This window comes from Myxine glutinosa, chromosome 5, assembly GCF_964187855.1.
Source record: "Myxine glutinosa chromosome 5, kmMyxGlut1.1, whole genome shotgun sequence".
NCBI classification, from domain to species: domain Eukaryota; kingdom Metazoa; phylum Chordata; class Myxini; order Myxiniformes; family Myxinidae; genus Myxine; species Myxine glutinosa.
This window is the reverse complement of record NC_136265.1, coordinates 89,877,161-90,007,597: the sequence shown is the minus strand read 5'-3', so window position 1 is coordinate 90,007,597 and position 130,437 is coordinate 89,877,161. Positions and strand designations below refer to the sequence as shown.

Sequence of the window (130,437 nt, the reverse complement as noted above, 5' to 3'; positions counted from 1 at the left end):
TTATATAGGTAAGAAAACCACACAAGTCATGAAAATAATAAAATCACTACAATTCCAAACATGTGCAGCCCAACAACAACAATAAAACCCCCAAACACGAAAATATAAAATTTAACACACTATTTTCAAGTTTACAAAAACCACCGTTTACACACCATTTTTCCACAAAGGTTTGTAAATCATCTTTCATTTGGCAAAAAGAGAATTCCAAGCATAACCTTGCCATGACCAGAGCCTTAAAAACAATTACCACATCACATAAAATATCAGCATTTGCCAGGAGCTTTGCTTTTCTTGTCTTGTAGATTGCTAATTTTCCAATAGAAATCAAGAAATTAACAAGAGCAGTCTCAGAGTGTTTTTCGTAACTAAGTGGCATCCCAAAAATAAAAATCCGTGTAGAAAAAGAAAAGTTCATACGATTAAAAAAAGTTGTTAAAAAAACCAAAGAAGGGAGAGAGTCTTGCACAATCTACGTAAGCATGGAAAAGGTCTTCAGAAATCATCCAAAAATGGCATTCCACTGAATTATTGTCCCCCGTCGCAAAGCGGAGCGAAAGGGGGACTATGGTTTTCCCCTCCGTCCGTGTGTCTGTCCGTGCGGGCGTGCGTGTTTGTGGGCGTGCGTAAGCGAAGGACCGCATTCGAATTTGGTGTGTGGGTGCAACCCACGTCAAAATCCAAGATGGTCGCCGCCATGTATGTCTGATGCCATGTATGTCTGAACCTTGTGAGATGAATATCTTGAAAAATAAGCGAAGTACTGTTACGAATTTATGTGAATTACTATTCAGGTCATTGCTTATTAATGTTTATTCTATTAAAGGTTGTTGTGGTTAAATGGTTAGAGGCGCTCTGGATAACAGGAGACCGGAAACGGGATGGTGAACCGGAAGAAAAGAAGAAGACAAGGTCCGGGAGAAGCGGCCATCTTCTTATCATCGCCCAGCTCCGACGCGAGCGGTGTCGATATTGCGCAGCGTGGGGAACACTGCGTTTGAAAGCCCGTCTGGCGAGAGGAGTTACCTGTGCGGGGTAATTACCGGTTACACGTCAAGTTGCCGTGGGTTCGTGCACAGAACCAAGCGTCCGGCACAGTTCGCCTCCACGTCTACAAGGACGCGTACGGGTCGCAACTTGGGCCTCGCGCGCTTTGCTTTGCCCGCTTTGCTTTGCAAGGAGGTGTGCGCTGCAGCAGCTGTTCCCGGTACGCGACGTGCATGTTTGGAGCACGTCAGCCAGGGGTTCGTTCAACCGCCCGTGTGCGGAGAAGTCGACCTTCACCTTGGTCTGGAGGGGCCCAGAGACATTGTGAGGGACAATGACCATTGAGGGGTCGTGAGTGGGGAAAGGTGGGAAATATATGATGGCCATCTTAGTAATATTGGTGATTGATTGTTGATGGTTGTTGATTGATTGGGGAATATATTATTGAGTAATCCGGATCCTTGGTGTGGGGTTTCTTATTGACTTGAATTATTGTGTCTGTCATATTGATTGCGCTACGAAAGCGTATAAATCAGAGATCTTTCTGGCGGGGTCCTCCCACGGTCCGGGGGTCACCAAGACCAGGTAGTTACCGGGAGGACCACGTAACAGTACCAACTTCTAATCTGGTGTGTGGGTGTATCTAGGCATAAGGAAGAACGCTATTGAAAATTGGGTCGCCACGTCAAAATCCAAGATTGCCGCCACCATATATATATGTCTGAACCTTGTGAGCGAAATATCTTGAAAAATAAGCGAAGTACCAACTTCTAATCTGGTGTGTGGGTGTATCTAGGCACAAGCAAGAACGCTGTTTAAAATTGGGTCGCCACGTCAAATCCAAGATGGCCGCCGCCATGTATGTCTGAACCTTGTGAGATGAATATCTTGAAAAATAAGCGAAGTACCAACTTCTAATTTGGTGTGTGGGTGTATCTCGGCATCAGGAAGAACGCTATTGTAAATTGGGTCGCCACGTCAAAATCCAAGATGGCCGCCATCATATATATGTCAACGTTGTGAGTGAAATATCTTGAAAAATAAGCAAAGTACCAACTTCTAATCTGGTGTTTGGGTGTATCTAGGCACAAGGAAGAAGGCTATTGAAAATTGGGTCGCCACGTCAAAATCCAAGATGGCCCCCGCCATGCATGTCTGAACCTTGTGAGCAGAATATCTTGAAAAATAAGCGAAGTACCAACTTCTAATCTGGTGTGTGGATGTATCTAGGCATAAGGAAGAACGCTATTGAAAATTGGGTCGCCACGTCAAAATCCAAGATGGCCGCCTCCATGTATGTCTGAACCTTGTGAGTGAAATATCATATCATAGCATGTTTTCTGCGTCTTCCACTTTGTCAACTCACATCACTTCACCGACGGGGGACCTAGGCGTAACGCTTGTCCTCATTAAAACGATGTAATAAAACATTGGAGGGCAACTCCTTCTGGGCGAGTCTCCAAGCAATATCACCAGTTCTTTTAACAATCGGTGAAACATAGATTGAGGATGGGAGGGAGACCCAGAAGGCAGTTTCTCTTACCATTGAGCCCCAAAAGAAACCGGCTGTAATGAGGGAAACTGGATTGAAATACACATACGATACAGTCTCTTTTTATCCTTGCTGGAAGGTGGTGATGAGGACAACAAGTTGGATGTCGTGGTGCTATCAGCCGGCAGGCTAGAGCGAGCACAGATCTGTAGTGGTGTATGGTGGTCACCAATGTTGGCGGTTAACCTCAGGCCCAAGTGCCTGAAAACACACAGGATTTCCTGTAGGACCTTGGCGACGCTCCTCAAAGATCTGATACCACTTCTTACTTGAAGATGTCCTGCGGAGAACCAACTATTCCTGTTACAGTCACGAAGGTCCTGAGTCATGCTCACGCCAGCACTCAAAAAACGTTGCACAAAAGCACGTGAGTGAGGAATAGCAGGAAAAAGGGCATTGTAGAAAAGTGGTTCCCGGAGGAACCTTTCACTGTTGTACATCTCCATTTGCCGAGTTACTGAAATGAACTGCCAGACGTGCAAGACATCTTGGTAAAAGTCAGGGAGCAGCGAAGCATCGACATGTTCCAGCTCCATGAAAAAGAGTTCACAATTCTAGCCCAGCATACCGGCTTGTTTTAATATACAGTTTGCAGTAGATTTCCAGGGCAAGGCCTCCAGAAATATAAAACGATGAGCTGTAGAGATTCGGAAGGCCATCACCCGACAAAGAATGTCCACAAGTCCATGACCCCCTTCTGCCAGTGGAAGGCATATAATCTCTGGCTTTAGCCAGTGTTTGCCATCCCAAAATAAGTCAAGTAAGCATTTTTGGATTGACAACACCAACGTTGTAGGTGGTGGGAAGGCAATCATCTTGTGCCATAAGAGAGGGGCCACCAGGTTCTTAATGACCAGGGCACGACTTCTGAAAGACAAGGTCGACAAAATTCCTCTCCATCTGTTTAATTTATTGCTAATTTTGTGGAGCAATCCATCCCAATTCCTTTTGACAAAACCAGGGGTTCCAAGATAAACACCGAGGTATTTCACACCTTTTCCCCATGTCAAATTTATTGGGAGAATTGGAAGGGCAGAAGGTGGCATACCGCAGACCCAAACTGCTTTGCATTTCGACCAATTAATTTGTGTTGTACATGCTCGAGAGTAGACCCGTAGACACTCAAACAGCAGAGCAATGTCATTATTGCTGCAAACAGCAACACATGCTGGGGATTAACCCCCCCCCCCCTCGCCCTCCCCACTCCCATCACGGATGATAATTTGACCAAACCCAGACAGTTACAGGAGAATTTATTAGAGGTACCAGGGGATACATACATGTACATGGGAGAGCTGCCGTATAAGCCAGAAACTGACCAGCTTCTCAATCAAAACATATCAGGCCAGGGTTTTTATACTCCACAGGAAATAATGAAAGGAAACTTCAAAGACAAGAATGAAAGAATAACAATTGGGGCTGTTTTAGTAAAGGAAAAGCTATCGAGCTGCGGTCTTCTCGTCCATGCAGCTTTTGCCCAAGGTCGGAGCCTGAAACTGCAACAACATGCCATGTTATTGCAGGCCAGGGGTCGTTTCTGCCAGCTCCGCTCAATTCCCAGAATGCTCAAGGGCTGCCCCAGCAACAGAGCCAAATGTATGAAATCCCTAACACTGGGATTTGACTGAAATATACCACAGTCCTTCCTTTGATACTCAAATATCTTTTTTTTAGAAAGAAAGAAAAAGGAAAGAAAGATATTTTATTGTCACCCTTTGTCCCACTATGGATTTTTCATAGAAGTATTTGCTTACTATCTGTGATGTTATCTTAGACTTCACGGGGTGCGTGAAGTTCCTTGCCTGAGGGAAAACACGCGAGCTGCGGTCGGGTGGGTCAAGTCCTACCCATGAATTTTGGATGATAAATCCCAGATGGTAGTCAAGTACCTCTTATGAGTCCCTTACCCCTTATAATCGTTTATACCTAGAGAGGAAGAAGGAGAGAGATATAGATAAATGATTGAGTAAATATTGGCCTCCCTAAATTATTTTGAGGCTATGTAAAAAGATTACAAGCAATGAAGAATAAAGTCATTTGAAATTATATACAATGTGGGCCGAAGCCTCCCATACAAAATCAAATTGAAGAAGCGATCTGAAACCCATTACTTAGGATAGGCCTTTCAAAGCAAATCTCAGGTTAGCAGCAGGCATTCATTTTGCCTTTATTGTCAGTTGAAGTGAGGTGTTAATAAAGCTCTTGGTTGTACAAGGCAAGCAGCATATTGAAGTACAGTTTTTACCATCGACGTCATTGTTAAGACAAGGCACTGTTCTTAACGTTTCCCCTCCTTTGGGCAATCATGGGGGCAATCTTCCGGCTCGCGCAAGGGGCAATCTTCATGTTCGCTCTTCCGAAACGCGCATGGGGTACTGGGTTTAGAGTTCAAGACGATGCAATTGTTGCCACTCACGCCCGTCCGAGCCAGAATCTTCAGTTTGCTCCAGAGCAGTTCTTAGTCCGCGCATAGTTTGTGAAATTAACTCTTGGATTCGGGTAGTCGTGACAGCTGTGCAAGATTCAATTACGGGCAGGGGTAGGGTCCATGGGGTAGAGAGTTTGGAGATAGGGAGATGGCGGCTCTCGTACAGGGGTGAATGGAGTTATCGTTCTTGAAGTCGTCGGCCTGGCTGTATTGGGCATCAGAGTGCTCATACGACTCAAGGATGACCACAATGGTGTATGTGGAGGTCTGCCAAGTCCACTGACGCTTGAGCGAGCGATGGGCCGTCCCGGACTGGAACCGGATCTGCAGCCACCACTGGTATCTGGTCGAAGGTCACTCTCGTGCATCTATGATTGCAAACTTACTGACACACACACGGATCAACACATCCCAGCTCTCTCCCACCCCCCCCCCCCCCCCTCAATGACAATGATGATCGATATGAGGAGGCCCAAGGCGACCCTCAGCCCATGAACTATCCTTTGAACCCCATTCTCCGAATTGGCATTTATTTCCCTCATCTTATAGACGGCTGGCTATTTTTGGCTGCACTCCCTGCATCGTGTCTGGAAATCCAAATCCCACATTTACCTTCAACAATTTTGGAAACACCCCTCTTTACCACTAAACTAAGTCAAGTGCCAATCTGTTTTGCATAATCATTCCCGGCATCTAACAATGCATGATCTGCCAATCATTGACTCATTAATCAGTATCCGCCAATGGAAAGGAGAAACTCACCACATCTTCTCCATCCTGCTCTGTGCATCCCTGCATCGTAAACATCATTTTTTTGGAAACACAAACATTTGTAAACATGATCCTGCATCGCTGCCATTCCTGCAATGTCGTCTCATTCCTGCAATCTAAGTCTGAAGCACATATTTCTCATATACACTTGCATTATTGCACCATTTTATTCCAAACATCTCAGCAATCATCCTGAATGCAAAAATTCAGGATAGCAATTTTAACTCGTGAACACGATAGAAAATTCAGCACTTTTAATTTAGGAAATGTGCAATTTTAACTTAGGAAATGTGAAATTTTAATTTAGGAAATGTGCAATTTTAACTGAGGAAGTTAAAGTGGAATTTACATGTTAAAGTTAAAGTTAAAGTTAAGTTAGAGTTAAAGTTAAAGTAAAAACTTTACATGGGGTGTACTTACTTTTTCACGTGACTGTATGTCGGTACATATGTGCATGTACGTAGACAAAAATGAGTTTTGTCTACGTACATGCACATATGTACCGACATACAGTCACGTGAAAAAGTAAGTACACCCCATGTAAAGTTTTTACTTTTTCAACATATTTCAGCATACAGCTATTTGATCTTCATTTCAACAATATTGATAGATAAAGGTGATATAATATAACAAATATCATGAAACATTTGCATTTTGTAGTCCATTGTATAATTTAAATAAACATAAATGCAAATTTCGCATGTGGAAAAAGTAAGTACACCCTTGGCTCTAATAGGTGGTATTGCCCCCTTTGGCAGAAACAACCTCAAGTAGGCATTTCTTTTAACTGTCTACCAGTCTCTGACATCGACTGGGAGAAATTTTTGCCCACTCCTCCATGCAGAATTCCTTCAGATGTGCGATGTTTGAGGGGTTTCTTGCATGCACAGCTTGTTTCAAATCCCCCCACAACATCTCGATGGGATTTAGATCCGGGCTTTGACTTGGCCATTCCAGAACCCTCCATTTCTTTATTTTCAGCCACTCCTTGGTGGATTTACTGGTATGTTTAGGGTCATTGTCATGTTGCAAGGTCCACCTTCGGTTGAGCTTCAACTTTCTGACAGATGGCCTCACATTATCCTCAAGCACCCTCTGGCACAATGAAGAATTCATTGTGGATTCTATGATGGCGAGCTGCCCAGGCCCTGATGCAGCAAAGCTGCCCCAAACCATAATATTTCCACCACCATGCTTTGCAGTTGGTATCAGGTTCTTGTGGTCAAATGCTGTCTTTGGTTTTTGCCAAACATGTCTTCTGGTACTGTGGCCAAATAGCTCTACCTTTGACTCATCTGTCCAGAGCACATTGTTCCAGAAGTGCTGGTCTTTGCCTCGGTTCCATTGGCAAACTTTAGTCTTGCCCTGATGTTCTTTCTGGACAGCAAAGGTTTCCTCCTGGCACACCTCCCATGTAGATCAAATTTGTGCAGCCTCTTTCTAATGGTAGATTCGTGCACTTTGACATCAACGGTGGCAAGAGCTACCTGTAGGTCCCGTGATGACATGCTGGGGTTCTTAGAGACTTCTTTCAGCATCTTGCGGTCTGCTCTCGGGCTGAACTTGCTGGAGCGGCCTGGCCGGAACAAGATGGCAGTTGTTTGGAATCTTCTCCACTTGTAGATGAACTTCCGTACAGTCGAATGATTGATTTCAAATTTTTTTGAGATCTTTTTAAATCCCTTCCCAGATGCGTAGGCATCTATAACCTTCTTTCTGAAGGCCTCAGAGAGCTCTTTTGATCTAGGCATGGTGACGCCGCACACTTCAACAACAAAGAGCAAACCAAACTAAATGTCTGAGGTTTAAATAAGACAGGTTCCTCCAAGATCCTCTCTAACAATGTTCTAATCATTTGCACCTGAGCTGGTGCACCTGGTTCTAATTTTAGGTATTTGAAGTAGTGATAAATGTAGGGGTGTACTTACTTTTTCCACATGCGAAATTTGCATTTATGTTTATTTAAATGATACAATGGACTACAAAATGTAAATGTTTCATGATATTTGTTATATTATATCACCTTCATCTACCAATATTGTTGAAATGAAGATCATCCTGCCTCCCCCCAGGCCCTCTCCCTCCCACGCATCTCCCGATGTCCCTGCTCTCAAATGTTGTGTTTGTGTGCTTCCTCCCCTTCTCTCCCCATCTTGTCGACCGCTCCCCTTTTTAAATACTTTGTTTGCTTGTTTGTTTGCTTTGTTTGTTTGATAAATGTTAGCTCTTTCACGAGCCTCGACTCTGTATAACAAACAACAACAACAACAACAAAAAATAGCTGTATGTTGAAATATGTTGAAAAAGTCAAAACTTTACATGGGGTGCACTTACTTTTTCACGTGACTGGACATGTAAACATAGGCCATATCTCCTTTATAGTTTGATGATGTTGATTGACACTTCCGCTGAGTGATTTCAGTAACCCCTATCAAGAAACCAGCATCCCATCGGGAAAGCCACGTGATTGGCTGCAATCAAAGATTTCCCAATACTGGTGAACCCTCTTTTGTGGAGGACATACTTATGAACGCAGACTTACCAAGAAGTGCAAAAAGGGACACAGATCCCTTCAATTGAGAAAAAATTTCATCAAGATATTGAACTGTCATTAAAAATACCTGTTTGAATAAAGTGACGACTTGCAGCCATGTCCACACTGATTTATTTAAATAAGAGTAAAATGTGTACAAGAGTCGCAGGATATGTTAGTTGGTGTCGTGTTCACGATTCAGCACCAGTCTTTGGTTTGATTACTGAAGGAACAAATCTGATAACACCTGTAACTCTGATGTGCTGTGTCAGCAAGGAGAGGTGCATTTCAGAGTATACTGCCACATTTTAATTTCGGTTATGGTTATTGAATATCCAGTGATACCTTTATTTAAAAAGTTGGCCTTTCATTCATGTGTTGGTTGTTTGGTAATTGTGCGTACCTGGGATGAGCAATGAACCCAAGAATGGTAAGGAAATCGATGTTTGGGTAAGCATGGAATTGCTATAGTTTCTCCGAGGTCTATGTCTGAACACAAGGCCACATTATTTTCTGTCACACTGATGTTCTCCAGGTATGGATTCAGCATTTTCCTCCAATCACCATCCTTTTGGGCTGCTCGGATACCCTGGAGGTGTGCACACGGCTCTGAGCGATCTCACCTTTGTTTGACTCTCAGCCCAGCTACAAACTGCCATCCTGGTTTATCACATGCAGGAAATACATCAACATGTGCACCATCCCTCGTATGGAGGTTAAGCTGTTGGTCCTGTCTGTCAGGTCTCGTAACCTGATGGATTGTTGACCTACCCAGGATTGTAATCCCTGACCCTCTGTGTGGAGGAAGAGAATTGTACGCGGTGATGAGTGTCTTCATCTCCAATCCCATATGACGTTTGAGTGCTCCAGAGCCGAGAAAATCTTTCAATCCAAGAAATTCTCACATTGTCATCTTCCCTCTTCAAAAGGATTCGATCCTGGAAATGTCACGTGTTCATCCTGAACTTGTGGTTCTCGTTTTGTTTGTGTTCTGATTTCCTTTTTGCTCCAAGAGAAAAACTTCCAAAGCTAAGGCAGCCATTTTGTATTTGTCTCGTCCAACTGTTATTAATTATTACTTGTGGCGATGTTTTCTCAATTGGTACCCGTGTCTTCTTATGTTTATATTTTATTATGTTGTCGTTATTTAATGTGTGGATCTGTCTCGTCACGTGTTTGTCGGACTCCACGACTCTCTCACTCAAGCTCTCCCAATCCCGATCTTGTTCCTTTCTTTCCTGCTCTTTTCCCCTCACAATCTTCCTTTCTATCTCCTCTTCATCCACCCGATTACTTTCCGGAAAACTCTTCCTCTCCCCACATGTCGACCGTGGCTTGTGGGACTTAAAATTTCTTCAGGAGAGGTGGGTTCAGTTATCAAGAGGTGGGTTCAGTTACCAAGAGGTGGGTTCACGTTCTGTTATCAAGAGGTGGGTTCACGTTCAGTTACCAAGAGGTGGGTTCACGTTCAGTTACCAAGAGGTGGGTTCAGTTACCAAGAGGTGGGTTCAGTTACCAAGAGGTGGGTTCAGTGACCAAATTTCTTCGAGAACACTCACCAAGTGACTAAACCACTCCATTTGATACCGTTGATAAGCAACGTCTGGCTTGGCAAGCGATAGCTAGCTGCTTGGTAACTGAACACACCCCTGGAATGCGGAACAGTTGAAAGAAAGGTATCTGGTCCACGGACGTATATAAAAAAACCTGGACCCGCAATGCGCCTGCTCTGAAGTCAGAGCGAATAGGTCGGCGGCCATGTTTGTGTTTCACTCGCTTCTGAACAAACCAACGTGATAACGTGGATGCATAGGTCAGGAAAGCATATTTTCTTCAAAATATTCGACGATTTCGAGCAAATTAATCAGTTTCCTGCCCGATAGTCAGACATCGTGAGTAATGCAAAATCGTTGAGGTTGTAGCGGCTACCGCTGGGTTTTCACAATCGCCTTGCACCTATCAAGGACGCGGAGCGATCACCATGCCGGGCTCGTCCAGGATGCCCGGGCAGGCTCGCCCTCAACTTGCCAGGCCGCAGCCAGGACGCTGGGCCACGCCCCCGCTCGCCCTTCCTGGGCAAACGCTCCGGGATAATATGTATATATATTGCTGCCCGATAAACGGGTTTTCAGAGTGCCTGAGTGTTTGGTTTGATTAAAGCAACTCGGATGAATTCCAGCTTTTTGTCGCGTCCATTCTTCCGATCGACGTGGGAGCCCCAGCTCCTTCATTGGTGACCTACCGACATGGACATGGCAGTAGAAACGGCCTTAAACTGCCTACCTTCTGGGAGGCTCACGCGGCGGTTTGGTTCACACAGGCGGATTCCCTGTTCGCCCTGCGAGGCAACACGGCCGACGACACCCGCTTCCACCATGTGGTAGCAGCGCTCGGTTCGGCCACCGCGGCCCGCGCCCTGAGCCTCCTCGAGAGCCCACCAGCTGCTGACAAATACGGCGCGATTAAGAAGCTTCTCCTCGACGCTTTCGCCCTCCCATCGGCGGAGCGCGCACGGCGCCTGCTCAACCTGCCCGAGCTCGGCGACACGCACCCTTCCGAGCGAATGGACTACATGCTTTCACTGCTCGGCGAGCACTCTCCGGCATTCCTGTTCCGGGAGCTGTTCCTCCGTCAGCTGCCTAACCCGGTACGCCTCGCTCTGGCAAGCACGACGATCACAGATCCCCGGGCCCTTGCCAGAGAAGCCGACAAGATCTCCGCCGCAGGACAGCGCATCGCAGCGGTGACATGGGACCCACCGCCGTCCGACGCAACACCCATGGCGCCCGAGCACCCGGCACGGTCGACGACCGAACTGCCGACGCAATTGGCGGCCGCTACACCGAGCCGACCACCTCCAGCACGACGACCGGGGCCTCCACCTGACCAAGCGTGGTGTTACTATCATGCCAGGTTCGGACAGAAGGCCCGGACATGCCGACCCCCGTGCACCTTCGGCAGGCCGGGAAACGGCCGGGCCGGCGTTCATTACCAGCCATGAGCACTGGCCACACGGGCAACTTACTGTTCATCACGGATAAAGCGTCCGGACGGCGCTTCCTGTGCGACACCGGCGCCCAACTGAGCGTCATACCCGCCTCTGACCAGGACAGGCAATCCGCGGTTTGCGGCCCCTCCTTGGTTGCGGCCAACGGATCGACCATCCGCACCTTCGGCCCGCGCAACGTCACCCTCTGCTTCGGCGGCCAACGCTTTGCTTGGACGTTTGTAACCGCAAACGTGCCCATGGCTCTGCTAGGCGCCGACTTCCTCTGCGCACACGGACTGCTGGTGGACGTCCAACGGCGTCGTTTAATCAACGCCGAAACCTTCAGCTCCCTGGTATGCACATTGAGCAGCTCCGCGCCGACCGAGCTGGCATGCGCCGTCCCGGCGGCGAACGAGTTTGCTCGCCTGCTCACGGAGTTCCCGGCCCTCACGCGGCCGACGTTTTCGGCCGTCGCAGTACGGCATGGGATCGAGCACCACATACCAACCACGGGCCCGCCGGTCTACGCCAGGGCCCGCCGCCTCGACCCAGCCAAGCTCGCCGTGGCGAAGGCCGAATTCGACGCGTTGGAGCACCTCGGCATCGTGCGGCGCTCCGATAGCGCGTGGGCCTCGCCACTGCACATCGTGCCAAAGCCGGGGGGTGGATGGCGCCCGTGTGGCGACTACCTCCGTCTCAATGACGCTACCACCCCCGACAGGTACCCGATCCCGCATATCCAAGACTTCTCCGCCCGTCTGGCGGGACGGGTCATTTTTTCGAAAATTGATCGCATACGGGGATATCACCAGGTACCTGTCAGGGCGGCCGACGTCCCTAAAACGGCAGTCATCACGCCGTTCGGCTTATTCGAATTCTTGCGGATGCCGTTTGGTCTCAAGAACGCGGCTCAGGCGTTCCAGCACTTGATGGACGGCGTGCTGCGTGACCTGCCGTTCCTTTTCGTTTACCTGGACGACATCCTCGTCGCCAGCACGTCCCAGGCCGAGCACCTCCTCCACCTCCGAACACTGTTCGGGCGCCTCAGCGAGCACGGCCTCATCGTCAACCCGGCCAAATGTCACTTCGGCACGACGGCCGTTGATTTTTTGGGCCACCACATCACCAAGAACGGGGCCGTGCCGCTGCCAACCAAGGTCGAGGCCATCACCACGTTCCCGCGTCCCCGCACCATAAAGGCCCTGCAGGAATTCCTGGGAATGGTGAATTTTTATCACCGCTTCGTGCCCCGCGCTGCTCAACTCATGCGGCCCCTCTACGAAGCCCTCCGGGGCAAGCCGGCCAAGCACGACATCGCCTGGTCCGCAGCAATGGATGCGGCCTTCCAAAGCTCAAAGCGGGCCCTCGCCGACGCAACACTGCTCGCTCACCCAGTGCTCAACGCTCCCATCGCCCTCACCACGGATGCCTCCGACTACGCGGTGGGCGCCGTACATGAGCAATGGGTGAACGGGGTTTGGCAGCCACTCGCTTTTTTCAGCCGGCAGCTCCGGCCGAACGAGCTCAAATACAGCACGTTTGACCGGGAGCTCCTCGGTCTACTCCTGGCCATCCGCCATTTCCACCACCTCCTGGAGGGCCGACCTTTCACGGCGTTCGTCGACCACAAGCCGGTGGTTTACGCCATGGCCAAGGTCACGGAGCCGTGGTCGGCCCACCAACAGCGCCACCTCTCTGCCGTGTCGGAGTTTACCACGGACATCCGGCACGTCGCCGGCAAAAACAACGCCGTGGCCGACTGTCTTTCCCGGGCCAGCGCGAACGCGGTCCACCTGGGCGTGGACTTTGTGCTTATGGCGGTGGACCAAACCACCGACACCACGGTGCAAGCCCTCCGGGCGGCGGACACGGGCCTCCGCCTGGCCGACATCCCATTCGCGGACACTGTCCTGCTCTGCGACGTCTCCCAAGGCCAGCCTCGCCCCATCGTGCCCATCACCTGGCAACGCCGCATCTTCGCCTCCCTCCACGGCCTTTCCCACCTGGGCCGGAAAGCTTCCCAGAAGCTGGTGTCGGCGCGATTCGTCTGGCACGGCCTTCGTCGGGACGTCCGCGATTGGACCAGCACCTGCACGGCCTGCCAATGGGCGAAGGTCCACCGACACACCCAGGCCCCGCTGGCACCTTTCACCGTGCCCGATCGACGTTTCGACCACGTCAACGTGGATCTGGTGGGCCCCCTCCCCCCGTCACGGGGGTTCACACACCTGCTCACCATGGTGGACAGGACCACCAGGTGGCCGGAGTCCGTTCCCCTCGTCTCCACCACCACCGCCGACGTGGCGCAGGCTTTCATCGCCACCTGGATCGCCCGCTTCGGCGCACCGGCGGACATCTCGTCAGACCGCGGACCACAGTTCACCTCCGAGCTGTGGGGCGCGGTCGCCCGCAACCTGGGGGTCAAGCTCCACCGTACTACGGCCTACCACCTCCAAGCAAACGGGTTGTGCGAGCGATTCCACCGCTCCATGAAGGCCGCGCTCATGGCCGGCCTTCAAGACGGCGGTTGGGCCGACCGGCTGCCGTGGGTCCTTTTGGGCCTCCGCACGGCCCCCAAGGAGGACCTCCAGGCATCCACCGCCGAGCTTGTCTATGGCCAGGCGCTACGCATCCCGGGCAAATTCGTGCCCGACGCTACCAGTCCCTGGTCCGCAGCTCACCAGCGCTCGGACCTCCAGGAGGCCGCCCGACGGTTTGCCCCCGTGCCAACATCCCACCATGGTGACCCCCAGTCCTACGTCCCCCCAGCACTTCGCACAGCGGAGTATGTTTTTGTGCGTCACGACGCACATCGGGGGCCACTCCGGCCGCCGTACGACGGGCCCTTCCGGGTGCTGCGACGGGACGACAAGTCGTTCGTCATCGACGGCAGGTCGGACCGGATTGCGGTGGACCGCCTCAAGCCGGCGCACGTGGACGTCGACCACCCACCACAGGTGGCCCTTCCGCCGCTGCGAGGCCGCCCCCCGTCCACGGTGCCCCCCCACTTGACCGCCCACCACCACACCGGACCCCATCCCACGACCCGCCAGGGGTCGCTTCGGCCGGGTCATCAGGACCCCCCTCAAATTGACCCTGCCGGTGCAAGTCGATTCTGGGGGGACGTGTGTAGCGGCTACCGCTGGGTTTTCACAATCGCCTTGCACCTATCAAGGACGCGGAGCGATCACCATGCCGGGCTCGTCCAGGATGCCCGGGCAGGCTCGCCCTCAACTTGCCAGGCCGCAGCCAGGACGCTGGGCCACGCCCCCTCTCGCCCTTCCTGGGCAAACGCTCCGGGATAATATGTATATATATTGCTGCCCGATAAACGGGCTTTTCAGAGTGCCTGAGTGTTTGGTTTGATTAAAGCAACTCGGATGAATTCCAGCTTTTTGTCGCGTCCATTCTTCCGATCGACGTGGGAGCCCCAGCTCCTTCAAGGTGACATTTATTCCATTTCCAAGTGAATTATTGAAAAAAAACGGTGATTTTGTGGATGATTACGCGGGGTATTTTGGGTGTTTGGGGTCAATTTTGTCTTCGGGGTCTTTTTAGTCTTTTGGGTCTTTGGGGTATTTTGGATCTTCAGAGTAGTTGGGGGTTTTCTGAGTCCTTGGCATCTTTTTGGTCCTCTGTCATTTGGGTTCTTGGGGTTGTTTGGGTCTTTTGGATCCTCAGGGTCTTTGGGGTATTTTGGGTCTTTGGGGTATTTTGGGTCTTCAGAGTCCTTGAGGTCTTCATGGTCTTTTGTGTCTTTAACAGTCGATGGGGTATTTTGAGTGTTTGGGGTCCATTGGGTCTTTTTGGTCTTTTGGGTATTTGGGGTCCTCAGGGTATTTTGTGTATTTTGGGTCTTCATGGTCTTTTGGGTTTTTAACAGTCTTCAGGGTGTTTTGGGTGTTTGGGGTCCATTGGGTCTTCGGGGTCTTTTCAGTCTTTTGGGTCTTCAGAATATTTTGGATCTTCAAAGTCCTTGGGGGTCTTCTGAGTCCTTGGTGTATTTTGGGTCCTCTGTCATTGGGTCCTTGGGGTTGTTTAGGTCTTTTGGATCCTCCAGGTCTTTTGGGTCCATTAGGTATTTTCAGTCTTTTTGGTCTTTGGGTTTTTTTGGGTCTTCTGGGTATTTTGGGTCTTCAGAGTCCTTGGGGTCTTCTGGGTCCTTGGGGTCTTCATGGTCTTTTGGGTCTTCATGGTATTTTGGGTCTTCATGGTCTTTTGGGTCTTTAACAGTCTTTAGGGTGTTTTGGGTCTTCGGGGTATTTTGGATCTTCAGAGTCCATGGGGGTCTTCTGAGTCCTTGGTGTCTTTTGGGTCCTCTGTCATTTGGGTGCTTGGGGTTGTTTGGGTCTTTTGGATCCTTGGGGTCTTTGGGGTATTTTGGGTCTTTGGACTAATTTGGGTCTTCAGGGTCCTTGGGGTCTTCTGGGTCCTTGGGTTCTTCACGGTATTTTGTGTCTTTAACAGTCTGCAGGGTATTTTGGGTGTTTGGGGTCCATAGGGTCTTCTGGGTCCTTGGGGTATTTTAGGTCTTTGAACCGGTTGACACAGTCGTGTGTTGACAAGAGGATTAAATCATGAAAATGACGTCGAATTCCCACAAAAAAAACACACACACACACACACACACACACACACACACACACACACACACACACACACACACACACACACACACACACACACACACACAGTCTTGTCTTGGTTTGAAATTGAAAGCACTAAAGATTAAGATTGACCCCCGTTTGGCGGCGCGGCGGAGTGTCACACCAACATGGCCGCCAGACTGCTTCCGGTGACTTCATTAGCTCGCGTGGGAGCGAAAGACGCATTGCGGGTCCAGGTTTTTTATTTACGTCCGTGATCTGGTCCTCAAGCAACCGGTTTAAGTCCAATAAACAACAACAACTTTTCAGTGACGTTGCACTCTGAAAACACCAACCGGGGTGTATATTCTAATTTGGTTTGTCGAACCTTCTTTTTCCTCATTTTCTTTCAGCGATGGATTTTTTTGTATGAAATACATTTTAACAACATTAAAAACTGGAAACAATTATTTTGCAATAGAGGCCGTTGGGGGTGAGTTAATGATAGAGCGGGATTCGACGGAAGTTTAATGTGTGAGGATAAAGAAGAAGAAGAGGCGAGCGTGGAGGCGGTTCTCAAGAAACGAGCAGCGAAAGAAACATTTTATACAAAGCGAGTTGTGAGGTGAGGAAATGTTGTGGAGATTTGGGGTTTTAAACACATTCGTGAGTTGTGCTAAAGATACCGTTCTGATAGAGTTTAACATGTTTCTTCACTCGATATCAGCGATCGCGAAGGTTCAGCTCGTGACTTGGTCCGCGATGTCCATATGTTTTCAAACCACCACGTGACCAGTGACGGCCCGTCATTTGGAGCCTGGAGGCCTCATGTGACACTGGCAGCTCGGTGGATGCTTTTAATGTGGTGGTTAAGACCAAGTTAATTTATTATTAGAATTATTTTTTTTATTACATTTTGGGATTTGAACAAAGTAACCTGGGACCATAATCCTCACTGTGAGATCGGCCGGTATCCTGGATCCTACTGCGTGTGAGGGCTGTTTCCGGGTTCTGTTGTCTCGCAGCAGGATCTTGCTTCGTAACCGGCTTCATATCGCTCCAAGGAGAAACTTCCAAGGGTTGTTTCACGTTTCTCTGCATGCATCTTTAACATGGGGATTGAAAATTTGTTTCTCGGCTTCTACTGGTCGAAATTGGCTGCAAATCTCAGAAGTGAATGCTTTGTACGCGGAGGTGATAATATGTTCCAAATCTCAGCAACGGATGTTTCTGCATTCTTGAATTTTATGAAGAAAACCCTCCAAATAATAAATATTCCTACAGGTCGCACAAGATCTGCCAGCAACCCATGGTCTTTTGTTTAACCATAAGTTTAACCTTATGGTTAAACTCCCAAAATCTAGGCTCTCTGCTCACCTTCACTTCTTCATTCCCCTTTTCTCCCACCTCTGGAACAAACTCCCTCACTCTCTTCAATCCCTCTCCTCCCTCCAGGTCTTCAAAACAGCTGTTCACTACCATCTCTTATCCAAAACCCCCATCCAAAACCTTGATCTTTTCTACCCCCGCTAATTCACCCCAGATCCACTTTTTTGAAATTCCAACTTCTATCCTGGAAGTCCTTGCAGTGTCCATATGTTTTATACCTCTCCCACCTCCCCCCCAAGCCCTCTCCCTCCCGCAGTTCTCTCGATGTCCCTGCTCTCAAATGTTGTGTTTGTGTCCGTCCTTCGACCTCTCTCCTCATCTTGTCTACCGCTCCCCTTATTTTGTGTTTTGTGTGTCGGTTTGACTTTTTGTGTGATTAATGTTAGCTCTTTCACGAGCCTCGATCTTGTCTCCATAAAAAATAAAAATCACGTGGGTGTCTGTCCGTCCGTCCACCCAAAATGTGTTGGCTGTGATATCTCAAGGCCTATACATTTAAACTAGCTCAAACTTGGAATATGCATCGGCTAATAGGTCTAGTTCATTGCTTTCAAAACAAATTCCACCTAAGTGCCATAGTTTTCGCTTTAAAATTAATTATATATAAATATACATAAATGCTGCCTGCCCATAATCACAATGTCGGAAATATATTTAGTACAATATAAACCCTGCTCATGTCTCTGTGCTGTTATTAGTCCCCTACCGGTGTACACCGGAGGGGACTATAGGTTTTCACTCTGTCCCTCCGTCTGTCAGTCTGTCAGTCTGTCCGTCTGTCAGCCTGTCACGCAAAGAACAGTTTTCTGGACTTTTTTTCTAAACTCTTAATGCTAATGATTTCAAACTTGGCATATGGTTTCCTCATGATAAGTTACAGGTCAAGTTCGAACTTCACGACGTTTCGATCATTTTTGACAAAGTTATGGCACTTTGAACTTTGGTAATTTCCCCAACAGTTTTCCTGACAGACTGCCGGTAGGGGACATGTATTATTATTATTATTATTATTATTTTTTTTGTATACAAGATCGAGGCTCGTGAAAGAGCGAACATTAATCACACAGAAAGACAAACCGACACATAAAACATATAACATAGGGAGCGGTAGACAAGATGGGGAGAGAGGGGGAAGGACACAAACACAACATTTGAGAGCAGGGACCGAGAGACATGGAGACATCGAGAGATCTGAGAGAGGGCGAGGGCTTTGGGGGGGGGGGGGGCGTGGGAAGGGGGCGGTGGGAGAGGTATAAAACATATGGACACTGCCAGGACTTCCAGGAAAGAAGTTGGAATTTCAAACAAGGTGGATCTGGGGTGAATTAGCGGGGGTAGAAAAGATCAAGGTTTTGGATGGGGGAAGATAAGAGATGGTGGTGAACAGCTGTTTTAAAGACCTGGAGGGAGGAGTGGGATTGAAGGGAGTGAGGGAGTTTGTTCCAGAGGCGGGAGAAAAGAGGAATGAAAGAGTGAAGGTGAGCAGAGAGCCGAGATTTCGGCAGTTTAACCATTAGAGGGTTGCTGGCAGATCTTGTGCGACCTGTAGGAATATTTGGGGGACAGAGCACAGAGAGAGCTGGGGGTGCAAGGCCGGAGAGGAGTCGGTAGAAGACAGAAAGACCACCTACCTGCCTGCGGTGAGTGAGTGAAAGGCCCTCAGAGATAGCTTCATCGTGGGAGATTCCAATAATTCTGAAAGCTTTGGTTCCAACAGCGTGAAGCCGAGCTAGGTGTGAGGCAGGAGCACCGGCCCATAGGGGAGAACAGTATTCCATTGAGCTGCGGATGAAAGCCTTGTATGTGGTGAGGAGCTCAGGTGTGCCGAGGAAGGACTTCGCACGACGTAGGATGCCCAGTCGGCGACTGGCTTTGGAGGACAGCTTGGAAATGTGGTTTTCCCAAGAAAGATCATGGCAGATAGTGAGACCCAAAATCTTGAGCGACAGAACTTCTTGGAGAGGATTGTTGAGAAAGTAGATGGGAGGGTTGTCCAGTCGATCTTTTCGGAGAGACATAGTAAGAGTGTGAGATTTGTCAGGATTGAAAGACATGTTCCACTTGTTTGACCAGTCTGTGATTTTGTCCAGGTCTTCAGAGAGTGAGGAGGCAGCAGACTGCCGATCTGAGGGAAGAGGAATGGAGCGGCAGAGAGTGGAGTCATCAGCAAAGAGATAGAGAGGATTTTCGAGAGAGTCAGAGAGATCATTGATGAAGACCAGAAAAAGCACGGGGCCCAGAACACTGCCTTGGGGAACTCCAGCCTGAACAGGAAGAGGAGATGAGAGAAACCCATTCAGGGCCACACGTTGACGACGACTAGAGAGGAAGTCCGCCAGCCATGCGTGGAGATTTCCATGGATACCAAAGGAGGAGAGTTTGGTGAGCAGAGTGGGGTGCCAGACCGTGTCGAAGGCACGTGATATGTCGAGGGAGACAGCTCTAATTTCCTGTTTGGCATTGAGGACCTCCATCCATTGTTGAGACAGCAGAAGCAGCATGTCCAGAGTAGAGTGACCTGGTCTGAAACCAAATTGATGATCAGAGATCAAGCCATTGGAGAAGAGGAAAGATTTCATATCCGAAGCAATGATGGATTCCATGACTTTGCTGATAATTGGGAGAAGGCTGATTGGTCTGTAGTTGCTAGGATCTGTTTTTGCACCTTTTTTGTGCAAAGCGGTGATGTTGGCTGATTTCCAAGCAGATGGCAGTTGACCTTGAGCAAAAGAGAGGGTGAAGAGAACAGAGAGAGGGTGAGATAGAGCAGCAGAGCAGGATTTTAGGACCAGTGGGCTGATGCCGTCGGGTCCAGTTGCAGAATCAGAGTCGAGGGTTGACAGAAACTTTTCCACCTTGTCAGGAGGAAAGGACACGGAGTCCAGGAGCAGCAGGGTACGACTGGGTATGGTGGGTACAGAGAGGGATGGGTTTGGGACACAAGATTTAGAGGCAAACACAGAGTTGAGGCATTCAGCTTTTTCACGTGCGGAGTCAGCTGTGTAGCCATTTGAGGTAAGGGAGGGGATGGAGGGGGAACAAACACCAGAAACGGATTTGACCAGACGCCACCAGGATTTGGAAGAGGGAGACAGATAAGAGAGTTCGGTCTTGAGAACGGAGAGATATTGTTTCCTGGCTCTCCTGAGGGTGGACACACACTTGTTTCGGGCTTTGTGAAAGGAAATGAGATTTCCTTCCGTTGGATTTGCTTTCCAGGAGACGAAGGCAAGTTGTTTCTGGGCAACAGCCTCACCACAAGATTCTGTGTACCATGGACGGGAGGAAGGGTATGACAACTGAAGACGAGATGGGATCAATCTGTGCATGAGAGAGAGCAATTTACTTTGGAAGAATTCCCAGGATGAGTTGATGTCAGAGGTGGTAGAGATGGGAGACCAGTCCAGATGATTGATGGCTGCTTGAAGACCATGCCAGTTGGCCTGAGTGAAATGCCAGACTCGTCGACGCTGAGCAGGCTCCTTGAGGATGGTCAGAGAGATGTTCACTTTAACAAGGACATGATCAGATGATCCGATCGGAGCAGAAGAAGAGCAGCAGACATTTTCAGGGAAGTTAGTCATAACCAAGTCCAGAAGAGAAGCTGTTCCGTTGACTGAGATCCGGGTCGGGAAATTGACAGATTGTGTCAGTCCCAGTGAGTCGCAGAAGTCCTTTGCTGAGGAGCCATGGCTGGTGAGAGAGGTACCCACACCCAGCCAACTGGCATGATGACAGTTGAAATCACCACATATGAGGAAGAGAGAGTTGGGATGAGTAGATAGAAGTTCGTCCATATCATCAGACAGCGAGATGTAGATGGAGTCATCACTGTTTGGTGGACGGTACAACACACATATGAACAAGAGGTGGGAGCGAAGGGGAAGCCGTAGCCAGAGGTATTCCTGGGGGTGAGGTGGAGAGAGTGCAGTGCAGGGCGAGTGAGGAAGAGAGTTTTTGATAAAGATAGCAACCCCGCCTCCAGGACGAGGCTCAGGTCTATCATACCGGAGGAGGGAGTAGCCCGGGAGAGATACTATGGAATCAGAGACATCATAAAGGAGGAAAGTTTCTGACATATAACTTTGCAGCGTAATACTCAGAATGCTTGTTCTTCCTGTATCTCCCATCAAAATGACTTCAATATATTGAATCAATGTGGGGTTAATACAGCAGAGGCATGATGGGTTAAGATAGTAAGTTGTCTCCTGCGTCAAAGTTTCTTGCATAACCTATCCTGCACGTATGCATCGCTCAAGGGAAACATTGGAGAGCCGTTGATCTTTCCGCAACATGGGGAAGCTCTTGGAGCAGATGAGCAACAATTAGGTAAATTAATTTAAGACGGCCAGTGTTGTAAGAAATCAAGATCTACAACATTGTCCCAATAGTAGGTTTAATTCAGTTTCGATCTCTGGCAACACCTGTAAGAAATCATCAAGCTTTGTATCAGTATTCTGTAATCATGGAAGTAGCAATCAGTTAGCAATTGGTGCAAGCAAGCCTGGAACATGTAGATATACGCACCATTCGAGTGTACACTATCACACCGAATAAATGTCACAGGAATGTATCGGAACGATGTTCGTCCGCGTTCTTATAGAAGCCTCTCAGTGGTTGGAGACAGCATAACACCTGGGTTCAACTTACACACTTTCATTACAGCCAGTACAAATTTCCTCATGGAAAATCATGGGATGAAATATTGTTGTCATTTTTTGAGGCAGTTGCTGATTGGGAAGATTAAGCAAGTGCAGGAGGTGCAGCACAGCTAAACTTCTGGAAGGCATTTCATAAATTGCTAAATAAGAGGCTGTTAAAGTTGGATCTGACAGAGACTACAGCACAGGCAGAGGCAGATTGACATTTTTGGGGCCTGGGCACAAAAAATATTTAGACCCAAAACATCCTCCAAAGACACGAATACATGAAAATGCATTAATTCATAGTCTTCATTCAATGTTACATCGAGTTAATAAAGGATACACTTGGACTAGGTACATCTACAAGGAATAGGACGAGCTGATTGGTAATGAACACACCCCATCGCTTTCATTGGTGTGTTCATTACCAAGTTTTTATTACTAACAAAATCGAAGATTTTTGAAGTATATTGGTTGGTCTTGTGCGTTATTCTGTCTGTTTGTTTGTCAGGTTGGTCTGTTTGTCTGTTTGTATGTCATTCGCCTACAGATCGCAATTTTAAACTGATCTTTATGAAACCTCACCAAATGGTAGAGGTGGTCATAAGGAAGAAGCCGATTAATTTTTAAGTCAACATCGACCATAATCGCTCTTTCATTATCTCTCATCTCTCGTGATCTTGGATTGCATTGGTTGCATGACCTCATTGAATTTGGGAGCCCTGGGCACTTGCCCTGTGTGTCCGTGCGTTAATCCACCACTGAGTTCAGAGGCTAAATGGAGCAAGAACTGAATTGGGGAAAAGAAGAAAAGGGTGGTTGGTGGTGGGACAATGTCAGACTGGAAAGTTATAAGTAATGGAGTTCCTCACAGATCAGTAGGGCCGTTGTTGTTTATAATTTACAGCAGTCACACGAGCAGATAAAGATGTACTTGGATGCACGATAGGTGTCTGAGGGATGTTTTGCTTTGTTTCAAGAAGGGATCCGAGGGTTTCTGGGTCTAAGTGTTTCAATAAAGTTTTGGTGTCTGAGGGGTATTTGGGTGATAGAAATGTTAAAATGAATGTTAAAATCTCACAATCCTGCCCATTTGTCTGTTACTGAACATTTAGAATTTTGGGTTTTGATCATTCTTCTTGCTTGACAATGATTTGAATGACAGTGGAGTGGTGCAGCGGATCAGGCTGAGTTTCATCTTTGTGCATCTGGACTCGGGTCAGCGCTCATAACAGTGGAATGGTGCAGCAGATCGGACTAAATTTCATCTTTGTGCTTGTGGACTCGTCTCAGCTCCCAGAGCAGTGGAGTGGTTCGCTGGACCCGGCTGAGTTTCATCTTTGTGCTTGAGGACTCGACTTGGCCTGTAGAGCAGTGTGGTGGTGCCGCGGATCGGGCTGAGTTTCATTTTTGTGCTTGTGGGCTTGGGTCAGTGGAGTGGTTTGGGGGGTGGGCGGGATGTGTTTGGCCCTTGAACCTGTGGACTTGGCAGAGACTCTGAACAAGGATTGTGTGAGGAAAAGGAGGAGGATTGCGCGAGGGAAGTGAGGAGGATTGTGCGAGGGAGATGAGGAGGATTGTGCGAGGGAATCGAGGGTTGAACTGAGTGGCGGTGAAAAGCATTTACTGTGTTTACTTTGAAAATTTTGGCATCGGAGAAGTGAGTCGAGTGAGGAAGGAGAGAGTCAGGAGAGGGAGAAGTGAGTCTGGTGATGGAGGAGTGGAGCACATCGAGTGGAGGGTGAAAATGAGAACAAGGAGGTGTGGTGGAGAGGGGGTTGGGTGAGCGGCATAGGAGGTGGGTATGAGTGTGTGCACGCATGATGGGGACAGTAGATCGGCGAGGTCAGCGCTGCTGATTGATGGTCTGAACGCCCCCAAATTATTTAAGATGGTACTCTCTGTCAGACTGGCAGTGGTTTAGAAGTGAGGTCGGCTTGGTAGTTTGAATGTGGGATCAATGGGGGGTTGGAGAGGGGTTGAGGTGGTGGACATGATGGAGAAGATGAAGTGAATGAGGTTGAAAGTGTTGTGTGTGCAGGAGACCAAATGGAAAGGAGACGTTGGGAGAGTAGGTTGGTAGGAGGGTGCAAGTTGTTGAATGCGGGTTACGATGGCAGGAGTAATGGCCTGGGAATAATAGATTCAGAAGAGATTAACAAGCACGTGGCCAGAGTGGAAAGATAGGAGAGACGGATAGTTATGGCATGGGTGGTGATACAGAGGCAAATGGTGTGTGTTATATCACTGTGTGGGTCACAAACACGAAGCACTGGGGCAGAGAAGGAGGAATTCAGGGACGCACTGCAGAGGATGATGGGAATGGTTTAGCTGCAGGTGATGCTATGCATTGCAGGAGACTTTAACACGCATGTTGAAGTTGCGGAGCTGGGTAAAGAGGAATGTGTTGGGAAGTTTGTTTGGGAAATGAGGAATAAAGAGGTTCAAGAGCTGGTAGAGCTGGAATCGAGGAATAGGTTGGCAATAGCAGGTTTATTCTTTCAAAAGCGGGAGAGCCACAAGATTTACCTGTATGAGTGGACAGCGAGAGAGATGGTGATATCGATGGTGAGATGGATGGGAGTGTCGGAAGCAGAAGTTAGGTTGGTGAAAGGGATGTGCACGGGAACGAAAGGGAGAGTTTTGATTAGTCATGGAATGTCGGAGGATTCAGTGTGAACATTGGTTTGAGGCAGAGATGCTCTCACCCCACTCGTGTTTATCATGGTGATGGAGTGGGTAAGCAGGAAGGTAAACATGACAGGTATTATTGGGAGGATGTTGTACGTGGATGATCTGGCGAGGATGCAAGGCAGGAGATGCAGGTAGGACTGGGGGATTGGAAGGTATTTGAGAAACATGAGCTGAAGATGAGTATGGAGAGGACTGAGGACACGTGGGTTGAACAGCAGAGAAAAGAAATGAATATCAGGTTAGAGGGGAAGGAGATCAGATGGGGAAATATGTTTGATTACCTGGGGAACAGTGACCAGGGGATGGTGGTCGTGGTTCGTATGCAGCCTATGGCTGTTGGCTGCATCATTTTATTGTGTGTGTCTGTGCCGCTGATGCAATGTCTCCCGTTACCCGTCAGCTGGTACTCATTTTGCCAATAAAATGTCGGAAGCATAGTTGGAAGTGTCGGAAAAATGTCGGAAGCATAGGTGTAGAGGATAATCCAGGTGGGTGTGAATGTGTTTATGAGGATAGAGGGAGTAATGACAGATTGAAAGATATCAATGAGATTGAAAGGGAAAGTTATAATGCCGTGTGTCCTGCCAGCCTACCTTCACGGTCTGGAAACGGTGGCACTGACAGAGGGACAACAACAGAAAGTGATGTGCAGCTCAGCAACCACAGACTGCATATGAACCACCACCACCCATTTACGTGGGAGTTGTTGGGGAGTGGAGATAGTTTGCTGAGAACAAAACAGAGTGAAGTGGAGGTGTATCGTGGTCAAGGTAGAGCAGAAGCTTGGAACCATTGGACCTCACCCCTTATAAAGGGAAGAGGAGGAGGAGAAGAATTATTCTTCCTTTTTCCTATGCAAATATACTGCATTTAATAAAAATATATATCCAGTTTACAACATATATGCAAAAATATATAAAACATTGAATTTCCAAAGAAACTTAACTTTCCCACAGGGTTCAAACTATCAATCTATACAAATGCTCTTCCTTTAAAACTTTAATACAGGTGAGTCAGTCCTACTTCCCAGTGTGATGAACTTGAACTGAATTTCCATGGACATGTTTCAGAGGAATGTTGTTGTTCCATCCGATTTTATTATTTATCTTATTTCTGTTATTTTCTTCTTTATCTAGTCTTCCCCGTCCTCTGCTTCCTTCTGCATTCATTTCCATCACTCTTCTCAACCAGTCACTTTCATCCTTCCTCAACACATGACCAAACCATCTCAACCTGTTTCTCTTCACAGCATCCATCACAGGCTCTATTCCCATCATCTTTTGCTATTCATCATTTGTCTTCCTCTCTCTCAACGACACTCCACACATCCACCGAACCATTCACATTTCCACCATTTCCAGCGTTCGTTGCTGCTCTACGTTCATTACCCATGTCTCGCTCCCATAAATCATAACACTTCTCACACATGTAGCATACACTTTTCCATTCAGCTTCAACGACACCCCTCTTCGTCAGCACGCCACTCAGTTCCCGAAACTTCTTCCATGCACATCTCACTCTAGCAACCGTTGCCGAGTCTGATCCACCTTCTCCATTCAGCATGTCTCCGAGGTAACAAAATGTTTTTACACCTTCCAGCTTCACGCCATCTCCAAGATCCAATTCAACATTTCCTCCATCTGCAGCTCCCTCTGTGCACACCTTACACTTGAATGTAGCTGCCACACTGGTTAATGACCCTCTCAAACCACTATATTTTTGATGAACCCACTCAGCGCACATTGTACATTGAATGGAGTTCACTCCGACACCCTTCCTGCACACAGTACACGGCCACTTCCCAGTTCTTTCCACCTCACCACATGCTTTACCACTTGCCATCACCTTCGTTTTTCCGATATTCACTTTCAGACCTTTTGCCTCCATACATTCCTTCCAATTGTTCATCTTCTCCTTCTGTCCATCTATACTCTCCCCAATCAACACCAGATCATCTGCATACAACAACTCCCACGGTAAACCCTCCTTTACGTTCTGAGCGAGCACCTCCATCACAGCTACAAATAGTCATGGACTTAGTACCGACCCCTGATGCACTCCCACCTTCACCTCAAACTCACCACTGTTCCCATCCTTCATCCTTACAGCTGTGCGTGTTCTCATACATTGCCATCACTACTCTGATCAACCATTCCTCCACTCCTAACTTCCTCAATGCCCATGTCACTACTTTGCATGGAACCCTAAGGAATGAACCCGATTGGAATTATTTTCCTATTTATTTCATCCTATTATGTTTTCGGGTTGTCCGTCCGTACAGTCTAAACCTCGTTTTTCTCAGCAACTACATCTCCAATTGAGATAAAACTTTCAGGGTAGGAGTGACACCCATGCAAAATAGTTTTATGATAATTGTTTTGTCATAGGTCACGTGGTATGGCAGCCATCTTGAATTCATAGCAAATAATGAAAAAATTATTTTTCAGAAACCGCTGAATGGAAAAATTTGAAACTTGGCACATTGTCCAGAACTCCCAATGGGGAACAATCTGAAATTGCATGCACATTATCTGTGACCCATTTGTATTGAAATATTAAATTTAGGACATCATAGGTCACATGGTTTGGCAGCCATATTGGATTGAACCTAAAACCTGAAAAAAACATCTTCCCCCAAACCATCAAATTGATTGACTCAAGACTTTATGTGTGTCACTGACTCGGCATGGCGATTGAAAGATGATCACGAGAACATCATTGATCACATGTTGTGGCAGCCATATTGGATTGAAGGAAAATATAAAATAATTATATCTCTGAAAGCGCTTACCCTATTGATATGAAATTTTACAGATATCATCTACCACCACTGTTGCATACAGTTGGAAAATCATGATGTCGTAGGTCACGTGGTATGGCAGGCATATTAGCTTGAAAGCCAATTTTTCAAAAATTCCCTTCTCTGAAACTGCTTCACCGATCGATGTGAAACCTGTCATGGCTGGTGAAAATGTGATATGTGAAAACAGCTGAAGGGATTTAAATCAAACTTGTTTATTTTTAGGACAGTGAACGAGGGCATATACACGTTGTGGGACTATGCGGAGGCATATTGGCGACACAATCACATTGTTCTCATTTTACATGGTTTTATATTTGGCAAAATCAACATTCACATCAACATGTAATACAATCAGAGTATTGTCTTAAGAATCTGCGCCATGTACACTTTCTTTTTGGGGGTGTCACATGGTGTGTGTTTGTGTTTGGTGAAAGTTTAAGTGCTGTAACTGATTTTGGGAGAGGATAATGTCTCAAGTACAGAGGTACTTCACATGTAGGTACTTTATCAGATCAAGGTACTCAGAGTGGAGCGAACATCAGGAAGAGTGGTATGTTTGTTGCCTCTTTCAAGGTTCACCGACCATGTCCGCTCAAGTTGGCTGTTGGAAGGATTCCTATCGTGTGCAGCTGAAATCGGAACAGCCGACTCTGCTTGGGTGTGGAATGAAGGTTGAGAATCTGGAAGGATTTCCTGAGATTCTGCAGATAAAAATAGAGGATGTTAACTCCTTTGGCATGGAAGAGGAGCAAAGCGACCAGCCGAATGGTGAGTTGTGTGATCGACATGACTTCTGATGGGATCTGTTTGTTTATTGCCAAGTTTTTTTTATATACATGATAGAGGCTCGTGGAAGAGATGGAACAGAATGGAAGGGAATAAAATGGAGAGGAGAAAACAACAATTTGCAGAGTCAATGTGAGAGTGAAATGAAGGGAAGGGGAAGGAAGAAGGGAGAAGGACACATGCAGGTGAACAAGCTGCAAACAATTTGAATGAAACACAAGAAGGAGAAGGGGAAGGCGGAGATGAAACAGAAAAGTAACAAACCAAACAACAACCAATGAACAAATGAAAAGAGATGAGGGGGAGGGGGAAAATGACAATGACCTGGAAAAAGGGAATGCCAGACCATATCGAAGGCACGTGATATGTCAAGGCAGACGGCTCTAATTTCCTCTTTGGCATTGAGGACCTCCATCCATTGTTGAGACAGCAGAAGCAGCATGTCCAGAGTAGAGTGACCTGGTCTGAAACCAAATTGAAGATCAGAGATCAGGCAAATCAGAGATCAAACATTGAAGGAATATGGGCGGATTCAGTCTGCCTGGTGCTGTTTCGTTGAACAATGGAGGTCCAGGCTCAGGAAACAATTTGGAGGGGTAAATACCAGTTGGGTTGGTGCATTTTTTTTATCGATAGGTGAAACAAATTGATCTGGAGTATAAAAGTAAACATGTTTTGAAATAGAGGAAGTAGCATTATGGAAAATATTGACGAGTTGGAGACATATTTCGATGATTTCGATCTCATCAGAATAAAAAGTAGAAGCTGCTGAATTGCTCTTTCTTTCAACGATGTTACTGCTTTATAAGCGGTCATTGATAAGACAGATGCGAATTATGGGAATGTTCAACCACTACTGTATGCTTTTTCACCAATTATGAGATGTTATGATATTGTTATGAATTTGGTAATGCAACATCTAGAGCTAGGTAGATCTGAATAGGTAGGTATTCGGCTGTCGTGACAGGGACTCTACATGTAATAAGTTATTGATGTTCAGGCGGTTGTCGGGGTAAGATGTATGAGTGTGGATCTACCTGGAGATTCGAGTGTTAAATAGTGAGGGATTAAAGGTAACGCCCCTGTGAGTCTCACCTAGTAGTCAAACCTTTGTCCATTATGGCACTGCAAACCACATAAACATTAGTTAGGTCCTTAGCGCAACATTAAATAATCCCCTTTCCCTGACAAGGACTTCGTATTAAATTGACAGGAAACCAGGTCAAAAACACCACCACAATTGGCCGCCACCGTGTACACCTCAAAAGGCCTACAAACCTGGCCGGCACGTGTTATGCCAGGACCGCAGGGTCGCGTAACGGGGGAGATGTCAGGAGTCGCGGGAGGCTTTGATTGGCTGAGGAGTGCGGAATGTGACGTCATCGGCCACCAATATAGGCGACGGTCGGACGCCATTTCAGTAGTTGTTGAGTCTCTCTGAGCAGACGCGGGCAGTTGAGTTGAGTCTCTCTGAGTTCGCCAGTTGAGTTGAGTTGAGCGGTGGTGGAGAGTTGGAGAGGACACGCCATTCCAGTCGCAGTTCGAGTGCAGTTCGGGTTGTGGGGAGTCGCAGGAGACACACGAGAGCACACACCCAGTTGGCACTGAGCAGTTCGTTGGCACTTGGCTGCCAGCACTCCCGCGTCGAGTCGAGTGGAGTTGAAAGGAGTCCTTCCTGTCCCTGGTCAAGTGGAGCCGCTGGCCTGCGTCGGACGCGTGGTGCTTGGAGCGAGGGGCCTCGTGGTGTGCGATCGGGCCGGAAGGAGCGGTGCTGGACACCAACAATACAAGACGACAAAGACAGATAAGCCCGATCTCCGCGTATATTTTGAACGACGGGACGTGTTATTTTCGTGATTAATCTCCCTCGTTTGTGTTTGCTGTCAGTCGTGTGGGGACGTCCCGATTTAGGTTTATTAGAATTATTAGATTTACCGGCGGGCTTTTTCACTGGCTTTACTTTTCCTAATAAACCCTTATATTACTTTTTGTACATAATATCTGAACGCAGTTTTCCTGGGTGTTTGATTTTAATAGATAAGGCTGCGGAGCTTCGCTGCGTCTGCCCTTCCGCGCGTTTGTGTTGAACTTGAATCCGCCATTGAGTTTTCGCCTCGGGAGTTAAAGTCTCGCAAATCGGTCATCCGTAACTGTGGTGTTAATCACGGTTACGCGACAAGTGGTGTCAGGAGTGTAGGATTTGAACCCGTCGGACAAATTTTTTTGTCCGCGGCGAGACATCGACACGGTCGGGCGTACATTGCGTCCGACGTTCGAACGCAAAATTTGTATAGGCGAGGCGGAGAAATTAATAATCAATTGGGCATACGGAGCGCGATATCGCGTCTTCGTCAAATTTAAATTGTGTTTTTGGTATTAAAATAAATACGCGCGCGGGAAACAATCTTCCGGAAAGCGGATGTCGGAAATTGACGAGATGGAAGTACGCAGCGAGGCCTCCGTCAGCGTCGGGAGTGAGCCGGAAATGGGGGATAAGGAGGATAGCGTTGGAACTTTCCCCGCCGCTGGGACGGCCCCGATAGATCTCCAGACCATAGTAAATTTAATAAATGCTCAGAGGGCCGATAGTGAGCGATTGGGAAAGCAAATGGGAGAAATGAAAAGTGGGATGGAAAGAAAAATGGAGTCCCAAGGGAAGGAATGTAGGGAAGGATTGAAGGAATGAAGGGAATGAGTGATCGATTGGAGGAACAAATTGAAGGGATGGAAAATAAAATGGAGTCCCAGGGGAAGGAATGGAGGAATGAAATAAAGGAAAGGAATGAACAATTGGAAGGAAAAATTGGGGAAATGGCACAGCAGCTGGGGGAACGAATTGATGGCATAGAAGGGAGAGTGCAAAACCAAATTACGGACGGACTGGGGAAATTTGAGGGTAAAGTAGAAATTCAAATGGGGGCACAGGAGAAGCCAAAGGTGGCAAAAATTGAATCGGAACGGGAGGAAGCTAGATTGGGAACAGGAGAGAGTACGGCCCATGCAGATGTGCACGGGGCTCAGGAGCCGGGAATGGCAAAATTGGGAATTGCACAGGGAATGGCAATTGAAGTAAATGGGGAGACCGCAGGTCCACAGGTGGATGGGGAATGTCCACAGGTGGATGGGGAATGTCCACAGGTGGATGGGGAATGTGTACAGGTAGAGGGGGAATGCCTGCAGGTAAACGTTGAGTGTCCACAGGTGAGCGGGGAAGGAAATTTGGAATGTGAGAGTTGTAATGGGGAATGTTTCCCACATTCTGGCCTGGTTGTTTATCGGGACCGTGTGGATGTCACAACACCCCAACCGGGGGATGAATTTGGAATTGTGCAGCACCAGGGCGGTGGTGCGGAGCAAGAGGGGGTAGAGTTTTTGGGGGTCCGTGCAATGGAGCCGGACCAGGTATTTATTGGGGATATTGATCAAAGCCTGGCGGGGCCAGGAATGATTTGTAATGATGAGGATGATTTGATCCAGCGGCTGGAGACCTGTGACAGTCCCATGGAGGTAGAGCTTGTTCAGGCCCAAAGGAGTCTGGGACATGAGGTGAGTTGGTCCGAGGAGGTGGTTGGAATGACCGAGGGGACGCTCACTGTACACTGCTATTTGGAAACCGAGGCTCCAAAATTGGACAACCAGTTGGGGGAGTGTGTTGGCTCCGGGCTGGATTTGGATCTTGGAGGATCGGGAGATAGAGCTTCTGGAGATTTGGTCCCTGTAGGGAATTTGGATCAACTGCGGGGAGGGGCAGAACAACCGGTGGTAGAGGTTGTTCCCTGCAGCTGCGGTTTGGCAGTGGGAATGAAAATTTGTAAAATAAAATTACAATGGGAAATTGATTTGGAGCAGCCATGGTTGGGATTGGTCCCCGGGCTGCGGGATTTGGACATGGAGAGGTCATGGGTGATGGCCTCGGGCAAAAGTTGCCCCTTTCAAAATTTGGGTATGCCGGCCAGCTGGGGGGCTGTGATGGCGAGATTTGGACGTGGGGTCCAGCCTTGGGTGTCGAGGTACGACCTGGGTCCCACGGGGGGTCTGGTGGAGTGTGGCGTCCCTTGTCCGTCGGGGCGCCGTCCGAGCTGGTGGCTCGGGCCGGCAGGGTCACCGGACCCTGGTGGGGGTTAAGACCTCCAGGGAGGTCCGAGGTGGTTTCTCAAGCCTGGGATGGCAAATATTGAGGACCACTAGGGGGAGGTGTTGTGGGTCGCGCTTTGGTGGTGGCACCGCAGATGGCCAGCTTGGGCCTGATGTAGTGATCACCCGGGCATGCGACCTGACACCCTCTCCCTGAGACTCTGGGACAACCAGCATGTGGTGACCTGGCATGGTGGTTGGTCTATGGACGCGGGTCAAACCGAATGGACAGGGATGGAGATAGCCTGCCGGACAACCATTGGGGCATCTGTGGAACGTGATGGTGTGAGTGACCTTCCACAGATGCTCCGTTGTGATTTATGGACTCTCGGGTTGGGAAGAGAGCCATGGGGATGTGAATCGGGAGATGTGTAACGCGCCGAGCATATGGGCCATGCTCGGCTGGCATGTGTATGGCAAAGCATCCTTCTTTGGTGAGGTGAGTGAAATGTGACAAATGGTTGGCATGGGTAATCTGTGGGTTAGATGGAAATTTAAGGGTGGATTTTGAAATGCCATGGTGGACACTGTACAGTGACGCCATTATTGATCCAGGTGTGTAGACCAAAGTGTTGGAGGCTGTGATGAAATTAATAGGGTAGCAAGGCACAGCTTTCAACTGGTTGCGGGGGCAACTGTGCTGATATTTGGGACGCGGGATGATGGGGATGTAGTTGTGTAGCCTGAGGGTCAACGTGGTGCTGTGCGTGTCCGAGGGGTGTGGACCATGTCTTCTGGGTGAGTCTCCTGGTGGAGCATGGCTGTTGACTGGACCTTGGTGTGGTCCAGTGTGGGTGAGCACTGGGGGGCTGCAGTTCTGTAGTCGGACTGGGGGATGATGGGGAGGTGCAGGGGACGTGGCTGTAGGGATGCCACGCACTGCGACCGTGCCCCCCAGGGCCGAGGTTGTGTGTGCGGTAGTGTGTGTTGTGGCAGCAAGTGCTCACCACATTGGCCAGCTGGGGCTGCTGCAGCTGTGTTCCTCGCAGGGGGGCCGAAGGATGGATGGTGGGTCGCACCCTTATGGACACTCATGGGCCATGTTGGCGTTTTGACTGCTCACCTTGTCCCGGTGACCCTTGCACGGTAGAGGTGCAGAGCTGTCGTGGCCACAGGTAGTTGTGTAGTGATGATCACCGTTGGATGCGGATCCACATACCTGCCAGTGTAGTGGGGACAAAAGAGAAATTTGGAAGTATTTGGTAGGCCCAATGTGAAATTTTGGGATTGTGAAGGGTGGATGACACTCTTGAACCTGACCAACCTGCAACTACCTGCACTTGAGGTGAGTGTTTTGAGGAGTACTGTCCCAGGCTTCAGGATTTGCTTTGGAAATTGGGGACATGTAAATTGGAGTTGGGAGGCGGGTGAGAGTGATGACATGGCCGGTGAGGGGATGGAATGGGAGCCACAGTGTCTTGTGGGTGGCGTATGTTTTTGTATTGTGGTTACGTGTTTTGATGTGGTCGTGAGAGTGGAACCTGGAGAGTGTGTGATGATTATTGGAGATAATGAGGGGTGATAATTGTGCTTTTGGAAATGTGCTTTTGGGAAGATGTGATGGTTTAAATGTGAACTGGGGGGATTTCACATGTAGCAGGCCATGGCAAGCCTTGTAACACCTTTTACACCATCTATGAATTGTACTGAATTGTGCTGAGTTGTGTGGAGAATTGAATGGCAGTGGGGGAGGAAGTGTGTTTTGGGGTCTTGTGGGTGGGGAAGGTGTGTGTGTCCGCAGGTACAGAGCAAGCTCTGAGGAGCGATGCCTGCGGGCCCCCCTCTGCGGCAATTACCCCTGGCAGCCGGTGGTAACTGGAAATTGGAGCTCGTCGGTGGAGGGTCTGGTTGGGCGCCGCGGGGTGAGGAAGTCCCCCGGTGACCCGTGTTGCTGCGTGAAAGCAGGAGGCAAAGGAGCCTGGTGTGTGTGGAGACCCTCACCGGCGAGGTAACGGCGGAAAGGGGCTGTTGGGCTGTCACGGGGCCAAGAGGTAAAGGGGGGGGGGGGGGGCAATAAATTTGTAAGTCGGTTGACTTGTTTTTGGGACTGCGGGCACCACAGCCTGATGCGCCCCCACCATCTTTTGTGCGGTACCTCCCCGCTGCCTAGTTGAGGAATGCACACACACGTGAATGACATCAATGCCATGGTCCTGCAGGGGGTGTATTGGGAATAAGTGCTTTGTTGATTTTTGAAATGCCTTGATGACCTATGGAATGAGAATGAGTGGTTAAGGGGTCTGTGTTGCATGAATGTGGGCGAAATCCACCGAGCCGTGTCACTCACCTGTAACATCTGGACAGGGCCCGTGGAAATTTAGGGGGGATGCATTGGGGATGGCCCCGCAGGTAAGGTTGAGTCTTGTGGCATCCACCGGGGGACGCGGTCTGTAGACCGGGGTATGTACAAAGGTTAGAGTTTTGAGTTTTGGAAAGATGGTTAAGTTTTGTGGTTAAGTTAGTGTTGTGTGTTGTTGTTTCCTCCCTCCACAGGAACAACGAAGAAGATGTACATACTTGCATGATGGTTAAGGGGTTCAGCATGTTAAGGAAGTGTAGGTAGGTAGTCCGACTCACTTCCCACAGCCCTTCCTGATTTATTTCATAGGTTAATTAAGTGTGTGACAGTAAGTGTTAAGGCTGGAATGGTAGCCCTGCGGTGAACCTTGCAGGAGCTACGGTTCCAGGGGGGGGGCTGTGTTATGAATTTGGTAATGCAACATCTAGAGCTAGGTAGATCTGAATAGGTAGGTATTCGGCTGTCGTGACAGGGACTCTACATGTAATAAGTTATTGATGTTCAGGCGGTTGTCGGGGTAAGATGTATGAGTGTGGATCTACCTGGAGATTCGAGTGTTAAATAGTGAGGGATTAAAGGTAACGCCCCTGTGAGTCTCACCTAGTAGTCAAACCTTTGTCCATTATGGCACTGCAAACCACATAAACATTAGTTAGGTCCTTAGCGCAACATTAAATAATCCCCTTTCCCTGACAAGGACTTCGTATTAAATTGACAGGAAACCAGGTCAAAAACACCACCACAATTGGCCGCCACCGTGTACACCTCAAAAGGCCTACAAACCTGGCCGGCACGTGTTATGCCAGGACCGCAGGGTCGCGTAACGGGGGAGATGTCAGGAGTCGCGGGAGGCTTTGATTGGCTGAGGAGTGCGGAATGTGACGTCATCGGCCACCAATATAGGCGACGGTCGGACGCCATTTCAGTAGTTGTTGAGTCTCTCTGAGCAGACGCGGGCAGTTGAGTTGAGTCTCTCTGAGTTCGCCAGTTGAGTTGAGTTGAGCGGTGGTGGAGAGTTGGAGAGGACACGCCATTCCAGTCGCAGTTCGAGTGCAGTTCGGGTTGTGGGGAGTCGCAGGAGACACACGAGAGCACACACCCAGTTGGCACTGAGCAGTTCGTTGGCACTTGGCTGCCAGCACTCCCGCGTCGTCGAGTCGAGTGGAGTTGAAAGGAGTCCTTCCTGTCCCTGGTCAAGTGGAGCCGCTGGCCTGCGTCGGACGCGTGGTGCTTGGAGCGAGGGGCCTCGTGGTGTGCGATCGGGCCGGAAGGAGCGGTGCTGGACACCAACAATACAAGACGACAAAGACAGATAAGCCCGATCTCCGCGTATATTTTGAACGACGGGACGTGTTATTTTCGTGATTAATCTCCCTCGTTTGTGTTTGCTGTCAGTCGTGTGGGGACGTCCCGATTTAGGTTTATTAGAATTATTAGATTTACCGGCGGGCTTTTTCACTGGCTTTACTTTTCCTAATAAACCCTTATATTACTTTTTGTACATAATATCTGAACGCAGTTTTCCTGGGTGTTTGATTTTAATAGATAAGGTTGCGGAGCCTTCGCTGCGCCCCGCCATTCCGCGCGTTGGTGTTGAACTTGAGTCCGCCATTGAGTGTTCGCCTCGGGAGTTAAAGTCTCGCAAATCGGTCATCCGTAACTGTGGTGTTAATCACGGTTACGCGACAATATTAAATTGAGGGGATATCCCAATCAAGGAAGTGAAATATGGGCCTGAGATCAGAGGAGAAACATGAATTTACAAATTGTTGAACGTGCTGTTATGTACAGTGCATTCAGAAAGTATTCAGTCCCCTTAACTTTTTTCACATTTTGTTATGTTGCAGCCTTATGCTGAAATCGTTTAAATTCATTTTTTCCCTCATCAATCTACACTCAATACCCCATAATGACAAAGAGAAAACAGGATTTTAGAAAGTTTTGCAAATTTATTAAAACGAAAAAATGAAATATCACATTGACATAAGTATTCAGACCCTTAACTCAGTACTTAGTTGAAGCACCTTTGGCAGCGATTACAGCCTTGAGTCTTATTGGGTATGACGCGACATGCTTTGCACACCTCGATTTGGCGATTTCCTGCCATTCTTCTCTGCAGATCCTTTCAAGCTCTGTCAGGTTGGATGGGGACCGTAGGTGGACAGACATTTTCAGGTCTCTCCAGAGATGTTTGATTGGGTTCAAGTCAGGGCTCTAGCTGGGCCACTCAATGACCTTCACAGAGTTGTCCCGAAGCCACTCCTGCATTGTCTTGGCTGTGTGCTTAGGGTCATTGTCCTGTTAGAAGGTGAACCTTCGTCCCAGTATGAGGTCCTGAGCGCTCTGTTTCAGGTTTTCATTAAGGATATCTCTGTACTTTGCTCCATTCATTGTTCCCTCAACCCTGACCAGTCCCCCAGTCCCTGCTGTTGAAAAACACCCCCACAGCATGATGCTGCCACCACCATGCTTCACCGTTGGGATGGTATTGGGCAGGTGATGAGCAGTGCCTGGATTCCTCCAGACATGATGCTTAGAATTGAGGCCAAACAGTTCAATATTGGTTCCATCAGACCACAGAATCTTGTTTCTCACAGTCTGAGAGTCCTTTAGGTGCTTTTTTGCAAACTCCAAGTGGGCTTTCATGTGTCTTTCACTGAGGCGAGGCTTCCGTCTGGCCACCTTGCCATAAAGCCCAGATCGGTGGAGTGTTGCAGTGATGGTTGTCCTTCTGGAAGTTTCTCCCATCTCCACACAGGATCTCTGGAGCTCAGCCAGAGTGACCATCGGGTTCTTGGTTACCTCTCTTACCAAGGCCCTTCTCCCCCGATTGCTCAGTTTGGCCGGGCACACAGCTCTCGGAAGAGTCCTGGTTGTTCCAAACTTCTTCCATTTAAGAATTATGGAGGCCACTGTGCTCTTGGGAACCTTCAATGCAGCAGAATTTTTTTGTCGGCTTCCCCAGATCTGTGCCTCGACACAATACTGTCTCTGAGCTCTGCAGGCAGTTCCTTTGACCTCATGGCTTTGTTTTTGCTCTGATATGCATTGTCAGCTCTGAGACCTTATATAGAGAGGTGTGCGCCTTTCCAAATCATGTCCAATCAATTGAATTTACCACAGGTGGACTCCAATCAAGGTGTAGAAACATCTCAAAGATGATCAAGAGAAATGGGAGGCACCTGAGCTAAATTTCAAGTGTCATAGCAAAGGGTCTGAATACTTAAATGTCAATGTGATATTTCAGTTTTTTCTTTTTAATAAATTTGCAAAACTTTCTAAAATCCTGTTTTCTCTTTGTCCTTATGGGGTATTGAGTGTAGATTGATGAGGGAAAAAATGAATTTGAACGATTTCAGCATAAGGCTGCAACATAACAAAATGTGAAAAAAGTGAAGGGGTCTGAATACTTTCTGAATGCACTGTAACTTTAAATCAGAACGTGATGTTACCTGCACCTGCAATGTATACTTTTAATAATTTGGGAACACCCACATTTACAGTACATACCTGTGACATTCGTGCTCACTAGAAAAATAGAAATGGAGATAAGAAATAGCTATTTGGGACAAACACTTATTTTTCTATTTTTCCACAACATGCTAAGATTTTCTCCAACATACATAACAGTTTATTTAATAAAGCCGGTCTTTTTGTCCATCTTAACCCTGTGTCATTTGAGTTGATTAATTTATCCAGATGCGAAGAAGTCGGGTGGATGCCATCCAGGTACGTTCGTCATCCCCCTTTCCCTCAAAGGTAAAGAATACCGTCATTTTGGATTGAATGTCTGGGAGTAACGCTCGTTTGGTCATCCATCTCACCATGTGGTGTTCACCAGAGGGCAGGCACACGACAACTGGTGTCAGGAGAGTGGGATTCGAACCTCGGACACTCGGTGTCTGAAGGTTGCGAGTTCGACACCCGCTGATGGGGAAATTGCGCTCAGCTTTCGGAATCCAAATTTTGAACATAGTAGAGGGGGAGGCGATTTTGAACATAGTCGAACATAGTAGAGTCTTTCTCTCGTCGAGGGGGAGGCGATTGTCATGCCAGGGTGTCCAAATATTGTAGTAAATTGGTGTGTGAAGCGCAACATCGCTTTTTTATGAGGTAAAATGCGAGGGAGAATTGCTTGGTCAGCACATAATGGCGGACGTGAGTGAGATGGCTGAGCGAGTGGGGGATCCATATCGATTGGGGGAGTGGGGGAAGAGTATGGAAGCGAGCCGGAGATAGAGGGATTTGAGGATAGGATTGGAACAACCCCCGTCCCGAGCACGAGTCCACGCCCCTCTCCATTGAGGGAGCCGGGGACAATGGGAACGGCTCCGATGGATTTCCAGGCCATGTGCAAATTGTTAATGGGAATGGATGCTCGGAGCGAACAAATGATTGAAAAAATGGATGTTCATACTGAACGAATGATAGCCATTATGGATGTAACGATTGCTGAAATAAAAGCCCGAAGAGAACAAACAAACAAATTCAAGGAGGAAATATAGAATGAATTGAAGGGACAAATCAATGGAATGGAAAACAAAATCGATACAATTGGGGCACAAGAGGGGAAATGTTTTGTTAAAGATAGCCTGAGTGAACAAATTAATGCTCAGAATGAGCGTGGAGAACAATTGGAAGGCAAAATTGATGAAATGGAGGGAAGGAACGAACGATTTGAAGGAAAAATAGAGGGAACAACACAATAACTGGGGGAACGCATTGACAAAGTAGCAGGGGAAGTGATGGCATTGGGAATGGAAGAGGGTGAAACCCAAGCTGATACACTTAGGGCACAGGAGACGGCATGTTTGGAGGTAAATGGGGAGTGTCTGGAGGTAAATGGGAGAAACTCAAATTTAAATGGGGAATGTTTGACTGGAAATGACATCGAAGGCTGTCGAGCTGGTGTGGATGTCACAATGCAACAACAGGGAGAGGAATTGGGACTTGTGCAGCACCAGGGCAGTGGTGTGGAGCAACAGTGGGTAAAGATATTGGAGGTCCATGTAACGGAACCGGACTGGGTGTGTTTCGATGAAGACCTTTCAGATGTTGGGGCCAGAAGTGATTGGGGATGATAATGTGAATAAATCTGGACTGGAGCAGCCGAGCACCTTGGACAGTATCATCAGGGAGGGGATTGATCGAGTCCAAGAGAGTATGGGAGATGAGGTGAGTCGGTCCGTGGAATGTCACCAGGATGAGATTAAAGTCAGCGAGGGGATCTTTGTACTTTTTTAAAGGAAATTTAAAATGAAATTTAAATGGGAGTTTGATTTGGCACAGCCTTGGAGGGAATTGGTCCCTGGGCTGCGGAATTCGGACCAGGAGTGGACATTGAGGTCGACCTCAGGGAAAGGTTGCCCCTTTCAAAATTTGATTATGCCAGCTTGCTGGGGGGCTGTGCTGGCAAGATTGGGACATGAGGTCCGACCATGGGTGTCATGGTACGACCTGGGCCCCACGGCGGGGGGGGGGGGGGGGGGGGAGGGTTGGTGTATTATGGTGTCCCTTGTCCATCGGTGCGCCATTTGAGCGAGTATCGGGCCGCAATCACCGGTGGTGGGGGTTAAGATCTCCGGGGGCCCGAGGTGGTTTCTCACAGGTACCTGGTATGGTGTATTATGAGGACCAGTTGGGAGAGGTGTTGTAGGAGTGCTTTGGTGGCGGCACCACGGGCGGCCAACAAGGGCCCAATGTGCTGACCGCCCGGGCATGCGGCCTGACAGCCTCTCCCTGAGACTTTGGGACAGCCAGCATGTGATGACCTGCCATGCTGTGCTGGTCGATGGCCGCAGGTCGATCTGCATGAACAGCGATGAGTCTCGCACACCGGACAACCATTGGTGCCTCTGTGAAACATAATGGTGTGAGAATGACCTTCCACAGATATATACTGTGGTGATTTGTGGACTCTCGGCTTGGGAAGAGAGCCATGGGATGGAATCGGGAAATTTGGAACGAGCCGAGCATACGGGGCCATGCTTGGATGGGAGGTGTATGGAGAAGCACCCTTCTTTGGTGTAGATAGCGAAATGTGGAAAAATTGGCATGGGTAATCTGAGTGTTAGATGCAAAATTTAAGGGTGAATTGATCCAGTTGTGTTTGACCAAAGTGTTGGAGGCTGGGATAAAAATGGATAGAGTAGTCGGACACAGCCTTTAACTGGCTACGGGGACGACTGTGCCAATATTTGGATGCATGGGTTGTAGGGATGTAGTTGGGTAGTCTGGAGGTCAACGTGGTGCTTTGGGTGTCCAAGGTGTGCGGACCGTGTCTTCTGGGATTGAGTCTCCTTGGGAAGCATGGCTGTCAACTAGACCTTGGGCATGGTCAAGTGTGGGTGGGCACTGGGGGCTGCATGCGAGTGGACTGGAGAATGTGAGAGGTGCAGGGGACGTGATGTGGATGCCATGCACTGTGAGTTATGGGTTTTGATTTCTGTTTTACATTTTTGTGTATCACAAAATAGTTGTATTATATCTTCAATGTTGTAATCATTTAGTTTGTGTTGAAGTTTAAATGAACTGATTATATCTTCTTTTTGAAGGCTCGCATTAAAACCTTGTGATAGTAGTTGATACTCGGGTTGAAAACTTGACTTTGTGTAAATTATAAAATTTTCATAATCTAAAAAGTTGGGAGTAAGGAGCATTTTTAAAAGCAAACAGATTTTCCCACATCCACTTGAACCAACTATTAGACATCTTAATGAATTTGGGAGATTGTTATGGTTGTTAACTTTTATCTTATTTTCCCAAACAGGTAAAAAAGCATTCATTTAATATATTTTAGAAAATTTTTTAACAAAACATTGCTTAAAATAAAAATTGAAAAATAAGGTTTAAATACTTAAACAGTCTCCTCCAAGGATACCATACGAATTTGGATCTGTGTCAAGAAATATATAAAATTGATTTTACGATTAATAATTATTTTGTTATGTAAATAGAGATGAATACAACATATTGCGATGTTTGTAAACGTGAATGTAAATATTACAAAAAACACCTCCAAACCAACAAACACATATTCAAGCTTTTTCAGCTGATATCCCCGCTTGAATGAGAAGCAAAAGATTGTGATGTTTGTTCTAAGGTTGTCTTGAAGAAGAGCTTTCATAGACCTCTTCAATCACAAAAACACAAGAAGCTACTTGGATACTCCATTAAAAACTCTCATGGAGCATTTAAGGTACATATTAAGATGAGGGTTTTTGAGTTTGGAACTCCTGGACCAAAATCAATAGCTGAGGCGATTGAGATGGTTAGACCTGCCATTGAAATATTTGTAAAAGATACGTTGATTGAGATGAATACTTTAAAGTTTTTTGTGGGAGTAAAAATGGGTATGGCAAAAGAGGGTATTGAAAAAGAGGGTATTGAAATAACTCCCTATATGAGAACACCCCCTCACTTTACCACATCTTTCCAAGATTTCTTATCATCGGGTGTTGATGGTGAGCTTGTAAAACAGGAGCAGGATGTGGATAATACACTTGTTGGTAGTGGATATATTATTACTAAAATAATTTTCCTATATATACACATACTAAAATCAGACCCTCTTAAAGCTTCTTCTTACATTGATTTACCAAGGGTTATACAACTTAAAAAGGCGGTTAATATTCAAAACAAAGATAATAAATGTTTCCTATGGTCTAATCTCGCTCACCTTTAGCCTCAAAATAAGAATCAAGAAAGGGTATCTCTATAAGAAATATGAGAATACGCTTTCTGTTAAAGATTAAAAATTCCCAATATCATTAAAAGATATGCCTAACTTTGAAAAGATGAATAATCTATCTGTTAACGTATTTGGATTAACAGATAGAAACAAAGTTCAGATTTTGAAAATTTCTAATAATTATAAAAATGATGAAACATATTGACCTTCTATATTATAATTTGGAAGAAAATTCACATGTTTATATCAAAAATTTATCAAGATTAACCACTTCACAAGTATTCAATAGAAAATGTAAAACATATCCCTGTAAGCGATGTCTCAACTTCTTTCATACTTAAGAAAGATTAAACCAGCATTCAAAATACTGCAGCGAACATAAATCCACCGTTATTAATATGCCGGGGGAAGGTTTAAACGTATCGTTCAAAGATTTCAACAAAACTATGAAACATACATTTGTGATATTTGCTGACTTTGAAAGTATCCTTGAAAAAATAGATACTGCTTCTCCAAATCCAAAAAAATCATGCACGAGTAAATATCAAAAACATACTCCTTGTGGTTTCTGTTATTATATCAAATCATCCGTAGGTGATAAATACAAGTTAGAAGTTTAGAGAGAAGAATCTGCTTCAGAGGAGTTTGTGAGGCGAGTCGAAAGGGATTGCATTAAATTATCTAAAATAATGAAAAAAAACAATATACCAATGTGCTTAACAAAAGAAGAGAAAACGAGTACAGATACATTCAAAGTACACCGCCCCCATGCCAAATAATTAAATATCCTACAGCGCGGCATTGCCGGGGCGCCTCTGGCGCCCGGCAATACCGCAGTGCAGCTCATCGAGGGTGCATTGGGAGGGAGAGGTGTACACTAATTGATTGATTAATTGTATAATTAAAATCAATAAAGATTATCACAAATATTTTCTTAATCAATTGGCTAATGGCATAACTAAACCACTAGTGCTTCATCCGAAGATGTATCTTTTAGAAATTTAATTAAATAAGTCATTAATAAAAAATTAAATAATTAATTGATTAATCAATAAATATTTAATCGATTAATCAATAAATAATAATTAATCGATTAAATGATTAATCAATAAATCAAAAATATCCTTGATAGCCACATCACTTGGTCACTGTCATGTCCAAATATTAGCTTCTGAGCTCAAAAGGTGCCTGAGATATTGGCCAAATGAGAAAGAAAATAAATAAATGATTAATAATGAAAATAAATAAATAATCATGAAAAATTAAATTATTAATCAATTCGGTCACAGAACACATAAACCACCACCATTTCATCAGAATCTGTAACTGTTTTTTAAAATATTATTATTAATTAATCGAATAATTAAATAACTAATTGATTAATTTATTAATCAATAAATCAAAAATATCCTTGATAGCCACATCACTTGGTCACTCATGTCCAAATGTTAGCTTCCGAGCTCAAAAGGTGCCTGAGATATTGGCCAAATGAGAAAGAAAATAAATAAATAATAATCATAAAAAAATTAAATTATTAATCAATTCGGTCAGAGAACACATAAACCACCATCATTTCATCAGAATCTGTAACTAAAAAAAAAAAAAACATTTTAGTCATTAATCGAATAATTAAATAATTAATCGATTAATTGATTAATTAATAAATCAAAAATAGCCTTTGCAGCCAAATCACCTGGTCATTGGCATGTCCAAATATCAGCTTCCTAACTCAAAAGGTGCCTGAGTTACTGGTCAGAAGAGAAAGGAAATTTGATTAATTAAATAAGTACTTAATTAATCGCTAATAATTAAATAACTCCTCAATTAATTGATTATTCAAAAAACAAAAAATACCGTTTTTGACAAAGGACTTGCTCACTACTGTGCCGAAATTTCAGCTTCCTCGCTGAAAGGATGGCTGAGATATCGCCCGGACAAACAAGCAAGAAAACAAGAAAACAAACAAGTACACATACATTCAAAGTACACCGCCCCATGCCAAATAATTAAATATGCTGCAGCGCGGCATTGCCGGGGCGCCTCCGGCACCCGGCAATACCGCAGTGCAGCTCATTGAGGCTGCATTGGGAGGGAGAGGTGTACACTAATTGATTGATTAATTGTATAATTAAAATCAATAAAAGATTATCACAAAATATTTTCATAATCAATTGGCTAATCGCATAACTAAACCACTAGTGCTTCATCCGAAGCTGTATCTTTTAGAAATTTAATTAAATAAGTCATTTATAAAAAATTAAATAATTAATTGATTACTCAATAAATAATTAATTAATCGATTAATCAATAAATAATTAATAGATGAAATGATTAATCAATAAATCAAAAATATCCTTGATAGCCACATCACTTGGTCACTCATGTCCAAATATTAGCTTCCCAGCTCAAAAGGTGCCTGAGATATTGGCCAAATGAGAAAGAAAATAAATAAATGATTAATAATGAAAATAAATAAATAATAATCATAAAAAAATTAAATTGGTAATCAATTTGGTCAGAGAACACATAAACTACCACTATTTCATCAGAATCTGTAACTAAAAACAAAAATTTTTTTTGTCATTAATCGAATAATTAAATAATTAATCCATTAATTGATTAATTAATAAATCAAAAATATCCTTTGCAGCCAAATCACCTGGTCATTGGCATGTCCAAATATCAGCTTCCTAACTCAAAAGGTGCCTGAGTTAATAATGGTCAGAAGAGAAATGAAATTTAATTAATTAAATAAGTACTTAATTAAACGCTAATAATTAAATAACTCCTCAATTAATTGATTATTCAAAAAACAAAAAATACCGTATTTGACAAAGGACTTGCTCACTACTGTGCCGAAATTTCAGCTTCCTAGCTCAAAGGATGGCTGAGATATCGTCCGGACAACCAAGCAAGAAAACAAACAAGTACACATACATTCAAAGTACACCGCCCCATGCCAAATAAATAAATATGCTGCAGCGCGGCATTGCCGGGGCGCCTCCGGCGCCCGGCAATACCGCAGTGCAGCTCATTAAGGCTGCATTGGGAGGGAGAGGTGTACACTAATTGATTGATTAATTGTATAATTAAAATCAATAAAAGATTATCACAAAATATTTTCATAATCAATTGGCTAATCGCATAACTAAACCACTAGTGCTTCATCCGAAGATGTATCTTTTAGAAATTTAATTAAATAAGTCATTTATAAAAAATTAAATAATTAATTGATTACTCAATAAATAATTAATCGATTAATCAATAAATAATTAATAGATGAAATGATTAATCAATAAATCAAAAATATCCTTGATAGCCACATCACTTGGTCACTTATGTCCAAATATTAGCTTCCCAGCTCAAAAGGTGCCTGAGATATTGGCCAAATGAGAAAGAAAATAAATAAATGATTAATAATGAAAATAAATAAATAATAATCATAAAAAAATTAAATTGGTAATCAATTTGGTCAGAGAACACATAAACTACCACTATTTCATCAGAATCTGTAACTTTAAAAAAAAATTTTTTTGGGTCATTAATCGAATAATTAAATAATTAATCGATTAATTGATTAATTAATAAATCAAAAATATCCTTTGCAGCCAAATCACCTGGTCATTGGCATGTCCAAATATCAGCTTCCTAACTCAAAAGGTGCCTGAGTTAATAATGGTCAGAAGAGAAATGAAATTTAATTAATTAAATAAGTACTTAATTAAACGCTAATAATTAAATAACTCCTCAATTAATTGATTATTCAAAAAACAAAAAATACCGTATTTGACAAAGGACTTGCTCACGACTGTGCCGAAATTTCAGCTTCCTAGCTCAAAGGATGGCTGAGATATCGTCCGGACAACCAAGAAAGAAAACAAACAAACAAGAAACCAGAGTGAAAACTGAGTACTCTCTTTCAGCGTGCGTCACTGCCGAGCCCCCTTTGGTGCCCGGCAATGACGATTTGCAATGCCTGGAGATGGCATAGGAAAGGAGCGGTGTACAACAAACAAGAAACCAGAGTGAAAACTGAGTACTCTCTTTCAGCGTGCGTCACTGCCGAGCCCCCTTCGGTGCCCGGCAATGACGATTTGCAATGCCTGGAGATGGCATAGGAAAGGAGCGGTGTACAACAAGAAAACAACCAAGAAAACAAACAAACAAACAATCAGAGTGAAAACTGAGTACTCCCTTTCAGCGTGCGTCACTGCCGAGCCCCCTTCGGTGCCCAGCAATGACGATTTGCAATGCCTGGAGATGGCATAGGAAAGGTGCGGTGTACAATTATGTTTAGAGATAATAATATATGCCATATTTGTGATGAGAAAATTGATGAAGGTCTAAAGGTTAGAGATCATTGTCATCTCACTGGTAAATATAGAGGTCCAGCTCATCAAAGTTGTAATCTTAATTTTAAACTTCCCACTTTCATTCCTGTCTTTCTTCATAACAACGCTCATTATGATACTCATCTATTTATTAATGAATTTTCACAAGTCGGTTCTCAAAAATGGGTAGCTTTAATTCAGGGCATGGTAGATAATTACAATAACTAGCAACGGTACCCGCCCTATGGGCGGGGCTTCAATTGGGAAGCCCAAATGAAAAGGCAAAATATCAGAAATTGAAGGTTTTTTAATTTTAAACGATTCATATAAACATCCGTTGAATCATATCACACGCAAATCATCAAAATCGAAACAGTATCTTTAGAATTTCAATAAAAGCCACATCACTGTTCATATCGGTAAATATTATTCCATCGTGTTTCAAATCGTGATCGATACACTATGATCGTGATGATCGTGATCGTGAATCGTGATCGATAATAGTGTTCACAATCGCTATGCCGTATGTACTCCCGATACGTGTACCAAATTCCCGATACGTGTAACTGTAACCAAATCAACAGTTAAAATGATTTTTAGCCGATAGGTGTTACGGCCTTGGCAAGATCGGTGGAGACAGCGATCTGTTAGCGTATTCACCGCCCAAATAGCTATGTGGAATTCTCTCATGTAGAGATTAAACGTTACGGCTGTTACGGCCTTGGCAAGATCGATGGAGACAGCGTTTATTATATTTTTAATGAAGGACACTGTCTCAAGCCCCAGTCCCCATCACGGATGGGGCTCAGCGGTTTACCCGAGCCTGACGGCGAAGGACAAGGTACACGCTGGCCCGTCCAGTGTAGCACGCGTGCGGCCCCGGACATCGAAGGGCATTAAACGTTCATTAAACATTAAACGTTCATTAAAGGATTACGAAACGAAAAACATTACGAAATTATGTTCACACCATCACGTCAAACACTACCGTGAACACATACATCGTCTCAATGAGAACATCGTCACAATGAACGTTATGCGAACGCGAATGTTATGCTGGAGTCCAAACCTGAGAATGCTGGAGACCAAAGCTGAAATTGGGAAAACTAAATAGCCTATTTGACTCCTGGGGATCCCAGGATTACCCACACAAAATATCGTTGCGATCGGTTCAGCAGTTTTTTTTGGTACCTTCGAACAGATGGACGGACATTTAGTGAATTATAGTAAGATACAGTTCATTCATCAACAAAATCAAAATCATCGGAAACATTTACAAAATTAGAATATGAAAAGCAGATTAATTTGAGAAAACCTAAGTTCAGAGTTGGTGATTTTGTAAGAACTAGGACGTGCCCGTACGTGGGTGCCCGTTCCTTGCCAAAAAAAAAAAAAAAAATGTCTTCGCCCATGCATGCATGGGCGTGCCCATGGGCCCATGGGCGTGCCCGTAAGTGCGTGATGTGACCGTACAATGAATGTATCGTCCCGACGCCGCAGCTCGGATGGCGCTGCAGTTAATCGGGCCTGTATCGGCAGAGTTATTAGAAACGTGTACTACAATCGATCGTACCTTACAGCGTCTGCTCGCCACGTTCAGCATCAGTACGTCGTCACTATGACTATCCGTCGTCACTATGACTATCCGTAAGTCTGGAAGTGACGTCCTCATTTGACTGTCCGGAAGGTCGCATATCGCAGTTACGATGAATCGCAAATTAGTTTTAATTAGTTTTAAAACATAGTTTAACGCCAACATAGCGCCAACATAGTTTGCCAACGTGAAATAAATGAATACGCTCTCAAATGTGCCGTCCGAGGCAGAGTCTGTTCGCCACGTTCGGCACACGTGATAGCTCGCTGCTCTCTGATTGGTTGAATCGTTTTTTGGACATAGCTCGGTTACTACTTCTCCGATTAATATGAAACCTTGAAAAGGCACATCCTCAGGTCCCCAGCAATATACCTGGCAAGTTTCAAGTATATCGGACCCGTGGTTGTCGAGAAACAGCGGTCACAGACAAACAAACACACAGACACACACACAGACACACACACAGAGATTACTGGAATTATAGATAGATTTTGTTTGTCTGGTTGATTTGTTTGTGAAGTAAATGTTAGCTCTTTCACGAGCCTCGATTCAGTATTAAAAAAAACAAACAAAAAAAAACATCAGTAGATAATGCTCTTGAACGCAATGGGTTGGCGGTTCACAATGGGGGGGTATCACCTGTCATAATATTAATCTCATATATTTCTGATACATAAACATTTTAATATAAAATGGCAGGAAAAATGCTTCAAGAGAATTAAATTTTTTGTATTCAGGGATACTTACACGAAAAGGGGGCAAAATTTTTCATTCCTTATGAATTGGAACATAAACAGGGAAATTTTGTAATTTAGAATTGGCCTTATACAGATATTGCTAAACCCACAAATGGAGACTTGATTAAAATATTAAATAAAAATCAACTTCTCAAAGTTATGAAATATAAAACTCTTTTAGAAATCATCAACAAATCTGATTGGTATCCTATTATGAGAAAAAGAATTACAGATACAATATCTCAAAATCCAGATGAATATATGTATAATATTCTATGGGGCTCAAACTTAAGCGAAGCAAGGGATGAGGAAGGAGTTGAAGAAGAGAAGGATAAGGAGGAAAGGGAGAAAAGAGTGAGGGAGGAAGGTGATAAGGAAACTTTTCTGAAATAAATGGAGGACAAAGTGAAGACATTCTTGAGGATGCTTTATGTTTAAACCAACATCAATTTTAAAAATGTATTCATCAGAGAAGAAGAATACACAAATCACTTCATATCAACTCAACAGTGACATCTGGAGTCGAGATGTCAAACAGGGCTTATGAAATAAAAATTGAAAATTTGACAATTGAAAAAATTAAAAATTAGATAAAAAACAAAAAATTGAAAATTAAATCAGAAAAATTTGGAAATTAAATAAAAAATTGAAAATTGAAAATTAAAAAAGAAATTTTGGAAATTCAATGAAAAAATTGGGAAAATATGAAAAATTGAAAATTAAATGAAAAATTGGAAATTAAATTAAAAAGAAAAAATTAAAAAATAAAATATGGAAATTAAATAAAAAATTGGGAAAATTGAAAAAATACAACAACAACAACATGCATTTTAAGGCCATTTTCCCTGCTAGAGCGGGGGTTAGCCTTGCGGTCCCCATGACAATCTTCTACATTTTGCCCTATTTTCTGCATCTCTCCTTGTTAACCCCTTTGCCCGCATTTCTTCTTCCACCATCTTTAGCCAAGTCTTTCTCGGTCTTCCCCGTCCTCTACTTCCTTCTACATTCATTTCCATCACTCTTCTCAACCAGTCACTTTCATCCTTCCTCAACACGTGACTAAACCATCTCAACCTCTTCCTCTTCACAGCATCAATCACAGGCTCTATTCCCATCATCTTTCGCAATTCATCATTTGTCTTCCTCTCTCTCAACGATACTCCGCACATCCATCGAACCATTCGCATTTCCACCCTTTCCAGACTTCGTTGCTGCTCTACGTTCATTACCCATGTCTTGCTCCCATAAATCATAACACTTCTCACACATGCAGCATACACCTTTCCCTTCAGCTTCAACGACACTCCCCTCCTCATCAGCACGCCACTCAGTTCCTGAAACTTCTTCCATGCACATCTCACTCTAGCAACCGTTGCCGAGTCTGATCCACCTTCTCCATTCAGCACGTCTCCGAGGTAGCAAAATGTTTTCACACCTTCCAGCTTCACGCCGTCTCCAAGATCCAACTCAACATTTCCTCCATCTGCAGCTCCCTCTGTGCACACCTTACATTTGAATGTAGCTGCCACACTGGTTAATGACCCTCTCAGACCACTACATTTTTGATGAACGCACTCAGCGCACATTGTACATTGAATGGAGTTCACTCCGACACCCTTCCTGCACACAGCACAGGGCCACTTCCCAGTTCTTTCCACCTCACCACATGCTTTACCACTTGCCATCACCTTCGTCTTTCCGATATTCACCTTCAGACCTTTTGTCTCCAGACATTCCTTCCACTTGTTCATCTTTTCCTTCAGTCCATCCATACTTTCCGCAATCAACACCAGATCATCTGCATACAACAACTCCCATGGTAAACCCTCCTTTACGTTCTGAGCCAGCACCTCCATCACAGCTACAAGTAGTAGTGGACTTAGTACCGACCCCTGATGCACTCCCACCTTCACCTCAAACTCACCACTGTTCCCGTCCTTCGTCCTTACAGCTGTGCGCGCTCTTTTGTACATTGCCATCACTGCTCTGATCAACCATTCCTCCACTCCTAGCTTCCTCAATGCCCATGTCAATACTTTGCGTGGAACCCTATCGAATGCTTTCTCCAGATCAACAAACCCAAGAAACAACTTATTCCTCTTCTCCATGTACTTCTCCTGCAACTGCCTCACAATGAAAAGTGCATCTGTCGTTCCTCTTCCTGGCATAAAATCCAAACTGCATTTCGTTCGATCTTCACTGTCTTCCTTATCCTCCTCTGCAACACCCTTTCCAATACCTTCATTCCATGCTCCAATAACTTTATCGCTGGGTACGAGCCACACTCCAGAGGGTCACCTTCCCCCTTGTATAGAGGGACGAGGGTACTCAGTTCCCAATCCATTGGAATGCGGCCTTCTTTCACCACCAGATTACAGATCTCTGTCATTCTCTTCACTCCCCAACTTCCTGCTGCCTTCAACATATCTCCCACAACTCCCGTCGGCCCTCCCGCTTTTCTACTCTTCATTGCTTTTATCGCTTCCTCAACTTCCTTCTCAGTTATCTTCTCTGCCGGCCCTAAAACTGGGTTACTCTCTATGTTGCCATCCCATTCATTCTCTGTATTCAACAGCATTTCCATATATCTTTTCCATCTTCCTTTAATTCCATCTGGGTCCACAACGATTTGTCCCACTTCATCCTTCAAGCAACTCACGCCCATCACATCACACCTCTCTTTCGCTATGTGCTTTGCAATCCTGAATACTGCTCTCTGACCCTCTTCCGAATCCTGCGCCTTTGCTACCTCTTTCTTTGCAGCCTTCTTGGCTGCCTTATAACTTTCATGCTCTGCTGTTTCTGCTCCCGTACCCTTCGCCTTCAGCCACGCGTTGAACTTCTTCCTCTTCTCGTCAATCCTCTTTCCACCTTCATCATCCCACCACCATGTTTCCGAGTGCCTCGGTGGTCCTTTTGTCCATGCACATACCTCACCAACGGCTCCCAACAGACCAGCTTTCATTGACATCCATCCACTTTCAAGCTCAACCAGATCATCCTCTACCCTACTCAGCCTCTCTTTTAATGCCTCCCTTACTGTCACCTCTTTCAACCTCCACACCTTCATTCTCGGTTGGTATTTCACCCGCCGAGCTCTCCTCGCACCTTTCACCCTTATGTCGCAGACAAACAAGTGGTGCTGGGAAACAGCCTCCTCCCCCGGGATCACCTTTGTGTCCTGGAGGTGCCCCCTATCTCGCCTACGCACCATCAGGTAGTCAACGGTTGTCGTCGACCCACCTGACGTGTATGTAACAAGCTTATTATCCTCTTTCTGGAACTGCGTATCACAAATCAACAAATCAGCTCCATCAGCAAACTCCAAAATCCTTTCACCTTCTCCATTTCTCACACCATATCCGTAACCCCCATGAACTCCCTCAAAACCATCCATACTCCTTCCCACATGTCCATTTAGGTCTCCTCCTACCACAACAACCTCCTCATCTTTCATGTTTTCCATCAGCTTCTCTATCGCACACCAGAACTTGTCCTTCTCTTCATCGCTCCGACCAACCTGCGGAGCATATTAATTTGAGTTATGACGTTCACCAAGAGCTTTCCAATCATCATTTTGACCATCATCAACCTATCACTCACTCTAGTCACACTCACCTCACTGTCTACAAACTCCTCAGAAAACAGGACACCAACACCATTCATGCCCTCCAGGCACCCTTGCCACACAAACTTGTATTTCTGTCCCAGCCTACCCTTCACCATTCTCACACCACTTCCCTTCCATCTCGTCTCTTGCACACAACATATGGCCACTCTTCTTCTGACCAATACTTCCACCACTTCTCCTGATCTCCCTGTCATTGTCCCTACATTCCACGTCCCAAACCTCAGAAACCGATCTCCACTTCGGGCTGTACCCTGCCCATATGTATTGAAAATTGAAAAAAATTGGAAATTGAAAGAATTTTTTTTTTGTACATTTAATTAAAAAATTGGGAAAATTGAAAAAAGAAAAATGGAAATCCAAATTTTATTTTATTTTTTTTCAATTTTTTTTTGGGCACAGCTTGTCAGAATCCTTATTCTCATACTACTATCCTGCTATGTATCGTTTTTGGCCCTATCTCCCAATGGTAAAGAATCATTTAAAAAAATTAAATAATTATCATATCCGAATCCATATTCAGATCTTCACCAAAATCAAATGTATTTGTCCTTGTCGGACACCCAACCAGTCCACCAAGTTTCGTCCAAATCCATCCACAATGTTTTGAGATATCCTGCTATGTATAGTTTTTTCGCCCAATCTCCCAATGGTGAAGAATCACTTAAAAACTTATACTGGTAGAAGAATCTACTTAAAAACGAATCCGATTCTTCATCAAAATGTAATAATGTTGTCCTTGTCACATACGCTACATCTCTGCCTAATTTCGTCCGAATCCGTCGACAACTTTTTGAGATATTTTGTTCACAAACGGACAAACATAAATGAAAAATCACTCATAGAGCGACACTTGGCAAAACAGAACAAAGTAGAATGGCACTCAGTACAATTCAGTGACATGATATGCAAATTGTCTTCAAAGTATGAGTTAATCGGATGAAAATTGACAATTTTAGAAATTTGGCCTATGTTGACCTCAAAAATAGTTGGTGGTTGGTTTCAGTAAGCTGATATGCAAATCCTATTCAAATTTCAAATTAATCGGATGAAAATTGAGGATTTTGGAAATTTGAAAAAAAGTGGTTGACCTTTGGCCTATGTTGACCTTTTGGCCTATGCTGATCTCAAAAATAGTTGGTGGTTGAATTCAGTTGCCTGATATGAAAATCATATTCAAATTTAAAGTCAATCGGGTGAAAATTGAGGATATTAGAAATTTGAAATGGTTGTTGAGCTTTGGTCTATGTTGACATTTTGGCCGATGCTGATCTCAAAAATAATCTATGGTTGAATTCAGTCAGCTGATAGGGTGAAAATCCCATTCAAATTTCAAGTCAATCATGAAAATTGAGGATTTTAGAAATTCGAAAAAAAAGTGGTTGACCTTTTGGCCTATGTTGATCTCAAAAATATTTGGTTGTTGAATTCAGTTTTCTGATATGAAAATCCAATTCAAATTCCAAGTCAATCGGATGAAAATTGAGGATTTTAGAAATTGGAAAAAAGTGGTTGACCTTTTGGCATATGTTGACCTCAAAAATAGTTGGTGGTTGGTTTCAGTAAGCTGTCATGCAAATCCTATTCAGATTTCAAGTCAATTGGATCAAAATTGAGGATTTTAGAAATTTCAAAAAACTGTTTGAACTTTGGCCTATGTTGACCTTTTGGCCTACGCTCATCTCAAAAATAGCTGGTGGTTGAATTCAGGTCACCGATATGTTAATACTATTCACATTTCAAGTGTTTCACAGCACCACTTGGTTGTCTGTGACGTAAGGATGAAAGGTGCTAGGAGAGCTCGGCGGGTGAAGTACCAGCCGAGAATGAAGGTGTGGAGGTTGAAAGAGGTGATAGGTAGGCATTACAAGAAAGGCTGAGTATGGTAGAGGATGATGTGGTTGAGCTTGAAAGTGGTTGGATGTCAATGAAAGATAGTCTGTTGGGAGCCATTGGTGAGGTATGTGGATGGACAAAAGGACCACCGAGGCACTCAGAAACATGGTGGTGGGATGATGAAGTTGGAAAGAAGATTGACGAGAAGAGGAAGAAGTTCAAGGAGTGGCAGAAGGCGAAGGGTATGGGGGCAGAAAAGGCAGAGCATGAAAGTTATAAGGCAGCCAGGAAGGCTGCAAAGAAAGAGGGAGCAAAGGCGCAGGAGGAGCGAAAGAGAGGTGTGATGTGATGGGGGTGAGTTGCTTGAAGGATGAAGTGGGACAAATCGTTATGGACCCAGATGGAATTAAAGGAAGATGGAAGAGATATATGGAAATACTGTTGAATGCAGAGAATGAATGGGATGGCAACATAGAGAGTTACCCAGTTTTAGGACCGGCAGAGAAGATAACCGAGAAGGAAGTTGAGGAAGCGATAAAAGCAATGAAGAGTAGAAAAGCGGGAGGGCCGACGGCAGTTGTGGGAGATATGTTGAAGGCAGCAGGAAGTTGGGGTGTGAAGAGAATGACAGAGACCTGCAATCTGGTGGTGAAAGAAGGCTGCATTCCAGTGGATTGGGAACTGAGTACCCTTGTCCCTCTACACAAGGGGAAAGGTGACCCTCTGGACTGTGGCTCGTATCGAGCGATAAAGTTATTGGAGCATGGAATGAAGGTATTGGAAAGGGTGTTGGAGAGGAGGATAAGGAAGAAAGTGAAGATTGATGAAATGTAGTTTGGATTTATGCCAGGAAGACAAACGACAGACATGCTTTTTATTGTGAGGCAGTTGCAGGAGAAGTACATGGAGAAGAGGAAGAAGTTGTTTCTTGGGTTTGTTGATCTGGAGAAAGCATTCGATAGGGTTCCACGTGAAGTAGTGTAATGGGCATTGAGGTAGTTAGGAGTGGAGGAATGGTTGATCAGAGTAGTGATGACAATGTACAAAAGAGCGCGCACAGCTGAGAGGACGAAGGACGGGAACAGTGGTGAGTTTGAGGTGAAGGTGGGAGTGCATCAGGGGGTCGGTACTCAGTCCACTACTATTTGTAGCTGTGATGGAGGTGCTGGCTCGGAACGTAATGCAGGGTTTACCGTGGGAGTTGTTGTATGCAGATGATCTGGTGTTGATTGCAGAAAGTATGGATGGATTGAAGGAGAAGATGAACAAGTGGAAGGAATGTATGGAGACAAAAGGTCTGAAAGTGAATATCGGAAAAACGAAAGTGATGGCAAGTTGTAAAGCATGTGGTGAGGTGGAAAGAACTGGGAAGTGTCCGTGTGCTGTGTGCAGGAAGGGTGTCGGAGTGAATTCCATTCAATGTACAATGTGCGCTAAGTGGGTTCATCAAAAATGTAGTGGTTTGAGAGGGTCATTAACCAGCTACATTCAAGCAGCAGTGTGGCAGCTACATTCAAGTGTAAGGTGTGCACAGAGGGAGCTGCAGATGGAAGAAATGTTGAGTTAGATCTTGGAGCCGGCGTGAAGCTGGAAGGTGTGAAAACATTTTGTTACCGAGGAGACATGCTGAATGGAGAAGGTGGATCAGACTCGGCAACGGTTGCTGGAGTGAGATGTGCATGGAAGAAGTTTCGGGAACTGAGTGGCGTGCTGACGAGGAGGGGAGTGTCGTTGAAGCTGAAGGGAAAGGTATATGCTGCATGTGTGAGAAGTGTTATGATTTATGGGAGCGAGACATGGGTAATGAACATAGAGCAGCAACTAAGGTTGTGTTATGTGCTCCTCCCTGACCTCCTGGTCTCGGTATACCCCCGAACCCCGTTAGGAGCTACGGCAGAAAAGAAATATGTTATTCCGTGTTGAAATCAATATGGAAACCACACCAAGAGTTATCCACAACCAAAGAATATATTAAAGAGCACACAGGAATCACGATACAACAATAATGGCAATCAACCATACAAGCAATATCTTAAGATGGTACCATCTTCTCTCGTAACGTATCTCCAACTCACGGCCCTCCTCAATGTCTCTATAACTCTCCAAGGCGAAGTTGATTCGCTCCAGCGATCGTTGGAACAATGTCCGATCAAGATCAATCGAGGCGTAGGCGGGCGAAGCAACACAGAGGTCACGTGGTCCAACACCCAGCAAACTCGCGGTAGAATGGAAAATCCCCAAAGACGCATGCCGACGTACATGTTCGCAATTCAATCAGCGAACTGCCGTGTAATCTTCAAACGCCGCTTTAGTGCACAGCCCTCCCCGGCGGACCACCGGAGGGTAAGACCAGCCGACGTGACAAAAACCTTTTCCGATGAACGCAGCGCGCGGGGCAAAAATGGCGGACGGCTCTCACTCGAGCCGGAGCCTCTAGGCAAGGATTCTCCAGAACCTTAATGCCGATACCTGACTACGCAGATTCCTCAATATTCCGGCGATAACACCTATCGCACGAACGTCCTTTCAAGGTCTCAACGTTCACTCGCGACGTTCGCTCGACCACGCCCGTAACGGAGCTTCGACACGCGTCTTCCCCGGCCTTTGCCTCACGACCTCTTCCTCTTCGCTCGACGTCTTCCGGTCCACGATCCGATTTCCTGTTTCAGTTTTTACCATGAGTGCTTTTAACCTTTTAATCACAATAACCATTTCCTTTAAACAACAATAATCACCGTTTCCTTCCAACCCCGATAAGAATAATAATAATACCTAACCAGAAATGTTTCACGTGGATGAAAACCACCACCACGGAAGAGCCGAATCCGTAACAGTTGGAAATGCGAATGGTTCGGTGGATGTGTGGAGTATCATTGAGAGAGAGGAAGACAAATGATGAATTGCGAAAGATGATGGGAAGAGAGCCTGTGATGGATGCTGTGAAGAGAAACAGTTTGAGATGGTTTGGTCATGTGTTGAGGAAGGATGAAAGTGACTGGTTGAGAAGAGTGATGGAAATGAATGTAGAAGGAAGTAGAGGACGGGGAAGACCGAGAAAGACTTGGCTAAAGATGGTCGAAGAAGAAATGAGGGCAAGGGGGTTAACAAGGGGAGATGCAGAAAATAGGGCAAAATGGAGAAGATTGTCATGGGGACCGCAAGGCTAACCCCCGCTCTTGCAGGGAAAATGGCCTTAAAATGTCTGTTGTTGTTGTTGTTGTTGTTGTTGTTGTTGTTGTTGTTGTTGTTGTTGTATTTCAAGTCAATCGGATGAAAATTGAGGATTTTAGAAGTATCAAAAAAGTGGTTGACCTTTGGCCTATGTTGACCTTATGACCGATGTTGATCTCAAAAATAGTTGGTGGTTGAATTCAGTTATCTGATATGAAAATCCTATTCAAATTTCAAATCAATCAGATGAAAATTGAGGTTTTTAGAAATTTCAAAAAAGTGGTTGACCTTTGCCCTATGTTGCTCTTTTGGCCTATGGTGATCTCAAATATAGTTGGTGGTTGAATTCAGCTTGCTGATATGTAAATCTCATTCAAATTTCAAGTGAATCGGATGAAAATTGAGGATTTTATTAATCAGAAAAAGTGGTTGACCTTTGACCTATTGTCGTGTGGACGGCTCTATTAAAACGGAGCACACCATGGATGACCAACTGAGCGTTATTTTGAGGCGACAATCGAACACGGACTCACGATATATGCGTGGGGGTGGCGGGGGTGGGGGGAGGGGAGGAGAGGAAGAAGAAGCGGCAGCTTTTACCTGTCGGTCCCAAGTAGTCGTCAAACCTGCAGGAAATAAATAACTCAAACCGAAATGGGTTTAGAATATACAGGGGAAAATAATGTACCGGTTTATTTACAACAGAATTCCAGGACAAGATAAACACGAAGATGTAACTAATATCTAATTTGGGATCCCACACACCAGACTTCTAAAACAAGCTCAAGGGAGAACTTACGAAAGGAACCGCGTTATGTGGGTTTGTGCTGGGCTTACCTCAATAGCTGCAGTGTGTCAGGGATTGTCAGGCTCAAGCACATCGTCTGAACGCGGCTCCGGTGTTAGTGGGAGGAAGGCCTCGACGCACCCTTGTTTGCGCGCTGCTTGGCCAACGTACGCCGCTTCGCGGCAAGCCTCGTTTGCGCTCTCGTCGCTCGCACACGAGGTCCCGTATGCGAACGCGGGGAAGGAGGATCGTCAGTGCTCCACCGTCTCTCCACCGTCCACCGTCGCCCAACAAACAAGGGTCCAAACTGGAAGAGGTCCAATGCAAAAAGGGAAGAGAGAGGAAGAGTCCAGGGCAAGCAGAAGGTCCAAGCGCAAGAGGGCAGTCCAAAAACCGAGAGAGAAAATGCAGGTTAGTCAGTTGTTTTATTGGCCGTCTTGTGACGTCGGCTCTTTTTCTCTCCAATCCCTGCCGGCCAATCTCACAGGCTCAATTCTCTACCAATGACCACGTCACTTCTCTCTCTTGCCATTCGTCGGTGGCCAATCAGTTCGTCGTTTCTTGTTCCCTTCCTTCCACCAATCCGAGGAAAGCCTATTGCCCCTCCCCGGCCAATCACCAGTCCTTCCTTACTCCGCCAATCGGCGGCCTTCATCCTGCCTTGTGTCTTCCTTATTGGTGGTGTCTTGTCCAATCGCTGCCCCTCTGGGCGTGGCTCTCTTCCTGCCTGACCGATGAGTGTTGCTATGCAAGTTGGTGTTGTAGCTGGCTGCGGCTCCATCAGCAGTGCCCTGAACTGGCTTTTGGTGAGTTTTATTATTATAAAGGGGGGAATTAATTAGTGTGTGCGCTAATGGGGATGGATTCCTAACTAGTGTCTATGTGTGTTGCCATACGGGACACAGAGATGATCACAGAGGGAACGACGTACAAGGGAATTTTACCCTTATGCCCTAATCTAGTTAACAAGCCCCGCCCCCTTGTGACGGGGACGAATATACACTTAATCCGAACAAACCGCCTGAACAGACTTATTATATGTGGGGTTCCCTATCACGACAACAGGAGCATAATACCTACACAGATCTACCTGATCTATATATCACTACCCCAAAATTCATAACACTATGTTGACCTTTTGGCCTACGCTGATCTCAAAAATTGTTGGTGGTTGAATTAGTTCGCCGATATGAAAATCACATTCAAACTCTAAGTCAATTGGATGAAAATTGAGGATTTTAGTAATTCAAAAAAAAAGTGGTTGACCTTTTGGCCGATGCTGATCTCAAAAATAGTTGGTGGTTGAATTCAATAAGCCGATACGTAAATCCTATTCAAATTTCAAGTCAATAGGATTAAAATTGAGTATTTTAGAAATTTGAACAAAAGTGGTTGACCTTTGGCCTATTTTGACCTTTTGAACTCAAAAATATATTGGATTTTGTCGGACCACAAACTCTACCACTTTGTGAAGTTTCGTGAAGATTAGAAGATTCAAGAAAAATTGTGACCTGTGGGCAAGTATAAGTGAGCGGACACACACACACACACACACACACACACACACACACACACACACACACACACACACACACACACACACACACACACACACACACACACACACACACACACACACACACACACACACACACACACACACAAACTGGAGTGATCAACATACTTGCAAACCTTTGATGACGGAGGTTATCATTATTCTGCTAATAATTTCTCCCACAATATCACAATGCTTTGACACGACACTATTCCCGTGGGGAAAGTTTCAATTTTTTCTCTTCAAGTAAGACCTCAAATCAATGATTTTAATGCAATATTTATATTTATTTAGCTATATTAAGAGTGTGGAACCAGCTATGCATGTAACACAACACTGCCTGCATTTAATAAAAGTTACCTTTTCCAGATTTATTTGTGAAAGTGGAAGTGAAAACTGAGCACGACATTGATGTTCACCTGGATCGACCCGAACCCAATGATGCTGAAGCTTCTTTCTTCAAGAACCATCCCCATGAAGGTTTCTGTCAATGTCTATGCATTTTGATTTGCACAGTTTCATGATGAACTCTGGTGTTAAGAAACATAGGGGCAATACCCCTGGCGCTCACCTGGTAGTATAAACAGTATACTGCACTGACTAAGGGTATTTCAAACCAATTTCAATGGTTGCTAGAAGACAGGGCAGCATGTAGAATCATACGAACATAATTATAAGACTTTAAACAAAGAAAAAAATTCCTATTTTGGTGGGCCAAAATATCCCCCAACCTATCCCCCAACTTATCCCCCAACCCCATATACCACCTAAGACCCAAATTTTTCTAATGCCTTGAACTAACATTGGTACATCATGAGTGGTTAAAGTTGTGGTGAAGTTTCATTGAAAAAGTCTGTCATTTCAGAGGAAAAAGCAAATTCCTATTTCGGGGGGTCAAACCTGGATCCACTTTGACCCTGTTGGACCCCTTTCGAGCCCGATTTTTTTTATGCCGTGAACAAACTTTAGTCACAACACAACAAATATCATTTGTGCCAAATTTGGTCGTAATCCCATCAGCAGTTTCAGAGAAGAAGTTTCAAGTGTTTACGGACGGACAGACGGATAGACTGACAGACAACGCGCCATCTCATAAGCTCCCCTGAACCTGGTTCCAGGTGAGCTAAAAAGCTAGAGCAATGCGACTCTGTCGCCAATATGTATCCGCATGTCATGGGGTAGATACCCTAGTTCACTGTCCTAAAAATAAGCAAGTTTGATTGAAATCCCTTCAGCTGTTTTCAAGTATCCCATTTTCACCAGACAAGGCAGGTTTCACATCGATCGGTCAAGCGGTTTCGGAGAAGGGATTTTGTTTAAATATCGGATTTCAAGCTAATGTTGCTGCCATACCACGTAACATATGACCTTAAAAAATGTACACTCTGCATATGAACCAGTGGGGTCTCATGTTTTTCATGTTTATCAGATAAGGTTTGATTTTCTATCCAAGATGGCTGCCAAACCACATCACCTACGATGACATCATTTTCAAATTAAATGCAACAATGTTGTTGGATGATATTTCTAAAATTTTGCGTCAATAGTGTAAGCGGTTTCAAAAATATAATTGGTTAATATTTTCCTTCAATCCAATATGGCTGCCACACCATATGACGAATGTTGTTTTCATGATAAGCTTTTAATCACCATTACGAGTCAATGACATACGTAAAGTTTTGAGTCAATCGATTTGGTGGTTTGGGTGAAGATGTTTTTTTTAAAAGGTTTTCGGTTAAATCCAATATGGCTGCCAAACCATGTGACCGATGGTGTCATCAATTTAATATTTCAATACAAATTGGTCATAGATCATGTGCATACTCAAAACTCTGATACCTGAAGTATGATTATCATGGAATAACCCAAACTTTTGCATATTGCTGCATATACACAACAATAAAAAATTTTTGTACTTTTCTACAGTGGAACAAATACCATGTAATGTTTGGGTACATTTGTCTGGTCATGTGAATCTCTTTTTTTTTTTACAGATCATGTGATGTTGTATTTACAGGTGAATCCACTGAATCTACAAGGGAGACTGCACCAACTTATATGAACAATGCAGACGCACACCCGCAGGAATCACCAGATGAAACAAACAAGCGGACTTTTCACAAACAAGACAAAATGAATGTGGAAATGTTTGCACAGAATAATTTTCACAAGACTCACAAAAGAAAGAAAGCTGAACGTCCATACAAATGCACAAATTGTGGAAAATCTTTCAGTCGCTCAGACAACTTTAAAATACACATGAGAGTCCACAGTGGGGAACGCCCGTACAAATGCACAAGTTGTGGGAAATCTTTTCGAGGACGGGCGAGCCTTAGAAGTCACTTGATAATTCACAATGGAGAATGGGCAAACAAATGCTCAAGTTGTGGAAAATCTTTTAATCAATCATCCACCCTTAAAGCACACATGGAAATTCACAATGGCGAGCTTCGGCATGAATGCACAAATTGTGAAAAATCTTTTAACCGGCCATCCACCCTTAAACAACACATGATGATTCACAGTGGTGAACGCCCATACAAATGTACAAGTTGTGGAAAATCTTTTAATCATTCATCCAACCATAAAACACACATGAGAATTCACAGTGGCGAGCTCCATCATAAATGCACAAATTGTGAAAAATCTTTCAGTCGCTCAGACACCTTGAAAATACACATGAGAGTCCACAGTGGGGAATGCCCGTACAAATGCAAAGTTTGTGGTAAATCTTATCGAGCATGGGTGAGCCTTAGAAGTCACTTGATAATTCACAATGGAGAATGGGCAAATAAATGCTCAAGTTGTGGAAAATCTTTTAATCAATCATCCACCCTTAAAGCACACATGGCAATTCACAATGGCGAGCTTCGGCATAAATGCACAAATTGTGGAAAATCTTTTAACCGGCCATCTACCCTTAAACAACACATGATGATTCACAGTGGTGAACGCCCATACAAATGTACAAGTTGTGGAAAATCTTTTAATCATTCATCCAACCATAAAACACACATGAGAATTCACAGTGGCGAGCTCCATCATAGATGCACAAATTGTGGAAAATCTTTCAATGAGTCATCCACCCTTAAATCACACATGAGAATTCATAATGGTGATCGCCCATACAAATGCACAAGTTGTGGAAAATCTTTTAATCATTTATCCAACCTTAAAAGGCACATGGCAATTCACAATGGCGAGCGCCTGCATAAATGCACAAATTGTGGAAAATCTTATAATCAGCCATCTCGGCTTAGAACACATGTGCGAATTCACAATGGAGAACGCCCATACGAATGCTCAATTTGTCGAAAATCTTTTAATTGGCAATCCAGCCTTAAACCACACATGAGAATTCACAATGGAGAACGCCCGTTCAAATGCACAGTTTGTGGAAGATCTTTTAATCAGTCATCTCACCTTAAAAGGCACATGATGATTCACAATGGACGTTCCTGAATAGCGATCCTTTACTGAAAAAGGAGGGGGACATTTTGAGTTCTGAGAGAACTTCCTCACCTTCAAAAACCCGAAAATGGAGATAACATCCAACGGGAAAACGCCTGTATGCATGTATGTGTGTGCACAATTTCTGGAAAAAAATTTAACGTGTCACCTCACCTGAAATAAAATGCACATGACAATTCAAAATGGAGAACGCCTGGAGAAACGCACAATTTGTGGAAAGTCTCTCATTCACCTATCCACTCTTAAAACCCAAATTTACCTAACCTATCCACCCGCAGGCAGGTTGGTGGTCTTTCTGTCTTCTACCGACTCCTCTCCGTCCTTGCTCCCCCAGCTCTCTCTGTGCTCTGTCCCCCAAATATTCCTACAGGTCGCACAAGATCTGTCTGCAACCCTCTTATGGTTAAACTGCCAAAATCTAGGCTCTTTGCTCACCTTCACTCTTTCATTCCCCTTTTCTCCTACCTCTGGAACAAACTCCCTTACTCTCTTCAATCCCACTCCTCCCTCCAGGTCTTTAAAACAGCTGGTCACCACCATCTCTTATCTTCTCCCATCCAAAACCTTGATCTTTTCTACACCCGCTAATTCACCCCAGATACACTTTTTTGAAATTCCAACTTCTTTCCTGGAAGTCCTTGCAGTGTTCATATGTTTTATACCTTTCCCACCTCCCCCCAAGCCCTCTCCCTCCCACAGATCTCTCGATGTCCCTTCTCTCAAATGTTGTGCTTGTGTCCTTCCCCCTCTCTCCCCATCTTGTCTACCGCTCCCCTTATTTTGTGTTTTATGTGTCGGTTTGTCTTTTTGTGTGATTAATGTTAGCTCTTTCACGAGCCTCGATCTTGTATACAGCAACAACAACAACAAAAAAAGATACATGGGAATACACAATGAGAGATTGGGGCACAGGAGCATTAGCCACAGGGTACAGCACTAGTGTAGAAAGGAGGGATAAGCCTTAAAGGAGGGGATGGGGTTAGTATTTTGTTTATTATTTTTTACATGTTACATACACAAATACCACATAAACACACATACAGACACAATGGAGGTGGATACTTTGAGACCTGTTTGGTGTCTGTGCCATCTCTTGAAGCCCACCAACGTGTGGAGATAGCAACCACCAACAACAACAACTTACACACAAACATACATCCATATACGGGCACAAAAACACATGCGTGCGCGCGCGCGCGCACACACACACACACACACACACACACACACACACACACGGAGTTGGATACTTTGAGAACCGGGAGGGTTCTGTTCTACCTTCTAAAACCCAAATTCTGAAGACAACAACCAACAAGACCATTCATACAAATACACAGTTTGAGGAAATCGTTCACTTATTTGTGCGACATCGAAAGAGATTTAAAAATTCACAATGGAAATGTACATTGTGTGAAATGCTTTTTATTCGGTTCCACTCTCAGGAATAGGCAGAAAATGACATCTGTCGAACCTCAAGAATGAACTTTCAAACTTGTTCCCTTCTTGAAAACCTGATGGTGCCTTGTTAGTCTTTCTCAGGAGTGTGGTCCTCCGCCATCGCTCTCTTCAAATGACACCACAGCCGCTTCCACTCTTCAGAGATCATGGAATCCATGATCCCTGTTGATATGAAATTTCTCCTTTCCTCCAACAACCTCATCTCCAATCACCAATATGGTTTCAGACCAGGTCACTCCACCTTGGACATGATGCTTCTACTCTCCCAACAATGGATGGAGGCCCTCAACATCAGACATGAGATTAGGGATGTTCTCCAAAAATAGTCGTGTGTTCTTTTTACTGGGGAAATGTGAAATTTTAACTTAGGAAATGTGCAATTTTAACTCGGCAAATGTGCAATTTTAACTTAGGAAATGTGGAATTTTAACTTAGGAAATGAGTTTTGTCTACGTACATACACATATGTACCTACATACACAATTACACATATACATAGGCCATATCTCCATTATAGTTTGATGATGTTGATTGCCACAACTCCGCTGAGTGATATCAGTGACCCCTATCAAGAAACGAGCTTCCTGTGGGGAAAGCCACGTGATTGGCTGCAACCAAAGATTTCCCAATAATGGTGAACCCTCTTCTGTGGAGGACACCCTTTTGAACTCAGACTTACCAAGAAGTGCAAAAAGGGACACAGATCCCTTCAATTGAAAAATATTTTCATCAAGATATTGAATTGTCATGAAAATACCTGTTTAAATAAAGTGACGACTTGCAGCCATGTCCGACACTGATTTATTTAAATAAGAGTGAAATGTGTACAAGTCGCAGGATATGTTTGTTGGTGTCGTGTTCACGATTCATCACCAGTCTTTGGTTTGATTACTGAAGGAACAAATCTGATAACATCTGTGACTCTGATGTACTGTGTCAGCAAGGAGAGGTGCATTTTGGAGTATTGTTATGAATTTTGGGGTAGAGTGATATATAAATCAGGTAGATCTGTGTAGGTATCGTGCTCTGACTGTCGTGAAGAAGAAGAACCATTTCGATGTACATAAGTCGAGGACCTGTTTAGCACGGATGTCGGTTTAAGCTTGTATATTTGTGATCATACAAGGATGGCATTGTGCTAACTAGATTAGGGATTATGTTAATCCCCCTGTGTGTGAGACCTTGTGATTTATCCATTGTCCCTTGTGGCACTACACCAATAGACACTAGGCAGGCCCAATAACACCACACATACTAATTAAATTCCCCCCACAATAAAACGCACCGGAAGTGCAGGCAGGAAGCGCCCATGCATTGTGCCAACATGGTGATAAAACATTGCTCAAGCAGGCTGAGGCCATGCCCACATCGTGACGGATTGGTCGAGGGGGTTTTATGGGGAGATCACACCAATGAAAGGCCAGAGTAAGGAAGGACTTGTGATTGGCCAGGGGCAGAGCAAGGAGCGACCCGCTGATTGGTAGAAGGAAGCGACGGACTGATTTGCCACCGACCGATGTCATGAGAGAGAAGTGACGCAGCCATTGGTGGAGAACTGAGCCTGTGGTGTTGGCCGGCAGGGATTGGTGGAGAGAGGCGGATGACATCGCGAGAGTTTGAAAATAAGTGGAGAGAGACCGACATTTTCCCTCTTGCGCTGGACCCTCCCTTGTTCTGGACCTTCTCCCTGCGCTGGACGTTGCCCTTCATGTTCTTGGCCCTTGCTGATTGACCCTGGACTCTTGCTCATTGGACGACGACAGATGGTGGAGCGCTGACGATTCTTCCCTGCGTTCACGTACAGGACTTTGTGAGCGATCGCGCGGGGACGCGATGCTTGCCGCTGCAGTGTACGTTGGCCTAGCAGCGCGGAGTGAGAGGTTCGCGCCAACGAACGGGCGGTTCCCGCCAACACCAGAGCCGCGTCCAGAATGCATGCTCGAGTTTGGCGATCCTGACGAGATCCCACGAGCTGGTTGAGATAAGTGCAATAATTACACGTATTTTATTTTCCAGTTTATTTCTTCCTGTGTCTGTGTGCAAGTCTGGTGTGTGGGATCCAAAATTAGGTTTCAGTTTCATCGTCGCGTTTCTCTTATCCCGGCATTCCGTTAGAATAAATATTTTTTATTATTTTCTTTGTCCATTTTAAACCCGTTCCCGCTTGAGTTAATTTCCACAGGATTGAAGGCTGCCGGCGGGATCCTTGAGGTAAGTGATTTTCAGCATCCTCATCCTCCTCCTTACCCCCCTCCCTCCCCGCTTGCATGAACTCAGCCATATTTGAATTCAAACGCCTTTGGAGTTAAAGCTTGCTCGGCTAATCTGTTTCCTTGCAAATACTTTAATAGCCAGGAACACGACAGTATACTGTCACATTTTAATGGAGGTTATGGTTATTGAATATCCCATGATACCTTTATTTAAAAAGTTGGCCTTTCATTTATGTGTTGGTAGTTTGGTTATATTTAGAACGTGGGCCCAGCCCCTGTTTTGTTTACTTTCGTGACCCACCTCGCATGTCTACCTGCATTTATAATATGCTATGTAAAAATATTACAGAATTAGTTAGGTCCAAAACTTCAATTCCGTGACCATTTTCTGGCTCGTAAGGTTTGACGATTGATTTGACTTCTATTGACATTTTATAACAAAAATAGCCTCTATGTCCCTCCCAAAAATCCCGGCATTATTCGCCAGAGGCCCGAATCCAAGATGACCGCCGGCACTATCTTGAAAAATTAAGTTTTGAACCAGAACACCTAGAATCACGTACAAAGACACTTTTTTGGGTAATTTGACCACGAGGATTCCGAACCTGACATTAGTTTGACGTTACGACATTATATGAACCAATTCAGTCAATAAGAAACGATCTTGACAAAGGCTATGAGCCAGACCCCCCAAATTGACCGGTCGGTACCATACAGGCTCATTGTGATTTTTAGCAAGATATATGTCCCTAGATATGAAAAAAAAGTGATAGCAGTGTATAACTCTCGGCCATCTCTGTGTTATCACCCGAAATATTATTATACGCCCGCTTCACTTCGCCAAAAAAATGTGATATTTGCTAAAATTGGAATAAATATGTTTTTAAGGACCACAGAGTGCCAATAATTTGCATACTGGATGCCAACTAATATAGTAATAGAAATATAGAACATTTGTGGGGGTTATTTATCAAATTTTTGATATAATGACAAAAAATATGTTAAATTTAGTGAAAAAGTGATCGAAATCGCTTCGAGTTCAGAATTCACATTGTACATTTTTGTCAATATTGGTAATAATACTGTATAATAACAAGGCGTATTTGTTCGAGAGATCATGATAAACCTAGAGTGTGGAGCAAGTTTGCATGCATTGTGAAATATAATGTAGCTGATGTTACAAACCTAATTTAGGATACTAGCTAATACCAAAAATTACACTGAGATACCAAAAGTAGTAGACGAATAAACCTAGAATGTTCAAAAGCTATGTTTCGTTCCAAAATATCAAAATTAGGGGGTATGGTTGAACATATTTTGAACTTTGCCAAAATATGTGCCCCAAACAACCACCATATTACAAAGTAATGATATATTCCAATGCAGTGGTTCCTTGCGAAGATTTTGAGGGGTCAAATGTTACTCGGGGAGTTTTCATTTTTGAAATATTGACAAAAATGTACAATGTGAATTCTGAACTCGAAGCGATTTCGACCACTTTTTCACTAAGTTTAACATATTTTTTGTCATTATATCAATATTTTGATAAATAACCCCCACAAATGTTCTATTTTCTATTACTATATTAGTTGGCATCCAGTATGCAAATTATTGGCACTCTGTGGTCCTTAAAAACATATATTTATTCCAATTTTAGCAAATATCACATTTTTTGGCGAAGCGAAGCGGGCGTATAATAATATTTCGGGTGATAACACAGAGATGGCCAAGAGTTATACACTGCTATCACTTTTTTTTCATATCTAGGGACATATATCTTGCTAAAAATCACAATGAGCCTTACTCCATCTGTATGGTACCAAACAACCCCCTTGGCTCATAGCCTAACAAGCAGTCACTCCTTTCCTTCGATGATGCTGAACACTGCTTTCACGGACGACCTCTTAGTTCGTTTACTCCTGTTACTGAGGAAATTGTCAAATGTACAATCCTCAAGTCAAACACAAAAACATGTGATCTTGACCCCCTTCCCACCGATTTGTTTATTGAGTGTTTGGACACCCTACTCCCATTTATTACTGCAGTTATCAATGATTCTCTGACTACGGGTTCATTTCTGCTTCTCTTTAAGCAAGCTCTTGTTAAACCACTTCTTAAAAAGCCCACCCTTGACCTTAACGACATGAAAAATTACCGTCCTATCTCCAACCTGTCCTTCCTGTCAAAGATCACAGAAAGAATTGTGCTATCACAGATGAATGACCATCTAGTTTCAAATAATCTTTTCAATTGTCGCCAGTCAGCATATAGACCAGGCCATAGCACCGAGACCGCTCTCCTAAGAATAACAAATGATCTTCTGACCTCTCTTGACTGTGGTAAGGTTTCCGTTCCTGCTCTTTTGGACTTGTCTGCCGCCTTTGACACGATTGACCAGAGTGTCTTAATTCGTCGTCTTGAACTCACATTTGGTATAACTGGTACTCCCCTTTCTTGGCTGATGTCCTATCTTACTGATAGAGTGCAAACAGTTGTTGTCAATGGCCAGAAATCAGCCCCTTCTCCGCTTTCCTTTGGCGTTCCCCAGGGCTCAGTCCTGGGACCTATCCTCTTTCTTTTGTACACTCAGCCTCGATTTGATGTTGTTGCCAGACATTCAGTTGATCGCCATGCCTTTGCGGACGACAATCAGCTGTACAAAGGAAGCACGATTCAACAAATCGTGCCCACTGTTGAAGTGTTAGAAGGCTGTATTGCCGACGTGAAGGCGTGGATGACCCAAAACAAACTTCAGCTGAACGATGCTAAAACAGAGTCTATGATTGTAAGATCGCACAGATGTCCTCTACAATGTTCACTTCCTACCACTATTCATGTTGGTGAAACCGATGTAAACTTTGTTTCGTCGGCCAGGAACCTTGGTGTGGTTTTCGACTGTAACACGACATTTTCCAAGCAAGTACTTCAAACTTGCAAATCAGCATACTTTCAGCTGCGAAAGATCGCATCCATTCGCCACTTTCTTACTCCTCAAGCTGCTCTAACTCTGGTCTGTGCCCTTGTCCTCTCAAGGCTAGACTATTGTAATTCTTTGTATGCTGGCTGCCCTCAGTTTCTCTTGGATAAGTTACAAAAGGTTCAAAACTCTGCCGCTCGTCTTGTCTGTAAGGCAAAGAAGTCTGACCATGTTACTCCGCTCTTTGAATCTTTACACTGGCTGCCTGCCTCTGCTCGTGTGCAATACAAAATTTGCACACTATGTTATAAATCATTGTGTGGAACGGGACCTCACTATCTCTCCGATTTGCTCACTCTCTATGAACCTCGGCGACGGCTTCGTTCAAGCGACGACTCTATGACCTTAGAACCGCCGCGCACCAGCACCAAGTCGTTTGGCAAGAAATCCTTTTCCTTTGCTGCACCTCTGCTCTGGAATGACTTGCCTTCCTCTGTTCGACATGTTGACTCTCTTCCTGCCTTTAAAACCTCCCTCAAAACCTATCTGTTTCTCAAGTCTTTTAAAGTCTAAGTCCTGTTTTCCCTTTGGTTTGAGGTGGGACAGACATCGAGAGTATGTCTGTGTACATGTGCGGGGGAGGGAGGGGAGGAGGAGGGGGAGTACACATCTGTGGGTTTTGAATGGGGAGGGAGAGGAATAGGGCAAGAGTAATAGGGCAAGAGTGAAGGTGTGTCTGTGTGTGTGTATGTTTGTGTATGTGTGTGTGTGCGTTCGCATGATAATGTAAAGCGCCATGAGGGTCGTTTACTCTGCTTGATGGGGCTATATAAGACTCCTTTATTATTATTATTATTATTACAGGTAGATTCCCTATCGCGACATCCCGACATCTCGAAGCATGTTAACTACTCAGATCTACTCTGCTCTACATATTGCTCTACCAAATTCGTAACAATAATGTGGCCTTGTGTTCAGACACAGACTTTGGAGAAACTATAACAATTCCATCCTTACCCAAACATCAATTTCTTTACCATTCTTGGGATCATTGCTCATCCCAGGTGCACAATTTGACAGTGGGCCAAGCCTCCAAAATCTTAGTTTTTGACTTTCGTGACCCACCTCTGGTATCTACCTCAAATTTTGCAAAGATTTAGATAAAAAATCACTTAGAAAGAATTCACAACTCGTCAGTGCAAAAGGTTGCACATTAATTAGTTATGCTAATTAGAAAAATCTATAGCGCCATCTTGTGTCCATTATTATATAGTGTACAACTGAATGCACAACTGTGTACAACTGAATTGGAATTCTAAATATAAAGTATGTAGTCTATGTAGAGATGGGGAAACCGTCCAGGAGTTTGGGTGATCAAGGTCCTACACCCTCTCACATGCACACCTACACACACGTGCACACACACACACACACACACACACACACACACACACACACACACACACACACACACACACACACACACACACAGTATATATACACACACACACACATTATGTATACACACACACACACACGGAAATGATTTAAAAAAATGTTTTACCAGAGGATGGCCATTCTAATTTTAATATCAAACTGAGTGATATATATATATATATATATTGTTGCGGGTTTGAGAATCCTGGGTTTGTAAATATCACCCTCTGTAAATAATAGTAATTCTTGTAAATACCTCCGTTTTGTGTGTAAAGGTCAAAGGTCGTACCCCTAGCTAGTCCATGTACAAGCACGTAGGCCATCATAGACCTCTCTATAGTTATTTCTTATTCTATGTTAGTTTAAGGCTCTGTTTCCCACTAGTTGACTCTGCATTGCACCAAATGACATAAGATAGTTCCCTTTTCAAGTTTCCCCCAATCATCTCTTCGGAGTGCCAGTAACATTGGGCTGTTTTCTGCGGCGTTCGCCACCGTTGCATTGGGTGGGGTTATTGGCATCACCATCGCCCCAAACTCCATTTTGCACACGGTCAACTCGGGGGAGAAGGGCGTGGCCGGCCCATCGTCTTCAGGAAGTGGAGCCAGGAAGCCTTGCGCCCAACCAGGACTCGGTGGGCACGGCTTGGTAAGGTGTGGCCATGGCTTGGGAGGGCGTGGCTATATAACCCGTGGGGCGGAAGCCCCCACCAGCAGATAACCGAGGGAGCCAGAGGCGTGTCAACGAAATACGTGTGCCTGCCGCCGCCTTGCTCGCTTCCAGCCTGGAGAGGACCTGCTTGCTGTGCCGCCCTGGCAAACCTTCCAGCCTTGTGGTCCCACCTTCCTCTCCCTCCAGCCAATCCAATCTGCAATTCCCTATTCGTGTGAGTTAGTTCGTTCTGTCTGTATTGTCCTGGGTATAAGTTAAGCCTGTATAGATAAGTAGAATTGCACTGTCTTCCTCTTCTATACATTACTTTCGTTTTCTTTCCTCCTCCTTGGTTTCTTTGATTTTGTACAATAGTAATTAATAATAAATCTCTGTTCTTCCTACCTTTGCTTTCCTTTCTTCACATCCGTTCATCTTTGTGATTTCCCCATTGAATACCTGTGGCACGATTTGGCCAACACATAAGAATCGGGTTTTAGTACTGCTAATGGTTCGAGCCGCGGGCTGCTAATCCGCTCGGCAAATAACATCTTGTCCGCGGTCTCGAGCGAAGTTGCTCACCTGCCTCGTGGAGGGAGCTGGGCAGCTTCAGGAGTGGAGACGGCCAGTGCAAATAGAAGGGGGATTACCCCCCCCCCCCCCCGCTAAGGGGGAGAGCCGTGCTCCGTTTCCGCAACAATGTATATATTTTAATTCTTCATGAACTTAAATTAATTATCAAACTAGTTATCCAAGCTCTTATTAAAAATGAATTGGAATGTTATAAAAAATAACATTGATGAAAAAATTAACTTATTTAAAATCTTATTAAATTGGTTCACGAGTTATCAAGTGACCACTATATTCGTCATGGGTGTGTGTCTGTCTGTCCGCAGCATAACTACCCGATGATCATCTGATCTTGATGATACTTGGGTGGGAGGTTGATATCATTATCTAGTTGTGTCCTGCCTAGAGTGGGCGTATTGCGCCCATTGTGGGCGGAGCCACGCCCAAAAAAGATGTCTTTTTAGGGGGTAATCGATTTCAAGCTAAATCTTTTCCGAGAGAGTTAGTGGAATCTGACAGGGGTTTCGGTATTTGGTTTGGCCAATGCCATGTGTCTAGCCCCACGGAGCTCGATTTTTCATTTTCGCCCCAAGGTCAAGGTCACAAGGTTACTAAATTTAGAAAAGTCGATTTTTGATGGTTTTATTACATTGTTCGCTTCCTGATAGGGTCAAATGTCGTACATGATCTTATATTATCACATACATCATGAAATACAACTTTTCCAACAAATTTCAGAATATTCGACCTTTGAAGGTCACAAAGGTCAAAGTTTCAAAGTTGTCGGAATCGAACCGAATTTTCGGTATTGTGCAGCTAACTAACCTCATAACTGATTATACATTATTTTCTATCTCATTTCAAGGTCAGTAACCTTCGTTTTGACATTTCCGGGCCTGGCCTGTCCAGGCCTGTTTCGGTTATAGTCCGTCCTTTGTCATTGAATACCGCTCGTTCGTGAACCATCGTCGTCTCCTGACTTGTCTTATTTAAAATTATTAAATCATGGAATCACGCTGCTGTGCGTATTGACGACATGCATGAAGCAAAACCCCGAAGAACTAACATCAGAATCTTCGCCTTCCATGGCTGCATCTGACTACATGTAAGTCGCCATGACAGCTGCGCCAGCACTGTATGTACAGTCTGAAACGAAGCACGCGATTGGCTGATTAGCGCTCACGGCCACTCGTGGCCTATGTTACATGTGCAATATTGGACAATATTCATTTAAAAGATCGTCAACATTTCGGGTGTTTTTTCCACATTTTGAAAATATGTGCAAGTTTTGTGCTTGACGAGTTTCAGATATTAATTAGTTAGGTCCAAAACTTCAAATCCGTGACCATTTTCTGGCTAGTAAGGTTTGACGATTGATTTGACTTCTATTGACATTTTATAACAAAAATAGCCTCTATGTCCCTCCCAAAAATCCCGGCATTTTTCGCCAGAGGCCCGAATCCAAGATGACCGCCGGCACTATCTTGAAAAATTAAGTTTTGAACCAGAACACCTAGAATCACGTACAAAGACACTTTTTTGGGTAATTTGACCACGAGGATTCCGAATCTGACATTAGTTTGACGTTATGACATCATATGAACCACCCCCAGACGTGTCATAGACTAGGTCGCTCTGGTTTCTCTGAGGGCGGGAGTGGAAGCCGATCTTGCCCTCAAACTCCCGGGTCAGGATATCTTTGATAAAGGATGACTTGATGCTGGATGTTGAGAAGCCATACCGAGATATGATAGAGCTGTAGTCTTTGAGGAGGCTCTGTAGTGACCTTAGCTCACGTTCCTCAAAGGTAACTGTTCTGATGTGGTCAAAGAAGATAGTCTGAGCCTCACGGAGATTGACATTGTGCATGCGTGGGAGTTTGTCATCTTCACTCATTTTCTGGTAACTACGCACATATTTCAACCAGCATTGGTTGTGATATCTGATCTCAATCGCATATGGGTCATCAGCTGCATAATCGATCATACAGTTGATTCTGTCTCGCATGCTCTGATCTTCGAGGACCACCATGTGACTCTTGAACGTTGCCCATGCATTATCATACGAAATCAGGGACAGCTTTGATTCTGGGTGCTTTGCCGACTCCGGTTTACAGCACCAGACACATTTTGGTTTTTCATGTATCAGCCCTTCTACACTTGATCGCAGCCGCTTGGCAGGTGGAGAAGCAGCCGGGGGGAAAGCCTCAGACATGGACGAAGACTGAGATTGGCATTCCTTGACTTCTCGTTTTTTCTGTCTTGTCTTGGCCTGCTCCAGTTTATTAGCATTCCATAAGGTCAGCCTACATGATTTATGGACACATTGTCTGCCGGGACCATTATCCCAATTGACTGTTGCATAAACGTCTCCGAACTTGTCAAGACCGCTCCATAACAGGGCTTTTTTCTTGAGATTTTCCCAACTCTCAACGGAGGTAACGACATCAGTGGCTTCATTGCAAAGCCCGCCACACTGGAGGACACACGGAACGGTGGACATTCTCTTGACAGCTATCTTCTGAATACTGCGCTTCTCAGTGCCGTCTCATTCGCTCGTATACTCCCTGGAAAGACAGAAATAAGTATATGACATTACACACACAGACAAATAAAAAACAAGAAAATAGCAATTCACTAATCAGGACCTCAATTCCGTGGCCAGTATAGATTTAGCCAAAATAATGTGTTAATTCATGATCATATGTTCTCCCATTTAAAAGTTGCATTTTCGTTCTACTGGATGGTGGCCATCTTGTATTTCTGGGTCAAAATAATGTCATAACGTCAAACTAATGTCAGATTCGGAATCCTCGTGGTCAAATTACCCAAAAAAGTGTCTTTGTACGTGATTCTAGGTGTTCTGGTTCAAAACTTAATTTTTCAAGATAGTGCCGGCGGTCATCTTGGATTCGGGCCTCTGGCGAAAAATGCCGGGATTTTTGGGAGGGACATAGAGGCTATTTTTGTTATAAAATGTCAATAGAAGTCAAATCAATCGTCAAACCTTACTAGCCAGAAAATGGTCACGGAATTGAAGTTTTGGACCTAACTAATTAATATCTGAAACTCGCCAAGCACAAAACTTGCGCATATTTTCAAAATGTGGAAAAAACACCCAAAATGTTGACGATCTTTTAAATGAATATTGTCCAATATTGCACATGTAACATAGGCCACGAGTGGCCGTGAGCGCTAATCAGCCAATCGCGTGCTTTGTTTCAGACTGTACATACAGTGCTGGCGCAGCTGTCATGGCGACTTACATGTAGTCAGATGCAGCCATGGAAGGCGAAGATTCTGATGTTAGTTCTTCGGGGTTTTGCTTCATGCATGTCGTCAATACGCACAGCAGCGTGATTCCATGATTTAATAATTTTAAATAAGACAAGTCAGGAGACGACGATGGTTCACGAACGAGCGGTATTCAATGACAAAGGACGGACTATAACCGAAACAGGCCTGGACAGGCCAGGCCCGGAAATGTCAAAACGAAGGTTACTGACCTTGAAATGAGATAGAAAATAATGTATAATCAGTTATGAGGTTAGTTAGCTGCACAATACCGAAAATTCGGTTCGATTCCGACAACTTTGAAACTTTGACCTTTGTGACCTTCAAAGGTCGAATATTCTGAAATTTGTTGGAAAAGTTGTATTTCATGATGTATGTGATAATATAAGATCATGTACGACATTTGACCCTATCAGGAAGCGAACAATGTAATAAAACCATCAAAAATCGACTTTTCTAAATTTAGTAACCTTGTGACCTTGACCTTGGGGCGAAAATGAAAAATCGAGCTCCGTGGGGCTAGACACATGGCATTGGCCAAACCAAATACCGAAACCCCTGTCAGATTCCACCAACTCTCTCGGAGAAGATTTAGCTTGAAATCGATTACCCCCTAAAAAGACATCTTTTTCAGGCGTGGCTCCGCCCACAATGGGCGCAATACGCCCACTCTAGGCAGGACACAACTAGATAATGATATCAACCTCCCACCCAAGTATCATCAAGATCAGATGATCATCGGGTAGTTATGCTGCGGACAGACAGACACACACCCATGACGAATATAGTGGTCACTTGATAACTCGTGAACCAATTTAATAAGATTTTAAATAAGTTAATTTTTATAACATGCCAATTCATTTTTAATAAGAGCTTGGATAACTAGTTTGATAATTAATTTAAGTTCATGAAGAATTAAAATATATACATTGTTGCGGAAACAGAGCACGGCGCTCCCCCTTAGCGGGGGGGGGGGGGGGGGGTGGAGGGGGGGTAATCCTCCTATTTGCACTGGCCGTCTCCACTCCTGAAGCTGCCCAGCTCCCTCCACGAGGCAGGTGAGCAACTTCGCTCGAGACCACGGACAAGATGTTATTTGCCGAGCGGATTAGCAGCCCGCGGCTCGAACCATTAGCAGTACTAAAACCCGATTCTTATGCGTTGGCCAAATCGTGCCACAGGTATTCAATGGGGAAATCACAAAGATGAACGGATGTGAAGAAAGGAAAGCAAAGGTAGGAAGAACAGGGATTTATTATTAACTAGGGCATGCCCGTACTATATATAAGCTAGGACGTGCCCGTACGTGGGTGCCCGTTCCTTGCCAAAAATAAAAAATAAAAAAAATTTGTGTAGGGGTGTGTGTGTGTAAACATCCTAGGGCGTGCCCGTACGTGGGTGCAAAAAAACATGCGTGCAAACAACAACAACAAAAAAAAACTTTGAAACCACGTGGCAGTAACGACCACAGAACCCCCCCCCCCCTCTATTTACATGAATGGTTTGGTCCATTCGCAACGACCACAGAACCCCCCCCCCCTCTATTTACATGAATGGTTTGGTCCATTCGCAAAGCCAAAGCGAACGACCACAGAACCCCCCCCCCCTCTATTTACATGAATGGTTTGGTCCATTCGCAAAGCCAAAGCGAACGACCACAGAACCCCCCCCCCCCCCCTCTATTTACATGAATGGTTTGGTCCATTCGCAAAGCCAAAGCGAACGGCGAACGGCTAAATCGCCATAGCTCGGTAACTACTTCTGCGATTAATTTCAAACCTTGAAAAGGCACATCCTCGGGTCCCCAGCAATATACCTGGCAAGTTTCAAGTATATCGGACCGGTAGTTGTCGAGAAACAGCGGTCACAGACAAACATACACACATACAAACACACATACAAACACACATACACACATACACACAGAGATTAATGGAATTATAGATAGACTAGGGCATGCCCGTACTATATATAAGCTAGGACGTGCCCGTACGTGGGTGCCCGTTCCTTGCCAAAAAAAAAAAAAAAAAAAAAATTTGTGTAGGGGTGTGTGTGTGTAAACATCCGAGGGCGTGCCCGTACGTGGGTGCAAAAAAACATGCGTGCAAACAACAACAACAAAAAAAAACTTTGAAACCACGTGGCAGTAACGACCACAGAACCCCCCCCCCTCTATTTACATGAATGGTTTGGTCCATTCGCAACGACCACAGAACCCCCCCCTCTATTTACATGCAATGGTTTGGTCCAAAGCGAACGGCTTGCAGTGTTTGGTAAAGAAATCGCCATAGCTCGGTAACTACTTCTCCGATTAATATGAAACCTTGAAAAGGCACATCCTCGGGTCCCCAGCAATATACCTGGCAAGTTTCAAGTATATCGGACCGGTAGTTGTCGAGAAACAGCGGTCACAGACAAACGTACACACATACACACATACACACAGAGATTACTGGAATTATAGATAGACTAGGGCATGCCCGTACTATATCTATATCTAAAATTATATCCCCCCCTCTATTTACATGAAATGGTTTGGTTCATGAAATGTTTTGGTTCATTCGCAACGCCAAAGCGAACGGCGAACGCTTTACATGAAATGGTTTGGTCCATGAAATGTTTTGGTCCATTCGCAACGCCAAAGCGAACGGCGAACGGCTTGCGAGTACAGTGACAATCCCCCCGGGGTCCCCCCCTCTATTTATATCCCCCCTCTATCGAGAAATTATTATTTTCTCCGGAAGAAATCGAATTACGTACCGTAATGGCGCACGCGCTGGGCTCAGCATCAGCTCGCTCTCACATCGGCCACGCCTACGCAATAACGCGTTCTGTGATTGGATGCCGGAAGTGCAGTCCTCACTGTCCGGAAGGTCGTATATCGCAGTTACGATGAATCGCAAATTCGTTTTTATTAGTTTTAAAACATAGTTTAACGCCAACATAGTGCCAACATAGTTTGCAAACGTGAAATAAATGAATACGCTCTCAAATGTGCCATCCGAGGCAGAGTGTGTTCGCCACGTTCGGCACACGCGATAGCTCGCTGCTCTCTGATTGGTTGAATCGTTTTTTGGACATAGCTCGGTAAGTAATTGTCCGATTAATATGAAACCTTGAAAAGGCACATCCTCGGGTCCCCAGCAATATACCTGGCAAGTTTCAAGTATATCGGACCCGTGGTTGTCGAGAAACAGCGGTCACAGACAAACATACACACATACACACATACAAACACACAGAGATTAATGGAATTATAGATAGATTACTATTGTACAAAATCAAAGAAACCAAGGAGGAGGAAAGAAAACGAAAGTAATGTATAGAAGAGGAAGACAGTGCAATTCTACTTATCTATACAGGCTTAACTTATACCCAGGACAATACAGACAGAACAAACTCACTCACACGAATAGGGAATTGCAGATTGGATTGGCTGGAGGGAGAGGAAGGTGGGACCACAAGGCTGGAAGGTTTGCCAGGGCGGCACAGCAAGCAGGTCCTCTCCAGGCTGGAAGAGAGCAAGGCGGCGGCAGGCACACGTATTTCGTTGACACGCCTCTGGCTCCCTCGGTTATCTGCTGGTGGGGGCTTCCCCCCCACAGGTTATATAGCCACGCCCTACCAAGCCATGGCCACACCTTACCAAGCCGTGCCCACCGAGTCCTGGTTGGGCGCAAGGCTTCCTGGCTCCACCTCCTGAAGACGATGGGCCGGCCACGCCCTTCTCCCCCGAGTTGACCGCGTGCAAAATGGAGTTTGGGGCGATGGTGATGCCAATAACCCCACCCAATGCAACGGTGGCGAACGCCGCAGAAAACAGCCCAATGTTACTGGCACTCCGAAGAGATGATTGGGGGAAACTTGAAAAGGGAACTATCTTATGTCATTTGGTGCAATGCAGAGTCAACTAGTGGGAAACAGAGCCTTAAACTAACATAGAATAAGAAATAACTATAGAGAGGTCTATGATGGCCTACGTGCTTGTACATGGACTAGCTAAGGGGACGACCTTTGACCTTTACACACAAAACGGAGGTATTTACAAGAATTACTATTATTTACAGAGGGTGATATTTACAAACCCAGGATTCTCAAATCCGCAACAATATATATATATCACTCAGTTTGATATTAAAATTAGAATGGCCATCTTCTGGTAAAACATTTTTTAAAATCATTTCCATTTGTGTGTGTGTATATATACTGTGTGTGTGTGTGTGTGTGTGTGTGTGTGTGTGTGTGTGTGTGTGTGTGTGTGTGTGTGTGTGTGTGTGTGTGTGTGTGTGTGTGTGTGTGTGTGTGTGTGTGTGTGTGTGTGTGTGTGTTTGTGTGTGTGTGTGCGTGCACGTGTGTGTAGGTGTGCGTGTGAGAGGGTGTAGGACCTTGATCACCCAAACTCCTGGACGGTTTCCCCATCTCTACATAGACTACATACTTTATATTTAGAATTCCAATTCAGTTGTACACAGTTGTGCATTCAGTTGTACACTATATAATAATGGACACAAGATGGCGCTATATATTTTTCTAATTAGCATAACTAATTAATGTGCAACTTTTTGCACTGACGAGTTGTGAATTCTTTCTAAGTGATTTTTTATCTAAATCTTTGCAAAATTTGAGGTAGATACCAGAGGTGGGTCGCGAAAGTCAAAAACTAAGATTTTGGAGGCTTGGCCCACTGTCAAATTGTGCACCTGGGATGAGCAATGATCCCAAGAATGGTAAAGAAATTGATGTTTGGGTAAGGATGGAATTGTTATAGTTTCTCCAAAGTCTGTGTCTGAACACAAGGCCACATTATTGTTACGAATTTGGTAGAGCAATATGTAGAGCAGAGTAGATCTGAGTAGTTAACATGCTTCGAGATGTCGGGATGTCGCGATAGGGAATCTACCTGTAATAATAATAATAATAATAAAGGAGTCTTATGCAGCCCCATCAAGCAGAGTAAACGACCCTCATGGCGCTTTACATTATCATGCGAACGCACACACACACACACATACACAAACATACACACACACAGACACACCTTCACTCTTGCCCTATTCCTCTCCCTCCCCATTCAAAACCCACAGATGTGTACTCCCCCTCCTCCTCCCCTCCCTCCCCCGCACATGTACACAGACATACTCTCGATGTCTGTCCCACCTCAAACCAAAGGGAAAACAGGACTTAGACTTTAAAAGACTTGAGAAACAGATAGGTTTTGAGGGAGGTTTTAAAGGCAGGAAGAAAGTCAACATGTCGAACAGAGGAAGGCAAGTCATTCCAGAGCAGAGGTGCAGCAAAGGAAAAGGATTTCTTGCCAAACGACTTGGTGCTGGTGCGCGGCGGTTCTAAGGTCATAGAGTCGTCACTTGAACGAAGCCGTCGCCGAGGTTCATAGAGAGTGAGCAAATCGGAGAGATAGTGAGGTCCCGTTCCACACAATGATTTGTAACATAGTGTGCAAATTTTGTATTGCACACGAGCAGAGACAGGCAGCCAGTGTAAAGATTCAAAGAGCGGAGTAACATGGTCAGACTTCTTTGCCTTACAGACAAGACGAGCGGCAGAGTTTTGAACCTTTTGTAACTTATCCAAGAGAAACTGAGGGCAGCCAGCATACAAAGAATTACAATAGTCTAGCCTTGAGAGGACAAGGGCACAGACCTGAGTTAGAGCAGCTTGAGGAGTAAGAAAGTGGCGAATGGATGCGATCTTTCGCAGCTGAAAGTATGCTGATTTGCAAGTTTGAAGTACTTGCTTGGAAAATGTCATGTTACAGTCGAAAACCACACTAAGGTTCTTGGCCGACGAAACAAAGTTTACATCGGTTTCACCAACATGAATAGTGGTAGGAAGTGAACATTGTAGAGGACATCTGTGCGATCTTACAATCATAGTCTCTGTTTTAGCATCGTTCAGCTGAAGTTTGTTTTGGGTCATCCACGCCTTCACGTCGGCAATACAGCCTTCTAACACTTCAACAGTGGGCACGATTTGTTGAATCGTGCTTCCTTTGTACAGCTGATTGTCGTCCGCAAAGGCATGGCGATCAACTGAATGTCTGGCAACAAGATCAAATCGAGGCTGAGTTTACAAAAGAAAGAGGATAGATCCCAGGACTGAGCCCTGGGGAACGCCAAAGGAAAGCGGAGAAGGGGCTGATTTCTGGCCATTGACAACAACTGTTTGCACTCTATCAGTAAGATAGGACATCAGCCAAGAAAGGGGAGTACCAGTTATACCAAATGTGAGTTCAAGACGACGAATTAAGACACTCTGGTCAATCGTGTCAAAGGCGGCAGACAAGTCCAAAAGAGCAAGAACGGAAACCTTACCACAGTCAAGAGAGGGCAGAAGATCATTTGTTATTCTTAGGAGAGCGGTCTCGGTGCTATGGCCTGGTCTATATGCTGACTGGCGACAATTGAAAAGATTATTTGAAACTAGATGGTCATTCATCTGTGATAGCACAATTCTTTCTGTGATCTTTGACAGGAAAGACAGGTTGGAGATAGGACGGTAATTTTTCATGTCGTTAAGGTCAAGGGTGGGCTTTTTAAGAAGTGGTTTAACAAGAGCTTGCTTAAAGAGAAGCAGAAATGAACCCGTAGTCAGAGAATCATTGATAACTGCAGTAATAAATGGGAGGAGGGTGTCCAAACACTCAATAAACAAATCGGTGGGAAGGGGGTCAAGATCACATGTTTTTGTGTTTGACTTGAGGATTGTACATTTGACAATTTCCTCAGTAACAGGAGTAAACGAACTAAGAGGTCGTCCGTGAAAGCAGTGTTCAGCATCATCAAAGGAAAGGAGTGACTGCTTGTTAGGCTATGAGCCAAGGGGGTTGTTCGGTACCATATAGATGGAGTAAGGCTCATTGTGATTTTTAGCAAGATATATGTCCCTAGATATGAAAAAAAAGTGATAGCAGTGTATAACTCTCGGCCATCTCTGTGTTATCACCCGAAATATTATACGCCTGCTTCGCTTCGCCAAAAAATGTGATATTTGCTAAAATTGGAATAAATATATGTTTTTAAGGACCACAGAGTGCCAATAATTTGCATACTGGATGCCAACTAATATAGTAATAGAAAATAGAACATTTGTGGGGGTTATTTATCAAAATATTGATAAAATGACAAAAAATATGTTAAATTTAGTGAAAAAGTGGTCGAAATCGCTTCGAGTTCAGAATTCACATTGTACATTTTTGTCAATATTTCAAAAATGAAAACTCCCAGAGTAACATTTGACCCCTCAAAATCTTCGCAAGGAACCACTGCATTGGAATATATCATTACTTTGTAATATGGTGGTTGTTTGGGGCACATATTTTGGCAAAGTTCAAAATATGTTCAACCATACCCCCTAATTTTGATATTTTGGAACGAAACATAGCTTTTGAACATTCTAGGTTTATTCGTCTACTACTTTTGGTATCTCAGTGTAATTTTTGGTATTAGCTAGTATCCTAAAGTAGGTTTGTAACATCAGCTACATTATATTTCACAATGCATGCAAACTTGCTCCATACTCTAGGTTTATCATGATCTCTTGAACGAATACGCCTTGTTATTATACAGTATTATTACCAATATTGACAAAAATGTACAATGTGAATTCTGAACTCGAAGCGATTTCGACCACTTTTTCACGAAATTTAACATATTTTTTGTCATTATATCAAAAATTTGATAAATAACCCCCACAAATGTTCTATATTTCTATTACTATATTAGTTGGCATCCAGTATGCAAATTATTGGCACTCTGTGGTCCTTAAAAACATATCTATCTATAATTCCAGTAATCTCTGTGTGTTTGTTTGTTTGTACGTTTGTTTGTTTGTTTGTTTGTCTGTGACCGCTGTTTCTCGACAACCACGGGTCCGATATACTTTAAACTTGCCAGGTATATTGCTGGGGACCCGAGGATGTGCCTTTTCAAGGTTTCATATTAATCGGACAATTACTTACCGAGCTATGTCCAAAAAACGATTCAACCAATCAGAGAGCAGCGAGCTATCGCGTGTGCCGAACGTGGCGAACACACTCTGCCTCGGATGGCACATTTGAGAGCGTATTCATTTATTTCACGTTTGCAAACTATGTTGGCGCTATGTTGGCGTTAAACTATGTTTTAAAACTAATAAAAACCATTTCATGTAAATAGAGGGGGGGGGGGGGGGGGGATTGTCACTGTACTCGCAAGCCGTTCGCCGTTCGCTTTGGCGTTGCGAATGGACCAAAACATTTCATGGACCAAACCATTTCATGTAAAGCGTTCGCCGTTCGCTTTGGCGTTGCAAATGGACCAAAACATTTCATGGACCAAACCATTTCATGTAAATAGAGGGGGGGGGGGGGGATTGTCACCGTACTCGCACCCACGTACCCACGTACCCACGTACGGGCATTGCACCCACGTACGGGCATGCCCTAGTTTATTCCAATTTTAGCAAATATTGCATTTTTTTGGCGAAGCGAAGCGGGCGTATAATAATATTTCGGGTGATAACACAGAGATGGCCGAGAGTTATACACTGCTATCACTTTTTTTTCATATCTAGGGACATATATCTTGCTAAAAATCACAATGAGCCTTACTCCATCTGTATGGTACCGACCGGTCAATTTGGGGGGTCTGGCTCATAGCCTATGTCAAGATCGTTTCTTATTGACTGAATTTTATTGTGAAAGAAATGCAGGAAGCATTGGGGTAGTTCGTTTTGAGGAAATACAGTGGGAAGAACGGATTTATTTTTGGTGGCAAACAGGCGGTTGGTAATGCTGAACAGTTGCTTGCAGGAGGAGCTCCTAGTAATCCGATCAGAAATATATGACGTTTTTGCTTTCAGAATGATTTTTATGACGAGTCTTTTCGCTATGTTATGCAACTGTTTATGGACTGTGAGGCCAGTCTTCAGCCACTGTCTCTCAGCACGTCGTCGTTCCTTTTTGGCAGCCCTGACTTCGTCGCTGACTGCGCTGAACCACGGAGTACTCCTGCGTCTGGGAACGGCACGCCGTGTCGCTGGAGCATGACAGTCCAACGCTGTGCGGAGGCAACAGTCGAGGTCTTCTGCAGTGACATAGGAACGGCCAGAGAGACGGGTGTGAAGGTCCTCTTTAAAGGCGGAACGGTCGATGGCACGAATGTTGCGGGCAGTGATGGTGGGCTGAAGACGAGGAACAGCAATACTCAGGTGGCTGATGACACAGAAGTGGTCTGAGGTGATAGCACAGGTCACTGACGTGGACTGCACCAACTGATCATCGCATCTGTGCACTAACCAATCCAGGGTGTGTCCTTTAACGTGTGTAGGTTGGGAGACAGACTGAGACAGACTAAAAGTAGAAAGGAGGTCAATGATCTTTGAAGTGAGAGGATGTTATGGTTGGTCGTAGTGGACGTTGAAATCTCCAAGAATCAAGACGAAACCAGGAAGAGTATTGCAGTGGTCGAGCAGATTAGGAAGCTGGGTCACGAACATAGAGTAAGTAAGCTTGTTTTTCCGGTTAGGTGGAGGTCGGTAGAGGCAGAAGAAATGAAGAGTGTTTTCTGACAGAGTGATGGTGACATGGGCTAGCTCGTAGGATGAATGGTCGAACGAAAAAGTCGTGGTGAAGGAGACAAAGGGAGAGAAGTTGTCTCTGTAAATAACAGCCACGCCCCCACCCCGAGAGGAGCGAGGAAATGACTGCAGGGTGTATCCAGGTGGGTTGAGATCAGCACATCTCGCTTCGTCGCCACTGGGTCGGAGCCAAGTTTCGGTCAGAAAAAACACGTCTATCATTATCTTGAATAAAAGAGGTAATTTCCGTTCGCTTGTCAGGACTACTTACAGACTGAGCGTTGAATAAGGTGAGATACAGGTCAGAACGGTGTTGTTTTGGTGCTGTGTATGTTCTACAGGGATAGATGAGGTTATTGAAGTTGACAGGAGACACTTTTTCGCAGGAATTATTAAAATGTGGGCCGGGTCGTCGCTGGTCGCGAAAATAAATCACAATCGGTGTTTTTCTCTGCTTTCTCCTCCTGCCTCGCTTTGTGCATTTTCTCAGGAGACCAACGCCGATTTCAAGTTCTCCGAGGCCTGACACGAGTCCAGGAGTCAATCGAGTGGTGTTGTTTAAAGACAAAAGTTTTTGCCGAGTGTAGCGAATAGGCCTCGGGATAGAGGAGTAAGAGCGGATAGTCGAGCTCGGTACATGCAGCGGTGCGTGCAGAGGTGGGGTGAGCGATGGGGTGAGCGATGGGGTGGGCGGTGGGGCGGGCGATGGGGCGAGCGGTGGAACGAGCGATGGGGCGAGCCGTGGGGTGGGCGATGGGATGAGCGATGGGGCGAGCGATGGGGCGAGACGGGGAAAAGAACTGTCTTGTTGAGAGGCGCACACCGGGGCTGCGTGAGGCTCAACGAAAAAACATGGCGGGTACTTACAGTTCAAAATTTTCAACTTGGTGGCGAGTAAAAACCAAAGTACTGCAAATCTCACGTGCAGACATGCCGCCATAAGCCAGGAAACGAAACAGGGATCCATCACAATCATTCACACAAAGCACAACACGACAGCACACGCTAAATCCAACAGAATCAATCAAATACACGGGACGAGCGACTCAGCTCAGCCTGCTAGGCGAATGACCCAGAAGTTAATCTGGGAATAAGTAATAAGTCATGTGTAGGCATTTGTCGGGTTAAGGTGTATAACTGTGGATCTACCAGGAGATTCGGGTGATAGGTCGTGTAGGGGTTAATCAGTAGAGCCCTTGTATGTCTCACCTGGTAGTCAAACCTTTGTCCATTATGGCACTGCAGACCACATAAACATTAGTTAGGACCTTTAGTACAAAACTAAATGATGCCTTCCCCCATGACATGACTTAGGAAGAAATCGGACTAGAACACCGCCACAATTGGCCGCCACCATTTACACCTCCGAGAGGCCTACCCACCTCGCATAGCAGGTGCTGTGACCAAGGAGCAGGAGCGGGAGAGTGGAGTGACGCAGTGGGCATGCCCCTGGATGAGCCGGCGAGCTCTGATTGGCAGAGCAGTACGCCAATGCTGACGTCATCGGCCAGAGATATTAACGGGGGCCGGACGCCATTTTCGGCAGTTGAGTGAGCAGTTCAGATGAGATCAGAGCCCCGACTTGAGTTGGACCAGAGAGAGGAGTGCAGATCTGATCCCGAGTTGAGCGCAGAGAGCCCAAGCGGAGTTGGCAGTTCACAGTTCGAGAGTTGAGCCTGAGCAGTTGCCGAACGCCACTGCAAAGTTCAGTAGTTGGTCCCAAGCAGTTGGATTCCTGGCAGCGCAGTTCAGAGACCCCGACCCGAGTTGGGCTGAAGTGTAGCCTGAGTGGAGCTCGCTGTCCTGCTGTGGGACCTCGTGGTGCTTTGGAGCTTGGTGCACGGACCTCGTGTGCAGCGGCGAGGGCGTTGGCTCGGGCCTAGCGGGGCGTGCGAGGCGGACGGAGGATTCTTCCAGGCCAGGAATTGAAGACGACAAGACAGCTAAGACCAAGCTCCGTGTACCCAATTACATAACGGACGTTTTTATTTTCGTAATTCATAATCCCTCGTTTTGTTTCTGAAGTCGGTGTGCGGGATCCCGATTTAGTACCTTATTTTATTACCGGCACGTGTTTTTCCTGTCCTTGCCCTTTTCCTGAATAAACCCTTGCATTATTTTCTGTACACACTTGAACGCAGTTTACCACCTGATTGAATTGATAGCTAAGGCTGCGGGGACTTGCGCTGCTTCCCTCCATTCCGCGCGCTTAGGGGTTTTAGATTTTGGAATCTGCTATTGAGCTTCCGCCTTGGAGTTAAAGCCTTCGTGATCGGCAATCCGCGACCGCCAAATATTAATTTCGGCGGTTGCGCGACATTATTTTCTGTCTCACCGATGTTCTCCAGGTATGCAATCATCATTTTCCTCCAATCACCATCCTTTTGGGCTGCTCAGATACCCTGGAGGTGTGCACACGGCTCTGAGCTATCTCACCTTTGTTTGACCCTCAGCCCAGCTACAAACTGCCATCCTGGTTTATCACACGCAGGAAATACATCAATATGTGCACCATCTCTCGGATGGAGGTTAAGCTGGGGGTCCTGTCTGTTCGCATTAGTTGGTGGATGTTATACATGCCATGGTGTCTTTCGCGAAGTATGAGTGAGTTATTACGGACACCCTGGACAACTTGCAAATACCTGCTCACTCGGTCCCGTAACCTGATGGAGTGTTGACCGATCTTGGTTTGTATTCCCTGACACTCTGTGTGGAGATAGAGAATGGTACCTGGTGATGAGTGTCCTTTCATCTCCAATCCCATATGAAGTTTGAGTTCTCCACAGCCAAGAAAATCTTTCAATCCAAGAAATTCTCACATTGTCATCTTCCCTCATTAAAAACGATTCTATCCTGGAAATGTCACGTGTTCATCCTGAACTTGTGGTTTTGGTTTTGTTTGTGTTCTGATTTCCTTTTTGATCCAAGAGAAAAACTTTCAATGCTGAGGCAGCCATTTTGTATTTGTCTCGTCCAACTGTTATCAATTATTACCTGCAGCGATGTTTTCTCAAATGGTACCCGTGTCTTCTTGTGTTTATATTTCATTATTTTGTCGTTATTTAATGTGTGGATCTCTACTGTCTCGTCACGTGTTTGTCGGACTCCACGACTCTCTCACTCCAACTCTGCCAATCCCGATCTCGTTCCTTTCTTTCCCGCTCTTTTCCCTTCACAATCTTCCTTTCTGTCTCTTTTTCACCAACCCGATAACCTTCTGTAAAACTCTTCCTGTTCCCACATGTCCACCGTGCCTTGTGTCAAGGAGAGGTGAGTTCAGTTACCAAGAGGTGGGTTCAGTTACCAAGAGGTCGGGTCAGTTACCAAGTTTCTTCGAGAACACTCACCAAGTGGCTTAAGCACTTCATTTAATACTGTTGATGAGGAACGGCTGGCTTGGCAAGCATTATCGAGATGCTTGGAACCTGAACACACCCCTGGAATGCGGAACAGTTGAGAGAAAGGTATCTGGTCCTCGAACAACCGGGCCTTACAAATAAACAACAACAACCTTTCAGTGACGTCGCACTCTGAAAACACCAACGGGGTGTATATTCTGGCTTGGCTTGTCGAACCTTCTTTTTCCTCCTTTTCTTTCAGCGATGGATATTTTTGTGTGAAATACATTTTGACAACATTAAATACTGGAAACGATGATCTCGTAATAGACGCTGTTGGGGGTGAGATAATGATAGAGCGGGACTCGACGGAAGCATCATGTATTAGGGTAAAGAAGAAGAAGATCCGTGCATGGATGCGGTTCCCAGGAAATGCGCAGCGAAAGAAACATTTTATACAAAGCGAGTTGTGAGTGGAGGAAATCTGGAGATTTGGTGTTTTAAACACAATCGTGAGTTGCGCTAAAGATACCGTTCTGATAGATTTTAACATGTTTCTTCACTCGACATCAGCGATCGAGAAGGTTAAGCTCGTGACTTGGTCTGCGATGTCCATATGTTTTCAAACCACCACGTGACCAGTGACGGCCTGAGTCATTTACAGGCCCCATGTAACAAACTAGTGGCCCAGTGCGGGCTTTTAATGGGGCATTACGACCAAGTACAGGGAATAATTATTTTTCATGAAATTTTGGGATAAAAGGATGAAATTTTGAACAAAGTAACCTGGGACCATAATCTTCACTGTGAGATCGGTCGGTATCCTGGATCCTACTCCGTGTGAGGGCTGTTTTAGGGTTGTGTTGTCCAGCATCAGGATCTTGCTTCGCAACCGGCTTCATATCGCTCCAAGGAGAAAAAGAAGCACATCCACCCCCATGAAAGTCATATGAAACCCCTATATTTCATATGAAACCCAAAACAAACCCCTATATTTCCTTTTTTGATGACGTCGAAGAGTGTCGTTCTAGTTTATTGTTTTTGCAATCATCAGATCTTTTTGAGATCATAATGAAATCAAAGGAAGCGCAAAGCTCCCCTGCCTTTATATGGGATCGTTTCTCTGTATGCATCTTCAACATGGGGACTGGAAATTCGTTTCTCGGCTTCGACTGGTCGAAATTGGCTGCAAATTTCAGAAGTGAATGCTTTGTTCGTTGAGGTGATAATATGTTCCAAATTTCAGAAGTGAATGCTTTGTACGTGGAGGTGATAATGTGTTCCAAATTTCAGAAGTGAATGCTTTGTACGTGGAGGTGATAATGTGTTCCAAATTTCAGAAGTGAATGCTTTGTTCGTTGAGGTGATAATATGTTCCAAATTTCAGAAGTGAATGCTTTGTTCGTTGAGGTGATAATATGTTCCAAATTTCAGAAGTGAATGCTTTGTTCGTTGAGGTGATAATATGTTCCAAATTTCAGAAGTGAATGCTTTGTTCGTGGAGGTGATAATATGTTCCAAATTTCAGAAGTGAATGCTTTGTACGTGGAGGTGATAATGTGTTCCAAATTTCAGAAGTGAATGCTTTGTTCGTTGAGGTGATAATATGTTCCAAATTTCAGAAGTGAATGCTTTGTACGTGGAGGTGATAATGTTCCAAATTTCAGAAGTGAATGCTTTGTACGTGGAGGTGATAATATGTTCCAAATTTCAGAAGTGAATGCTTTGTACGTGGAGGTGATAATGTGTTCCAAATTTCGGAAGTGAATGCTTTGTACGTGGAGGTGATAATATGTTCCAAATTTCAGAAGTGAATGCTTTGTTCGTTGAGGTGATAATATGTTCCAAATTTCAGAAGTGAATGCTTTGTACGTGGAGGTGATAATATGTTCCAAATTTCAGAAGTGAATGCTTTGTACGTGGAGGTGATAATATGTTCCAAATTTCGGAAGTGAATGCTTTGTACGTGGAGGTGATAATATGTTCCAAATTTCAGAAGTGAATGCTTTGTTCGTTGAGGTGATAATATGTTCCAAATTTCAGAAGTGAATGCTTTGTTCGTTGAGGTGATAATATGTTCCAAATTTCAGAAGTGAATGCTTTGTTCGTTGAGGTGATAATATGTTCCAAATTTCAGAAGTGAATGCTTTGTACGTGGAGGTGATAATGTTCCAAATTTCAGAAGTGAATGCTTTGTACGTGGAGGTGATAATATGTTCCAAATTTCAGAAGTGAATGCTTTGTACGTGGAGGTGATAATATGTTCCAAATTTCAGAAGTGAATGCTTTGTTCGTGGAGGTGATAATATGTTCCAAATTTCAGAAGTGAATGCTTTGCACGTGGAGGTGATAATATGTTCCAAATTTCAGAAGTGAATGCTTTGCACGTGGAGGTGATAATATGTTCCAAATTTCAGAAGTGAATGCTTTGTACGTGGAGGTGATAATGTTCCAAATTTCAGAAGTGAATGCTTTGTACGTGGAGGTGATAATGTGTTCCAAATTTCAGAAGTGAATGCTTTGTACGTGGAGGTGATATGTTCCAAATTTCAGAAGCGAATGCTTTGTTCGTGGAGGTGATAATATGTTCCAAATTTCAGAAGTGAATGCTTTGTACGTGGAGGTGATAATATGTTCCAAATTTCAGAAGTGAATGCTTTGTACGTGGAGGTGATAATATGTTCCAAATTTCAGAAGGGAATGCTTTGTACGTGGAGGTGATAATATGTTCCAAATTTCAGAAGTGAATGCTTTGTACGTGGAGGTGATAATGTGTTCCAAATTTCAGAAGTGAATGCTTTGTATGTGGAGGTGATAATATGTTCCAAATTTCAGAAGTGAATGCTTTGTACGTGGAGGTGATAATATGTTCCAAATTTCAGAAGTGAATGCTTTGTACGCGGAGGTGATAAAATGTTCCAAATTTCAGAAGTGAATGCTTTGTACATGGAGGTGATAATATGTTCCAAATTTCAGAAGTGAATGCTTTGTACGCGGAGGTGATAATATTGTTGTGGATATGAGAATTGTGTTTTTTTTATTGTTTTATTGTGGACCCTCCTTCCTCCAGTTGTTGTGTATAAAGGTCAAAGGGCGTCTCGTAGTTAGGTCATATACAATCACGTTTAGCCAATCATAGATTCCCTGCTTGTTGGTAGTTATTTCCTTATTCTGTGTATTAGGCTAAGGCTTTGTCTTCCATTAATTGACACTCCATTGCACCGAATTCAAATAGATAGATCCCCTTTCATTTTCATTCACAAAGCCTCTATTGCCAACTGCATTCGCCGCCATTGCCCATGTGCTCCCACTCGGAGAAGAAGGGCGTGCCCGCCCATCGTCATCAAGGGTGGAGCCAGAGACCCCGTGCCGACCAATCAGGGCCGAGGCGAGCTCACCGATGGGCGTGTTCTGGAGGCCGGCGGCTTGATCGCCCGCGGGGTTATAAAAAGCGCGCGCGGAAGCCTATGAGCAAGGAGTCGAAGGTGGTTGCGTTTGAGAGAGGAGTCCTGAGAAAGCACGGAGAGCGAACCATTGAGTTCTAAGAGTTGCACAAAAAGGAGCTTCAGAGAGAGACACCAAGCTGCGTGATCCAGGAGAGGAGAGAGGGATGCCCCACAGCAGCTTGAACCACAGCAGCTTTGAACCACAGCAGCTTGAACTGCAGCAGCTTGAACCATCGCAGCTTTGACCGCTGCAGCTTGAGCGTTGACGGCAGCGTTGCTGTTGAGGAAGGGCGGCGGCTGCTCCCTCCCGGCCCGGCCGTTCTCTGGTCCGAGCTGAACCTTCCTCCCGGTCCAGCCATTCACTCCTGCCTCCATTCCCCATTCGTGTGAGTCTGCCTTTTGTTTGTTCTGTCCTGGGTATTAATTAAGACTGTAGGTAAGCTAGCATTGCACTGTGTCTCCTTGATTCCTTCTGTCTTTATTTTGTTATCTTTCCTTCTTCCTTGGTTATTTTGGTCCTGTAAATAGTAATAAATAATCGTCGTATTTCAAACCTTTTTGCCTTCGTCTTCCTCTTCTTCACATCCGTGTCGTCTTTGTCTTTTCCCTCATTGAATATCTGTGGCACGATTTGGCCAACGTTTCAGGATCGGGTCTAGTCTTGGTAAACGGCTCACGCCGCGGTTCGCTTCGCTCGGCGCAACATCCATTACGCTGCGACCGTGAGCGGGGGGTGTTCCTTCGCGTACCGGGAAGCGCTGGTATTTAGGTCATAGGACTTGTGGGCCTAAAACCCTATCCAGCACCGACCGGGCGTGGCGTCATACCCCCGGGACCACGTCGGTCCGTAACAGACGAGGGGCTTAATCCCCCCTCGAAGGGGAACCATAGGCCGACGTTGGGTTCCATAACAATATGTTCCAAATTTCAGAAATGAATGCTTTGTACGTGGATGTGATAATATGTTCCAAATTTCAGAAGTGAATGCTTTGTACGCGGAGGTGATAATATGTTCCAAATTTCAGAAGTGAATGCTTTGTACGCGGAGGTGATAATATGTTCCAAATTTCAGAAGTGAATGCTTTGTACGTGGATGTGAAAATATGTTCCAAATTTCGGAAGTGAATGCTTTGTACGTGGAGGTGATAATATGTTCCAAATTTCAGAAGTGAATGCTTTGTACGCGGAGGTGATAATATGTTCCAAATTTCAGAAGTGAATGCTTTGTACGCGGAGGTGATAATATGTTCCAAATTTCAGAAGTGAATGCTTTGTACGTGGATGTGAAAATATGTTCCAAATTTCAGAAGTGAATGCTTTGTACGCGGAGGTGATAATATGTTCCAAATTTCAGAAGTGAATGCTTTGTACGTGGAGGTGATAATATGTTCCAAATTTCAGAAGTGAATGCTTTGTATGTGGAGGTGATAATATGTTCCAAATTTCAGAAGTGAATGCTTTGTACGTGGAGGTGATAATATGTTCCAAATTTCTGAAGTAAATGCTTTGTACGTGGAGGTGATATGTTCCAAATTTCAGCAACGTCTGTTTCTGCATTCTTGAATTTTATTAAGAATACCCTCCAAATCACGTTGGTGTCTGTCCGTCCGTCGGTCCACCCAAAATGTGTTGGCCCTCATATCTCAAGGGCTATGCATTGAAACTAGCTGAAACTTGGAATATACATCGGCCAATAGGTCTAGTTCTTTGCTTTCAAAACAAATTCCACCAAATACCCCGCCCCCTCAAGGTGGGGACAAAGATACAAGCTTAATCCGACATTCGGGCTACACATAACTTATTACAGGTGAGGTTTCCTATCACGACAGCCGGACACCTACCTATGCAGATCTACCTGGGTCTAGATATTCCTCTACCCCTAATTCATAACAATATACTGCATTTAATGAATATTTATATGCAGTATATACATTGCATTTCCAAAGAAACTTCACTTTCCCACAGGGTTAAAAATATCTTACCATACAAATGGTAAGAATATCTTACCATACAAATGGTAAGAATATCTTACCATACAAATGGTAAGAATATCTTACCATACAAATGGTAAGAATACCTTACCATACAACATACTTATCTTACTTCAAAACTTTAATACAGGTGAGTCAGTCCTACTTCCCATGGACATCTTGAACTTGAACTTGTGTGATGATCTTGAACTGAATTTCCATGGACATGTTCCAGAGGAATGTTGTTGTTCCATCCGATTTTCATCGAAGTGGTTTCTTGTTTATTACTGGAAAGTTAATGATGTATGGAAACTGTCTGCATATCAGCACACCTGTGGCATGGATTACATCTGAGCACAAATACTCCTTCATACACATCCCCTTTGCTTGTGTGGAAGGCCTTCTCAACATTGAATGTCTTCATCCTAAAATTGCTGAAAGGCCCAGATTTTATATCAACATCTAAACTTTTGATTGTTTTATATGTGGCCAAATCAACATTCACATCAACATGTAAAACAATTAGAGTACTCTAAAGGTGGTTCATTAACTTAAGAATCTGCACCATGTACACTTTCTATTTCGGGGTGTCACATGGTGTGTGTTTGTGTTTGGTGAATGTTGCCGTGTTGGAACTGCTGCAACTGATTTTGGGAGAGGATAATGTCTCAAGTACCGAGGTACTTCACATGTCGTAGTTTATCAGATCAAGGTACTCAGAGTGGAGAAAACATCAGGAAGAGTGGTATGTTTGTTGCCTCTTTCAAGGTTCACCGACTATGTATGCTCAAGTTGGCTGTTGGAAGGATTCCTATCGTGTGCAGCTGGGATCGGAACAGCAGACTCTGCTTGGGCGTGGAATGAAGGTTGAGAATCTGGAAGGATTTCCTGAGATTCTGCAGATAAAAATAGAGGATGTGAACTCCTTTGGCATGGAAGAGGAGCAAAGCGACCAGCCGAATGGTGAGTTGTGTGATCGACATGACTTCTGATGGGATCTGAGTTTGTTTATTGCCAAGTTTTTTATATACATGACGGAGGCTCGTGGGGGAGATGGAACAGAATGGAAGGGAATGAAATGGAGAGGAGAAAACAACAATAGCAGAGTCAATGTGAGAGTGAAATGAAGGGAAGGGAAGGAAGAAAGGAGGAGGACACATTCCAGTGAACAAGCTGCAAACAATTTGAATGAAACACAAGAAGGAGAAGGGGAAAGTGGAGATGAAACAGAAAAGTGACAAACCAAACAACAACCAATGAACAAATGAAAAGAGATGAGGGAGAGGGGGAAAATGACATTGACCTGGAAAAAGGGAATGCTTTGGAATGGAGTAATTTGTGGTGGAAAAGATAATGGTTGGATCGGGGATTATGTGAGATGGTGATGATCAGCTGTCTTGAAGACCTGGAGGGAAGAATGAGATTGAAGAGAATGTGGAACATGTTTCCACAGGTGGTAAAACAGAGGAATGAATGAGTGGAGGTGAGCAGTGATTCTGGATTTTGAGAGTTTCACCAGAAGTTGTTTGCTGGTGAACGTGTTACCGCAGAAACCTGGAGGGGAAGGACAAAGCATGGAAAGGGCAGACCAGAAAGAAGGCAGGATAAGAGACACCACCAACCTGTCTGTGATGTGAACAGCATGGGCCCACAGACTCAGCTTCATCGTGGGAGATTCCAATTATCTTGAGGCCTTGATTTCCACAGAGTGAAGCTGAGAAAGATGTGAGGCAAGAGAGCCAGTCCAGAGGGGAGTGCAGTTTTAATGTTGATGAAGTCCTTGTTGGTGGATTTTGCAAAATGGAGGATGCTTACACTGGCTTTGAAGGCCAATTGGCCTTGGAGGCCAACTGAGAAATGTGGTTTCCCCATGTGAGAGTTTCCCCATAACCCAGTGAGAACCATTCTGTGCATCTAAATTCATAATAATATTCTTTGTATTCTTGGACAACTTTGTTAATTAATCTCTCATACAAATAACCACATTATCAAATTTTAGTGTTTTTCAATATTTAGCAAGTTCAATATTTGACGTTGTATTCTTTCCAAATTGTTTAAACCATTTATCCATTTATTTATGAGAAATATATAATCCATTACCCATTTTAGTTAGTTTAACACCTGCCTGTGCGATAGAAGAAAGCAATTCTCCAACTAACATTCTCGCCTTATCAGGTGAAGCTTTCAAGCTTTTCAGCAAAATCTACAATTACACCACTTCCACTAATTTGTTTCTCCAACTCCTTGTTATGTCTTTCCAATTCTTTTTGAGCTTTTAGTTGTGCCTTCCTTTTGTTAGTAGTTTTTACCGCTGCTGAAATACCACCCGTCAATGCTCCCGCCGCACTTAAACCAGCAAATAAAGGAATTAGAAATGGGTGAAATCCTCCTCTCGTCTCTATTATTGAATATTTCTTTAACATAGGTTTTGATATTTTAAATTTAAGTCAGCCAGTATCATTTAGTGTTTTCACCTGCTCTCTTGTGAGTAAAACATCAATTCTTACTGCTCCTTTTCTTTGAATTGTATTAACATTAATAATACAAGGCTTTTGATTTTGAATACAACTCGATAGTTTATCAAGATTGATTTTATTAACCTTTCCATTTGTTGATACTTTAGCACTCATTTATTTATTAGAAAAATCTATGTGATATTAATCATAACGCCATTATCTGTATTAATCTGCAATTCTGTTTCCTCCAAAAGCAAACAATAAGCATCAACTTCTTCATTCTCTCCTCTTTCAATGTATAGAGAAGTATCCACTCTGTTAGACTTTATAGTTTCCTTTTGAGAACTCAAGTCAATTGCGTAGATTGTATAAAGTTTTTGAAACGCAACCATATCCAAAATGGGATCTTTATTACCGTTGCTTTCACACACTTTTTGGTAAGACGTGTAGGCTTCCGCGTAATCATTGTTTTCCCAATCAATTTCCAATCTATCTCACGGGTAAAATGTACCATCAAGAGAAACCCGAGGTTGTTTCAAATTAGCATCATCACTCAGCGCATTATTCTTATCAGTACCTTCATCTCCATCTGGTTTCTTAAAAATGAGCCAAGGTATCGTGGCTTTCCTTGAAGAACACCTAAATTCCAAGTGTAGGTAGTGTGTTCCAGTTTAACGCGTTGGCATCTTCTTTTAAGGTATGATACATTTAGCGGTTTCTTTGAGTTGAGTCTTCTATTCAACATGTCTTCCGTTTTAAGATTAGGAGTATATTCACTAATATACCAACACAAATCATTAATAACAAATTTATTATTTTCACCAAAAGCATTTTCAGCCCCAAAAAGCAACCTATTTACATTATCATTCCTTTGTAGTTGAAATCGAATTTTAAAACCATACAAAACTTTATCATAATCACAAAATCCAAATATACCCTAAAGGGGAACTGCTACGGTAAAACTATTGACTGCTTTTGTATCATTGTTATACATTAACTTTCTTTGACTATAACCAGGGTCTGTGTTTGTTCCCGTTGACATATCAGATATAAAACCTTCAACAGCTCCCTTACCCATTCTATCACTAAATGAATATAGTGTAAATTTCATCATTTCAGATGTAGCAGAGACATAATCAACCGCTTCAACCTCTTATGTTCCAATATACTGTTATGTCGGGAGGTAAAGGAATATCTAGAGCCAGGTAGATCTGTGAAGGTAACATGATTCGACTGTCGCGATAGGGAATCTACCCTGTAATAAGTTCTATGTGTAGTCCGGGTTGTCGGGATAAGCTGTATTGATGTCCCCGCTACGAGGGAGCAGGGCGTGCTAAATAGTGCAGGGATTATGGATAAGATTCCTTTGTTCGTCGTCCCCCTCTGTCACCAAACCTTTGTCCCTTATGGCAACGCACATATATAAACACTTAGATAGGCCCTTAGTTCAACAGTAAATAAATTCCCCTTCCCTTACAATGACCTTGAAAGAAGACCGGCAGGAAGCCAGATCGGGGCACCGTCGGATGGCCGCCGCCAGCCGCACTACCAGCTGGCCTAGCAACATCGTGTGAGACGAGTTGTAACCCACGCGACAGGGAACGTGTGATTGGTTGGCGCGGAAGGTGCGAACCTCTAGCCATTCAGGGTGGGAGGCACGAGGACACAACTGAGAAGGAGGTTGTTCATTGGAGGGAAGGCGCGAGAAGGTTCGGTGGACGGCGGGAAGCTACGAGGCGCTGATTGGGGGGCACGCCAGGGCTGGGGGCTGCATGTGAGTGGACTGGGGAATGTGAGAGGTGCAGGGGACGTGATGTGGATGCCATGCACTGCGAGTTATGGGTTTTGATTTATTTTTACATTTTTGTGTATCACAAAATAGTTGTATTATATCTTCAATGTTGTAATCATTTAGTTTGTGTTGAAGTTTAAATGAACTGATTATATCTTCTTTTTGAAGGCTCGCATTAAAACCTTGTGATAGTAGTTGATACTCGGGTTGAAAACTTGACTTTGTGAAAATTCACCCTTCCAAAAAAAAAAATTCAAAAAAAAAAATTTGTGAAAATTTCACCCCAATTCCAATTTTTTGAAATACCAACTTCTGTCCTGGAAGTCTTTGGTGTTCTTGTGTTTTGTACTTCTCCCTTCCCCTCCACCCCCCTTCCCACGCCTCCTCCCCCCGGGCCCTCTCCCTTCTTCCACGCATCTCCCTGCTCTCGGATGTTGTGTTTGTGTGCTTCCCCATCTCGCCCCATCTTGTCTTCCGCTCCCTCTTTTTATATGTTTTGTTTGTCTGGTTGATTTGTTTGTGAGATAAATGTTAGCTCTTTACGAGCCTCGATTCAGTATACAAAAAAAAAAAAAAAATTATTAAATTATCATAATCTAAAAAGTTGGGGGTAGGGAGCATCTTTAAAAGCAAACAGGTTTTTCCACATCCACTTGAATTTTCCACATCCACATCCACTTTCCACATTCCATTTCCACATCCACATCTTAATGAATTTGGGAGATTTTTATGGTTGTTAAATTTTATCTTGTTTTCCCAAAAGGGGAAAAAATCATTCATTTATATATTTGAAAAACAAGTCATCTAATTTTTTTTGAGCTTTTTTAGAAACTCTATATTTTATCCTGAGTTCAGGTTTAATTTCAAGATAATCCATTATTTTATTTATATAGTATCTTGGATTAACATTTCCATTAAAATTATTTTGAATAATAAATATCATTAAACCCCTATACATTTCCTCAATAGAAATAGTCTCTTCCCTTGTAAGAAATGGTGTATTTTATCATCATAATACTTAACATTCATCTCTCTTATTAATCTTGTAAAGTATTTCATTTTTGGTTCTAATTTAAAAGAGTTATATATATATATATATTTTTTATCATCATTAATTAAAAGATAATCACAGAATAAACATTGTTTATGGGCTTTTGACTCTGTATTTAATCCCACTCTATCACAAGCCGGACAATTCTCTAATTTATCATATGGAGAATCAGGGAATTCAAGAGGTTCAATATCTGGTATGTCGTTTGGATTTATCATATTTATATAGTAAAAGATTACTTGAACTAAAAATCATCTTCACTATAATCGGTGCTTTCATAATCATCATCGTCTATAAAACTACTTTCATAGCTATCGTTAGAACACAAACTCTCAGTATCATAACTGTCTTGCGAAGACAAAGTCTCACTACCACTATCATCACTTTTAAAATCAACAAAATCTTCACTTGAATAATGACTCATATTTAATTAGAAGAAAAAGCATTACCGTCTATATCCATATACTTTTTTTCATCAACAGATTCAACTACAACATTTTTTTATATTAAAGTAATTTTAAAATGGTTCCTAACTACTATTGAACGAAATGACATTTCTCCTGATATATTAACATCTTTCATTTCATCAAGATTGACATCTTTGCGGTTATTAAAGAATATAGAAATTTCGCCGTGTTTAGAGCTAATAGTTTTATCTTCCTTTTCGGTAGCTTCAGTAAAAAGAGTTTTCTTTTTTGATACTTTTACATGTTTCATTACCTCCTCTAGTTTGTTATAGATCCCCATAAATAGTGGTGAAACTTTTGTTATAATTACTTTAATTGACGACAGAGAATCTGAAATCTAATCTAATCTGAAATCTAAGACGACAGAGAAATCTAATCCCAAAGACAGAGAATGCCCTTCCTTCAAAAGGGATTGAGTAGTTCATATTATCCTTCATAATAGGTTTAATCCAAAAGTTATTGAAATCATCTTTGTTCAATTTTACATCAGTGCAATATATTTCAGTATCCTTTTTAAATGAGGAGATTGATTGAAATTTGTCTTTTGTGTTTTGAAACATTGTATTTATTAGACAAAAAAGTGATTGCCAAGAGATTGAAGGGAAAATAATTTACTATAATCTCAAAATGGTATGTGGTTCGGGGGGGGGGGGGGGGGTCAGACGAGGTCATTAAGAGGAGCTTATCATTTCATATCAGCTCAACGGCGATACCTAAACAGAGTTAAATTCTAATATAACATTTGTCAATATTCTAGATGCTGATTGTTCTGCTAAGAGAATTAAGTTATTACCTAAAAATGAAACACAAATATTCGTTGGGTCTCTGCATGAGTATAATGAAAAATGGGGGGAGTTAATAAGTTAAATGCAGGGAGAAAAGGGTGTAATTTTTCAAGCCTGGCATGCCTGGCATTTCAAGCCATGGGCAAGGTTTAGGGAAAGTGGGTGGGGCTTAGTAAAAAGTTGGTGGGGCTTAGGAGGAAGAAAAGGGGCACAATTTTTTGAGAGAAAAGGGGGTGTAATTTCAGTGGTTTTTAAGGCTTTTATGTTAAAACGTATATGGCGGCCAAACCACGTGACCGATAACGTCATAATTATCATTAAAAAAATTCTGCAGGTGGAGTTGCACCAAAAGGGGCGCAATTTTTTGAGTGAAAATTTCCTGTCAATCCGAGCAATGGTTGCAGAGAAAATCATATTTATTCTGTGCGGGCAAACAGACAAATGGACTCAAATGCAATACCCTCTCCTCAGGCGAGAGTAAAAAGGGGCGCAATTTTTTGAGAGAAAAGGGGGTGTAATTTTATGAGAGAGGGGGTGTGAGTCAATATGTTTTTCCCTTTTTCCCCATTGACTTTAATGTGCCCCAGAACCCCCCTTTTACCCCTACTAACGTTTGTGTCAGCTGCAGTCTTAGTGAATTTAAATTTACATAACAAGAAACTATCGGCTCGGTTCAAGTAAGTTTGTTGATTATTTATCTCAAAACTTTTTGTTCCAGTCGTATCCAATCTGTTCCTGTTACGGCATTTACCTTATAATAATCTTCTTTTTTAGTTGACTTTGAGATGAAAATAGTATCATCCAAATCATACATGTTGTCAATCGCCTCCATTCTTTATATATAACAAAAAAATATATAATAAATAAATTTATTATATTTACGTGTGATACTAATAAAATATTTAAAACGTTTGAAAACCCGACCCAAGTATTTCAATTATTCTTCGTCGTTCTTGTGGAGTTAGTTCAGTTTTACCTTTTTTTATTTCTTTGATCGCTTGTAATTTATGAGACTCCTTCTGAGCGTCTTTTATGCTCTTTACAGCACCCGCTACATTTCCCATGGCAGAAGCGGTTGAACCAATTAGGTCTTTATGTTTAAGAATAGTTGAACCGATACCCATTAGAGTATCAATTAACCATCTCCTTTATTTCTAAATTGATGTCCTGCACCACATTCTCTCGTAGGCTTATAGTATCCTCTCCCAAGAAACATACCTTCACCCTTCTAGTACGGTGAAAGATACATACCTTGACCCTTATAGTAGGGTGAAAGGTACATACCTTCCCCAATTCCATTCCCAGCTGTTTTACTATCACCTTTCGTAATGACTTTATATTTGCTTAACTCGTGTTTTCGTACAACAACCATCGTGTTTTTATTCTAAGTAGAATAAAAACTTTTAATATTTTAGTTTTAATTTTTTAAAATTTATCCACTTTGTTTTTTCGTTCTAGCCGAGAATAATTAGTGTCTGGTGACCAAAACATTTTTTCAAAACATAAATTTATCCTCCATTGAAAATTTTGATGGAATTAAAAATTCTCCGCTCGACGTTAACATAACCTCTCCTCTTTCCCGAGTAAATACAAGACCTATTTCTCCAAACGCTAACTCTTGGAAGGTTTTCTTTTTATCTTGATCACTCGTGCTAAAACTACATTCTAGAAAAAACAGGTGGATGTTCATTTATTAATAGTTTTATATTTATTATATAATTTTTCAATTATTTGTTGAAGAACTTCACGTAGGTGTTCTCCAATTGGTTGTTGAACAACAACTTCACGTAGGTGAATTCTGATGGATATAATTTCACCATTGAAAGAAACCATATGGTGATCCTGAACAGTTATCTTAAAATTTACTTTAGAAATGCTTTTTCCTGACACGGGTAAATAGGAGAGATTCTTTGGTTCCATATTGAATTTATAACCTATTGGGGTTGAATAAGCGCGGAATGAAAATATTGTATTTGTTTTTACTCCATCGACATAAGCACCATCAACCAAATCACAGTTAATCAACACCGAATTTATACCTGAGGATATGTCAACAACGTTATCACTGACAAACGTATTATTATCCTCAAGCTTTTTTGCGGAGAAACCTAACATCTCTCGGAATAAATTAGTAATCGTGAAATCTATTTTATAATTATTTAAAAGTCTAATAGTTTATTTTGATGTATGTTTTTGAGTATCTATTTCGATATTTTTAGGTTCATCACCTTTTTCTTTCATAACGCGTGAAATTTCTGAACATAGTATAGGAATCTCGTAAGCACCGGGGTTTTATATCCATAGTTTTATATCCGCTTCCCAGATTATAACTAAACTTGTTATTCTTTTCTGTGATATTAAACAAGGTATTATAGGTTTCCATAGACAATAACGCCGCTTCATATTCTTTTGCAGGATTAAGTGGTACCGGGTACGGGAATGAAGCCGTGTGATCACTCGTTGTAAAATCAAATCGAAGAGTTGTGTGTTCTCATTTTATTGTATGTGAGATAAAAGGTCTTTGTATTGACATTTATTAATTATTTTCATATTCATCAACTGATTTAGAATGGCTGATATTTCATTAAAACAATTGTTATTTCCCGCTTCCTTACTACCCAACAACAGTAATAGTCTATTAACTAATTATTGTGATGAGTCACTCGGAAGAAAACTAACACCGGAGCCTGAACTCAGTCCAAGTTTATCTAAAGCATTTTAAATATGTTTTTCCTTCTCGTTCTTCTTACCTTTACCCCTAATATACCCCTCATAATCAATTGCGTTTAGCAACTCAATATACTCTCTATCTTCCTCTCTTTCCATATCAAGTGGTGCATCAAAATATTTTGAACCTCTGAGTCCGGTGTGTGTGAGAAGAAACATTAATCTAGGGGTTAATTTAACATTTGGGTGAGTATCTCCCAAAAAACATTAACTCATCATTAAATACTAATACCGACTCGTTAACAAGATAAAACACTCCTAGTCCTCCTACTGAAATGAGTCCCGTTTTGGTTAATGTCTCCCTTTTATATTCATTGTTTTGAAGAGGTTCCGCAACATAATCAGAAAGGTTATTTATCTTCCTAAGGTCTCAGGATGATTGTGTTGCTTCTATACTTGTAAGTTCTTGATTCGCTAGTTCCTCCATCTCTCGCAACCCTTGTTGTTGTTTGGTTGTGTATGTTATCACGGGAACTTGGCCTGGTAGGTCAATCAAATCATGCACCTCTTGGCTTTTTTGGGGGGTATATTCTATCGCAGGAAGTTGAAATGAAACTGCCTTTTGTTCGGTAGATTTTAAAAGAGGTTTAAAAAACTTCTCGTTTTCTTTCAAGCATTTCTTCACCCGTTAGTTTCTGCCTCCGCTTCTTCTTTATCTCTTCCTCTTGTTTAACAACTTTTGAAAGTCATTGTTGATGTTCCTTAAATTTTCTTGCTCGTTCTTCAGCATTCATTTTATTTATGCAAAGAAATTATTAGTTATTACATCATCTTCTTTAACAACGATATATTTACATTTTTCAGTCGTATGTTTCATATGACCCTCAAATTCCTTTTTACTACATAATGTAGAACAATTATCCCTCCAAAAATTAGTTATATCTAATGCATTTAGTTTAAATAAAATAAAAGTGTTAGCATTGTTTCTTATTGAGCAACGAGGGAGTTGGAAGTATGATTGACTAAGATAAATACAATTACAAGAAGAATGACGTCCTCTTGTATAGTAGCTGTCCATAACCATTTTATTTTTCTCATTATCACAATCATCAAAGATAACGAGGTTCTTTTTTGTGTCATCTAAATCTTGGGGTAAAGGTATATCATCTGTATTATTGCTAAGAATACGAGTTATAGGTGATGTGGGTTTTGATTTATTTTTCCATTTTTGCAGAGTATCACAAAATAGTTGTATTACATCTTCAATGGCGAGCTCATTTAGTTCGTGTTGAAGCTTAAATAACCCGATTATATCTTCTTTTTGAAGACCCGCATTAAAACCTTGGGATAGTAGTTGATACTCTGGTTGAAAACTTGACTTTGTGAACATTATTAAATTTTCATAATCTAAAAAATTTGGAGTGAGGAGCATCTTTAAAAGCAAACAGGTTTTCCCACATCCGCTTGAACCAACTATTAGACATCTTAATGAATTTGGGAGGTTCTTATGATTATTAAATTTTGTCTTACTTTCCCACACGGGTAAAAAATCATCCATTTTATATATGTTTGAAAATATTTAACGTTTAATCATGCATCCTGTGTGTTATCCCTATTATAATTATGTACACATATTAGAAGCGACTCAACCAACCGTATAATTGTGTTGAATATATCTTGAAATATTTTGAAAATAGGTTCATCCATTTTATATACAGAAATAAAAAAAATACTATTTTAAAGAAGTATAACATAAATGTTATAATTCTTTAATTTTAACCGCAACTTACCCACATCCTATCATGTAAATTTTAAGTATATATATATATATTTCATATTATTTTACCTATGTTGTGTCATTAGTACTATCATCGTTAAACATACACGCTGCTGCTGCTGCCGTAATTTTATTTTGGGATGTAAGATTGTTAATATTAATCATTAACCTGTTTGTTTTCCTAAATAGCTCTTGAACAACTACATTATTTATCTTCAATTGAATGGATGGACCCGCACCACTGATAAAAAATATTTGATATCTCAATAGCGCAGATAACTTTACAGTTCACACCCATCAATTCCTCTGGTTTGATGCGATGATCTTCAATGCATGATTCTTCAGTGATTTTGTTATCGTAAAACGAAGTTAGAATTTCAGGATGTTTATCCGCCTCCGTGTACTTTTCGTATTTGTTTAAAAGTTTTGGATACATTGTTGGTGGGTAACCTTCAATAGCAATTCCTCCATCACGTTTTCGCCAAAATATATCAAGTCCGTTAACACGGGCTCTAAACTTGTTCTGGTCCTTTTTCATCTTTTCAATAACATCGGATTTCATCAAATGTGTTTTAATTGCGTCAAGAATTTCTTCAAACATTTCTATTGTTTTTGTTTCCGCCGTCGTTGGGAGGAAGCGTGAATTATATACATAACAAGCGGCAGCGAATATGATTCAACTCTGCGCTCCTTAGCATTATTTTCATTCACTTTAATACCCCATGAAAACAACGTTGGTGTTTCGATAAACAGTTTTCTAATACCGCTTTGTGGGTGAGTATGATCATAATTATATTTAATCATAATACGGTAATAGTTAATTCTGTTGTTGTAATATTTTGGTTCTTCAAAGATAATATTTTTAATATCAAAATTCAGATAAGTCAACGCCATAATAGTTCTTTTTAATAATATTATTTTATTTTTTTAAACTAAAAATCATTTTTTAAATTTAATTTTATAATCTTATATATAAATGACAATATCTATTATTACACAAATATTATGTATCATGACCTCATTCTCCATTGTGAATCTTTGTACCCCACAGCTAAATGATAACATTAACCTTGTTATTCCCCGTCATTTTCCCTGTTGTTGCGCGTATGATTGTGTTATTACTCATGATTGTCGTCGTTATCCTCACCATTTGATTATGGAGATTGTAACGGGGATCATCACCATGATTATGACGATCGTGATGATTTTGGCTGTTGTGATGTTAAGGATAATGATAAGGATAATGATAATTACATTATTGAGTATTGTAAGTCCATAACCCTACCCGAATGCTGTGAAGACCCTGGTACTTGTATGAAACACGTTAGTGTTATAGATTCAACTACTAACGTTAATGTTAATATAGTAGAAAATGACGCCGATATTGATTATTGTCGCGAATATTGTTGTACATAAGTAAAATTATTTCTTACTAACCTAAAATTTTGAGTAAATCATGAAAATCGGGAAAATCGGGAAAATCAGGAAAAAATGACAAATTGGAAATTTTGAAAATCAATTTTTTAACTCAACTGGACTATGTCCAGCTGGGTTTTTGTTGACACCCAGTGTCCGTCGTCTGTCTGTCTGTCATCTGTAAACAATTCGACGTCTACACTCTAAAAGTCACAAATATTGACCAGATTTGATGAAACTTGTTATGCAGCATCTTTAAGACATAAACTAGTTTGGGATTGCATTTGGGCGTTGCATGCCCCAAAATGGGCGCGGCAGGTTTTTTTTGTATACAAGATCGAGGCTCACATAAAACATAATCACATAAAAACAAACTGACACATAGAACATATGATAAAGGGCATGGGAGACAAGATGGGGAGAGAGCGGGAATCGCAAAAGTAGAACATTTGAGAACAGGGACATCGGGAGATCTGTGGGAGGGGGAGGGCTTGGGGGAAGGGTGAGGGGTGGGGGTGGGAGAGTTAAAAAAAACACATGGACACTGCAAGGACTTCCAGGAAAGAAGTCGGTATTTCAAAAAAGTGGATTTGGGGTGAATTAACAGGGGTAGAAAAGATGAAGGTTTTGGATGGGGGACGAAAAGAGATGGTGGTGAACAGCTGTTGAAAAGACCTGCAGGGAGGAGTGGGATTGAAGAGAGTGAAGCAGTTTGTTCCAGAGGTGGGAGAAAAGAGGAATGAAAGAGTGAAGGTGACCAGAGACTCAGAGAGTCTTGATTTTGGCAGTTTCACCAAAGGAGGGTTGCTGGCAGATCTTGGTTGCTGGCAGAAAGTCCTTCCTTGGCACACCTGAGCTCCTCACCACATACAAGGCTTTCATCCGCAGTTCATCGATCTTGCAACCCCCCCCCCCCCCCCCCCAAAAAAAGATCTAGGTCTGGGAGTTAGGGCTAGGAGTTGGGGCTAGGAGTTAGGGATCTTTGTTTCTTTCACATTTCTTTGTACTTTTTCACATTTCTCCTTATTCATTCTAATTATTCCTTGTTCTTTCTTTCTCTATTTTTTCATCTCTGTCCAAGGAGAAATTAATTATTGCAGAGATTATTCTGGAAGGTTCACTTGGCTGCGCCTGGATGGGTTTGAGGGTTGTAGAGTGGCGGCTGCAACCCGAATCCTATCCAGGTTCCTCCTGATGACTCCATCTTTGCTCTTTCCTTATTCGGGTTCCTTCTGATGACTCCAATGTCGTATTTTGTTTTCCGTTTCATTATGATTGTACCATATCCTGATGCTGTGTGGATTCTCCTTCCCCGCTGATGGTCCTCTGGTAGCTTGTAACTGTTGCTGCGTTTTTGCCTGAGGAAGAAATGCCGAAATCTATCTATCTGGGTTCTTCCCAACATCTTTCTAGGGCTATTAGCTAGGGCTATTAGCTAGGGCTATTAGCTAGGGCTATTAGCTAGGGCTAGGAACTAGGGCTTAGAGTTGGGGCTAAGAGTTAGGGCTAAGAGTTAGGGCTGAGTTAGGGCTAAGAGTTAGGGCTAAGAGTTAGGGCTAAGAGTTAGGGCTAAGAGTTAGGGCTAAGAGTTAGGGCTAAGAGTTAGGGCTAAGAGTTAGGGCTAAGAGTTAGGGCTAAGAGTTAGGGCTAAGAGTTAGGGCTAAGAGTTAGGGCTAAGAGTTAGGGCTAAGAGTTAGGGCTATTAGCTAGGGCTATTAGCTAGGGCTATTAGCTAGGGCTATTAGCTAGGGCTAGGAACTAGGGCTTAGAGTTGGGGCTAAGAGTTAGGGCTAAGAGTTAGGGCTAAGAGTTAGGGCTAAGAGTTAGGGCTAAGAGTTAGGGCTAAGAGTTAGGGCTAAGAGTTAGGGCTAAGAGTTAGGGCTAAGAGTTAGGGCTAAGAGTTAGGGCTAAGAGTTAGGGCTAAGAGTTAGGGCTAAGGAGTTAGGGCTAAGGAGTTAGGGCTAAGGAGTTAGGGCTGAGAGTTAGGGCTAAGAGTTAGGGCTAAGAGTTAGGGCTAAGAGTTAGGGCTAAGAGTTAGGGCTAAGAGTTAGGGCTAAGAGTTAGGGCTAAGAGTTAGGGCTAAGAGTTAGGGCTAAGAGTTAGGGCTCGGAGTTAGGGTTAGGACTTCGGGATAGGAGTTAGGGATCTTTGTTCCTTTCACATTTCTTTATACTGTTGCGGATATGGGATTTACATCCATCCATATCCGCTTGTAAATAGTCCCCTATTTCCTCCATACTTCCCAACTATCCCCAATCCCCCATTCCCTAGTCCCATTTTCTGTAAACAACACTCTGTAGACCCGACCTCCCCCTATTTCCCCCATTAAATGTCGCATCCAGGTCCACCGCATCTCACGTAGACAACTATAGGACATCTTGCTAGTTATTCTTAGTCTATGTCAGTTAAGGATTCGTTTCCATTAATTCTGACTCTTCGTTGCACCAGAATGTGATTGCATGGCACCGTTAGGAAGTTTAGGACCTCCCAATACCTCCCCGCAGCTCTTCCTCACGGTTCAGCAACAACAACAACAACAACAATAACGGCGGCGGCGCGGGGAGTGCGCGTCCTCACTCCGGCTTGGTTGGTGGGGGGTGTTGGGAGTGCACCAGGCCTTTCCAACGAGCCGCCATCGAGCATGTGCTCGACGGGGTTACCAAGTAGGGGCTCGCTGTCAGCTCCTCGTCAAGGGCGGAGCCCGGTAACCCCCGCACCCAATAGAAGCGGCGGACCGGTCCCATCTGGGGCGGAGCCAATGAGCCGAGGGCGTGTGACTCCCCGCTGAGCATGCGCAGGAAGAGGGAGGTGACGTCAGATGCGCGCTGAGCTTGAAGCGAGAAGGACGCCACCTCCGAGCGCTGTGACACCTCCCCGCATCTCTGGACTGGACCGTGCTTTATCCTGTCCCTGAGCCAAGGTGCACCTTGTGCTATCGACTGCCTGTCCTTCCCTGCCATCAATCCCTGTGTAAGTCAGTCTTGTTCCGTTTGTCTGTGGTCTGTCTGGGATAGATAAGACTGTAACTAAGTGCCCATCTCTTCTGTGTCTTTACCTCATTACCTTGTAATCTACCCCTTCTCTCCACCACTAATTATATCCTCCTCCGGAGGTCTTGAGAACTGTACCCCTTGCGTCGTTTCATCTATCCCAGTCATTGTGTCCTTTCCAATCATTGATTTAGCATAGCGCGATTTGGTCAACGTCGGGTGGAATCGGGTGAGTTGGGGAAGAATTGTGGGAACTGTTAGGTCGCGGCAATACCACTGCTCGGTAAATAACATCTAATCCGCGATCCGTAACAATTGGTGTCGAGGAGTGAGATACGAGGCCCGAAGCGCGCTTAACGCGCTCAAAATTACAAGCAGTTGGAAATTGTTTTGTTTTACAAAAAAAAACCCGAATTTTGAAGGTCGCGCTATGGCAGATCAAGACGGCTGGGTTCCGGTAGAGGAGAGTGAGGCAGGGTCGATCCAGGACCAAATTGAGGGACAAGAGGAGAGCGAAGCAGTGAGGGCGGCAGGTTCGCAAAATGGCGTCCTCGCGCACGAGGCTTCAGGCGCGCAAAGTGGCGTCCTCGCGCACGTGGGTGTAGCGGCACCAGATTTTGCCGCGCCCGTGACCGTAGCAGCGGCCGCAGCACCAATGAACTGGGGCCTATTCATGCAGCAGATGCAGGCCTTCATGGTCAAGGCGGATGAGGAGAGGGAAGAGAACAGGGGGATGAGAAACCAAATTTTAGGAATGGGGAACCGGATGGATGCTCAGAGTGAGCAATTGGGGGTAATGAGGGACGAATTGAGGGCTGATAGTGAGCGAATGAGGGATGAATTGAGGGCTGATAGTGAGCGATTAGAGGACCAAATGGGGGTAATGAGGGACGAAGTGAGGGGTACCGGTGAGAAGTTAGACAATAATTTTGAGGGGTTAGACAACGGGATAAAAGAGGTAAAGAATGGGTTAACGGGGGTGGAAAATAGAATGGCTGCCCAGGAGAATCAGTTAGAGGGGGTAAAAAATGGGTTAGAGGGGTTAGAAAACAGTATGGAAGGCAAATTGAGGGACATGAGGGACCAAGCGGAAAGGGAAGTTAAAAAAATGGGGCAGCAGATAGAGGGGGTCAGAATGGGGGTAGAAACTAAATTGGATGCTCACAGGGAGGAAATGGAGCAGATGAGGGTGGCATCTGGGCAGGAGATGCAAGTGATGGGAGAGGAGATCAGAAGAGGTGTGAGTGAGGAGGTCGGAGGAGTGCGCGAGGAGGTGAGGCACTGTAAGGAGCGCATGGAGAAGGAGGTGAGAAAGGGGACTGTAAAATTGCAAGGTGGTATAGAGGAGTTGACGCTGGGAGTAGAACAACTGACAGTGGGACAAAAGGAGTTGGGGGCAGGTAAAGAAGAACACAGCGGTAATAGAGGGTTTAAAATCGACACAGAAGGAGATGAAAAAGGACGTAGGGGTAATTAAAAAAGAGTGTCAGACGGTACATGAGGACCTGACGAGGAAAATGAACAAGGTGGTAGAGGTAATGGAGACGAAGGACCGGCAGGTGAGGACGCACATAGAAACGGTCAAGGTGGCCTTAGAGGACGAGCTTGAGGAGACGCACCGGGAAATAAAAGAGGTGAAGCAGAAATTAGAAGAAGTGGAAGAAGGGGTAAGCGAAATTAAGAAGCGACGGAGAGAGGATAAGAAAGAGATAAAGGAGGAAGTAAAAGAATTGGTCCAAAGTCTGTGTTCGGATCGTGATGATGTGCTCATTAACCGGATGAGGGATTCACAGGTGATGGAGAAGCGAAGAGAAAGAGGACCCGGTGTAAGTGGTGACCAATATGGTCGTGCGTATGATGCACCAGGTGATTTAATAAGCTTGGGGTCGAGATGGACCCGGGTGTTCGTGAGAGGCCGTTGGTGAAGTGTGCGACAGGTCTGGTGTGCGAAAAAGGAGGTGTGCGAGAAAGTCCGACTCTGGGGTGTGTGAGGAAAAAGTGCGTGCCAAGGAGTGAGGGTGCTGTCGAGAGTGAGTCGGTCGTTGCGCGTGTGCGAGGGAGCACATGGAAGCGCGTAGTGAGGAGTGTTACGGAGGGTGTAAAGGGAGAATGCATGCCTGTGGTGAGTGTTACAGCGGATGTAACGGGAGAGGGTGTGCGAGAAAGATGTGTGACGGACAGGTGCATGGGGAAAGAGTGCGCTGTCAAAAGTAAGGAAGAGTGTACACCTGTGGTGAGTGTTACAGAGGGTGTAATGGGAGAGTGTGCGCGAGAAAGGTGTGTAACGGACGGGTGCATGAGGAAAGAGTGCGCTGTCAAGAGTGGAGGTGAGAGTAGTAAGAGTGACACGGAGCGTGAGTTGGTTGTGACAGGTGAGAAAGGAAGCACACCTGGAATGGTAGAGCGTGTGTGGGAATGCACACTTGAGTTGGTCGTGAGGCACGTGGTTGGGTGTGCGAGTGAAAGCACACCTGTGATTGTCACAGAGGAGGTGACCGAGGAAGGGGCGCGAAGAGGTGTGTTGGTGAGGTGTGCGAACAACGAATGTGTGCCAAAGTGTTCGGTGGTCAGGTGTGTGACCAAGTCTGTGAGCGGAATGAGTGTACCGAGGTGTGTAAGGAAAGGTACGAGGAGCATGGGAACAGCTGGAGGTATGAGCAAGAAAGGGGTAGCGTATGCATGTAAGCATGCAGGTGAGGCATCGACGGTAACCGGGTTAGCGGTTAGAGCGACTTATAGCCGAATCGGGCCCTCGGTGCGTGCCGGGCTTCGCGTGCCGCGAGAACCAGCAGGGATCCGAGCCACGGCGGGTTCGAAAGGACCGCCGTACGCGATCCACGCTGGGCCTCGCTTTGAACGGCCGCGTCCGTGCTCCACTAGGCGGAGCGGGCAGCCCGATAGGAAGGGTCGTCATGGCGACCACTTTTTGTTGAGACGTGCCGGCAGGTCGAGATCGGGACATTGGATGGCTCCACGCCGAGGTGGTGCGTGGGATCTCGGCCCGGGTAAGCCCCCGTCCCTGCACCGAGTGCCGGACGCATCCAGCCGCTGGCACAGAACAACCCGCATTCATTGCTCGGCTGTACGAAGCCGAGCTTTAGAAGGGAATTGGCGAACCGAGAGGATCTAATAAGTAGACGGGTGATGAGGTTAGTGTTTTGGACCCAAAATTAAAAAAAAACAAAATTTGATGATTGGCAAAGGATTGGCAGTAATGATTGGCAGATGATGGGTAGTGATTGGCAAATTTTTGATTTGTTGAAATTTGATGTGCAAAATTGGTAGTGGGAGATGCTCGATGTGGTGGGATGGCAACTCTGTCATCCCTCACAAACTATTAGTCTAGTAGGAAGACTAGGTCCCCCTGCACCCCCCGGAGATATACTTCTAATCAGTGTTTCTAGATTGGAAAAAATGTGTAGAAAATGACTAGCTATGGCCCCAAGCTGAAAAAATGTCCCACATACCATTTTTATGCAAATTACTGCTGCCATTATCAAAAAAACGATTTTTGACATATCTCAGCCAATATTGCAGATAATTGAAAAATGAAGGTGTCTAGACCCATGTTTTGAAGGGCATAGATCATGATAGAACTATTCATAACATGATTACATGTGTCTATGGTATACTAGTATGCTAATTAGTGCTTTATTTACAAAATAATCACAGTTTTACGAAATAATAGACTCATATTAAGGTCCGTCTACACAGACGTTAACACAAAGTTTTATTTTTCTAAATATTACAACTGTCAAAATAGTCCTAGCACTCAATGTGACCACTCTTCTCTTGCTTGTTTTAGATAAACATCATTAGCATTAGTGATTCTACACTGAGTCAGTCATCATCATTTTCATCGAAATCGTCAGAGTCAAACTCTTCTTCTCCTTCCTCTTCCTCCTCCTCTTCGTGCTCTCCTGTGTTCAGAAGATCCACCAGTGAGGTTGGTAGGATGGGACCACTGGACCACATTGGTTTCAACAGTCCTTCATCAGTCCTTATCCATCCTTGCTCCTCATAAGGTTTTGGCTTTTCGATGATAGGTTGATCGGCTCTTTTGTACAATGCTACGCGGTGGTTCACACGCTGGATGTGCGGCTTCAGGGCAGACTGGCATGGAGGAAGGCGAGCCAGATCAACCTTGGACTTGGATGTGAGGGTCTTGTCCTCTCCCACCATTTTTCGTAGCAGCTTGGCACGGACAATGTCCACTGATGACTCGCGACTCTGGCCGTACATCACACAGGTGAATTTTTCTAACTGCCTCTCCACCTCAGGGTTGGCATCCCAGTTGTCACCCAGTTCACCGAATGCCCTGTGAAACCTGGGATTCTTCTCCAGCTTTTTCAAGGGCCCGACTTTTCCCTTCCCTTTGAAGGCACTGGTGCAGTCTTCTCCGCTGAACACATAGTACCCCAGGAGAGTGGCACAGTAGTCCTCTCCCAGGGATTCTGCCAGCTCAGAGACGTTGACAAGTTGGCGATGCTTCCCTGACCCTGTATCCAGGTACACCGTCAGCTTGATGTTGTGGGCATGGTGGAGCAGGATCAGGAGGATGTCTGTGTCCGGTGTTCTGACTACAGCGTTCTTGTATCCGATGGTAGCAGCATGATGGAGGTACAGAACCACCCTGGTATCAGTCTCTTCCTGGTTGCTGTAGATCGTGGGGAGGAAGTCTGCAAGCCATGCGTGGAGGTTTCCATGGATACCATACGAGGAGAGTTTGGTGAGCAATTAGCACGCTACCAGTACCAGTCATTAATTAGCATACCAGTCATTAGCACGCTGAGAAAGCGGACAAGGTCTGGAGGTAGGATGTCTTCAGGATTGAGCTCCATGTCTTCAGCTGTTGGTGGCCATGGTTGGTCTTTACACTCTCTGAAAGCCTGTAGAATACCCTGGCGAAGTTGGAGGGCAACATTTTGGTTCTTGTTTGTGCGTCCGAGTGTGAATGCTCGTGCGAGAGCATTGGAAACTGTTATGTTTGAGCTGTGCACAAGCCAGAAAGAAATGACATCACATTTGTCATGATCAACCTTCGTGAAGTGGATATGCTCCTTGATTGGGTCATTCTGTAGGCGTTTCAGTAGTTTCTCTGACCGATAATTTGAGTTCTCATATCCATTCAGTTTCAGTTCCTCGACATAGAGCAAGCGCAAGGAAGAAAGCTGTAGAACTTTATTCTGCTGGATGACCTGGGTTTGAATGTGTTCCAGTACTGAGTTGAATGCCTTTTCATGGGCGGCTGACATGCAAGCCTGCTCCTTTGGTGCTTCGGCTCTGTGAATCGCACGCTCATAGTTGTAGAATGCTGTGCGGAAAGCTTTAAAACATGACGGATGGTGTTTGGCCTCACATGCAAAGAGGTCTTTGTTTTTCACCTTTCGATGGAGTCGATAGAGACCCATTTTCTCAGCCCGTGTTTCGATTTGCTCCCATGCATTTTCTTTGTTTTTAAAGGATGGGAAGGTTGTAGGCCTCTCAGTATTGCGATGAGCATCTTTGGTCTCAACTTTCTCACAAAATATACACTCTGGCGGGAAGATGGGTTCAGCAGAACCTCCTGGTTTACGAGGAGAGTGATGCCATGATGAGGTTGATGGCCCTGGTTCTGTATCATCTCCCAGACGATGAAAGTGGCGGACAAAGTGCTTATAACACTTGCTGTGATATCCTACTCTTTCTAGGTCATCAGGAAGAGTTGCCGGGATCTGATCACATACTGATTGCATACGACATGGGGAGTCATGCGGTTGGTTGAGACGTCTATCCCGGATCTTTTGAAGCAGTTGCAGTTTTTCTGAAGCAGATCCTTTAATTTTACGGAGGGGCGTGAAATCCCCATGATCAGACATGGATGGTACATGAAGGATGCATGTAGGAGGAGAGCTTTGGGCTGCAGGTTCTACACTCCGTTTTCTTTTGGGCATGCTTGCTGTCGATGTCTACCATCACTGTTAAATGACAAATAAGAAATCACGAATGATGTTAAAAGTGCCTGTGAAAGGAGGCTCTGAGTTTTCAGTGAGGTAACAGAGGTTCTGAGTCATGTTCTACACTAGGGTACTTTTTAGCTGACTAAACCATGTTTAGTGGCATCAAAAGTGCTAATAGCTAAAACATCTAAATTCTTCCACACTAACGTTAGCTATCTAGGCCAATGAAACATTGTGCTAAGTTACTGTAGCTAGCTCAGCTGTCGTGCCTCTTTCTGGTTCAATTCATATACAGAAGTCAACAGATATGTCTCATGTTTGGCATTAACAAAAGTTTAAGTTACACCGACATTAGGAACATACTGTACATAGATGAGGCTAGCTTTAACGTTAGCTAACATGGTGCTAGCTGGCTCAGCTGTTATTCTGCCTGTTTATGATTTCATGCAGAAACTGAAGTCAAGAGTGTGAGTAACATTATAGTTAGCATCTTACCTGGCTAGATTGGAGGATGAATACCAAGAACAACACACAGATGGAATGGAAGACTGAACTTTCAACTGAGGTATTCAATAACATCAACGTTACCAATTGATACGAGCGCGCGACATTACCAATTGATACGAGCGCGCGAGCGCGCATGTTACATGGATGGAAATGTAAAATGGCAGCTATAGCAGCACTAATTTGGATCTCTAGTCTGTCATTTCTGCACTGTGATTGGATAACATAAAAAAATATGTTTGGGAGTTAACAGCAGGAGTTGGTAGATTTTACGTGGGCTGGGTGAGAAACCTTTAAATAAGCAAGTGAAAATCTCTCGCAATACAAAGTCAATGGTGGGAAGAAAAGTTGAGTGGTACCAATGTTACTGCCAATGTCCCGCCCCTATGCAAGACTCAGGAGCATCTTGTTGACATTTAACCTTGAAAATACCTGGGTTTAGACCCCTTATGTACCATGTTAAGTTATCTGCAGTATTAACGTATCCTTATCATTTGTAAAACTGATTATTTTGTAATTACAGCATTAATATGCATACTAGTATACCATAGACACATGTAATCATGTTATGAATAGTTCTATCATGATCTATGCCCTTCAAAACATGGGTCTAGACACCTTCATTTTTCAATTATCTGCAATATTGGCTGAGATATGTCAAAAATCGTTTTTTTGATAATGGCAGCAGTAATTTGCATAAAAATGGTATGTGGGACATTTTTTCAGCTTGGGGCCATAGCTAGTCATTTTCTACACATTTTTTCCAATCTAGAAACACTGATTAGAAGTATATCTCCGGGGGGTGCAGGGGGACCTAGTCTTCCTACTAGACTATATGGGGCAAATGCGCTATAGTTTATGGGGTGTATGGCAGTGAAAACTAGCCCGGGTGGGTTAGGATATTGTGTGTAGGGCCCTAGAAGATGACATTAGGTAACGTTAAGGTTAGTTAGTGACAAGGATACCTGTAGAGGGGACGCAGGTAGATTAGAGTGGATGATAATGACGAGGGAGCGCAATAGTTTAAAGGGACGACTGGGAAGCGCAAGTTTCAGAGGGGAGTAGTTAGATGAGATGATGCTGTGTGAGAACTGGACAGGTGTGTGGAGCAGTGTATGAGTAGTGAGTGTTGTGGATCAGCACGAATGCGCTTGGGGGAGAGAAGGGTGCAGGCGGCACCAAGTATGAGAGCACAGGTGTGCAAGTACAGGTGTGTGGAATACAGGGAGTATTGGAATGAGTGGTGTGGAGAGAGTTGGAGTAAGTGGTACGGAGTGGTGTGCATGGTGCGAAGGTGTGGATGGGGGAAGAGTGGACCCCTTTTCACGAGTACCCGGGGAGGGTAGTTTAAAGAATAGTTCGAAGGTAGAGGTAAATTGTGGTTGGATATTGGCATTTGTGGTGCGGATGCAGAATGGTATTGTGGATGGGTGCATTGGTGTGGTGAAATTGGCTGGTCGTGTGGCCTGTTAGTATGAGTGTGAATGGTTGGGCACTCCGCCACTGTTAGATGTCGGCCAGGTGAGGCCGCAGGTGGGCTCTGGGAGCCGTTAGTGTCAGTGGGTGCTTGAGGATCCCGGGTGTGGATCGGGCAGCCCGTGCCAGAAAGGGCACTGAGGGGGTGAGAGTACGAGAGGGCCTTCCCCAGTTAGTTAGGTTAGGGTGAGGAGCAGGTGAGCTCGGTAGGCAACAACAGTGGTGGAGGTGTGCAGGTGGGCGGACCAGCTGGGAGCGTCACACGACCCAGCCACCGAAATTGTGCGGGGGCACCGAGTGATGAATCGGGGGAGTGAGGCCCCAACTTGAGAAGCACCACAGTTTGGTCAATGGGAATTGGTTTTTAGAACCCATAGTGTAAATTGGCCAATGGATTGGCAGGGAAAGACCCCGGGTAATGTAAAGTTGTTAAAGTCATTTAGGAAATAGTTAGGATTGATGAACCTGTCGCACCATACGCAGCCACTTACCTGAGGTGATGATGATGACTCCACACCTGTGTTCCTTTGTTCTGTGTTGCAGGAAAGGAGAATTGCTGTGTGGATTTGTGAGACGCATCACGACGTGGATGAGACATTGGGGTGATTCCATCTCTCCCTCCTTAGGAGGGACTGATGATGAATTGGTGATGGCAAATTTTGATGTTGAGTTGGAGATGGCAAATTTTGATGAGAGTTGGAAATGGCAAATTTGATTGGTTAGGAGGGAGAGAAGACGAATTTGGTTGATGGGAGGAACGGGGAAGACAGTAGGGACGTTTGTTGATGTGTAAAGTAGATGTTTATGGGTAGTGTTGTGTTTTGTGGATACAGTAAGGGGTAAGGGAGGGGCAATGTAGGTTACCTGGTGGGGTGGGGGGCGTACGGTAGGAACGTACCTGTCTCACCTGGTTCCCATGTGCCCCCAGTGTGCATTACCTTATATTGCGTGCACTTTTGCGCCCTTACCACCTTACTCACTTGTCTTCTTTTGTCTCCCACCTCCGAGGATCTGGCTTTGGGGCGGAGAGAGAGGAGAGAGAGGTGCTGGCTCCGCAGTTGTGGGCCTGTACTTTCGCTGCTTGCTGCCTGGATCGATACACCATATGGACCGCAATTTTTGTGGCCGCCCACAATGGACCGCAGTTCTTTTGCGGGCAAGCACCACCCGTTGATGGACCTCTGGGTCAACGTGGCACCTATGCCATACAGGTGAACCACTTTTCGTTGGCCCCCCTGACGGCCACAATTCAGAAATGGAGCCTTTCTTTATTGGCGCCTTTCTTTGTTTTTATAGAAGCCAGAAGGCCAAGTGCACTCCATGAAGGCAAGACCAGCGGCAGAACATCGGCCGGCTGCGACACCACCGGTGACCATGGACACTTGATTGTGCTTTTGTTTTTATTGAACACTTTATTGGTGCACCGGATGGTGCTGACTGTGCATATGGGGTGGTGCTTTTGGTGCTTGGATGGGGTGCTCTGCACATTATTAAAGGCCGTAGGGCCACAGGGCACTCGTGGGTTGGTGTATCGATGCTGGCATGCGTGCTCTCTCTATGCATAACATCTGCATGTGTTCCTCAAAGAACAGGTCCTGGATCGTAGTGTAAATATCAGTCTTGTGTAAATAATGCTCCCTACCGGCTGTATGTTTAGTTTGAGAATGCTTTCCGTGATTCGGTTATCCTGTGGGTGTGTTTCTGTGAGGAGAAGTGTGCAACGTCGCAGGGGGACATATTTACTCATTTGTGAACATCTGTAAAACTGTCGCACTCAGGGTTGAGTTAATAGTAGAGGGAACTACATCTGAGTGCCACACTAAAGTAGGTAAAAATTTATCGGGTCGGGACGCCCCGAGGTAGAGAAGGGTGCAATGTTGTGGATATGGGATTTACATCCATCCATATCCGCTTGTAAATATTCCCCTATTTCCTCCATACTTCCCAACTATCCCCAATCCCCCATTCCCTAGTCCCATTTTCTGTAAACAACACTCTGTAGACCCGACCTCCCCCTATTTCCCCCATTAAATGTCGCATCCAGGTCCACCGCATCTCACGTAGACAACTATAGGACATCTTGCTAGTTATTCTTAGTCTATGTCAGTTAAGGACTCGTTTCCATTGATTCTGACTCTTCGTTGCACCAGAATGTGATTGTATGGCACCGTTAGGAAGTTTAGGACCTCCCAATACCTCCCCGCAGCTCTTCCTCACGGTTCAGCAACAACAACAACAACAACAACAACGGCGGCGGCGCGGGGAGTGCGCGTCCTCACTCCGGCTTGGTTGGTGGGGGGTGTTGGGAGTGCACCAGGCCTTTCCAACGAGCCGCCATCGAGCATGTGCTCGATGGGGTTACCAAGTAGGGGCTCGCTGTCAGCTCCTCGTCAAGGGCGGAGCCCGGTAACCCCCGCACCCAATAGAAGCGGCGGACCGGTCCCATCTGGGGCGGAGCCAACGAGCCGAGGGCGTGTGACTCCCCGCTGAGCATGCGCAGGAAGAGGGAGGTGACGTCAGATGCGCGCTGAGCTTGAAGCGAGAAGGACGCCACCTCCGAGCGCTGTGACACCTCCCCGCATCTCTGGACTAGACCGTGCTTTATCCTGTCCCTGAGCCAAGGTGCACCTTGTGCTATCGACTGCCTGTCCTTCCCTGCCATCAATCCCTGTGTAAGTCAGTCTTGTTCCGTTTGTCTGTGGTCTGTCTGGGATAGATAAGACTGTAACTAAGTGCCCATCTCTTCTGTGTCTTTACCTCATTACCTTGTAATCTACCCCTTCTCTCCACCACTAATTATATCCTCCTCCGGAGGTCTTGAGAACTGTACCCCTTGCGTCGTTTCATCTATCCCAGTCGTTGTGTCCTTTCCAATCATTGATTTAGCATAGCGCGATTTGGTCAACGTCGGGTGGAATCGGGTGAGTTGGGGAAGAATCGGGGGAACTGTTAGGTCGCGGCAATACCACCGCTCGGTAAATAACATCTAATCCGCGATCCGTAACAATACTTTATCACATTTCTCCTTATTAGTCCCCTACCGGTGTACGTACAACGGAGGGGACTATAGGTTTGCACGCCGTCCGTCAGTCCGTCAGTCCGTCGCGCAAAGAACAGTTTTCCGGACTCTTTTTCTAAACGCTTAATGCTAATGATTTCAATCTTGTCACATGGTTTCCTCATGATAAGTTACAGGTCAGGTTCGAACTTCACGACGTTTCGATCATTTTTAACAAAGTTATGGCACTTTGAACTTTGGGAATTCTGATAATTCTGATGATCCTTAACTCAGTGCCATTTTAAGTATTAATTTCCTTTAAAAACCAATTTCTCTGCAATAATAGGACCGATTGAGATAAAATTTTCACCATATGATGGATTCGGTCTGTAGAATATTTTAATGGTAATTATGACGTCACAGGTTACGTGGTTCGGTCGCCATATTGTTTTTCGTGAAAACACGAAAATCCCTTTTTCTCTGCAACGGCTGAACAGATTGAGGCCAAACTTTGCAGGCAGAATCGTATACCCATGACGAACACAAAATTCAGCGAGCATGATGTCATGCGTCACATGGTTTCAGAGTTATGACGTTTTTAAGCATGAACCTTTAAAACCGAGCTCCTCCCTCATTTTTGATCCAATCGAGGGGAAACTTCACAGATCTGTTCAGCACTAAAATGTCCTTTTGGAATTTGCGATAGGGCACGTGGTTTGGCAGATATCGTTAATTGAACGAAAATATTTTTAAAAATGGATATCTCTTGTTTATTCTCGAGTTCTCCTCAAGCCGCACTGCGCGTTCTCAGCCTCGTCTCACGAACGTCAACAGCGCGACACAGCGCGCGCTTTCCGGAGGGGCGGAGCCAAGCCGAGCAACATCTATATATACACATCGATCATTGATCGTGAACCGAAAAATATAATAAATTACTGATGGTTTCAGAGTTATGACGTTTTTAGGCATGAACCTTTATAACCGAGCCCCTCCCTCATTTTTGATCCAATTGAGGGGAAACTTCACAAATTTGTTCAGCATGTCAATCTACTAAAATGTCCTTTTGGAATTTGTGATAGGGCACGTGGTTTGGCAGATATCGTTAATTAAACGAAAATATTTTTAAAAATGGATATCTCTTGAATCGCTAGTACCTCAGACCGTGAGTTGGTAATAATTTATATAATTCACACAGTGCAATACGTGCAGGCCACTCCACGGAGCGACCTTGGGGGCTTATCAACGAGGCGAGGCGTGACACACATGTGTCTCAGCATACCTCAGATCAAGTTTGAAAACTAGCATCAACCGTGCATAAATTTGCATATTCGATCATTTTTGACAAAGTTATGGCACTTTGAACTTTGGTAGGGGACATGTATTGCAGCGCAATACTCAGAATGCTTGTTCATTCTAATTCTTGCTTGTTCTTTCTTTCACTCTTTTTTTCATCCATCGGTCCAAGGATAATTGAATTATTGCAGAGATTTTTCTGGAAGGTTCACTTGGCTGCACCTGGATGGGTTTGAGGGTTGTGGAGTAGTGGATGAAACCCAAATCCTATCCAGGTTCCTTCTGATGACTCCAATTTAGTATTTGGTTTTCTGTTTCATTGTTATCAAAATGCTTTGACACGACTCTATTCCCGTGGGCAAATTTTTTATTTCCTCTCTTCAAGCAAGACCTCAAATCAATGATTTTAATGCAATATTTGTATTTATTTAGCTATTTTAAGAGTGTGGAACCAGCTATGCACGTAACACAACACTGCCTGCATTTAATAAAAGTTACTTTTTCCAGATTTATTTGTGAAAGTGGAAGTGAAAACTGAGCACGACTTTGATGTTCACATGGATCGATGCGAACCCAATGACGCTGAAGCTTCTGTCTTCAAGAACCATCCCCATGAAGGTTTCTGTCAATGTCTATACATTTTGATTCAAGCAGTTTGATGATGAACGCTGGTGTTAAGAAAAAACTAGAGCAACGCCAATATGCCTCCGCATGTCATGGGCAGATGCCCTCGTTCACTGTCATAAAAATAAACAAGTTTGATTTCAATCGCTTCAGCTGTTTCAAAGTATCTCATTTTCACCAGACAGGACAGGTTTCACATCGATTGGTGAAGCGGTTTTGAAGAAGGGATTTTAAAAAAATATCGGCTTTCAAGCTAACATGGCTGCCAAACCACGTGACATGTGACCTTAATAAAATGTACACTGCACTTATGTATGGGTGGGGTGTCATGTTTTGATGACGCTTTGTGTTTTTTTAATTATTATTATTTTTTTGGTATACAAGATCGAGGCTCGTGAAAGAGCTAATATTAATCACACAAAAAGTCAAACCGACACATAAAACACAAAATAAGGGGAGCGGTAGACAAGATGGGGAGAGAGGGGGAAGGACACAAACACAAACTCTCCATGGGGAAGACGGGGAAGGACACATACACAACAAACACAACATGTTGATTGGATAAGGTTCGTTTTTCTATCCAAGATGGCTGCCAAACCACATCACATACGATGTCATCATTTTCAAACTAAATACAACAATGGTGTTAGATGACATTTGTAAAATTTTGTATCGATTGTGTAAACGGTTTCAAAGATATCATTATTCAATATTTTCCTTTCAATACAATATTGCTGCCACACCATGTGACCAATGTTGTGTTCATGATCAACTTTCAATCACCATGCCGAGTCAATGACACACGTAATGTTTTGAGTCAATCGATTTGGTGCTTTGGGCGAAGATGTTTTTTTCAAGGTTTTAGGTTAAATCCAATATGACTGCCAAACCATGTGACCTATGATGTCATAAATTTAATATTTCAATACAAATTGGTCAAAGATCATATGCATACTCAAAACTCTGATCCCTAAAATATGATTATCATGGAAAAACACAAACTTTTGCACATTACTGTAGATATTGTTATGTTTGTGGAGGTAAGTGAAGAAATACCTTAGGAGAGACAGGAATGTATTGTTTAGCATGGACCATGTGACGTGTAGAAAGCCCATTTCGATGTACATAAGCAGGCCGACTGTGTGGGTAAGAGTGTTTACATGTCGCCAGAAGGGGCGTGGCTTTTGTGTTTATTAGTTCTCAGGCATGAGATTAATAAACCCCAATGTGTAATTGGTTCCCCTGTGATTTTTCCCTTTTGTTCTTATAAAATGCACTTGGCCAGCCATGCAATCGGCACATTGTCACAACCACACCGACAAGCTCGACAGAAACCCAAACATTTGCCGATCGGCAAGGGAACCCCTCTCCCGAACATTCTAGATGGGCATGAAGAAAGGCCGTGAGGCCCCTTCCCGAAGGGAACGATTGGTCATGGCCATGGAGTGGTGGGGTGCAGGGATTGGTTTGAGTGTGATGTCAGCGAGAAGGGTGGCATTTCCCCCCTCTCTCGCTCTCTTCTGGTCCTGGCTTCGTGGTGAGCGGACGCTTTCTGTATCAGGCTCGGTGTGGCGTCTGGCTCATGTGTGCTTGTGAGGAGAGCTTTTCTGGAGCTGTTGTGCACAACTTTCATGTTTTAGCGTGAGGAGGAGGTGTTGGTAGACGATGGTGCTCTTTGGAGATGGAGGAGGTCACGAGCGAAACAAAGAAGGATCCTGCCTCCTTGCCTCACACTGGCGGCTGGCTATGGACACGATTCCGCGCCATCTTGTGCACTTCCCGCGCGGTAACTCTGGTTCAATGACCAGCAAGCCCTACCAGTTATTTGTGGATGCAAAGCTGATTGCCCGCCGATTACAAGCGCATTTTCTTTTCTTTATCTTTCCCTGTGTCTGTAATTGAGTCTGGATGGAGGGTTCCTCACCTTAGCCAGTTACTATTAGTTTTACCTCAACATTTTTATTGTCTTTGCATTTATTTTCATTAAATTCATTATTTGTTGCATCTTACTGTCCTGTCCGTGCCGATAAAGACCGGTCTCGGATGGATTGCCGATCGAGCTTACACTCCGAGGAGTTCTGTCAACAATGGCGGTGTTCTTTACATGTGAGCGAAAGGAAAATGACGAACTTACCTGGACGTCTTCCATTGGAGCATAATCAAGCAAGACCGACACGGATTTTAAATGTACAAAAATACCGGCTTTATTGAAGAAATGCCGGTAACAAAAGAATGCACAACAAAATATGAAAATCCTAAATGAGGGACCCTCCAAACGGACTCAATTACAGACAAGGGGAAAAATAAAGATGAAAATAAATGGGTGGGTGGGCATTTAGCTCTGGTCCCTTTGTTCGTCCCGGATCGTCACAGGCCCTCCGTCCTTGCGCGGGAAAAACACCTTGGTTGGCGTGAAGTCCATGCGCGGGAACAGCACTGTGTGCGGAAAAACATCACAGGCCCAGGTCGCTCCACCCAGCCCCGCTGCCGCTCCGGTTCAGCCAACACCGTCCCTAGCCATCACAAAACTACGGGCGAAGTGCACCTGAGTCCACAAGCCGCGACCACCCCTCCTCACGATCATCGAGGCCTCCAATGTCCCTGGCACAAGAGCGCTATAAATTGTTCACGTGCTCGTGAAGACGGCCCACACGCAAGAGCACAACTGTGACTGCTAGGCACCAATGTTCCAATGCAAGAGAAAGTAAACCTCGACCACCCACCACCAAAGCCAGGACCTAAAAGAGCAAATGAATCCGACTGTTCGTAAAGACTGCCCCTGGTCTCGGAGAGAAAATGTCGGGAACCCAACTCTTTTGTTAGCTCTTACGTCAACTCAAGCTCTTACATCACCCGATGACGTCTGCGTGTCCGCTCCTATTAGCTAGTGCCATCTCATCGCTCTTGGTGCTCTTCGGGGCGTGGCCTCCCACCTCTCCTGTGCCTTTGTGATCACCAGGTCGGTGGTATCATTGGTGGTGCTCAATATCCTGTTTCCGGTTAGTTTTTATTTGGTGTCTTAATGCACGATTGTTGGCTTTGTGTGTGTGCTGCATTGTCATCAGGAACAGAGGGGAAATAACAGAGGCAATTACATACAGGGGATTTACCATTAATCCCTAACTAATTAACATAACTCCCCCCCCCCCCCCCCCTCATCATGGGAACAATTATACACTTACATGACATACGGTCTGCCGGATCCCGACTTATGTACATGGGGATTCTTCTTCTTCATTAGGACAAACGGAGCATAATAATCTATACACTTCTACCTTAACTAAGGTAATTATTGCCTACTCCCCACGAGCATAACATTACTTTTGTGTGTCATAATTCGTTTCTTTGTTCTGTGGGTTTGGATTAACCCAGTGTCGGCCGTCCGATCAGGTAAAGCTTCGGGCCTCTCCCGCACGCTCGAAAAGCCAAGATAATCCCGCCAAGTTCAAAATATGCCTCGGAGTAGAGCACCGTTTGGCTATCTGCCGCCCAGGATCTTAATCACCGGCGACACGACAATATACAACAATAATTTTTTTTCTGCCGTGCAACAAATACTATGTAATGTTTGGGTACATTTGTCTGGTCATGTGAATCTCATTTTGTTTTTTTACAGATCATGTGATGTTGTATTTACAGGTGAATCCACTGAATCTACAAGGGAGACTGCACCAACTTTAATTAACGATGCAGACGCACACCCGCAGGAATCACCAAATGAAACAAACAAGAGGACTTTTTACAAACAAGACAAAATGAATGTGGAAATGTTTGCACAGAATAATTTTTACAAGGCTCACAAAAGAAAGAAAGCTGAACATCAATGCAAATGCACAAATTGTGGAAAATCGTTCAGTCGCCCAGACAACTTGAAAACACACATGAGAATTCACAGCGGAGAATGCCCATACAAATGCAATGTTTGTGGAAAATCTTTCAGAGGATGGGCGAGCCTTCGAAGTCACTTGATAATTCACAATGGAGAATGGGCATACAAATGCTCAAGTTGTGGAAAATCTTTCAATCAATCATACACCCTTAAAACACACATGGCAATTCACAATGGTGAGCCCCTGCATAAATGCACAAATTGTGGAAAATCTTTTTGTCGGCCATCCAACCTTCAACAACACATGATTATTCACAATGTACAACGCCCGTTCAAATGCACAGTTTGTGGAAAATATTTTAATCAGCGATCTACCCTTAAAAGGCACATGATTATTCACAATGGACGTTCCTGAATAACGATCCTTTACTGAAAAAGGAGGGGGACATTTTGAGTTCTGAGAGACCTTCCTCACTTTCTAAAATCCGCAAATGGAGATGACAACGAACGGGAGAACACCTGTATGCATGCATGTATGTGCACAATTTCTGGAAAAAATTTTAACGAGTCACCTCACCTTAAATAAAATGCACATGACGATTCAAAATGGAGAACGCCTGGAGAAACGCACAATTTGTGGAAAGTCTCTCATTCATCTATCCACCCTTAAAATGCACATGGGAATACACAATGAGAGATTGGGGCACATGAGCATTAGCCGCAGGGTGCAGCACGAGTCTAGAAAGGGGGGGGGGGGGGGGGGGGATAACATTAGCCTTAAAGGAGGGGATGGGGTTATTATTATTATTATTTTTTTTTTTTTGCGTATTCGACACACAAATACCACATAAACACACAAACACAATGCAGGTGGATACTTTGAGAACTGTTTGGTTTCTGTTCCATCTCTTGAAGCCCATCTACTTGTGGAGATAGCAACCAACAACAACAACTTACACACAAACATACATGCATATACGGGCACAAAAACACATGTGCGCACACACACACAAACACACACACAAACACACACACGGAGGTGGATACTTTGAGAGCTGAGAGGGTTCTGTTCACTTTCTGAAACCCAAATTATGGAGATAACAACCAATAAGAACATTCATACAAATGCACAGTTTGAGGAAATCATTCACTTATTTGTGCGACATGGAAAGAGGTTTAAAATTCACAATGGAAAACACCCGTGGAAATGTACATTGTGTGAAATGCTTTTTATTCTGTTCCACTCTCAGGAATAGGCAGAAAATGACATCTATCCAACCTCAAGAATGAACTTTCAAACTTGTCTCCCTTCTTGAAAACCTGATGGTGCCTTGTTAGTCTTTCTCAGGAGTGTGGTCCTCCGCTATCGCTCTCTTCAAATGACACCACAGCCGCTTCCGCTCTTCAGAGGTCATATAATCCATCATAACAGTTGATATGAAATTTCTCCTTTCATCCAACAACCTCATCTCCAATCACCAATATGGTTTCAGACCAGGTCACTCCACCTTGGACATGATGCTTCTACTCTGCAAACAATGGATGGAGGCCCTCAACATCAGACATGAGATTAGGGATGTTCCCGAAAAATAGTCATGTGTTCATTTTACTGAGGAAATGTTTAAATTTAACTTAGGAAATGTGCAATTTTAACTTAGAAAATGTGCAATTTTAACTAAGGAAATGTGTAATTTTAACTTGGGAAATGAGTTTCGACATACACGCCCATATGTACCTCCACACATATATACACAGGCCATATCTCCATTATAGTTTGATGATGATTGACACAACTCCGCTGAGTGATATCAGTGACCCCTATCAAGAAACCAGCATCCCATGGGGAAAGCCACGTGATTGGCTGCAACCAAAGATTTCCCAATAATGGTGAACCCTCTTTTGTGGAGGACACCCTTTTGAACTCAGACTTACCAAAAAGTGCAAAAGGAGACACAGATCCCTTCAATTGAAAAATATTTTCATCAAGATATTGAATTGTCATGAAAGTACCTGTTTGAATAAAGTGACGACTTGCAGCCACGTCCACACTGATTTATTTAAATAAGAGTAAAATGTGTACAAGAGTCGCAGGATATGTTAGTTGGTGTCGTGTTCACGATTCATCACCAGTCTTTGGGTTGATTACTGAAGGAACAAATCTGATAACAGCTGTAACTCGACGTTACAGCTGTAACTCCCCCTTGGAGATCTCGCGAGATCTTGGAGACGACGTCACGGTTTTTCGATGCTCTACAGTCGACACGGTCTCCACGTTTTCAAAGTTGTCATTGTTCACAATTGTATTTTGTCGAAACTTTATTTATCTTTCGGTGTGTGAACCTATAGTGTACCCCTTGGAAGTTTCTCGGTGTTTATCTTTCATAAATTAATCGTTTCTGTTTGCCGGGTATCTGCGGCCTTGCCTCAGGCTTCCCTCGTCAAAGTTTGTTCCTTCCTTCGCCCCCCCCCCCCCCCCCCCCCACAAAAACAACAACTTTTATTTCCCTTTCTCCTCGTGCTTTTGCCCCATCGTGCGCCTCTGTCCACGTGCGCTGTCCCACCCCGCCCCCATTATCGGGGCCTTCCACCTCTGTCCACGTGTTAAAGCCTTCCACCTTTTGCCCTGTTCAAGTGACTCATGGTTGTCCCTCAAGGCCCTCTCCCCGTTGGTATCTTTGTGAATACTAGGGCATGCCCGTACTATATATATATCTAAAATTATATCCCCCTCCTCTATTTACATGAAATGGTTTGGTCCATTCGCAAAGCCAAAGCGAACGGCTTGCGAGTACGGTAGAACCCCCCCCCCCCCCTCTATTTACATGAAATGGTTTGGTCCATTCGCAAAGCCAAAGCGAACGGCGAACGGCTAAATCGCCATAGCTCGGTAGCTCGCTGCTCTCTGATTGGTCGAATCGTTTTTTGGACATAGCTCGGTAACTACTTGTCCGATTAATTTCAAACCTTGAAAAGGCACATCCTCGGGTCCCCAGCAATATACCTGGCAAGTTTCAAGTATATCGGACCGGTAGTTGTCGAGAAACAGCGGTCGCATACACACAGAGATTACTGGAATTATAGATAGATAAGACTGTTCTTCACGGTTCTGTTTAACACGGAATAGCCCGGAGGGGGGCTAAATTAGCCCCCCCTCGAAATTTTTCGCGATAATCTTTTAACGCAAAAAGATCTCGCGCTGAAATTTCATGACTTTTTTCTTTCACATCTCACGCACATTTTAAGACCCTATTTGCGAAAATCGGGGGTATGGTTGCGGAGATATAGCACATATTCGTGACCAACATCACAAAAAAATGGCGGTTTCCAATGATTTTGTGTGTACAATGTATGGGTTTTACAAGAAGTGTTGTCAGAAGAATGTTTTTTTCTGTTTTTCCTCAGATAACATCCCTTTTGGGTATCATCAACTATTCTAGATAACAAAACAATGAAAAACAAAAGATTTAAAAACAAAGAAATACATAAGAAATTAAAAACAAAGAAATACATAAGAATTGGGAAACAAAGAGAGAAACAAGAAAATTATCAATCTAAAAAAATGTCAGTAGACAAATAATTTCACATTTTTCATATTGTTGATAGTGGATTATAATGAATTATTCTAGATATACAAAAATTAAATACATAGTGATAGAATAAAACAAAGAAGTGCACAAGAAAATTAGTAACATAATAATATAGCAAAAACGACCATTTTCGAATTGCATGTACATTGTGATCCATGGGACTGCATTTTCACACCTTGTGTCTCTGCTTACTCAAGTCTTTTATAAACAGGTTTATTTACTGATACTAATCCCTGCCTAATCTGTTCTGAGAAAGACAAAAGAGTAAATTGACACTGTTGATAAGCATCACTTCTTGTTCCTACTAATCTGCTTCTACTCTCCTTTCAGCATCCCAATTCAATATTTATACACTGTATCTAGTGAACAAGTGAACTTGTATGTTGTCTATTTAGTCCATACAATGATTCAACTGTTCTAGTCATTACTTGTTCAGCTAGTGCTGAAGAGACATGACATCTTTCTCAATTTTGGATTCGTTCGAATTTATCATTTGGATGATTATCACCAATCATGGCTTCAA

The 130,437-nt window shown here is 44.1% G+C and overlaps 1 protein-coding gene across 1 annotated transcript; it reads left to right on the top strand.

Annotated features, from left to right (window-relative positions):
* The first annotated feature begins 16,382 nt into the window (after nt 1-16,382).
* On the top strand, nt 16,383-128,801 carry LOC137428469 (uncharacterized). Its single transcript, XM_078777380.1, has 8 exons — nt 16,383-16,471; nt 27,949-28,143; nt 60,293-60,403; nt 61,941-63,382; nt 89,236-89,359; nt 95,032-95,226; nt 122,382-122,492; nt 126,138-128,801. Exons 2-8 carry the CDS (start codon nt 27,960-27,962, stop codon nt 126,740-126,742), a joined length of 2,772 nt encoding a protein of 923 aa, XP_078633506.1. The 5' UTR covers nt 16,383-16,471; nt 27,949-27,959; the 3' UTR covers nt 126,743-128,801.
* Nucleotides 128,802-130,437: the final 1,636 nt, after the last annotated feature.

What these genes read in the sequence shown, in the direction of transcription:
- LOC137428469 (XM_078777380.1), top strand. Translation starts at nt 27,960, where the DNA reads ATGTCCGCTCAAGTTGGCTGTTGGAAGGATTCCTATCGTGTGCAGCTG. An exon ending in CAAGAACCATCCCCATGAAG is followed by an intron (nt 60,404 to 61,940) that starts GTTTCTGTCAAT and finishes TTGTATTTACAG; the next exon opens with GTGAATCCACTGAATCTACA. An exon ending in GCAAAGCGACCAGCCGAATG is followed by an intron (nt 95,227 to 122,381) that starts GTGAGTTGTGTG and finishes TACTTTTTCCAG; the next exon opens with ATTTATTTGTGAAAGTGGAA.